The following is a 144179-nucleotide window of genomic DNA, read 5'->3' on the forward strand; positions in this document are numbered from 1 at the left end:
CCTGAATCCAGGCTATAGAAATAAATCTCAAAACGCAATAATAAGAAAAAAAATCAACCCAATTAAATAATGAGCAAGATATTTGAACATGGTTCACCAAAGATATACTGGTTGCAGATAAGAACATCAAAAAATGTTCTGTGTCATTAGTCATCCAGGGATGCACATTAAAACCACAGTGAGATACTACTGTATACCTTTTAGAAGGGCTACAATTGAAGACTGACCAAATGATGGCAAGTTTGTGGAGGAACAGGAACTCCTACACACTGCTGGTAAGGATATCAAATGACGGAAAAAAGTCAAAACTTATAGCTGCCAAAGGACCCAGCCATTTTATTTCTAGGTATTTACCTAAGAGGAAAGGAAATATATGCCCCTACAAAGACTTGTACAAAAATGTTCCTAGCAGTTTTATTTGGAATAGCCCCAAACTGAAAACGATCTTAATGTCCATTAACAGATGAATTTGTGTTACTCATACAGTGAACTCATATACCCTGAGCAACTACTCAGAGTGAACTATTGATACACTCAACAAATTTATTTTCAAATATTTTCAAAAATGTACAAGCAAAGAGATGAAATTAATTTCAAATATTCTGTATTTGAGTTGCATATAAATTAATTATAAGAAAAGAAAGTTAAATATTCAGGTCTTCAGTCACACCAGCCACATTTTACAATAGCCACATGGTGCTAAGAGCTACTGTGTGAGACAATGCAGATCTAGACCATTTGACAATACTCTAAAGTTTCTCTGTGATCAGTATTTATGCAAAACACGAAGGTCAACTAATTCCTTTAAATGCTTGCAACTCACCTACAACAAATGACTGAAGGTTCCATATATAGCAGAAAAAGGGAGGCAGTCATCTCTTTTCTCCTCTCTGTGACTTAACACTTCATTTTTAGAAAGAGAGTGCAAGTGGCATTTTGGGAACAGCTGGGTGTGTTCAACTGGTCCTAGTTCTTTGTACTCATCCTTCCTTACCATTGGAAATCTCTAAAGCTCCCTGAGAAGAGTCATTTACTTTTGTAATGTCAAGTTCCCCCAGCTCAGTCTGAAGTGTGTCTCCCGTGTGTCCTGTGGGGTACCTTGCAGTCCTAGAGTGGCCACCACAACTCCTGTTCCCGCAAAAATTCCTCAACAGCTCTTCCTCCTGCAAACCCTGCTTTACTGTCTCCATTACAGACCTCTAGAGCTTCCTCCCACCCAAATGGCAGATTATATAGAGGAGTATGGGAGAAAAGAGCAAGGTCGTTGAAAAAAAATACAAAATTTTATAACAGTAAACTTTTCTTTCGTGGAGTCAGGAGTAAGAGTGACTCTCTGGAGAAGTCCAATAAAGAGAGGCCAGTTTAAGGTCCTCAATCTAGCCCAGAACACATGGATCAAAATCTGAAACTTGGTATTGAGAATTATACTAATTTCTTTAGTAAGCATTTGACAAGTAGTTATAGCATTATTATTGTTGTACACACACTTCTAGAAGATCTTTCCCTCTCCCTTTTCTCAAATTAAAGAAAAAAAAATTTCTGGTGCCTTGAAATGGAGAAAAATCAGTGCCATTGGAGCCTTTGTCATGGGGGCCATCTCTGTAGACTCTGTTTTCTAGGACTTTTTTTCGACAACTAAAATGAGATTTTGTGTCCACCCTGTCATCCTTCTCCATACCTTGTCGCTTCCCACTCCACCCACGAGGGTTTTGGGAAGAGGGGAACAGTATGGGCACTCCTCAGTTCCAACTGATCCTGGATGATAGAAATATGTTGCATGACATAAAATGGGCAAAAGAAAAAGGGAGGGATGAGGGAATAATTGAAAACTAGGACCTGTATTACCTATTTAACTCAAGCAAATTTCCAAACAACCAAACCCACACGCTCCTCTGGGGCTCCCTATTCCTTTCCAGTCACAATTCCAGGATTACATTTATAGGATCCGGATGACTACCATGTTCTGGGCAGAGTCAATGCTTACTCTCTTGTCAATTGAAAGTTTTGAACACTGCCCTTTCCTGCAGGAGTCTCTGATTCTTACTGCAGGGGATTGGAGTCAACATAATTAACCTTCTGCTTCCTAACAACCACTGAGATAATTTGATATGTGTCCCCTGTAATTTGAGGGACAAAAAAAAGCAGGCTTCTAATTCACATCTGGACAAGCAAAATGCAGGATGCTGTGGCTGGCTGGTTGCTCTGATCACAGAGAGGTGACTGTATGTGGAATGTCACATGGGCTTTCCATGAGCCAGACCTGTAGCTTTGGAAAGGAGCTTTGCCCAGTCCAATGTAGATGAGCAATTATTAGCTTGTGTGCTAGTAGAAATTTTGTTCAGAAATCATATGAAATTGCTGGTATGCAAAATGTAAATGAGCTAGTTACATACATACAGCACATATGCGGAGCACTCTTCTGGGCTCTAGAGTACATATATGAATCTGTTCCAATGTGGGGCATGGGGTGAAATCTAGCTGGTGATGTGGTGATGAGCCATTCTACATGGTGATGTGGGCTGTGTAGGAAGATGATGGGAATGCCACAGTGGCCTCAGTGATAACACAAAATTCTCAGTCCTTTATATATTTAGGTGGGTAATGTTGTAAAGCACTGAGTTATAATTATTCAAATATATATTTTATATTGCAGTGGTGAAGGGAAAGCTTCCCCTTTGCTCTTGGAAGGTTCACTGAAAAATGAACTAATAAAAAAGCAGATTAAGAAGAGAAAAAGCATACAAATGTATTACTACCATGCACAGGGGAAGAATCACAGTGGTTGCCCAGTATCCCAGTGGGATATGGATGGTGATATACCCTACTTCTTAGGGGAAAGGGAGATGGGAAGTGTGGATGATTTTTGGGAGATTGTAAATGATTTATTTTTAGGGGAACTCAATGGGTTTGAAGAACATACAACGGTCTTAGACAAAGTCTGTTAGGCCCACAGGGAAGAAAGTGGTTTGTGAAAAAAGTCTCTAGGTTTGTTAACAGACTTTAGTCTTCTTTCTTATGATATGGGTTCAGTTCACGAAAACTCAGGAAAGACAAGTGGTAATTGTTTTGTACTCTGGTAGGTCTGGACTTTAGGCAGATACTTCAGAGAACAGCTTCATCCTGTGCTTCAGGAGAGGTTAAGGACTGACAGCAAGGGAGGGAGGAAAAACAATGTTCTCCTTGGTGGATCTGCCCAGTCTTTATGCAGATAGGGGAAAAGTCTCTTCCAGCATCTACTGATCTCTAAAGGCCTGTAATTCAAAATACGCATTATACCTTGCTCCTTTGATATCCTAGCTCCTGATCCATTAATGGATCAGAAAACAAAGAAAATACATCCAGAAGATGTTGGCACTTCATCAAAGGGCAACAAAAGAAAATGCGTTTTTGGAAATAATATAGTTAAACTCCAGGAGCATTATGAAATCTGTATAGGTCTTGTCCAAGACATTCTGTACAGATGATCTTTTACTATAACAATAAATATTTATTGGAAACCTTATTTTGTTGGATAAATAGACTGTGGGCAAAATTCAAACATTGCTCATTACTTAATCAAAGCCTATATTCATATGACCCCTTAATTACCCTGATACATTCCCAAGAGTCTAAATTACCTTCTCCAACAAGGTTGTAAACTTCCTAAAGGAAGATCTGTCCCTGTCATTTTTGTTGTCTTTCTTTTTTTTTTTTGAGATGGAGTTTTGGTCTTGTTGCCCAGGCTAGAGTGCAACGACGCGATCTCGGCTCACAGCAAACTCCGCCTCCCGGGTTCAAACCATTCTCCTGCCTCAGCCTCCGGAGTAGCTGGGATTACAGGCATGCGCCACCACGCCCGGCTAATTTTGTATTTTTAGTAGAGACAGGGTTTCTCCATGTTGGTCAGGCTGGTCTCGAACTCTGGACCTCAGGTGATCCACCCACCTCGGCCTCCCAAAGTGCTGAGATTACAGGCGTGAGCCACCGCGCCCGGCCTGTTGTCTTTCTTAGGGTCTTTATTTGCACAGTGAATATAAACATTAGTTTATAATTAATTTCACTGTTCCCTCTGCTCAACCCTAGCCAATTATGTTTTAATGATGCCACATTGTATAGCCCGTATGAAACGATATTATGATATTTCTATAGTGTCTGAAGTATTAACAGTTGCCTGTGTGTCCTACAGTTTTCAGCAAGCTGCAGGGGTGAAGGGGAGATGGTAGGAATGAGGAAGAGAATTGAAGGACTTCAAATGAAAAACTCTAAGTCCCCAAAGACAAACAGGGCCTAATAAACACAACAGTAACAATAATACCTAACACATATTAGGTGCTTACTATTTGCCAGCATTATGTCACTTAGCACTCACCTCTGTGATATAGATACTATTATTATCTTGGAAAGTTCAAATAACATCCCACAGTCAGTGAAAAAGCTGGATTTGAATGCAAGATGCCTGAACCCCATGCTCTTAACTTCCACCTCACACAGGGCTGGCCGCCTCTTGAGGCTTATACGGCCTTTTTTTTTTTTTTTTTTTTTTTGACAGAGTCTTGCTCTGTCACCCAGGCTGGAGTCCAGTGGCGTGATCTTGGCTCACTGCAACCTCTGCCTCCCGGGTTCAAGTGATTCTTCTGCCTCAGCCTCCTGAGTAGCTGGGACTACAGGTTCATGCCACCACGCCTGGCTAATTTTTGTATTTTTAGTAGAGACGAGGTTTCACCATATTGGCCAGGCTGATCTCGAACTCCTGACCTCGTGATCCACCCTCCTTGGCCTCCTGAAGTGCTGGGATTACAGGTGTGAGCCACCATGCCTGGGCTACATGGCTTTTTTAATGACAAGTTAGAGCAAGCTAACTTCCTAGTCAATTCAAGAATGAAAAAACAACAACAAATAAACACCATTGTTTGGCATTGTGGAGACAATGATGGGATTGAATTTATGAACTCTAGGCGTTCTTCTTCCCCTAATCCAGAGAAATCACTACAAGGCCACTTTCATTTCTTTCCCTAAAGAGGGACCACCTAAAACGCTCTGCCCCTGAGGGCACGAGATAAAGTCCATGGTGGGACTTTAGTGCTGAGCCTTGCAAAGGATCGATCTCACGCTTCACTTTTCTCATCAGTGGCTTCATCTGAAGCAGCATGATGGTTAAGAAGGCTTCGGGTGAAAATGACTCAAAGTAACAAACCAGACACCCATTTAAAGCTTCCCAGTGTGTTAAAAGCATGTCTCTTCACTGCAAGACAAATACTGTGGGATCAACAAGCCCTGGAGACAGATGGAAGAAATTCCAAACAGCCTCAGGTGGTTCGTAGTCAGCTAGCCAGCCACCAAAGCCAGTGGCTCACCCCTGGGAGCCTCCTGCCCTGGGGTCTACACATAGAAATAGTCATTTGGTTCATTTCATTGACCATTTAAAAAGTATATTTTGCTTAGTGCACAAGTACAGCTAGGAGTGAAAAAAATTATGAAAATGAATTCTATTCAAAATTTTTAGTTTGTGGGTTTGAAGTTAGGTAAGAGGAACAAGAGAGCCAATAGTTCTATTACCCAAGCAGGGGCTCCCCCTGCTGGAAATCTATTTTGAAACCCATAAATTGTTAATGATGCCTTCTTGAATTACCTATATGGCAGTGGAACAAGAAAAGCGCCAGTAATTTAAATATTTAAGGCTGATATCATCTATCTACATAGGTAATGAAAGTGTTTCCTATACTTCTAGAGTTCAAATAAATAAAACAAGATTCACCTGCTTTAGGATGAATAGAATGAATACAGAATGGTGTTATAAATTTTAGGAAAATGCACCAGAAAATGATTTTTGTGTTGTTGCTGTTGTTATTCTTAATTTGGCAGAGCAATAGAATTATCCTGGAAAATATCTAATGGAACCCAAAAGAGTAAGAGGGTAAAAGGGATGATTTTGTACTCAACATCCTGATAGACAATTAGGAAAAGTTTTTCAGCTGCAGTCTATCTGAGATATAGACTCACCTTGTATTTCTCAGAGACTTAGGTCCTAACCATGTAAGCATCTCAAGATGATCGTCGTAACTCCCCAACTCTTAAACCTACTGGCCCAAACAAGAGGAATCAACATGTTGAAGATTGTATATCCTATATCTGTGATGCAGTAATACAGCTTAGGCATTTAAAAATCTTATGTTACCTTGGCTCCATCTGAAATTTTTTTAAAGAGAGAAGGAGAGAGAGAGAGAGAGAGAGAGAGAGAGAGAGAGAGAGAGAGAGAGAGAGAACCAGTATAAATTCCAAACAGTATCATTTGAAATTCTAAACATGTAGATTTAAATTTTGGAATGCGCAGACTAGACTGTGAGTGATACGGTCTAAAAGGCATTATCAACTATGTCAAATCAATAAATCAATCATGAATTCTCTTGCAATTCACAACAGCCCCTCGCAAAAGAGTGCAACAATGTGAACACTGCCAAATGTATAGAAATGACTCTTCCTATAGAGTGGCCAACAAGACAAACTGACATTTTCTCTGTACTAATAGAGATTGAGTTCATAGCACATTTCCTCTCTCTTCAACACACACACACACACACACACACACACACACACACACACACACACCCTGACAACACTCATGCTGTCTAACCAGCTGAGACTGCATTTCTCACTTTGAACATCAAAGTGATAAATCAAGATTCAATTCAACATCATTTGCTGAGTGCCTTCTGTGGACTCCGTGGGAGATTTGTAACAATCTAAAAGATTATAAGAGAGAAGAGCATATGATATGTCTACAAATAAACTTTTGAGTGTGAGTTAAGAAGAGTATTCATTTTTACACTGAACTGGAGATCCATGACTCTATTAACACCTTGATTCTGATATAATTCAATTTATAGAAGTGATCTTCCTCACAGAGAATATAGTCTGTTCAAAGTTGGATCCACTAAACCTACTGTGGTATTGTAGATAATCAACAACAATGTTCTGAGTTAAGTTGAAATGAGAATTTTATCAAAATACTGTTTTATAGCTAGCTTTTATCATTTTATAATGTGATATGTAATGCAATGTATTGTGATTATATTTCCATTTTGATAAATATTCTGATACAACAACATTTCTAATAGCTGCTGGCATTTCATTTTAAGGATGCATCATCATTTACTTAAATACTATTTTATTATTGTTTCCAAGTTTTCCTGTTATAAACAAATCTGAAATGAACGTCTTTGAAGACGCTAAATCTTTGCACATGGCCTTGACTATTCCCTTAGAGTAAAATCCAACAGGAAAAATTGTTAGGTCAAAGGATATTTTCATATGTGCTAATTTTTTTTTTTTTTTAAGACGGAGTCTCACTCTGTGGCCCAGGTTGGTGTGCAGTGGCACAATCTTGGCTCACTGCAACCTCTGCCTCCTGGGTTCCAGAGATTCTCCTGCCTCAGCCTCCCGAGTAACTGGGATTACAGGCGCCCACCACACCCGGCTAATTTTTGTATTTTTAGTAGAGATGGGGTTTCACCATGTTGGCCAGGCTGGTCTTAAACTCCTGACCTCAAGTGACCTGCCCGACTCAGCCTCCCAAAGTGCTGGGATTACAGGCATGAGCCACTAATTTTGATACATATTCACAAATATTTCCCCAGAGAGGATGTATCAACTTATGATCATATACTAATGTTTCTTTTCCCATTTAGTAGACAAAGAATCTTATTTTAATTTGTAATTTTTGATTCATGTTTGGCACCTTTTCTAATTCTTCATTTGCAAATTGACTGGTTACGTTCATCCATTTTTCTACCAGTATTTGCATTATTTCTTACTGATTGGCAACAAGTTTTTATATTCAGTATTGTAACACATTGATATATGTGTTAAAAAACATTTTTTACTCTCAAGAATAGAGACTGAGTCTTGCTGTGTTGCCGAGGCTGATCTCAAATGCCTGGCCTCAAACTATCCTCCCACCTTGGCCTCCCAAAGTGTTGGGATTACAGGCGTGAGCCACCACACCCAGCCAGAAACATTTTCTCATTCATTTATTCATGACACAAATATTTATTAAAGATATATATCAAGTTCCATAGGCAACACGGGGAAAAAATAAGGTAACCGAAAAGAACAAAATACAGTTGCCTTAAGCTCCTGAGCTGCCACACTGAACACCAAGAAGTAATATCTTCTAACATTTTGTGGAGAAAATGTGTGAACTAAGCATTTTATTTCCAACCGATTCAGGTATTCAGTTAACAGAAGGACATTTTCAGTTATTCACAATTTCAAAAATATTACATCCATATTTTCTTGACTAATTAGCTGAAGATGTCCTCCAACAAACTAAAAAATGAAGCCCAATTAAGGATTAAAGAATGAAGATGACATGGCATAAAATACTGGACCAGCTCCAGAAGCCAGTGATAGTAAAATATTTGCTGAGACAGATACAAAACTACAAAAGTGATTGTTAATGATACAACCTATTTCCAAGTTATGCGTATGTGATAGGATACAGGAAATGCTATCCCTAAATATGGCATCTTGTCATACTGAATATTTTAAGCTGAAGAAAATTGAGAAAACCACAGAAGCGGCAAAGTCTCTCTGACCTTCTCTCCTGAAGACCCTTAAGTGACAAATGTCCTGCCCTATGTCTGCAGGGAAGGAATGTTACACAGAGAGGCCAAGAAGCATCTGAACAAACAGGCTTGCTAAGTTCCCCCAAGCTTATTACTACTAGGTCACATCCGCTTTTTGTCCAATCATACACTATCTATCCATTCTTCACAAAACCTAAGCATAAAAACACAGTTTTTCCTGGGTCTTTGGGTCTTCATTTCTGAAGGCTCCTGTGTCATGTAAAACTTTGGTAAAATAAATTTGTTATGCTTTTCTCTTGTTAGTCTGTCTTTGTTATAGGAGTGTCAGCCATAAACCTTGTGATGAATGAGGAAAATATATTACCTTTTCTTCCCAAATGCAATAATATGAATTTTAAGAATCTAGTTCACCTTTTTTTCCTTTTTCTTTTTTTCTTTTTTGAGACAGGATCTTGTTCTGTCACCCAGGCTGGAGTGCAGTAGCATGACCCTAGCTCACTACAACCTGAAACTCCTAGGTTCAAGGGATCCTTCCATTTCATCCTCCCAAATTGCTGGGTTTACAGGCATACACCACCATGCCTGGCTAACTTTTTTTTTTTTTTTTTTTTTTTGTAGAAATGGCAGCTTGCAATGTGGCCCAGGCTGGTCTTGAACTCCTAACTTCAAGTGATCCTCATGCCTCAGTTTCCCAAACCACCGGGATTACAGGCTTGAGCCACCACGCTCAGCCAAAAACCCAATTCGTCTTAATAAAACCTGAGAAATGGTGAATAAAGGGAAAAGAGGTGAGAAGACAGGAAAAGTTTATGACACTTTTCTATTTCATAGAAGTCTAAAAATTAAATAAATATGGGTTCAACAGCATTTAAAAATGCAATAACATAAAAAAACCAAGATATATGTCCTCCAAAACACTGAAAAAGAGATCACAGTAAAGGATACATAATTCATGCCCAAAGAGGGGATGTTAAAAGTAAAGGCATGCAACGGGGTGCAGTGGCTCACGCCTGTAATCGCAGCGCTTTGGGAGGCCGAGGCAGGCGGATTAAGAGGTCAGGAGACAGAGACCATCCTGGCCAACATGGTGAAACCCCATCTCTACTAAAATACAAAAAATTAGCTGGGCGTGGTGGTGCACACTTCTAGTCCCAGTTACTCGGGAGGCTGAGGCAGGAGAATTGCTTGAACCCGGGAGAGGGAGGTTGCAGTGAGCCGAGATATTGCCACTGCACTCCAGTGGGGCGACAAAGCAAGACTCCATCTCAAAAAAAAAAAAAAAAGAAGTCAAGGCATGCACAAAGGGATATTGCAGAAATGTAAACAAAAAGAAATGGAATGGCAATGTAATGTTCACACAAAGTAAAATCCAGTGCAATAAACATTGATTAGGACAAATAGGGCCATGTTACATTCTCAATTCAGACCAGGATAATTCAGACAGGGCTATAACCATAAAAATTCTTTATGCATAACTATCATAGTATCAATACTAATGAAGCAAGGAATTATTAGAATTCAAAGGAAGATTTGGCAAAGAATAATAAACTGAATATTCAAAGCAGGAAGGGAAAAGCAAGAAAAATAAAAGTGCTAATGAATTACAAAGACATACATGAAATTGATAAATATAATACTTTTTAATAAATTAAGAGAGAAAACCACTACCAAGACTAATCAAGAAAAAGAGAAAACACAAACGTGCAAAATTACAAACAAGAACATTGGTACAGGAGATTTAGAAGAACTGTCAGAAAAGCATATATAACTTTATGAAAACAAAATAGAAAATCTGAATAAAATGTACCATTTCCTAAAAAATATCTAAATTATCAAAATAAATTAGGAGTTCAAATGCTTAAATAGGACACAAATCGTGGGACAAAAGTTTGAGAAAGGTATCAAATTGACATCCTTTAGTTGATAGGATAGTTATCCGAGAGCCAAGAAGTTTCCACTGCTAAGTTCTATGAAATCATCAAGAAAACCAATAAGACCAATGTTACCTAAGCCCCTTAATCACACATACAAATGTGCACTTGTGTCATGTGACACCCTTAACATAACCCTAAAATTAAAACTCATTAAAGATAGAACACATAAAAATTTAAAAATCAATCTCATTGGCCGGGCGCAGTGGCTCACTCCTGTAATCCCAGGACTATGGGAGGCTAAGGTGGGCGGATCACCACGTCAGGAGATGGAGACCATCCTGGCTAACACGATGAAACCCTGTCTCTACTAAAAATACAAAAAAAAATTAGCCGGGCGTGGTGGCGGGCGCCTGTAGTCTCAGCCACTTGGGAGGCTGAGGCAGGAGAATGGCGTGAACCCAGGAGGAGGAGCTTGCAGTGAGCCGAGATAGCGCCACTGCACTCCAGCATGGGCGACAGAGCGAGACTCAGTCTCAAAAAAAAAAAAAAAAAAAAAAAAATCGATCTCATTTATGAACACCAAAAAAGCCATAATAAAATGCTAGCAAAAAAAGTCAACGTATTAAAAGAACGATGCACCAATAAGAAGGGGACTTTATTTCATTAACAAACCATTCAATGTTTAAAAAACTATTAATAGGATTTACCACAGTAATTGCTTAAAGGCAGAAAAATAAAACAGTCTTCCTGATAAAATCTGAAAAGATGGTAACATTTAATATAAATTATCGGTTAAAATCCCTGTTGAGAATCAAGAAATATTAGCACTAGCATTGCCATTAAATTCAGAAAAAGAGAAAGAAAACGATGTTCATTATCACATCTATTATTTGGCATGCTTTGGAAGGCAATAAAGAAAATTAAGAACTTTTAGGAAAGGCAGAAGAGGCATATTATCTCTTTTTTTTCTGCTTTTGCTCATGCTGTGATTATTTACTAACGTGAAAAGCTAAAATAATTAATTGGAAAAATATTAGGGAAACTCAAAAACACAGTTCAGTAAGGGAACCAAGTATACAACTGGTTTAGAAAATTCAACTGGTGACCAGGCACGGTGACTCATGCCTGTAATCCCAGCACTTTGGGAGGCTGAGGGTGGTGGATCACCTGACGTCAAGAGTTTGAGATCAACCTGGCCAACATGGTGAAACCCCATCTCTACTAAAAATACAAAAATTAGCTGGGCGTGGTGGTGGGCACCTGCAATCCCAGCTAACTCAGGAGGCTGAGGCAGGAGAATTGCTTGAATCCAGGAGGCAGAGGTTGCAGCGAGTGGAGATCAGGCCCCTGCACTCCAGCCTGGGTGACAGAGTGAGACTCCATCTCAAAAAAAATTTAAAAAAACTCAACTGGTTTCCAACATGCCCACAAGAACTGACAATAAGATATAGCGGAATAAAATCAATTCACGAAAGCCATAAGGTATGTGAATGCCTAGAAACAAGGTTAATATATATTAACATATTTATTAATGAAACTCACTAATATATATTCATCTTTATAATGAAAACAAAAACTTTAGTAAAGTATAAACAAAGAACTAAATAGAGTTATTCATACTATATACCTGCTTGGGAAGATATTAATTTTCCCCCAATTAATTTATAAGTTTAACCTAACTCTTTCAAAATAAAAACTGAATGTTTGTTTTTAAAATGGAAGGGCCTTCTTGTATAATAGCTTACAGCAGATAAATTCTTGCTGAGAACTACTGGAAAATCTGGGTGAAATACCAAAAACAAAACAAAATCTACTTAAAAGCATTGAGAGATACCAAAGCCATCAGGACCTGAGGGACTAGCAGGTTAGAGAAAAGGAAACCCACTGAAGTTAGCCCAACACTCTTTCCTGAACTTCCCCTTAAGGAATTTGCCAATTAATAAACAGACCAAGAGGTTGAAAAGTCCTGAAAGAAAATGCTAAGGGCAGAAAAACTAAGCAGAGTTTTCAGCACCCAAAAGCGTTAGGGAGACAAAATTGGACTTGTGGTCTGCTAAGGCATGAAGTGCATGAAGGGTACATGATTCTGGAAAGAGAAGAAAGGCAAAGGAGCAAGCCAGCCACCCTGGACAGCTATTTCCCTCCATGCATTTGCCATTCGGTGAACAACACACTCCCTGAAGTCTGAAAGCAGAGCAGAAAGCAGCTGCTAAGGGGGCAGTTTCTAATCAAAACTCCATTGCTGTAAATTCCTAAGACTGAAATATTTCTCAGAAGTGCCCAAGGATGGAAAATAAATGTCATCAAAACAATCCCCTGGGAAAACCCAAGATTGTGTTAGTGAAGAAATATGTTAACTGTTCATCTCCAATATCCTGTTTTGCTTCATCTTGCTCAGAAGGAATAAGAATCTCATCCCTTCAAAAATAAAAATAAAAAATAACCAAAACCACAAGAATAAAAGGTGTATTACTTTTTTTTTTTTTTTTTTTTTTTTTTTGAGACGGAGTCTCACTCTGTCGCCCAGGCTGGAGTGCAGTGGTGCGATCTCGGCTCACTGCAAGCTCCGCCTCCTGGTTTCACGCCATTCTCTTGCCTCAGTCTCCCAAGTAGCTGGGACTACAGGCGCCCGCCACCACGCCCGGCTAATTTTTCTGTATTTTTAGTAGAGACAGGGTTTCACCATGTCAGCCAGGATGGTCTCGATCTCCTGACCTCGTGATCCGCCCACCTCGGCCTCCCAAAGTGCTGGGATTACAAGTGTGAGCCACCGTGCCCGGCCAAGGTGTATTACTTTTTAAACTGAAAGAACAGACTTAATTAGAGAATTAGCAACAGCTGGAGCAAACAGCTGTTTCTTTTCTTTTTTAACATCTTTATTGAGATACAGTTCTCATACCATAAAATAGACCCAGTTACAGTGTACAATTCATTGGCTTTTAGTATATTCACATTTCTGTTTTTAAATTATACTTTAAGTTCTGGGATACATATGCAGAACGTGCAGGTTTGTTACATAGGTATATACGTGCCATGGTGGTGTGCTGCACCCATCAACCTGTCATCTACATTAGGTGTTTCTCCGAATGTGATCCCTCCCCTAGCCTCCTACCCCGCAAAGGGCCCTGGTATGTGATGTTCCCCTCCCTGTGTCCATGTGTTCTCATTGTTCAAGTCCCACTTATTAGTGAGAACATGTGGTGAGAACATGAGAACTAAACACCACATGTTCTTGTGTTAGTTTGCTGAGAATGATGCTTTCCAGCTTCATCCACGTCCCTGCAAAGGACATGAACTTGTCCTTTTTTATGGCTGCATAGTATTCCATGGTATATATGTGCCACATTTTCTTTATGCAGTCTATCATTGATAGGCATTTGGGTTGGTTCCAAGTCTTTGCTATTGTGAACAGTGCCACAATAAACATATCTTTATAGTAGAATGATTTATAATCCTTTGGGTATATACCCAGTAATGGGATTGCTGGGCCAAATGGTATTTCTGGTTCTAGACCCTTGAGGAATCGCCACACTGTCTTCCACAATGGTTGAACTAATTTACACTCCCACCAACAGTGTAAAAGCGTTCCTATTTCTCCACATCCTCTCCAGCATCTGTTGTTTCCTGACTTTTTAATGATCACCATTCTAACTGGCGTGAGATGGTATCTCATTGTGGTTTTGATTTGGATTTCTCTAATGACCAGTGATGATGAGCTTTTTTTCATGTTTGTTGGCTGCATGAATGTCTTCTTTTGAGAAGTGTCTGTTCATATCCTTTGCCCACTTTTTGATGGGGTTGTTTGTTTTCTTCTTGTAAATTTGTTTAAGTTCTTTGTAGATTCTGGATATTAGCCCTTTGTCAGATGGATAGACTGCAAAAATTTTCTCCCATTCTCTAGGTTGCCTGTTCACTCTGATGATAGTTTCTTTCACTGTGCAGAAGCTCTTTATTTTAATTAGACCCCGTTTGTCAATTTTGGCTTTTGTTGACATTGCTTTTGGTGTTTTAGTCACGAAGCCTTTGCCCATGCCTATGTCCTGAATGGTATTGTCTAGGTTTTCCTCTAGGGTTTTTATGGTTTTAGGTCTTATGTTTAAGTCTTTAATCCATCTTGAGTTAATTTTTATATAAGGTGTAAGGAAGGGGTTCAGTTTCAGTGTTTTGCATATGGCTAGCCAATTTTCCCAACACCATTTATTAAATAGGGAATCCTTTCCCCATTGCTTGTTTTTGTCAGGTTTGTCAAAGATCTGATGGTTGTAGATGAATGGCATTATTTCTGAGGCCTCTGTTCTGTTCCATTGGTCTATATATCTGTTTTGGTACCACTACCATGCTGTTTGTTATTGTAGCCTTGTAGTATAGTTTGAAGTTAGGTAGCGTGATGCCTCCAGCTTTGTTCTTTTTGCTTAGGATTGTCTTGGCTATGTGGGCTCTTTTTTGGTTCCATATGAAATTTAAAATAGTTTTTTCTAATTCTGTGAAGCAAGTCAATGGTAGCTTGATGGGGATAGCACTGAATCTACAAATTACTTTGGGCAGTATGGCCATTTTCACAATATTGATTCCTCCTATCCATCAGGCTTCTCTGCTGCAGGTCTGCTGGAGTTCACTGGAGGTCCACTCCAGACCCTGTTTGCCTGGGTCTCACCAGCGGAGGCTGCGTAACAGCAAAGATTGATGCCTATTCCTTCCTCTGGAAGCTTCGTCCCAGAGGGGCACCCACCAGATGCCAGCCAGAGCTCTCCTGTATGAGGTGTCCGTTGACCCCTGCTGGGAGGTGTCTCCCAGACAGGAGGCACGGGAATCAGGAACCCACTTGAGGAGGCAGTCTGTCCATTAGCAGAGCTCGAGTGCTGTGCTGAAAGATCTACTGCTCTCTTCAGAGGTGGCAGGCAGGAATGTTTAAATCTGAATCTGCTGAAGCTGTGTCCACAGCCACCCTTTCCCCCAGGTGCTCTGTTCCAGGGAGACAGGAGCCCTGACTGGGGCTGCTGCCTTTCTTTCAGAGATGCCCAGCCCAGAGAGGAGGAATCTAGAGAGACAGTCTGACTATAGCGGCTTTGCTGAGCTGCAGTGGGCTCTGCCCAGTTCGAACTTCCCAGCAGCTTTCTTTAGACTGTAAGAGGAAGACTGCCTACTCAAGCCTCAGTAATGGCTGATGCCCCTCCCCTAACCAAGCTCAAGCATCCCAGGTCAACTTCAGACTGCTGTGCTGGCAGTGAGAATTTCAAGCCAGTGGATCTTAGCTTGCTGGGCTGCTTGGGGGTGGGATCCACTGAGCTAGACCACTTGGCTTCCTGGCTTCAGCCCCTTTTCTGGGGGAGTGAAGGGTTCTGTCTCGCTGGCGTTCCAGGCACCACTGGGGTATGAGAAGAAACTCCTGCAGCTAGCTCAGTGTCTGCCCAAATAGCCACCCAGTTTTGTGCTCGAAACCCACGACCCTGGTGGCATAGGCACTGGAGGAAGACTCCTGGTCTGTGAGTTGCGAAGACCATGGGAAAAGCGTAGTATCTGGGCCAGCATGAACTGTTCCTCATGGCACAGTCCCTCACGGCTTCCCATGGCTAGGGAAGGGAGGTCCCCAGCCCCTTGCTCTTCCTAGATGAGGTGATGCCCCACCCTGCTTCTGCTTGCCCTCCGTGGGCTGCACCCACTGTCTAACTAGTCCCAATGAGATGAGACAGGTACCTCAGTTGGAAATGCAGAAATCACCTGCCTTCTGCATTGATCTCCCTGGGAGCTGCAGACCAGAGAACCTCCTATTTGGCCATCTTGCCAGCTGCTGTATATTCACATTTCTTAAAGGATGTGCAATCATCACCATGGTCAATTTGAAAACATATTCATCTTCTTAAAAGGAAATATCGTACCATTTAGCTAGTACAACCCGACATTCCCTTTCCAACTCCCTAGGCCTAAACAACCACTAATCTACTTTTTTTTCTCTATGGATATCTCTGTTCTGGGCATTTTGTATAAATGAAGTTACATAATATGTGGTCTTTTGCAATTGGCTTCTCTCATTTAGCTTAAAGTTTTCAAGGTGTGTCCGTGTTGTAGCACGTATCAGTAACTCATTCCTTTTTATAGACAAATAATATTCTAGCGTCATTCCTAGCATCAAATAATGTTCTAGTATATAGATATACCAAATTTTGTTTATCCATTCAACAGTTAATGGACATTTGGGTTGCATTGTAAATAAATGCTGTTATAATGCTGCATATCCATGAATTTCTGTAATACTATATTAGATAAATCACCTTTCATTAATATAATAATGCTGATTATCTGTGTATGAATTTCTGTGTGGACATATGCGTTCATTTCTCTTTGGTACTAACCTAGGAGAGGAATTGCTGGGTCACATGGTAACTCTATGTTTAATCTTTTGAGGAACTGTCAGAATGTTTTCCAAAGCAGTAGCACCATTCACATTCCCAACAGCAGTGTAGGAGGGTTCCAATTTCTCCATATCCAATGTGTGTTATTATCAGTCTTTTTTATTCTGGCCAACGTGGGTGTAAAGCAATATCTCATGGTTTTGATTTGCATTTCTCTGGTGACTAATGAGACAGAGTATCTACTCCTGTGCTTATTGGCCATTCTTATATCTTCCTTGGACAAATGCCTTTTCAAGGCCTTTGCCCACTTTTTATTGGAATAATTATCTTTTCATTGAGATGTAAGGGTTTATTACTTATTCTGGACACAAGGCTCTTATCAGCCACATGCTTTGCAAATATTTTCTTCTATGTGATGTATTGTCTTTTCACTTTATTGATGGTGTTCTTTGAAGCACAACAATTTTGAATTTTGTTGAAATCCAACTTACCAACTTTTTTGTTGCCTATGCTTTTGGTGCTATATCTAAAAATCCTTTGCCAAATACAAGGTCATGAAGGTTTACCCGTAAGTTTTCTTCTAAGAGTTTTATAGTTTTAGCTCTTACATTTTGGTCTTTGTTCCATTTTGAGTTAATTTTTGTATATGGTGTTAGATAAGGGTCCAACATCATTCTTCTGCTTATGGATTTTCACTTGTCCCAGCACCATTTGTTGAAAAGCCTATTCTTTTCTCATTGAATGATCTTGACACCCTTGTCAAAAATCAGCTGACTTTAGATATGTGGGTTTATGTCTAGACTCTCAATCCTATTCCACTGATTTATGCATATATTTTTGTGCCAATACCACACTGTCTTGATTACCATTGTTGGATAGTAAGTTTTGAAATCAAGACAGTTGAATCCTGCTACATTGTTCCATTGTTCTTCTTTTTCAAAATTGTTTTGGTTATTCTCGTTCTCTTGCAATTCCATTTGAATTTTATAATTGGCTTAACAATTTCTATAAAGAAGTCTGCTGAGATTCTATTGGGGATTGCATTCAATCTGAAAACAGGGTGGGAGCATTACCATCTTAACAATGTGAAGCTTTCCAACCCATGAACCTGGAATGGCTTTCCTCGTATTTAGACCTTTTTAAATGTCTTTCAATAATATTTTATAATTTTCACAGTATAAGTTTTGCAGTTCTTTAAATTTTTTTCTATTTATTTTATCCTTTTTGATGCTATTATAAGTAGAATTGTTTTCTTAATTTAATTTTTAAATTTTTAATTGCATTTGAATTTTAGAATCAGCTCACCAAATATAATTGATTTTTGTATATTAATTCTTGCTGAATTTCTTTACTAGTTCTAATAGGCTTTTAGTGGATTCCTTAGGATTTTCTATATACAAGGTGATATCATCTATGAATAGATATAGTTTTTATGTTCTTTTCAAATCTGGATGCCTTGTATTTCTTTTTCTTGCCTAATTGTACTGGATGGAACATCCTGTATAATGTTAAATAGAGGTGTTGAGAGCAGACGTCCTTGTCTTGTTCCTGATCTTAGAGAGGAAGCATCTAATATTTCACTAGTAAATATGATGCTAGGTATGGATTTTTCATAGTTGTCTTTTATCAGGTTGAGGGAGTTCCCCTTCATCACTAGTCTGCTGAGTGTTTTTATCATGAAAGGATATTGGATTTTGTCAAATGTGTTTTCGATTCTAATGGCTATTATTTGGTGAAGAATTTTTGAATTCATATTCATAAGAAATATTGGTCTGTAGTTTTTATTTCTTGTGATATCTTTGGTTTTGGTATCAAGGGAACACCGGCTTCATAAGAAGAGGCCAGTGTTACCTACCTTACTTTTCTATTTTTTAGAGGAGTTTGTTAAGAATTGGTATTAATTCTTCTTTAAATATTTGGTAGAACTCAGTAGTGAAGCCATTTGGGCCTGGGCTTTTTTGTTTGTGAATAATTTATTAGTAGTAGTATTAATAGATCAATCTCTTCACTCATTATAGGCCTATTCTTATTATCTATTTCATATTGAGTCAGTTTCAGTAATTGTGTCTGGGGAATTTGTCCATTTCATCTAAGGTGCCTAATTTGTTGTATACAATTGTTCATAGCATTTCTTTGTAATTTTTTGTTGTTGTTTGTGTAGGGTCAGTATAATGTCCCTTCTATCATTACAGATCCTCAAGGCAGACAAGTTCCCAAGGAAGCGAAGCTGTCCCCATAGATGAGAGATCAATAACAATCATGACCCAAGGAACTGATAGCAGATAAGTTGTTTTTACTCAAGTGTTTTATTCTAACCCTTCTCTGTTTGGGGGGACTCCATGAGTTCCATGTAGAATGTAAGGCTCCACTGTCAACTGAGTTGGTGTAATTTTCCTGGAGACTAAGCTGAAAATACCTATTAGATTCTTCAAAATATACACACCCTCTGTTTTGGCAACATCCTTACCAGAAATTTAAGATTTGGATATACTTTTTAAAAGTCACCAATATTCATGTACAAGGATGTCCACAGAAATATTTTGATTAATAATAAAAAGTAGACACAACCAAAATATCTATCAATGGAGGGCTGGTAAATAAAGGTTTGTACAACAATACAATAAAATACTATGCAGAATTTTGAAAGAATAAAATAGTGTTCACTAAAAAGCATGAGGTATATGCTGGTATAGAATGGTATAGAATGATCTCAAATTTTTATCATTAAATGAAAAGGTGCAGAAGTGAGTAGTATGATCACTTTTGTGTACGTTTAAAAAATACATAGATGGATGTACATATGTGGGCAATTTTCTTTCCTGGAAGAAGTCATAAGAAACTATGTCTTACGGTTACCTTTGGCAAAAGACTATGGGTAGGTGGGAAAGAGGCTTTCAGATTGTATTTTTCCCTCTAGATACAAGATAGGATGTTATAATCCTAGATATATGGTTTTTTTTTAAATGCCAAGAGTGTTACCTGGGTAGGGAGATTTAGGGGCCGTTTTTGCTTTTCTTCTTTATTCTTATCCCTATTAATTTTTAATGAAATGTTAGAAAAGTTTATGAAATAAAAGTGTATGTTTTCAAAGTACCAGCTCGTGAAATAAAATTCCTAGTTTTCTTAATCTCACATGCATCTCATGGCCACCTGTGCCACCTTAAAACTATCTGAGTCAAAAGCAGAGTAGCAGTCACTACTGAAAACCTCAGAAAAGAGAAGTCCTTCCGTCACAGACACCCAAGGACAGAAGAGCACAAGGTACCTGAAGGTGGCTTTATGCTAGGCCCTTGCTACTCAAAGTGTGGTCGGTGGACAAGCAGCATCCACCTCACCCAGGCACTAATTGGAAATGCAGAATCTCAATCCCCACCTGGGCCTAAAGTTTCAGAATCTGCATGCTATCAGATTCCCAGGTGATTCACTAGCATGTTGAAGTATGAGACCTCCTGCACTAGCTCAGAGGTGTCATCCCCAGTTGCATGCTGTAATCACCAGAAGTGTTCTTTAAACCATGATGGGTGGGTCCCATCATGGAAACAGGGAATCCAAATCTCTAATGGGAATTCCTGCATGGGAGATTCCAGTGTGCAGACTGATACTGAGAATCCTGCATAACAGTCAATGTCTCTCCTACATGCTCTTTCAAATATACCTCTGTTGTAACATATGTGATAACCACTCTAATCTATAGAGTCTTTCTAGGTACTAGTCACTATGCTGAACACTTTATCCATATAACTTCCTTGAAATCCCCTCAGCCCTATACCCTTGTTATTGGCATCCCCATTTTATAGATGAGAAAACTGAATCTTAGTGTTTACGTAACCTTTTCAGGCCCCTATGGCTGGTAAGCAGCAAAGGACAGGCTCAAACCCAGGCTCTCATTTCTATGCTCTTAACCTTATTATAATATAGTCACTTGTTTACTTGTACCTCTCACTAAAATGTGACCTTTCGATGTTAAGATATATGTCATTACTTCTTTATCTTTGGTACCCAATTCAAAATAGTTGCACAATAAATATTAAGGACTATCAACCACATCATTTGCTTGTTATTTTGCAGACACACAACAAAAGGTCGACGGGTAAAAATATGGACGCATGAGACACAACTCAGAAACCCTGAGCTGGGTGACAATGGTGGCCTTTTCTCTCCTTCAGGATGGCATTAGGAGCTTAGTTGGTGCCAACCAATGTTTTATCTGCAAGTGTGGCCTCAAGTCACCATCATTCAGACCTTTCACCATATCATACCTCAGGGTGAGGGATCTGAGATGCTTCTGCCAACATTCCCAGTATATCAGGGCAGCTCATGACATGCCTCCATGTTTTCCATGTGGGTCATCAAACAACAGAGCACCAGAGAGGGTTGAACTAAATGAATACTCAAGTGCCTTCCAGTCCATTTACAGCCTCCATTTCAGCTGCAATTCCCAACTGTCTCCAATTAGCAAACCTTTGCACAGACATCATGAAGGCATCATGTGCTCCCTGTAGCTTGTAAAACAGCTATGATTTTGGTGCCTTAGCACCATCTTGTAACCCAAATCTCCAGCTCAACTTTGCTTTCCACTGAAGCTCTTCATCCTGCTCCAACAGGCACCTTGTACCCACACCCAAGTTCCCACAAAAACTCAAGAGAGACCAGTGAGTTACTCTGATGTTTATTTTAATGCATCTTAGTCCACACAGTTGGTATAAAATCAGAAAATGCAAAGCAAAAACAAAAGGTCTGGAGTCTTAGCATCAGAAGGGCACCATATATACATCTACAGTTGGTGGCCAATACAAGTCATTGCCAGACAGTCCTTGGAGGCACAGAACAGCCTAGACCCAGCCAAGCTCTAGGAACTCACGGTCCCAAGGAGTCTAGACGCTTGTTCTGATGCTCCGACCGTAAGAAAAATGTGGGAGTGATGAAGGCTTTATGATTTACTCATTATAGTAATAATAGCAGCCTAGCTAGGTACAAAAGCAGTTATAAACCATTTATATTACACAGAATTATTCAGGTCTCCATTCTATCTTATGTTGTAAAATTGTTAATTGGATTTCCAGTGAGTTGTTTAGATGATTAGTGATAATAAGGAATGGTAAATCCATAGCACCATTTCAAAGACTTGTTGTCACTGATTTCTCATTTAGATGTGTGACGAAGATACTCCACCTGTAAGGGCAAGTATGCCAATGCCACAAGCCGTGTTTTTGCAAGGGCTCCAGTTTGGGCATTTTGTCCGTGTGCGCGTAAAGCTTCACACAGAGGTTCGGGCAGCGGCTGTTTCTGTTGGATGCACTGGGTCACCCACCAGAAAAGGGCTTTTGGACATTTGGGGTTTCTACCCACACTTTGGTTTTCTAAATGAGGTGGACTGGGAGGGAGGTATCTTCTTTCAGATGAAAGGGAAGGGGCGAGATGGAGTTATCTTATTTCTGGGTAAAACAAAACAAACAAACAAAAAACAAAACAAAAATACTGAGCTGGATTATACTGTTAGGATGTAAAGTTCCTTAGCTACTTCTTTAAGGCTCAACACGAGGCTGATGGTCAACATAAAAAGCAAACAATACTATGTACATATATGTAAAAAGTGTTATAAATAGGTTTTATAAACCGGAGATATTATATACATCTTCAATCAACAGCAACCCCCACCTCCACTGCTTTCTGTTTGGTTTGGTTTGAGTTTGGGATTTTGGGCTAGCTCTTTTTTCTTTGTCTGCTTTCTGTTTTCCCTTCCTCCCTTCCCTATGTACGCTCAGAGCCTCAGACAGACCGTCTGGGCGCCTCATTCGCGTTTCCGCAAGATCACATAGATGACACCGCTGAGAAGGGCCAGGGGGAAGGCCACCCAGGCCAGGATGTAGGCGAAACCGTAGGAGTAATCCGAGTTGAGATGCCACTCCGGGTGCCTCACCGTGTAGATGGCCGCAGCACTCATCACGCACAGACCTGGGGAAGGAGAGGGACAAGCTGGGTGACGGAGAGTCCATGGCAGAGCGGCCCCCTCTCCGCCACCCCGGATGCTGACAATTGCTGGGTAGGAAGAACATTTCTACCTCTGGAAGGAAATCTGCTTCCAGGTCCAGAATTGAAAGGAGGTAGCACAAAAATATGGGAACAAGGAAAACAACTTGCTCTCTATTTCCAATCTTGGCCACCTAGGCCTTAATACCTGAGGGTTTTCTTTACATTTTCTGCCCTATTTCTCTTTCTTTCACTGTCACCAATTCCCAGGCCACACTACATGGCCAGCAGGCATTCAGGCTGCAAGAAAAACCTACCTGTCTCTTTCCAAGGGTGGTTGGGTATGGAAACCCCTGGAAATCTATATGCCACTCTACAAGTGAGTGGTGGCATTACCTAAAGCCAATGGAAGTGAAGTGACATTTTACCATTATTGGAGTCACGCCATGGTAAAAGGATTAAGCTCCATGCAGACCACAGGGGCCTATGGTCCCCCTAACAGAGTTGCCACATACCAGGTGAAGCAAGCAATGCCTATGGGCACTGCCAAACAGACAAAGAAATGTGTGGAGAGGGAAAAAGAAAGTGAGGAATAAGGATGCAGCCGACAGTATGACTGGGAAGCCACGCTGCAGAGGGGGAAGATGATCAAAGGCAAGCTCCATTTCCCTGGGTGCCCCAAGGTTGCATTTGAAGCCCAAAGAAGGCTAAAGGGCACTGGATATGCAGGTGGGTCAGGCCACCCTCCCTGGCCCACCAATGCAGCCCTTCGGTGTTGGAAAGAGAAGAAAAGCCTCCATCTTGGGCCCTGTGGAGCAGCCACGCTCAAACTGATGGCCCCAGCTCACGTGACAGACAGCGTCCCCCCACAAGGAGGGGTCCAGTGATGTCAGCACCCCAGCCTGGAGCTGCACAAAGCCTGGTCTGTTTCCTCCCTGAAAACAGGGTCTTTGAGAAGCTCTGAGTGACTCTATTATAAATCCAGTATGCCGTGTGGGATTCATGCAGTTCCAGAGTTCCCAATGCACCCGCGCCCCCCCACCGCCCGGCCACCTACATCTAACCTCACTGCTATTTGGGCTGCTGTTTTACTGGACACTGCAACTTTGTTTGAAGACAGTGCAGAAGTGGGAATACGCCACATGAACCACCCTGTTAAGCCTGTCCTCCTGCAACTCAGAGGAGAAAACTGCCACTTGACTGGCCCCTGTCAAGAGAGCCACACAATAGTCTTGGAACCAAAATGGGACAGCATCCAGGACCTGCCACCTACAGGAAGTTCAGAAGACAGCAAAGATGGCCATGTCAGGAGCGAAATCATTGCGGGTTAATTGTTGATTGCAGAAAACAGCAGTTTTGATCTGCTGGGGACACACTTTATTTGCCTTGAGGTCCAGGATCCTTAATTATCTTGCCCCACTCTTCCACGGCTTGCATCTCCAAAGTGCTAACTCTTGTCTTTAAGAAATACTGAAGTTGTCTCTTGGGCTCTGTCTGACTTATCTAATGAAGGCAGGGCTATAAAAAAGGAAACATGACCTTGGCAGAGAGAAAGGTGTTAACAGAGTGCTAGCAGGGCAGGACAACACTTATCATCATGCAGGCAGGGCTCCCAAATGGGCTGTCTAACCAGATCTGGCATGAGAAATGCCTCAGGAGCTGAGTGGACCAGCTACTCCCCGATTTCACTGACTAAGAGGAGATACCAGATTCCATCCTTGAACAAGAGGGATAGAAAGAGGCAGTATAGAGAAGTGCAGCGACTAACTACACAGCTTAATGTGTATGACTTTCATCTTAGTAGAATCTCAGAAGTGAATGACTCTAAGCTTAACCGTGATAAGCAGTAAACTTAGATATCTACAAAGCCAAAGAGAGGATACACACTTTATATGATTGTTGTCATGAGACTGATGTTTTAGGGAATATATTATTACAAGATTGTCTGCATGTAAAGCAATAGATGTACCCTGAAATAGAGAAAAGGATGATTCTTTGGCTGGGTTCCCTCTGTCTGCAACCCAAGACAGTTAATGTCATCCAGTAGTCATCTCCAAAAGCCAAATACCCCTAGTAAGTGGACTGTGACTCACTTTCTCAGCAACCAGTAGGTGGAGATGTATCACCAGGTCCCTGTGGCAAGGGTAAGTGAGGCCCTGAGGCACAGGCAGATGTTCTGCTCTTTGGCAATGACCGGGACTCCCTGGTAGGGGCCTGAGTCTGGGAGCATAGGTCATCTTTAAGCAGAAGGACACTGACCCTGTCCAGACAATACAAATGTGCTGAGCATTCAACTTACAAGAGTTTCTCCCTGTCTCAGGATGGGTAGGTCTGCAACAACTTCCTGCAAGTTCTGCCTAAAGCCCTTTTGAAGAGAAAGTCTTAAGCTCCTTTAACAGTGACTGCAACCCCATGAGAGTGATTAGAGCCCAGAGCCTCTGGAAGGAAGCACCCAAGGGGCCAAGGTCAAAGGAAGTAGCTGAGGGAATTCCCAGTACATCCTTATCATCTCCATTCCCTTTGGTTCAGTGAACATTTAATGAGTGCCTATTGCATGCGGGCCCTGTTCTAGCTGCTGCTCTAGATGTACCAAGATAAGTGAGACATGGCTCCTACCTTAAGGACTGTGTGTCTAGAAGACAGACATTTGCATATAATTTCAATATAGTTCGATGGAATTTCGAGAGAGGGAAGGAAATGCACCAGATGCCCCAAGAGCATAGACGGGCGCTGAGTCCAAACTGGAGAACTGGAGAAGCCACACGGACTCTCATATAATAGGCTGATTAGCTCACTAAGGGTCAGGAAAGAGAGGGCCTTACATGACATGTTAAGGAAGCTGTGATGAGAAGCCTCTGAGGAAACTTCAGCAGAGGAGAAACATGATCAGACGCACGTTTTAGAATGATCACTCTGGCCATGGTGCAGAAAATGGATTCAGGGGCAGGGACAAGGCAGGTAGCTGGAAGGTGCATGAGGAGGCCTTTGCATAGCTGCACTGGGGTTAGTGAGTCAAGACAAAGAAATGGGCGTAATGCCTACGGAGGATGCTACCCAAATGCAGGATTCAGTAGAAGGCTGGCTGTGGGGTGAGGGAGAGAGGAGAGGCCAGCATGACCGCCTGGTGTGTTCACTCAGGCAAGTGGGAACACAGCGATGTCTCAGAAGCCAGGGGAATAGAGCTTCAAAGAGTAAGTAGCTAACAGTATTGAAAGGAGCAGAGTGATCCAACAAATTAAAGACTTCAAAGTGTACTTTGGTAACCTCGCAAAAGCACTTTCATTTGAGAGCCTGGGGCAGAAGTCAGAGAGAAGTTGGCTGGAAAGGGATGTCAGTGAGACCACCAGGGTGGTCACTGGAAGGTGCAGCTATGATGTTGGGTTGATGAGTGGGTGCCTTTTTCTCCCTCCCACTTCATCCTCAGGGCAACAAGGGAGGGCAGGAAGGGGCTGTGAGGCCTGTTCCTCTGAAAGCAAGAGACTTCTCTGTGTTTCTGTGATTGAAGCCCACTCCTTTTACATTTTCAGTATCCAAATGACCATTGCTGCCTAGAAAGCCACCCATAGCATTGACTCTGATTTGGGCATGGCCAGTGAGACATCCATAATCATCCGTCCCTAACAAAAATTTCTAAATGTGGTATTTGACTTAAGCCACCTTTGAATCACTCTGAACAGGATGGCACTGAACTTTTATTAATCCCCCCCCACCAAATTCTTTTTTTTTTTTTCCTAGAGAGGCAGGGTCTCACTCTGTCACCAGGCTGGAGCAAGTGCAGGGGCCTGATCATAGTTCACTGTAGTCTTGACCTCTCAGCCTCAAGCAATCCTCCTGCCTCAGCCTCCTGAATAGCTGGGACCACAGGCGTGCTCCAAGGCACCCCACTAATTTTTAAATCATTTTTTGTAGAGATGGCATCTCGCTTTGTTGCCCAGGCTGGTCTTGAACTCCTGGCTTTAAGCAATCCTCTCACCTCAGTCTTTCAAAGTGTTGGGATTACAGGCATTCGCCACCACACCTGGCCCAAATCCTTTTATTTTAAATGCTCTATAGCTATATTGATCTTTCTATTAACAAAACAAATGAACAACAATAACAAAAAGAGAGAGAAAGTGAAACTCACTCAGGAGTCCCCTCTATTCTTTCTGTTCTTAATCCCGGTAACCACACATTTGACTTGAGTTTGATTCTGCCGAGGAAACACAATTATCTAATCATCCAACCAATAATAGTTTTATTCAGGCTCCTCTATGTGCCCCACATGGAGCTTGATGCTGGGTGTAAGCAGTAAAATAAATCAAAACGTGCAAATCTTCCTTTTAGGTCTGTGTCTAGATTAATTTCTTGATGTTTTCCAGTCTAGTGCAACCCAACCCAACAGATCTTGTCAAGGAATAGATGGCTATAGGTTCTGAAAATAAGAATGACTCCAAAGTCCAGACGCAGGATCAGGATGTTCCTTCTCTAAGAAGGTGGTTTAGTTATTTCTGGGAAAATATCCTAGAAAACCTTACAGTGGGATTAGGGACAGTTTAATGGCTATGTCAGTGGTTCCCAACCCTAAATGCACATCAGAGTCACCTAGGCAGTGGATCCATCCCACAACTATTAAATGAGAGTCTCCAGGGATGAGACCTGAATACTGTCTTTTTTCTTTTCTTTTTTCTTTTTTTTTGAGACAGTCTTACTCTGTCACCCCCAGGCTGGAGTGCAGTGGCATGATCTTGGCTCACTGCAACCTCCACCTCCTAGGTTCAAGTGATTCTTCTCTGCCTCAGTTTCCCAAGTAGCTGGGACTACAGGCACGCACCACCACGCCTGGCTATTTTTTTATTTTTATTTTTAGTAGAGACAGGGTTTCACCATGTTGGCCGGGCTGGTCTTGAACTCCTGACCTCAAGTGATCTGCCCACCTCAGCCTCCCAAAGTGCTGGGATTACAGGCGTGAGCCACTGCGCCCCGCCCACTGTCTTTTTTTTTTTTTTAAAGGACCTCAGGTGATTCTGATGCACAGCTCAGGTTGAAAGCACTGAACTAAAGGAAGGAGCCTTTTGATATGCATTCAGGAAGCAGCCAACCTAATGCAATCAAGAAGAGATAGTTCCTAACTGTCAGCCTTGTGGCTAAGTGAGGAAGAGATAATTTGGCAAACCATGGAGACCCCACACAACACACAGAGCTGTAATCTAGAGCAAGGAGACAGACAACTCCCAAACCTACAGTCAGCTCCAAGAGCCCTAGCACCTTTCATGTGCTTTTCCTGAAAGCTGATGTGTGCCATCCATAAAGATCACAGCTGGGCCCACCAAGAGGAAGCTGTGCAGAGATAATGCAGCCCTCACAGCCACTTCCGGAGACTACACAGAGATTCTAGTGGTTTCCACTTAAAACGCTCCAGTGCATTGGAGAGGCATTTGCCGGGCATGCACGCTTGTAGATTTCACATCCCATGAGTGTGGAGCTACTTTCTTCTACCTTCTGTTTGTCAGTTTTAGCTTTTCTGACTACTTCCTTGATGTTAAGTTGTCACTTGCCAGGTTTTCCCAAAACGTGGGTTTCTCATCTCCAACAACCCTAATCTACTTAGCTCTCTAATTACTAACTTCTTACTAGTCTGTGAGTCAGAAAACCACATGACAAAATTGACTTAGAACTGTCACACGATAAGGGAACCAGGAACTCTCCAAATAGAGTTCCTAACTCTTTCAGTTCTCAGAATTAGTGGAAAGATCCTGCAGCCATTTCCAGTGCAACATCCTAGAGATCTGAGGTTCCCTGGAGACCAACTCTCAGATGATCTTGACTGGGATTAACAACGGAGGACAGGACACTCTCAGGACTTACAAATTACAACTGCTATTACAGCTCAGCATTTCAAATTCAAGATAATTTCTTATTCAAATGTGGACCAACAGATAACTGAAAATTCAGTTTCATGAGACGTAAGCAGCTAGATGTAAAGGGGATAAAGAGGACAAAGTCATGCGCTTTTACATTCGGAATTCTGCACTTCCAGCACAGTTCTAAACATCTTGTATTGACTTTGGAGGAGAATGAAAATAGTGAAGCAAGAGTGGATTAGTAAATATACTTAAATCGCAATACCTAGGAGAAGAGTGTTTGGCTGAACTGAAATACTTTTAACACACAGTGCAGTTACATGAGTGACTTAAGGGTTCTTATCTCTGGACTTTGAGTTTTGGCCTAAAATGATGTAATGATGTTGCTAAAAAGACATTGTTAAAGAACTTAAAGCCGAAACAGCTCAGCAGGATGAATGAAGATGAAGGTACTGGCTATCCCAAGGAGCCCATTCAACAGCAGCTTACCTCTTCTCAGCTCCATATTTTCAATGTGACTGGGTCTTATAGTACAGGCTTGTATTCATCACAGATGTTTGGAACTTCAGAATAATACATGGTGCAAATTTGCATTTACCTTCCATTGTAAATCAGTTCCAATAAAAGATAATATAAAAGGCAGAGCTTCTGCCTTGGATTTTGTGTTCTTTAAATTTTTTGGTGCATTCTGTCTTTAAAATATAAGAAGTACCTCACTATATTCAGTGTAACACTCAACCGTCCCTGTCATGAGCTGGGTGACCTTGGTCATTCATTTATCCTCTGGTGGGCTCAAATTATTCATCAGTAAAATAACGAGCCTGTACAAATAAAATGTAATTTTTTTCACATCAGATGGGTAACGTGCCAAATCATAACAAGGTTTGAGCGAGGCACATCTCACACATGGGCATGAAAACCCAATCATCGCTTATGAAACTAACATTTCAATAGAAATACATTATGAAAGTTCTGGTTCTAAATCCATATTATCTTGAGGGCATATCCACTGATGCAATGGATATGATCATTATTTGATTTGATATCAAACTAAAACGAGTGAGAAAAAAAAAAAGAAACCCCAGAATATGTTACAGTTGTTTTTATTCCAACTGAAAATTGAGTAAGGGTAACTCTTCACTTTAACGTACCTAGAAATGATATCTCCTTGCATAATTAGTCATTTAACAGAGCCAGCAACCATCCAGGAGCTTGGCTTGGTGTCATAAGACATGTGTAAGTAGCAAAGCACTGTCTGGTTTTGAAATCTCAAAACCATGAGTATTGAAATGTTGTATTTGAGTGTTTAATGAGAAGTGGTTAATCATTTACTTCCTTTTTTCAGGAAAGGGGAACTCTCTGTCTTCTAGACAAGGTCACCAACATCTAACCTTGGGCTGTGTCTTCCCATACAACCCTATTTACGTCAACCTTCCAATGACTGCTCCTGGGGACAGAGTGGTGAAATGGTACCATGGGCATTCTGACAACCAACTCAGAGAAGAGATGCTACATCCTTTGCCCTCTCAGAGGGTCAGAATTGAGAACATCTCCCAGTACCTAGACATACTCTGGTACATATGAAGTTTGTGATCTATGAATTTGGACCACAGAATCCACCACTACATCTAGCTCTTACTTCTCTCCAATGCCCTGCTGGTTCAGTCAACAGTAAGTCAACAGACAGACATGTAAGAGCTAATGTAAGATGCTAGGCAGAATGCAAGATGTAAGATGTAAGATGTAAGATGTAAGCATGTAAGATGCTAGGCAGAATCCAGAGACAAAGTTGGAAGATGTCACCCTGTGTAACAGAAGTTTCTAGGACTCTGCACACTATGCATATTAATAACGTATTTAAAGAGGGAACTTGAAGACAGTTTAGGCAGGAGATTAAGGAGACCTCTCATGTGTTTTCATGTGTTGTCATAGCCCCATGTTTGGAAATGACAATATGTGACACAAGAGTGTCAAAATGAAGACACCAGAGGATGACAACAGTCAATCAAAGCCCAGTAGAATCTAGGAACTGGAAGCAAGGAAGGTGAGAATTTGTCAGTGTGGCTTCATCACTACCTATTGGTGGAAGACACATACCTGATAACTACTTTGCTAGTTCTTAGCACATCAGGGCCATTTTCTGGAGGCATAATGTAATCTACAGAAACAGCTCTCAAGCCTGACCTTTGCTCTACAGATAGCCTCAGTATTCACCTCTGATTATGTGTCCAGATTGCAGTTTCATTCCTGTTGATACGCCTGGCTTGGGTGGGGACCTTCCTTCCAGATCCTCTAAGTTCTCTTTCATATGCATCTCATTCCAGGGAGAAGGGGAGAGTTCTAAGTCCCAAGTTCTAAGACACATACAGGTACACACCCACACATACAAGCACCCACCCTCACTTTATGGAAAGCATCCAGTGGGGAGACTCATGAACATCAGTCATTCTGAGGCCACATCCTTCTACTAAACTAATCATTCCGCAGACTTGGATGCACCCCGCTTCCACATGGACTTTACCATCCACAACTTACCAGCAAGAATTTGGAAGATTCCAGTGATGTAAAACCTGCCCCCCTTGGTGAGGGTGAAGAGTTGGCAGAAGAACAGGAACAGAGACAGAATGCTGAAGATGATCGACAGGATCATGGTGGCCTGGACAGACTGCAGCCATTCTGGGGGAAAGAGACACTTGGTTAGGAGAGCTGGCCATGGCCGGGGGAGGGCTCTGCCTCGAGGTGCAGGGCCTGAAGGGCCATGACTGCTGACAGCACAGTCCTCACAGGCAGCAGAAGCAGAAGTCCTTTTTCCTTAGCAGAACTCAGACAATTCACTTTTGCAATCTAAGAAGACATTCTTTATTGTTTATTTTGGAGGAAAAAATATATACATATATACATACATCTATATGTACTGATATATACATATACAAACACACACATGTGCCAATATGTACACATTACATACATATATACCTATATGTACAAATATGCATACAAATATGTACGTGTTTCTATATATATGTGTATATACACATATACAAATACGTGACACACACATATATATAAAAAACACATGTGAACATTCAGGGAAGGGCTGTAAAAAAATATCTATAGTTCCATCACTAGGAGTTAAAGTCATTTTAAAATATATTGAATTTCCTTCCAGTGTTGGTGCAAATGTGTTACTTATGTACATGTGTCTGTGTTAAAGAGGGCCTGAGCCCTGCCTACTACCTTCCCTCTTCTTGCCCTCAGGGGTCTTTGAAGGGCTTATCAGAACTTCTGTATTCCAAGAAAAATAGCTTAAAACCACTATTCAAATTATCTGCATTCCCCAAGGAGAGGTAAAGATCACGGGAATGGCTGTTAGAGCCCAAAGTAATTTTTTGGAAGAATGGAAGAAAATACTGATGAAGAAAGGTATGCTCTCTATAGGTATGGAAATCAATTTGCTTGGACAACCCGTATTTTTTTTTTTTTTTTTTTTTGGTCAACTCTGATCATGGCCATTAGCCTCAGCACAGAGCGGTGTGTGATCGCCAACCACCAGACGGGATGAAGGCTTACACTTCCTTATCTCTGTTGAACCCCAAATCTCCAAGCTTCCAACTGAAATTCAGGCAAGAAGACAGAGCCTCCTATGGTTTCTTCAGTTCACCATCCGCTGCAAACTCATGTCATTTCAGGGAGGAAAGAAGAAACAACCTGAGTTCCACACTGTAGAGGGAAGCCCAGGGTAAAAATCTGCATTTGGCCTCTGTCTTGTCTTCCAAGTGCCACAGAATGCTGGGGGCAGGCACTGCTCTCATGGAGGAAGGGCAACTGGGGAAGCTGCAGCATTTAATCCTTTCAGCTCAGTAACTGCCATATGTAATGGCTTCAAAAGCATACCTTCAATGCTTCACCCAGTACTCACAGCTCTGAAATCTGGATGGTTTATAATTAGTAACTGAGTAAGATAAACTTGTTTTGAGTTGTAAGCAGCTCATGGCAGAATTTTAAGGGTGCAAATTAGGTTAACTGTTCCTAGATTTTCACCTAAGATGTTTCCAAGGCACAGACTGGAGATATTTTAGAGTTGGAAGAAACCTGAGAGATCAACTAGTCCAGCTCCTTTGCACTGAAAGAGATTTCCAGAGGTGTTTTCATGAGCCCAAATGACACAGCCAAATCTAAGAGGCCTTTGATTCTAGTCTAGCACTCTTCACATTCAAGCACAACATATGCTTCTTTCATTTTTTCAATTTCTTTGTCAATTAAAGTAAGAAAATGACGGCTAATGGGTTGTGAGCCATCCTGATTTCACTCTTACATAACCTTAATCAAATGTTTGTCTTTATCCAGCATAGAGGTTCTTCTGGAGGAGCACTTTGCAATAAAGATAATGTTCTCATAATATTGTTTGCTTAAAATAAAAAAATTATCTAGCACTTTGGTAGATGCAGCTGGAATTACAAAGAAATCTGAGACTCAAATCTGAAACTAAAACAAATAAAGGGATTCACTTTGGCTGGGAAATGTCCTTCCATGTGCATGTTCATGAGGAGTATGGCTGGTGGAGACAATATCTTAGATTTCCTTCTCCAATCCTGAGATACTGTCTTCACCCTTAACCCCGCGCCCCTGTCATTTTCAGCAGAAACTACTACGAGACCTCACATACACAGAAAACTTAAAATCTTTATATGTTAAATCTATATAAACAGAAAGTGTCTAATATTTAATAATATAACCTAAATACTTCTTGAAACATCTTTCAACATTAACTTGAATTTTAGTCCCAACCCCATTACAATTGAGCTCTTTGCCATAAGTTATTTCTCGAATCAAATCAGAATTAGAGGATCAAGGACATTTTTATTCAATGAGCATTTGTTGAATACCTACTGCTTTGAGCCAAGCCCTCTGGTTGACTCTGATGATCCAGAGATGAAGAAGATGGTTTTCAACCATAAGCACAATAAATAAAACACATGCATTAAGATAGTAAGTCTATCATCAACCACATTATATGTGAATGGGTTCAAGGCACTCATAAGATATGGAATTTTATCTTTGATTAAGACATTTTGGGAGGCTGAGGCAGGTAGATCACTTGAGGCCAGGAGTTCAAGACCAGCCTGGCCAACATGCCAAAACCCCATCTCTACGAAAAATACAAAAAAATTGGCCAGGTGTGCTGGTGGACACCTATAGTCCCAGCTACTTGGGAGGTTGAGGCAGAGAATCGCTTGAACTCAGGAGGTGGAGGTTGTAGTGAGCCAAGATCACACCACTGCACTCCAGCCTGGGCACAGAGAGAGACTCTGTCTCAAAAAAAAAAAAAAAAAAAAAAAAGAGAGACATTGTAGCTATATTCTAATATAATAGATACACCTAAAACAAGCAACAGTCAAAAACAAAAAAGATTCTGAAAAGAAGCTTCAGGCAAATGTTAACAAAAAAGAAAGAAGATAAATTAATAATAAAAAATAGAACTTATGTTGAAAGGATAAAAGTGGCCAGAGAGTTGTTTGGTTGTTTCATAGAGGAAAGATTTGGTTTATTTGATCTTTACTTCTGGTTTACATGATCTATGACTGAAGAAAATAAATCATTATGCATATAATAACATGGCCTGAAAAAGTTAAAATCAAAAAGTAATCAAAATATGAGAAGAAATTGTTAAAATCACAATAACAGTAGAAGACTTTAGCTTCCTTCCTCAAAATAGATGTCAGGTAGACCAAAAAGAAGAAAGAATATAGATTACATAAGAGGATTAACAAATCTGTCCTAATAGATGTATAGAAAACTTGTGTCTATATAGCAAAGTTATTTTCAAACACACATGGGACAGCTTTTCAAACTGACTATAAGGGCAACAAAGAATATCTCAATAAATATAGAAGCAGAAATGATGTAGGCTCAACATATACCTAAAGGCAAACAGAAATTAGACATTAAAAACAAACTAGCCAAAATAAATTTGGAAATTTAAAAACAGTGTTCCAGATAATTCCTCGGATTAAAAAAAACAAGATGAAAAGTAAAAACTTCTTCAGCAAGGAATTATATAGAGAGCCACATGGCACACCTGTGGGTTGTAACCAAAGCAGTTCTCAGAGGACAATGTATACACTTCTAAGCATTTGCTAGAAAAATCCTTAAAAAGAGTGAACTACACTTTCAACTCAAGAAGCCAGAAAAAAAACAATGAAATAAGTCCAAAAATTAATTGACTTAATATGGATAAAAGCACAGACTAATGAGACAGAAAAAAATATTAAAATACATTTAATAAAAATGTCTGGTTCTTTGGGGATACATCAACAAGTTAGACAAATTTTATTCAAGTACATAAAAGAAGTACTAAAGAAACATACTAAGTTCCTGGATAGAAACACTCAAAGTTATAAAGATGCCAATTTCATCCAAAATAATCTACAAATTCAATGCTGTCCTAATCCATATTGCAACTGGAACTGGAAAAAAATCAATTAAAAATTCATCTAAAAAACAATGAGCAATGACAGATAAGAAAAAATTTGAAGTAAACACAACAGCAACTAAAAACCAAAACGAACAAATGAACAAAAAGAAAATCAGAAAAACATATAAAACCAATGAGTCAAGATACCACCTACCAGATTTAAAACATATTTCTATATTTTGCTTATTACAGTATATGGTATAAATTAAATATACAATTAATTGTAACTTTATAATATATAATTATAGAACATATCATAGAACTATGATATATACAATATATAATTATAGAACATATCATAGAAGTATGATATATAATTATATAATATATAATTATAGAAGTATATATGTTCAAGTGCTTATATTATAATTATATAACATATAATTATAATTAATAAAATGTATTTTATTTATAGACATACAAAGCTTATATTTATATTATAAAGTTTTAGCAATTCAAAAATATGGTGTTAATCATGAAAGAAAAATAAAAGAATGGGATGGAATAAGACTTTGGAAGCATACATGTAAATTTGGTAGATAATACACAACATCATATAAACCAGTGGGGAAAAATACAACAGACAATACATAGTGTTGGCTATTCATTTGGTAAAACATAAAATTAAATCTCTAGTTCGCATCATTAACAAAATTAAATTACAGACAGAACAAAGAGAAAACAGCTAAGTATAAAATTGAAAAGCCATGTGATTAGCAAAGGAGAAATATGAACAGCCAATAAACATCGTAAAAGGTGCCCAACCTCACTAGCAACCAAGGAAATGCAAGAGAAACCCATGAGGAGGGTGACACCAATTTTCATCCAGCCAATAGGCAAAATTCAAAAAAAATGGATAATATCAGCAGAACAAATAAGTGATAGCTACCTGCAGACACCATTCACAGGAATAATAATAATATTATTATTATAATCCTTTTGTGACCAGCCATTTTGTGGCAGAATATATTAGGTTGATACAAAAGTAATTGTAATTTTTGCCATTAAAAGTAGTTTAAAAATTGTAACACCTCTAGCGTAATGACACTATATGTGTTCAAGTGCTTATCTACTATATCCTGGAAAAACAGTGAACATATACTCAGAGGAAAATAAATAAGGACATTGATTGTAGCATTTCTATGAGGGAAAATAAATTATGGTATATCCTCACAATGAAATATTTTGCAGCAGTTAAAAAAATCATGAGTTAGAAAATGAAGAGTCTTTGAAAGGTCTCCAAGACAATGAAAAGAGTAAGGTGCACACACAACATGTCATCATTATGAAAACAAACACCAAAAAACTATGTAATTGCGTATAGACATCCACAGGCATGCAAATATTCGTAGAGAAAGAGCCAAAGTTGTGTCAAATTGATGTCAGTGGGTTCCCCCAGGAACTACTGTTGCAACGAAGAAGAGTTTGGTCAAGAAGCCTTTCAGTTGAGGATATTTTCATGTATTATAATACTTGTATTACTTAAATAATTAAAACCAATTTAAAAGATTACAAAGGTAAAAACAGATGCAGCACTCTATTGACTTACTAAGAGTCAGGATTCCAAAACTCAAAGGGCTAGTGGAATTCTGGGCAGGACTGGGCTTCCACATGCCCAGGAAAACAACAAGGGATTTTCCTTTCCTCCAGTGCCATTGATCAAAAGCTACACAAGGACAGCGAGAGGAAAAAAAACAGAGCCCAGCCCAGGAGAAAGCAAACTCCATTCCAGCTCCAAAAGGCTGGTGCAAGATTCAAGAGCTCTCGTTGTTGCTCAAAGGGAACCCCACAGGGCCCTGAGGACATTTCTAAGCTCAGATGATGCTGCTCCCCAATCAGAGCCATTCATCAGAACTGGAATAGACAGGTAACAACCAGCGCAGTAAGAGACAGCAGATATCACACACTCCAGAAATGACAGGGCTTTGATCCTGTCCAAGGTAAGGGTCCCGTGTGAGCACGTGCAAAGCCTGACTCTCTCCAGCATTTATGTGCTCTGGTTAGGACAGCCCAGGCAGGGCTGGGCTCTGTTGCCAAGTTCTTCTGACCGCCCACCTAACTTGCCACATACATTTTTTTGGCCTTGAATTCTGCTTTACGTACTTGAGGCACTAATATATTTTATTGGGTTGTCATAATGATCAAACAAAAGAGTTGTTATTGAAGCGCTGTTAAAGGATAGTGCAAATAACCCCACCTAAAAGGCTGATGTGAGAAAACAGGGTAAACAAGCATTTACAGGCTGTTATTGAGGGGCCAGGTTCTGGAGCATTTCCATCTGGGTCACACCAAGCAGTATGAAAATGGGAGCCACAGGCCGGGCGCAGTGGGTCACGCCTGTAATCCCAGCACTTGGGAGGCCCAGGAGGGCAGATCACGAGGTCAGGAGATCGAGACCATGCTGGCTAACACAGTGAAAACCCGTCTCTACTAAAAATACAAAAAAAAAAAAATTAGCCGGGCGTGGTGGCGGGCGCCTGTAGTCCCAGCTACTCTGGAGGCTGAGGCAGGAGAATGGCGTGAACCCTGGAGGCGGAGCTTGCAGTGAGCCGAGATCGCGCCACTGCGCCACTGCACTCCAGCCTGGGCGACAGAGCAAGACTCGTCTCAAAAAAAAAAAAAAGAAAAAAGAAAATGAGAGCCACAATGTTCACACAAGCCAGGTTATTAGCACATTGGCCAGAACTCCAAAAGTGTTTTGATACAACTTTGGTATCAATTCATATCTCCTCTCCAGCATAAGGGTGCTACAGAGTCAGAGTGCAAATATCTGCACAGATAGCAAACTATCTATAAAGAATCAGAGAGCAAATACTTTAGGCTTTGCAGGTCATACGGTCTTCTTAACAACTACTCAATTCTGCCTTTGTATCACAAAATCAGCCATAGCCATGGACAAGATGTAAATGAGTGGGTGTGACCCATTCCTTCAATAGCCATTTATCCAATAAAATCTTATTTACAAAAGCAGGTTGGATTCGACATGCAAGCTATTATCTGCCAAACTCTGCTACAGCAAAACAAGTCAGCTGTACAGAAAATAATGATTCGAGTTCAGAGAAATATAATGCAAGTGAAAATGCTGTCAATTACAAACCTGTTCTATTTAGATCAAACCTAGTGTGACACCAACATCCCAAGTGGCTAAACTATAGATTAACACAAGCCCCAGTGTGGCGATACTCTTCCCCACGCCCCACCCAATTTGCAAGTATGCAATAAATAGTAGAACTTATGTTGAGTACCTGCTGTCCTCCAGGCCACACTCAGTTCCTGGTGCAAAGTGGAGGCCTGCTAAACATTTGTGGAGTTTCCAGTGGAAGTTTTAAGCCAATATCCAACCTTGGTGCTGAGCACTGGAATTAAAAACTAAAGCTCTGGCCGGGCGTGGTGGCTCATGCCTGTAATCCCAGCACTTTGGGAGGCCAAAGCGGGTGGATCACAAGGTCAGGAGATCGAGATCATACTGGCCAACATGGTGAAACCCCGTCTCTACTAAAAATACAAAAATTAGCTGGGTGTGGTGGCATGTGCCTGTAATCCCAGCTATTTGGGAGGCTGGAGCAGGAGAATCACTTGAACCCGGAAGGCGGAGACTGCAGTGAGCCGAGATCACACCACTGCACTCCAGCCTGGAAACAGAGCAAGACTCGTCTCAAAAAAAAAAAAAAAAAAAAGGCCGGGCGCCGTGGCTCACACCTGTAATCCCAGCACTTTGGGAGGCCAAGGCGGGTGGATCACGAGGTCAGGAGATTGAGACCATCCTGGCTAACACGGTGAAACCTCGTCTCTACTAAAAATACAAAAAATTAGCTGGGCGTGGTGGCGGGCACCTGTAGTCCCAACTACTTGGGAGGCTGAGGCAGGAGAATGGTGTGAACCCGGGAGGTGGAGCTTGCAGTGAGCCGAGATGGCGCCACTGCACTCCAGCCTGGGCGACAGAGCGAGACTGTCTCAAAAACAACAACAACAACAAAACTAAAGCTAAAGCTCTTTGCAGGCCTCCTGTTCTGAGAGTGTCCGGTATAAGAGCTGCTGACAGCTTTCTGACATGGGCCGTGGCAGCACCCAGACCTAGCTCCCCCAGCAGATAGTGGGAAGCTCGAGTTGCACAAAGATCAAAGCTCATTTCAAGGTCAGATTCCTGCTGTAGGAGCAGCTGAGCAATGAAGGAAATACATCAGCCCCCTCAGCTATATTCTTAGCCCAGGGCCTACAACCTAGTGAGTTAAGGGCTCAGAAAGTATGAAGCACTTTTCAATGTAACAGTTTATGTGCATCTTTCATTACCAGCATGGAACCAACCCTGCCCCATATCAAGTCCCACTCTGGGCAATTCATAAAACTGTTCTGACTCAAGAGAACAGGTTTTGTTGAAAGTGAAAGGAAGGACAGTTGCAAGAGTCAGAAGAGACCTTGGAGAGGCCAAGAGAGAAAAAGCCATGAGAGGGTAAATCACAGAGGCAAAGAGTTATTAACACCTCCCATTTGCATAGTGCTAGACTGTTTTCAAAACACATGACCCCAAGACCAGGACTCCCACGCCCAAACCTCCCAACCCACAACCATCACACAGATCGCCATTTTCCTTATTTCTCAGTATGAATGTCATTCCAGAAATAGCTGAGTCTCTGAAAGGCCTCCATCCTAAACAATGTGGCCTTTGCCCATATGCTTCGCCCACCAGCTCAAACATGCCCAAAGCCCAGCGTGGGTCTTGCCCCCTGGGCTTCAACTTCTCCCCCAGCTGGTGGCTTTGAAATGGGCTTGCTGGTCAGGCTAACTTTGCCTATGATTCATGCGGAAAGCAAAACAGATGGAGACAACTATGTGCCAGCATGGAGCTCACAAAGGCGATGAAGGTGACGTGGGCGGCTCTCTCAACAGGTAATCCTGGGGGTATTTTAGCTAGAGCAAAGCCTGTGTCTGGCCACTAGTGGGCACAAACTGCTCAGTAAGTGGAAGGAATCTTCATGTCAAGGTATTCCAGCTAACTTTGATACAGTTATTCAATGAACTGCATTCCTAATTAAGAGGCTTTGTGGCAGGCACAGAGCTAGTTTGTCAGGGTCTAGTTCTGCACTTTGACATCCATATTCTTGCTCTGCTAGTGAGTTTTTGGACTTCTAAAGGGAATAACACGCAGCCACTGAGGTACCTGAGGTTACTGGATAATAGTAAGCTGTCTGAGGCTTTTTTATACCCTTGTTGGAAAACTCTAGAAACAGGGAAACAGAGTAGGCTTTGTTTCTCTAAGAATTGCTCTTGGAAGACTTACTCCACCAGATACAAAAGAAAAAGGAGGGGAGTGCATTGTACGATGAAGGATATCAATCTCCCTCCTTGGTAATTCACAATGTACCATGAATGATCAAAGCCTGCTTAACTTTCAAAACTTAGTGTCTTTCAAACGGATTTATCAGGAGACTTGTTTTTGTTTTTGTTTTTTAAAAGAAGAGCTCACTTAAAAACACTGAGTTTGGCCATAGAAAATGACGGGAAAGGCAGTTGCAATTGCAGTCATGAACTGCATCAGTGGAGAATGAACAGGGAATAATTCGCTTAGTTTTAAGATCTTCAGGTTTAGGAGGAATTCTCCCCATAGAAATAATAGAGTTCTCCTCCTTCTTTCCCCTAAAGTATGAAAAAAGAACACGCATTATGGAAATGAAGAGCTAGAACAAAAGAGCTGCTACCCCCACCAGTGACAGTAAACCAATGCCCGTTTACAAGCACAAAACCCATCTCTGCTCCCTCTGCCTACTGCAATTCTACCCCATTGCCAAGGCCCAGCTCAGAGGCCACCTCCTTTTAGGATCCCTCGATGCCACAATTACATCCTGAACATGAACAGAGGCTCCGGGACCCATGCAATGTGCAGGTCCTACCTCAACTTCAGGTCCTACCTCAATGCCTGCTCTGCTTTTAGGAAACCAGGGTACCTGCCCCAGGTTACCTAATTTGTTACAGGCAGACCCGGTGCAGAAAAACAAGGATTCCCTGATGCCCAGACTACTAGTTTTTCCACTACAACACACTGGGGGTGCAGAGAAGTCAATGATATGCTTGCAATCTAATGAATTAAATTATTCTACCACCATTCTTCAGACTTAGAATCCACAAAAACTAGAGAGGGTGGAAGGAGAATGGTGTGGCAAAGAGAGAGCGGCTTCCCTTATTCTCTGCTCATCAGCCTGCCAAGCCAAACCACTGACCAAACTTCAGAAGGGCAAGAAGAGGCCCTGCTTATGCAGCTGGGACCAGCACCAGAGAAGCCACTGAAAGAAGGAAGGAAAGAAAAACTGCAATCGTCAACTGTTTGAAGAGTCATCGTGTAGAGGAGAGACGGGGGTCACCCTGCAGTCATTGTCCAGGAGGCACTGTGGAGATTTAAATTCTTTAAGGACGTGCCAAGCAACTTGATAAAACCCAAGTCCAGCACATCAGGCATGAATGAAGGCAACTAGAAGTGAATGGACAAAAGAGGGGCAGTGTTGGGTTTAACAAGGTAATTTCTTTTTTTGAGACGGAGTCTCACTCTGTCGCTCAGGCTGGCGTGCAGTGGTGCGATCTCGGCTCACTGCAAGCTCCGCCTCCCGGGTTCACGCCATTCTCCTGCCTCAGCCTCCCGAGTAGCTGGGACTACAGGCACCGGCCACCACGCCCGGCTAATTTTGTTTTGTATTTTTAGTAGAGACAGGGTTTCACCGTGTTAGCCAGGATGGTCTCAATCTCCTGACCTTGTAATCCGCCCGCCTCAGCCTCCCAAAGTGCTGGGATTATAGGCGTGAGCCACCGCGCCCAGCCGAGGTAATTTCTTAAGTGACAATATCTCCTGGCATTCCTCCCTCATCACTGGCTGTTCATCCCCAGTCTCCTCTCCTTCCTGTACCCTCGTTAACCCCTGGCATGCCCAAGACTTAGCTCTGAACCCTGTTCCCCTTTTCTGCCTTCTGCTCTCAACTCCTCCCCAAGTAACTGTATTCAGCACCACAACATTGAATACCCTTCGGTATAGAGGAATGACTCTTGACTTTGAATTTCCAGCCCAGACCTCTCCCCTAAGCCAAAGACTTCTAAATTGAAGTGATTTGCTGACCTCTCTGATGGTCAAAATATAAATCCTGATTTCTACACCTTCCCGCAAATCTTCTGTTCCTCCTCCAGTCTCCCCATCTCAGTCCAAGATTCAGTTACACACCAGTTGCTCAAGCCCAAAACGTAGAGTCATCTAGAATCATTCTTCCCTAACTCCCTACATCTAACCCATCAGCAAACCCTGTCATGAGACCTGTTTTCTTCTCTACTTCCCCTCCCTAGCTAAGCCACCAGCTACCTCCTAGAGTTCTTGTGAGGATTAAATGCATTGCTTTTCAAAGAATGCCTGGCACTTACGTGAGCTGTTTGTATTCTTAACATCATTGTCATTGTCATCATTGTCATCTCAGTGTCATCATCATGTCCAGTCTGGACTATGACCACAAACTCCTCACTGGTCCCCAGTTTCCACTCTTGCCTCTCCCCAGAATTCATTCTCAACAGCCAGAATGAGCTTACAAAACATGAATCAAATCATGACACTCTTCTGCTTAAAACCCTTCAATGATGTCCCAACTGTCCTTCTCAGTACCACAGCCTGTGAGGCACCAGCGATCCTGCTCCCATCCCTCTCTCCCGCATTCCCCACCCTCCTTTCTTCAGCTAACTCAGGGCCTTGGTTCTTCCCTTTACCTCCTAGAATTTTCTTCCCATGGTTCTTCCTATAACTGGTCCTTCCCTGTCTTCTAAATCTCAGACCACATCACTATGGAAGGAAGAGGCCTTCCCTGAGCAGCTCATTCCTCCAGTGATGACTTTCCATTGGATCACCCTATTTGTTTCCTGCAGAGCATGTTCCACTACCCATAGTGATGCATGTATTGTGTATTGCCTGTTTCCTCCAACTCCTTGTGAGCTGCACAATGGCAGGGACCTGCTCTTTCTTGTTCATCTCTGTGCACCCCATTTCTAGAACAGTGCCCAGTACATAGGACAGGCTCAATAGAGTTGAAGAACACATGAATGGATCTCACTATTAGCTCTTCAAAAACAAAAGAGGCTCTCTTGAAGGTAATAAGTTCCCCATCAGTGGTAGGATGAACATGTGGTAGGCATATTGCAGAGGGGTCTGTGGCTCGATGGGATAGGAAGGAGGGATGGGCCAGATGACTCCGGGTCCCTGCCAGTGTTGGGGGCCACTTGTGTGTGGATGACTGCACACTCATGTGGCCCCCAGCACTGGCAGGGACCTGACCACAGTCAGAAGGCTTCATCCCAGACAGCCTTCTCTCGGGCACCAAAGATCAACATCCACAACCTCAGGCTGCACCATGGCCAGTCCCTGCTCCTGAAATGCAAGGGATGTTTTCTTGGTGCTGGTGAAATCTTGGGGATACAATTGAAGTTTTTTTAAAGCAAAGACTATAGATTCCAGGTCATACAGTTCAGACACAGGTTCAAACAAACATTTCATACTAATTCCTGGGTATTGGCATCAGAGAAACCCTAAGGGTTGAAATCCTGGCATGTTGACAACACATTCCGTCCTCTGTACCTCCCTTGTACCACCAGGGTCTCAGCATCTCATAAGAGCCTGTAAAATCCAGAGCCATTCCTTGGGTAGAGATTATGGGTTGGCTGAGGGAGCCACGAAGATTTTAAAATGTAAAACATGAACCCATAAATGCAGAAGGTCTCCCGTGTTTTCTAAAATCTGGCCAAAAGCTGAGCCACAGACAAGGAAATTGTCTGGTGTCCTTGCCAAAATGACAGTGTCACCAAATTGATAAACAAGTCTGGGATCGTTTTGAAGACAGCGATGATAGGAGACCACCAAGGGCTCAGGTTGGGGGCTGCTGAGACTGGCAAGATTTAGTTTCTCTAATTTTCAACCCAAAGCATTGATCTAATTCCTCACACAACCTATTGATAGTCATGAGTTTGCTGTTGCTGCTGCTGCTGCTGCTGCTGCTGCTGCTGCTGCTGTTTAAATGGAAAAGAAGAGTAGTAAGTGGTCATCTTCTCAGCGTCTGGTGCTGGTCCCGCCCACACACTGTGGCAGAGCAGACCCACCTGTTGTCACTGGGAAATGAGGGGCTGCAGGTACTGCCCTTAGACAATGGAGGTGGCCAAGGACGTTTGGGGACAGATTACAGGAAAGCTCAACAATTCCCTTCATGCTTTGGTGTTGAGCACTGGCCTCCTTTTTAAAAACAAAAGTGATTCAAAAAGGGGCACATTTTTTGTGCCTAACACCTCAGCATGAAAAAGTTTATCAACTACCTTTTCTTCTGAGACAAGAGAGGACTTTGTGAGCAGGGACAGGCCCTGAGAGACAGATTTTACTGAAGACAAACTGCCTGGGTCCTGCCTCATCACTGAAGCTGATGAAGACCAGCCAGGGGCCAGGGCAAGCCAGGACTGTGCCCTTCTAGCTCTTGGGCTCCCAAGCCGCCTGTGGCTTAATTCCAGTATTCTGACCCATTCTGCTACACGTCAGGTCCACACAAATTAAACAAAAAGCAGGGGAATGCTTGTGAGAACTTGGACTTGATATTTGGATCTTGGAGACTTCAAAACAAAAAGCACTGGTTCATTCAATAGCAGGGCAAATGTTTTGCCTGAATCCTTTGGGTCAGTAGATTTTAAACTCACCCATAGGGTCTTGGGGAGGAGGCTTGGCACACCCCTCCCCCTCACCAGAGCCTTCCAGATTGTATGAGTTTGCAAACTAAAGCTCCAGGAACTGGCCTCATTCAAAGCGACGCCATGGACCCTGCGTGCCATGCCCCAGGGCTCCACTCTCTTAATCAAGGCAGAGGGAACCTACTTACTACTCAAAACCAATTTTCTAACATAAAATGTTCACAGTTATTTTCTGATTGTGAAAATAAAAGATCTCAATGAGGAAAACAGGTAAGGCAGCAAAAGAAAGAAAACAGCCAAAGTGATAAGAATCCCGTCACCCAAAATAATCACTGAAAATATACCGATGCATTTCTACCTTGTACAATTTCTGATATATTCTGCCTTATAGAGGCTTCTGGACTGTCACTCCAACTTGGAATCAAATGGACCACTGAGAAACCCGTGGAAGACAGCAGGTCTAAGGAAATCACAAAGATTAGAAATGCATCCATGTGCACCCAACTCCTTCCTAGTGGGGGTGGGGGGTACCTTTGAGATGGTCTGTGATTCTACTTACCCCTCACTCTCTGTTCCCACTAGTCTGCCCTGCCCTCTGTCCCTCAACTACGCCAAGCTCCTTCCCTCCCCAGCGATCTTGCACTTGACGGTCCTTCTGTATGGAACCTCCCCGAGATGTTCATATGGCTGGCTCCTGGCCACTCCTCAAGGAGACCTTCCTTCACCACTGCAATCCCTCTTTATCCCATTACCCTGTCTTATATAGTTCTTACCATTGCCCCCAAATTCTCCATGTTTACTGACTGGTTTGTCCAGTAAAACATAAGCTCTTGTTCACTCTTGTAACCTTAGCACCTGCAATAGTCTCTGGTACACGAGAGTTGTTCAAGAAATAGTCCTGCATGAAAGATCAGAAGAGAAATGGAGAGACTCCCGAAGTGGGAAGTTCACATTTCAGGACGTGAGAAAACGCTGAAATTCCAAGATGAGGGGAAGAGAGATGGGAGGTGAGACTTAACAGAAGCAGGAGTGGATCATTCAGGTAGATTCCGATGGGCCTTGTTAAAGATTTTCATCTGAAGATTAAGACCAATGAACGGCCTCTGAAAGGTTTCAAAATGAGGAGTGATATAATTAGGTTTGTGCTTTTTTAAATATCAGCCTGGATTCCATATGAAAAATGAGTCACAGAGGAGCAAGAAAGGGTTCAGGCAAACTAGTTAGGAGGCTGCCCTGGCGCCTCTGACAAACGAGGAAGCAGCGTGACCACAGGTGGGCAACAGGCATTGGAACAATGGGGTGGCCTGAGGGACCCGTGACAATGCTGAGAAGAGAAAGAAGGAAACGCGTCAAGTCAAGGCAGACTCTAGATGTTTGGCTTGCTGGCTGGTGAAGCAGCATTCACTAAAATACTAGAAAGTGACAGAGGGGTTGAATTGGCAGAGGAAGATAAGGACTGTCTCTGGCCTAGTGACTTGGGGGCCTCTCTTAGATATCCCAAGGGAAGTGGCCAGGAGACAGCTGGATAAACAGGTCTGGGATTCAGAAGAGAGGTCTGGACTCATTAAATAATAATAAGATGGCCAGGCATGGTGGCTCACGCTTGTAATCTCAGCACTTTGGGAGGCTGAGGCAGGTGGATCACCTGAGGTCGGGAGTTCGAGACCAGCCTGACCAACATGGAGAAAGCCCGTCTCTACTAAAAATACAAAAAATTAGCCAAGCGTGGTGGCGCATGCCTGTAATCCCAGCTACCCGGGAGGCTGAGGCAGGAGAATTGCTTGAACCCGGGAAGCGGAGGTTGCAGTGAGCCAAGATGGCGCCACTGAACTCCAGCCTGGGCAACAAGAGTGAAACTCTGTCTCAATAATAATAATAAGACTTACTTATACCTGGAGAGGTGGTAGAAATAGAGAGAGAGAAGCCTCAACAGGTCCTAAAGTTTCTGAGAAGAGCCCATGTGAGAATGGTGGGGTGGCTGACAGAGCCCAGGATGCAGCAGAGATGGACTCTTTGAAGAATGCTGAAATAACTGGGACTTATGGAACTGCATAGGGCCCAACTGAGCTATTGCAAAAGAGTATGATTGGGTATGGGAGGGGATGGTCAAACCCTCAAGGAAAGTATTCCACACCAGGCTTACAGAGAGGTATTTGCTGCCAGGTTTCTATGATTTGAAAAGCCATGCTTCCCCCAAGGCCGAATGACTATATTTCTCAGCCTCTCTTGTAAATAGGTGTAGGTGTGACCATGTCACATTTCATTAAAAGAAAAGGAGATTCATTCTTCCCCACCTCCTTTCTCCACCCTACTGCTTGAATCATGGATGAGATGGCTGGAGCTCTAGCAGCCTTTTGTTTCCTGAAGATGACAGCCAAACCCAAGAGATGGCAAAGAAATGAGCTAGAAAGTGTCTGCATCTCTGACAATTTCATGGAACCTCCATACCTCTCTCAGGCTACCTACTTCCAGACTTCTTTGAAAAGAGAGAAAAATAAATGATCTTACTTAAGCCCCTATCATTTGAAGATGTTCTCTTATACACAATCAATCCTAATCCTAACCAGAACACTAGCCAACCAGTCTACCCCATCCCCTGCCTTGTTCTACCCTTACCTTAGGTCACAGGGAATATTCTCCTCCCCGTTGCCTGTATTGACTTAAATCCTGCCCATCCTTTGGAGGATGGATCAGATTCTACCTCCCACCAGAGATTTCCCATCCGCTTCCTCCCTGAACTCAGACGCTGTCTGCCTGCCTCCCTTTGGGCACCTGGCCTGCTCTGCCTTCCAAGGGAGTGATTCACCCTTCCATATCTATCTCCTGACTCTTCGACCAGGCTCGGGACCATCAAGGCAAGGCCCATGCATTCCAGATCCTTGTATTCCCTGGGCCGGAGAGGCACTGGATACAATATCATAACGAATATCCCCACACTAAGCCTCTCTTACCTCTGCCCACACGAGGCAGATAAGGAGGGGGTGCCAGAAAGTATACAAACACATTTAGAAAAACGAGAAGGCAGGCGGAGTCAAAGTCAGTTAGTTAAAAATCTAAAACTATTTCTAATATTAAGATGTAGCCTGGGGGCAAGATCTGGTGTGTCTCTTTCAAACTACACAACCTAGATGTTAGACTGCCTCATGGCACGATGCCAGGAGGCCCCATTCATGTAGAAAACAACATGAGTGGCAACCCCCAGAGAGAGGTGAAGTGTCATGGTCATGCACCAGAAAAATGAGTCCTTTCAGAAAAAAATACCAAGTCACATGGCGCAGTGGCTCACACCTCTAATCCCAGCACTTTGGGAGGTGAGGTGGGTGGATCTCCTGAGGTCAGGAGTTCGAGACCAGCCTGCCCAACATGATGAAACCCCTCTCTACTAAAAATACAAAAATTAGCCAGGCGTGGTGTTGGGCGCCTATAATCCCAGCTACTCGGGAGGCTGAGGCAGGAAAATCGCTTGAACCCAGGAGGTGGAGGTTGTAGTCAGCCGAGATTGCACCACTATTTATTTTTTCACACTTGCAACATATTCTTCACAAATCGATGTCAATAACAAATTACTTTTGATTACTTAACAAGTATTTTTTTTCAAATATACTTTCTAAGAGCAAATACAGACAAGTTAAATGGTTCGCAATGAGCATAGTTCATTTGTAAAGACAGTATAATGTTTTAAAAAGTACACATTTTTTTCAGCTTATTGTCTGCAGCCACAATTGTTAAACTCAATCAAAGAGGCCCTGGAGGATTCGCCACTTAAGGCTGAAGTCGTAGCAAGTGCTGCCACGTTGGGGAAGATAGCGGCAGAGATAACCACTACTGGGGAAGTGTAAATGGAAATTTCAAATTTAGATTAAGCCTGAGTGGCGTGAAAACAAACCCAGCATGTTCAGGTGCAGTGTCCAGATGTTTTCAAAATGCCCTGATTGTGAGAGCTGAGAAGGGAGATGTGGAAAACAGACACTCTGGGGTCCTCACGGAAAGCAACGAGGCAGATTTGAAACCCACACTAAGGAGGCATTGTAAATGAACTCAAGAACATGAGCTTGGCACAGAAGGAACAAGTTGAGAGATAAGAAGTTTCCTGATTAAAATAACCCTAGTGCCTCTTTGAGATCTGCTTCTAGCACCAACTGACAGCTATTTCCAACGGCAGAAGACACCAAATGTCAATCTGTAACATGCTACAGGTCAATATTGCTTTCTTTCCTGCAGATGGTTTAAGCACAACTTAGCAACTCCTCTGCCGCCTCGTTTCTGCTGAAACTTCGCCGGGTTTTAACACGCCTGCCAAAACTGCCCCCTTCCGGGCCCAAGAGTCCAGGATTCTGTGCCAAGCCGCGTGGCCAGATGCCACTTGGGGATGGCGCCTGTGAGCACCAAAGCCTGCCCTTTTCGGGCTGAGTCACTACTTGTAACCACCAGGTGTCAGTAGCGAGTACGGAGACTCCCATCCGGAGTGCTCCGGGAACTTCAGCCAGACCCTAAAGGGGGAGAAACCGGATGCTGTGGCTTTGGGGACAAGCAGTGCTACGGTCACATTCTCAGGCACTCATGAGTATTTCATTTACTCAGTTGCCAACTCACCATGCAAACCCACCACGTAATTTCTGGGATGGCTTTAATTCAATGCCTTTCACACACTCAGAGACAAGATTAAGCACTGTTCTCACTCCAATAGGACTGGGACCTTTTCTCTGCTCCCTCCCCAACCCAGAAGGTAAAAACATAAAGCAGGGTTTTCTACTCCTTGCGTATCTTCTCCATGTAAATTACCAAATTATTATTTTAGCAGTTTCTATTTGTACTGTGGTTCAAGGAATTTGGTTTATAATGCTTCAGCTGGGGACATGCTTGGGTATTACTGGGTACTGAGCTGTAAGAGGGAAAGTCCAGCAAAGCAACTGGATTATGCAAAGCCAGGACCAAAGGCCACTTCACTGCCTGTTTTACTGAACTGGATCTAAACTGGTTTCTCTCGTCTGGTGTAGCATCTTGAACATATATACTGGATCTATGAGTAGCTCCAGCAACATTTAAAGCTGTATTTCCGTGGCCTTTTAAACCCAGGATGTTAGGAAAGCTCTGCTGTATCTCTAGGTCCTTCCAGCCTGAGGACACATCTTCTGGAACAAAAGATCATGTGGATCCAGGTCCACGGGCTCTTAACATCAATCGCTATGGCCTACCCAGCCACCAAAACAGCTCATCCTGTTTACCTCCACCTGTCTGCATCCAAACACACAGGGCTCCTGGCTGGGTGTTCCTTTCCCTCTGGGTGCCTTGGGTACCTAGTTGGTGCTTCTGCTGCCAATTATCCCTTAATTTGACCCTCATGAAGCCTGGCTTCCATATCTCACAAGCAAAGATGCTGAGGACAGAGGAGAAATACGATCTTCTGGATTAAGGACCCCAAGGCTTAGCTTAGGGTTTTGCAAATAGCTTCAAGTCCCCATCTTGCAACAAGGAAACATTCAAAGGTTTTGATGCTAGGTGGCATCACTGAGGCCCAAGACCTGGAAAGGCAGCCAGTCTTGTGTCCATGTAACTGACGGTGCAGTGAGCTAGCCCCACTGTCACTGCAGCAGAAAGGGGCAGGACATTTCTGAATAGAGACAGCCACCAAACCAAAGATACACGTTTGATCCAATGTCCCAAGGGGGTCTGCCAAAGGCTTAGCTATCATACCACCTTCACAGCTCCCAGGTCGATATTTTTTTCAATCACAAAAAGCATTATCCTAAGTGATCAGGAGGGCACTAAGGGCATGTCTCTAGGTAGAGTGAATCACAATGATGCCCAGGATCTCAGCTTCCCCAGCGAGATCACCACCCCTCCCATTTTCCCTGGACTCATGGCTCCCTGTCACATCCCACCCCACCCCAGCAACGACATTCTGGCTTGTGTCTTCCAATAAGCGTTTCCAGCTCTGGGCTGAGAAACGTGTTACAGGCGTCTGAGGACAAGCTCATGGAGCACAAAACCAGCCTCACCGTTTGGTGATGATGAGAAACAGTGGTGGACATTTCCTGAGGAAGAGGTGCTACAGTTCTGCCAGAGATCAGTTGCGTGTCCATTGCCCACGATCCATTGCTAGAGAGAATCAGATAGATATCCTGAGTCAGGGAGGGAGGGAGGAGTGAAGGAAAAGGGGAAGGAGAAAGGCCCAGGGATGGCGAAAAGCACCCGCATCCACCTAGCCACACCGCCCACCCCTGCATGGTAAGAGCCAACGTTTTATGACTTAAAAGCACCTTGTAAATGGAGAAGTTCCACATGCACACAGAAACGATTATGTGCAGAGATGTTTACTATAGTAGAAGGAGCCATGAACTCAACCTTAGACACCTGCATTCAAGCCTTCTCTCCTCCCAGCATCTCGGGATCATTCCCCAAGCCCGCCTCTCTCAGTCTATTTCCTTGTTTATAGCTCCTATCAGTCTGATATCATCATCACCAGGCACAATGGAGATACTGTGAAGATGCTTGTAAATGTTAAACTAAGTCACAAATCCCCAACATAATTATTTCTCACAGAGACTAGAAAATCATGCTTACAGGCCGGGCACGGTGGCTCACACCTGTAATCCCAGCACTTTGGGAGGCAGAGGTGGGCGGATCATGAGGTCAGGAGTTTGAGACAAGCCTGGCCAACATAGTGAAACCCCGTCTCTACTAAAAATACAAAAAAAAAAAAAATTAGCCAGGCGTGGTGGCGGGCACCTGTAATCCCAGGCTGAGGCAGGAGAATGGCTTGAACCCGGAAGGCAGAGGTTGCAGTAAGCCAAGATCATGGCACTGCACTCCAGCCCGGGTGACAGGCTGGAGACTCCATCTCAAAAAAAAAAAAAAAAAGAAAAGAAAAGAAAAGAAAACGAAAAAGAAAATCATGCTTACAATGTGCCTTAAATTAAGAAGTGAAAGCCACCACTGGAAAACTGCCTGAATGTCTGCTCATCTTCATCGCCAAGAAAATAACTTTAAGATCTAATGGGCTGGACAGTTTTGTAACAGAAGTTACTCTGATGGCCTGTTCCTACCAGTGGAAGCTTTACTAACAATGTGTTGTGTTCATGCCATAAAGCCGACATGGGACCTGTGAACTCTTTTCCAGAAAAGCCCATTTTAACTTTCCAATTTCAAGTCCTAAAAGGGTGTTTTATAAATTAATTCACCCATCTGACTATGGTTTGGAGAAAAAAAAATCATAAATACTCCTCTTCTTCAACGAGGCTGCATCAAGAAAAAAAAAAGTTAAACAATCTTGTCAAATGAAGGTCGGGGACCCTAGATCGGCTCTGAAGTTACTTGGCTTAAATAGAGACCTGCGCAGCTAACCCAGCCCAGCGCTCGCTTGGTTCCTATCACTGAATCTGCTCTCGTTTTCTCAAAGCAACTGGAAGGGGGCAGATTGCCAGAAACTTCCCTGGGACGTCTGAGACTTCCAACTGTCTGCAAATAACACAGTCCTGAACCAGCAGGAGCACGGGCTGGGAACCCAGATGGGGAAGGGCGGGCCGCGCAGGGAGCCTCCCCGCCAGGCACTCACGCTGACGATCGTGGAGACGAACAGCAGCACCAGCACCGCGACGTGGAGGACGATGATACTCAGCAACAGGAGGAGCATTCTGGCGGCAAGTTCTGCTCAGCGGAGTTTCTGCCTGCGAGGAGAGCGCTGGGCGTGAGGCCGAACGCACTGGGCCGAGCGACGGAGGCGCGCGCAGAGGGAGGGTCCCGCGCACTAGCGGAAGGCCCGGCCTGGCCCAGCGCCCGCAGCCCGACCGCCCGCGCGGGTCAGGAGCCTTCGCGCCGCCTGCCGCCGAGAGGGGGCAGCAGCCGCCTGCAGGACCAGCGCCCAGTGCCCAGCGCCCAGCCGGGCCCGCCTGCAACGGAACATCTTTTGCTTTTGGAAACAAAACAAGCGGTTCGCACGTCTAAAACCACCCAGGGAACGGAGGGGTTTCCAGAAAATATGAGCAGAGGCCACTGCACGCTTCCACCCACCCCAAGCACCTCCCGGCGACCTCCCTGGAAGGTGAGAGGTCACGTTCTCCGAGACCCCGGTTCAGATGGTGAATTCCCCTATGGGGTGGAGGTAGGGGTGAGGGGAGTAGGTGCCCAGATTTCCGTCTGAGACCTGGAGACAGCCGTGGCATGCGGTGGGGGAGACAGCGGCGAGGAGGCTGGTTTCCCAGACCCCAGTGCTCTCCGCATTCCGTTTGTCTCCAAGTTTCCACCCAACTCTGCCAGCGTAGAGGAACGGTCCTGGCCCCAGCTCAGCCTCGCGCAGACTCTGGCGGCTCCGGAGAGGTGGTGCAGAGCCAGAGTAGTGTGGAAAGAAAAGAATGGCTCGAGAGGGTTGCCCGGACCCTGCGCTTCCCGTCCACCGCGCGCTTCCCCAGGCAGCCCCTGGGGTCAGGGGGCATTCTGCTCTTGCGCTAGACCCACGTGCTCGCCTAGGGGTCCAGTCTGCACCCCAGGCACTCAAAGCCAGGACACGAACCCCAACAAGCCTGAGCTCCGGTCTGGGTGCGGTGGGACAGGAGCCCAGGAGCCTGGACCGAAGGGAGTAGATGTCCAGCGGACGGGAGAGAGAGACAGAGGGTAAAAGGCTGAGTCCGAGAATTTCAGCCGGTCAGAGCCGGCAGGACATTTATCCCAAGTAATGCGGTCCTCGCCCCTCATTTTAAACTTTGGGGGAACTGAAGGCTGGGATGACCTGTTAGAGGACATGCATGGCTGTGAAAGATCTGGCTGAGACTCTGGGGACCATTTTAGGCAGAGTCTTGGGCCAGGGAGACAACGTTTCAATAACCCAGTTTGGAAAGTACCCAATCCCAGGCCCCTCTGTTCCTCTCCACAAGCATCACATTCAAAGAAACTCTGGAATGCACTGGAAGAAATAAACAAGGATTTCTGATGACTCCCAGAGGGTTTGAATTAAGCCGATGGCAGGAGGCTGGGAACTGGGGAACCACAGGAGTCCAACACTCTCGGGATGTCCGCCACAGGGACTGTTTTGCCAGTGTGTCCCAGAGTCAACGCCTCTTCAGCAAGGCGAGAACTGGGCCGCCCTTATCCGCTATCCAGACACCAGCACCATCACCCTTGCCCTGTAAGGTCTTATAGACCATAAAGGCTCTCCTCGTTGTATTACTCCAAGACCCATTGGAGGGAAACAGGACACACAGGGGACCCTGTGCCCCTAAACAGAAGCCCCAGGGAGCTGGCCAAAGCCCCGCGCCTGCGCTGCGCTTTCTGGCACCCTCACTGGAAGATGCCCACATTTCTCCTCCATCTCCTTCACTCTCCCCACCAAATCACTTACAGCCCAAAGGAACAGCTGTCCCGATCCTCAGGGTGGCCTCAAACACAAACTCGGGTGCGTTGGCTCCGCTGCTGGCGCCGCCAAAGCTGCGCTGCGGGGCTGCGCGCGCGCGAAGCAAGGGGGCAGTGGGAGGCTCCTGGCGTTCCCCTTTAACGGGAACAACGCCCTGTTTGCGTCGCTGCAGTAGGGTGTGTCCCTGGGTCAGCGTGTGCGGGAGGGCGGGACTCAGGGAGGAGAGGGGGCAGGAGAGAGGGAGGGCAGGAGACAGTCACTTGGCCTTAAATGCGCCTCAAGAAAAAGTCGGTCCCTGCAAAACCGCGGCGACTTTTACTCGAAACCAGAGGCGGCTGAGCTTTCTCACCTCCCACCTCCCTTCTCCCCTGGCCCCGTGGAGACCTAGTGTTGACCGAGAAACTGGCTCCTCAGCCCACTCTGGGAAGACCCAGCCAAATGTAGCTCAGCGGATGCCCAGGGCTGGGCTTCTGGGCCCGCCGACGCCGACCGCGCCCGCGCGGGGCTGAGGCTGGATTCCTTTCCCACTAATAGAGGGCAGCGGGCGCTTGAGCGCTGGAAGAAGTCCCTCTCCTCTCGGGTCCTGGAGCCCCTGCCCTGTCCTGGCGTCTTAGCCGGACACACCTGCCCCGCGCCGGTCCCCGCTATTACTGTCTGCACCTACGAAGCATGCCAGCTTCCTAGGATTGGCGGGGATTGATCTAGCGGGCTCCTCTTGGGTGCGAATTAGGGGAAGAAAAGTCCGGCCGACTACTGGATAGCATGGTCTGGGATTGGGCTCCTCCTAGCCTAGGCAAAACCAGACTACCACCGAATAAGCTCTAGGCAAAGTGTTCCTGCAGCAGTCGGGCTTGGCTGTCAGCCTTGGCTGGAGTCCTGGCCATGGGGTTTGGCGGGCGGGTGCGAGGTGGCCATTTGAGGTGGGGTTGGAGCAGCCAAGGAAATCAGCTGATTCATAGCCTCCTAACGTGGCCCGCCCAGCGTTACAGGGAGAGAGGCTAGCCCCCTTCAGTCTCGGCTTGGCAGAGGCGCGCCCAACTGAGACTCCCGTGCGCAGGCCAGCCTTGAGGCACGGGACAGGGAGCAGGAATGTGGATGTTAAAGGTTTCTGCCTGAAAATGCAGCAGTTCACGCACGCGCGCGCACACACACACACACACACACTTCCCTACCTCTAGTGTACTGTGTCATAGAAGCTCATCACTCTCAATGATTCAAATAATTCTATATTATTTTACGATTTGAAAGGAGCTGCTATTTTAGCTAATTGTATATTCTTACGGTAAGTAAAAATAAATTTGAAAAAGATCTTCAAACAATGATCTTTTTAAAACTATCGTGTTATCAGATTAAAATGAAGTGTACTTGTAAACACTGCATTTACAGTGCCCGTTATATGCCAAGCACTTTGCCTGGACTTTATATGCATGGTCTGTGAGAGGCAGTATGGTGCAGTGGTTAGGCACTCTGGCTCTGGGCTCCAACAAACCTAATCACCCTGCTTACTTTTGTTGTGAATTTGGGCAATTTCTCAAGTTCACTGAGCTTCAGTTTTCTCAGGTGCAAAAGGAAATAGTAATGCCTGCTTTAAAGGTTTATGGTGGTGATTGAAGGAGACAATATGTACAAAGCAGTTAACATCGTGTCTGCAACATAATAAGGGCCCAGTGCCCAAATTGCCACCACTATTATTATATCACATTTAACTCTCACATCAACCTTTCAGGGAAGACCTGACCACCTCTGCACTAAAGTAGCTTGTAACTCTGATAGGTAGGTAGGTAGGTAGGTAGATAGATAGATAGATAGATAGATATAGATAGATAGATAAAGATTTATAAATGAAAGTGCATATGCAAGTAGAAAAAAAAGTCTAAAGACATGGCAGTGTTTTCTTTCCTCCACAGGTCATTTTATAAGTTAGATTTGCTCTAGAAATTATTACTTTGTTTTATGCCATTTGGACATTTATTTATTTAACCAACACTTATGTGATCACAACATACTCAGGACTGTTCTAAGTAAGCACTTTAGAAATATGAGCATATCTAACTCAGGGTTTTCTTTCCCTTCCTTTGTGATTTTCAAATAAACTTTTTAATAAAGTCTAATACACATACAGAAAAGTGCATATATTGGGTGCTACAGCTCGCTTCTTCCTTTCTTTTGAACCCAATAGTTTAATCAATAACCACCCAGGTCACAGCCACACCATATACTGCCAGACAGGTAAACCCAACCCATCTGTCCCTCACTGCCTCTGGCCTCCTGCCTGGTTCTCAATGGTGGCAGAGGAAGTGCTACTCAGTGCCTGCTGACCAGGCTTGCCACACCCAGAGCCCGGCTGGCCAAGGCTCTGCCACAGGTGGCAGCTTCTCCCTAACCTGCTTACCAAGGCCACCTGCCAGCTGTGTGTGCACAGCTATTTTCCATGGGGGAAAAAGCATCTAGATTCCTTTCTTCCTTTCAATCTGGATGCATTAGGGTTTCTAGATGCTCTCAGATGGCCCCCCACCTCCCCAGCCAGAGTATATATCCACCTTTTAACCAAGGATATAAAAAGCCCTCTGAATCTCCAGTCAATTCCAACACAAATGCACCATCTCTCCTGCAATCCTTTTCATTTGCGGCTTGCAGGGGGTGGGAAATTAGGCAATTCTTGTAAAGCATAGGCACACATCACCCAGAGGCACAGTTTGCCAATAAAACTCACCCGGCCAAACAGCGTAACCCCTTCTTCCAAGCAGATTTCTTTGCAGCCAAATGCAAGGGATGTTAAGGCAAGACCCTCCCCACAGGGCAGTCAGAGACCCGCAGCCGACAGACTAAGCCTGCAGCTTCCAACCAGGCTCCCCGAGATGTTCCCTGGTGGTGCTCCCTGTAACTGAAGCCAGACCAGGCGTCTTTCCAGTTTATTCAGGGGCTGGTCCAATGCTGGGATATGTCATGGTGGCCTGAGAGGTTCTCAGCCTCTATTATTTAAAGAGACAGTGTCCAACTTTGTTTGCTTTCCAGAATACAATAATCCCAAGAGGCCCTGCAGGGCATGGAGAAACTGGAATCAGAAGGGAGAAGAGCTTTGAGTATGCCTGAAGCCTGTGATGCCAAGACTGTTCTCTCTGGAAGTGCCAACCTGTGTAATAGCCAAGAGGTCCCACTGGCTCCCCTCCCCTCCCAGTGAATTCTGCAGAGATTAAATATACTGTGGGAAGGATCTGTGTCTACAGTGTTACATACGTGCAGGTAAGTTTTATTTTAAATAAACTTCCTTTTAAGGAGCCCAAACATTGCACAGCTAATCTCTCACAGCATCACAGCAGTGAGCCAAATGTCTCAAGAGTCACCAAATCAAGCCTCCTTTGTTCCAACCCCTGGTTGGAAGGACTCCCTGTTACCTGCCTTGTCTGCCTAGACCCCATCGCAAATGATCACATGTGTTGTACATTAGAATAAAACTTAGGGAAATGTGTTCTTCCGACTCTGTCTTTAATGTGCCCGAATCAAGCTGACCTTCATGAGATAATTCAATGCAAGTAAACGAACCTCTATTGAAAACTATTGAAAACTTTCTAACCTGTCAGGCAGAATAGGCTGGAAGAGCAATTGGAAATTCTTGGAGAGGGAAGTAAAGGAAGTTATGGCATATTTAGGTTCTTTGCAGCGTACCACTCCAGCTCCCAGAGAGTCCTCCATCCCTTGAACCGCTTCTAGCTGCAAACTCTGACACAAGAGGACTGGTTTCATTGCATGAGTTTCCTGGAATTCTGGCACTTGGGGCATAAGACTTCCTCTTGTGTTAGGGATCCCCAGTCTGGAGAGACCTGCAGAATTTGGAGGAGTCCCTCCCTGTCACACACTTTACGTTTGATTGGACTCTCCAGTCACAAGGGCCTCTCAATGGCCCTCTCCCCTGTTCTGCCCACAGCCAGCATCTGCTCACAGCCAGCATCACAGCCAGTGCCAATAAAATAGTTTCACCTTTCTCTCTTTGCTGAAATCATTTTTATTTTTCACAGCAGTGGTTCTTTAGAATCACTCAAGAGCTTTGCAAATGACCTAGCCTGGGCCATGGTCAGAGAAGCTGACTCAGGTGTTTTGGGATGGGGCTCAGGTATGGGTAATTTCCAGTGTCTTTCTCCCCGCTGGATGTTTCGTTGTCCAGCCAGGTTGTCATGTGGAGTTAGATTGTCGCTGATTTCCTTCCAGCTCCCTTCTGTTGTGGAACCCAAATGGAGATGAGGTACAGTGTGGGCTGCTGCAGTATTATGCAAGTTATAAGTCTGTTCTGCCAGGCAAAACGGTGTGTGTGTGTGCGCGTGTATCTGTGTGTGTGTGTGTGCGCGTGTGCGTGTGTGTGACAGAGAGAGAGAGAGAGGAGCCTCCCTCAGTCCTCCTCTGACATGGTCTGTACGGGGACTGGGAACAGTGAGCATGGTTTTTGCAGCCTCTCCAGACAGTCTTTTCCTGGGTACTGCCATGATCAGCTCCAAAGGCTACACGACAGAGGCTGCTGTCCGTCAGGCCAGGATCAAGCCTGAAGACACGTAAGATTATTTCTGATCTAAGAGCTAAAGATTCAGAGGAAAAGGGGTAGGGCCTGGTGAGTGTGGGGCATGGCTTCTGGCCAGATAGGAGCAGTCTGATTAGCCCTCCCTCTCTCCTTCCATGAGCTCCACATTCTGAGACCTGCTCTCTTGGCCTCACGTCTCTTTTGCCCAGGTCCTCCATCTCCAGCAGCCAAACCCCGAAGTCCCTGTTGGCTGTCAGCAGTAGAGCTGTTCACTGTTGTGTGCCACTGGCCCTGTCTACCAGATGCCAACACACTTGTCTTTACCCATCTGGGCCAGACTCTCTTCCCTTCCCAGAGTCAGGTGAGGAAAACTCCTTCCTCGTCTCCCATTTCCAATAACCTTTTCTCAGCCAAATGGGACCCCTATCCCATGCATCTGTGTTGAGCAATGTCTCTGCAAAGCTGTAGGCTATATCCCACTGAGCCTCTTGCAAAATAAACACATAGAATAGTCACCAAATAACATTTATTATTATTTGCTATCCTCCCTTCCATTTACAGATAGGAAAAATGAGAATCGGGATTCTCTGAGGAAACACAGTTGAGTCAATGAGACTGGCTATTTCTAGCACCTGAGCTGTTCTGCTACACCACGCTCCATCGGCTCAGTAGCATCAGTTATCCGCAAGTCCTTGATAATGATGATAATAGGTTATATTTACTTCGTGTTTAGCATATGCCAGGCACCATCTTGAATATTTTATATGCATCAAATCACTTAATCCTCACAACCGTATGAAATAGGCACCCCATCATCCTCTTTTAGAAGAGGGAGAAACTGAGGCACAGCGAGATGTTCAGTCACTTTCTCAAGACACACTGCAAAGAAATGACAGAGGCTGGATTCCAACCAGGCATTCTGGCTACAGATCCCGTACTCACAGCCTGGACTATCTCACATTCTACCGTGCCCCTAATTGTGCCCAGCACGTTCCTAGCATATCTTCTCATCATGCTTCCATAGACACTATCATTTAATGTCCTATTTGTATGAAAGATATTCTCACATTATACATATTTATGCATTCACGTTTCTTTTTCCATTAAAAAGCAAGAACATATCCTAAGACATCCATTTTTTTTTCAGCACCAGTCACATTTAGTACAGCTTTCAAGAATCCTGTCTCATCCTGCCAACAAGGCTGTGTGCTCCTCCGAGGACATTTGCATTCCATATGTCTGTATAGCATAAGCACTGGCAGAATCCTGCCTGTAGGTGAGATTTTAATTTCATAAGAATGAAATGTTGTCCATGACAGTGGAATCCCAGCAGACTCTTGAAGAGGGAGGAAACCCTTCCGCACTTTATAGCTAATAAAATGCTGTTAACATATGGCAGTATCTTATTTAAGAGGAATCATTATAATCATTTTCTATGTGAAGAAACTGAGGCTTGGAAAATTTACAGTGTTTCCTCCAGGGACTAGCTAGTGAATGCCAGGGCTGGGGCTTAAAAAAGTCCATTCCTCTGACTCCCAAACCTGTAATTTTTTCACTGTGCAGGCTCCCCAGAGAGAAAACCAGAGGCAAGTCTGAATTTGGTGTTTGTCCAGGTGATGAAGTTGTTGTTGCAGCATCTATCCCACCAGGTGCTCAGTCAATATCTGAAAAGTGTTTACACTAAGAATGAAGTCTTTCCTGTGTCCTCATAGCCAGCAGCCTGTGTGGGAGTTCTTGGCCAGCCCTGGACACAGCTGGCCTGGAAGGGTCCTCAAAAGTCAGTCCTGCCTCATCTAGACTCAGCTAGACTGTTTTGATGTCGAGTGAGAGCAGCTTGTTGAAAGAACAAGCAAGGCAGGGAAAGAAGGCAGAGGGGAAGGAAGGAAGGAAGGAAGGAAAGAGGGAGGGAGGGAGGAAGGAAGGAAGGAAGGAAAGATGGAAGGAGAGAGGGAGGGAGGGAGATATAGATAGGAAGAGGGGAGGGAAGAGAAGGAGAAGGGAGAAGAAAAGGAACAGAAGGAGCCAGTTTGACTTCTGTGACAGAATCTTCTACAAATAAGCAAGTTTGAAATTATGACAGGTCCCAATCCCTAGAAGATATTCTTTATGAACAACACAGACGCAGTCAGAAAGCAACATAAAGACACACACAAAAAAAAACTCACATTGGCACAGGACTGTTCCCTAAATGACATCTTTAAAATATAGAAAGGTATCTTGGAGTAAATTGTATATTAACTCCTTCACCTGTGGGAGAGAGAAGTCACAGAATTATTATGTTGTGGCAGTGGGACCAGACCAAGTACAAAGGATTCTCTGTTCACAAATGCATTGTTGCTTAGGAAAGCCAGATTCCACAGATGCAAGTGGAGGGGGGAAAGCAGTCTTTTCTCTGACATCTCATGAGTTAGCAGCTAGAGGATTGGGGAGCAATTTAAGCAAGAGTCAGAAATGGATGTGTACTTGGGATTGCAAACTCTAAAACTTTTCTAAGACTGTTTACTCCTAAGTGAAAATGCTTCTGCTCCAGTAGGGCATAGGTTCAAATAAAATGGGGAAGCAGAGCAATCTTGCCACACGGGAATGGACGGAATGGGGAGGAATGCAGGGATTTTCTAGGCCACTGCAGACCAGGCATAGAAATGTCGAGAAAAGCAGCCTTGGCTTGATGTGAGAGATTGTCCTTATTGAGAGAGGTGCACAGGAAGGCCCATGTAACCCAAGGAAATGCCTGCTTCAGGCAGTCGAAGCCACACCAAGAAATGGAGCATTAATCTCCAGCAAGGACGAGGTGAACGCAAACGGTCCTGGATGGGACCCTGGGAGGACAAGCCCCACGACGCATCATAGTCCCCACAATGCATCATTCTGTGTGCACTTCTGAGCCTAGGGAGCACCAGTTGTACTTAAAATGAACTGGAGACCAGATGTTTTCTTCATCTCTGAGTTCCTGCACCACTTATCAAGTGTGAAACCTCAGCTAATCCAGGGAAGTTCACAGACAAAGGTCAAATCCTTTCGAGACGTTCAAGGGAAAGCCGGGCAAAACTTCAAGAATGTTTACTCTTCATTGTTAGACTAGGAAATATCTAATCTAGAGGGTTTCAGTGGTAAGCCTGGGCCTCATATAATTGTTTTACTTTAAATTTTGGGCTCAGAAATTAAAATTCTAGAAATGTATCTTTAGAAAGTCATGGATATGCAAAAATTTGGCTATAATGGTATTCATAGCCAAATAAAGGTGATATGTTTTATAACAAAGAAAAGTGTGAACATCCTAAATCTCAAAGACTAGAGGAATGATTGAGTAACTTTTGGTACAGTCATAAGATGAAATATTATGTAAGTATTAAAAAATAATGTCCAAGAAGAATGTTTAATGAAATGAAGAGCCATTCGTGATGGATACAAAATAGCACACCTATAATTTGTTGAGCACTGGCTATGTGCCAGGCACTGTGCTAACCCTCTCATTAAATACCTCCAACAATCCCACGAGGGGAGAACTGCCGTGACCCCCAAGACACCCACACAGTGAGAAAATGGTGGAGCCAATATATAAACTTTGACCACTTGAAGCCAAGACCCCAGGTTCTTGACCACTAAATGCCACCAAATGTACAGTCTTTGAGTACCACTGTGACAAAAATGAAAGTAAAACTGAAAGAATGCGAAGACTGAAGAATGCAATATGACAGAATTTGTTCAACACTGTGTCTCCAAGTTCTAACATTAAATGGGAGAAATAACTGCATGGAGCTGAACACATAACAGGATTCATTGTGACGAGCGATCGCACATCTCAGCCTTGTGCCTCCATCATAAGGAGTCTGTGACTCTGTAACTTCGGTGTAGGAAACGCACACTGCGTCAACCCCAGGGAGGCACTGGGAGGGCCACGAGCCAGGTCTTGCTTCATCTTTTGCACTGACCCCAAGTGGAGTCACTCCAGGCACAGAGGTGGTATGGCAGTATTGGAATAAGCTGTGCATCTTACAATGTTGATGGTAAAATGCAGGCATTTATATAGACCATGAGTTTAATAACTGTACCTTATACTTATTTAAATACATTGGGAGATTAAGAAAAATAAAAGGAAAAAAGAGAAGTGGTTTTGAAGTTTCTTGGTCTTGAGGGAGCCTGAATGAGCCAACAGTTCATTGGTTTAGTTATGTGACTTTAAATATGAGAATCCCTCCAACCCACAGCAAGAGCATGGTCAGACATGTGGTTCAGATGAGTAAAACTGCACTGACATTTATGGTCAATTTGACCGAGGGAGAAAACTCTCATGGTTTCCAATGGTCTATCACCTACTGCATTGCCTTCTTTCTCAGAATCCCTCTCCCTCTTGCTTTCCCTACCCTCCCTCCCTTTACCTCTCTCTATCCCCTTCCATTTTTTTTCCCTCTCTCTCTCTCACGTTCCAGCCTCACAATGTGAAACCATAATGAAACCGCAATCACTTGACTATCTGAATTCTATGATTTTGTGAGCTCCTTGATTATTGGGAGACCCCAGGTCATTTTCGAATTCCTCATCCCAGCAAAATGTTTCTGCCCATCCTCCCCAGGGGACAGTCCCCATGCTCTCCTGCTTTACTCCTGTCTAATCTTGGATCATTTAACCTGCAACTGTGTCTTGGGAATCGCTAGGAGGAAACACGATTACAAAGCATTTTCTAAATGTATGGGACCATGGAATTTTTATTCCCAGGTTACCTCCAAGACTTAGGTTCCACGGACCTCACTGTTGGAAACATTGGGCTCCACGATTCTAGTCTCTAACCATGGAGGCGAGCTGACGACAGTCACTTCAGGAAATGAAAAGGCAGATTTGAAGGCAGGAGGTAGAGGCTTAAGGACTCCAGGCCAGCGAAGAGGGAACAGAAAACATCCATAGAAGCCAACATTGAAGAGAAATGCCAAAGAAGTGTGTTGCTGTGATTCTGAGTAAGGAGCTGGGTGGATGTGGTCTGAGGTCATGTGGTTCTCCACAGGAGAGACATCGTTCCCAGTGGGGCTCAGGCTCTCCCTCGTCATATGTTTATTTCCCATTTGGGGAAGAACACAGTGATTCAATTCAGGGAGTGACCTTGTCACAGTCTTTGGAAGAACTGCCCAGAACCCAGGTAAGGCATTCTATAAATGAGCCCACGATGGCCTCTGGGTATTGACCACTTGGTAGTTTATTTCTTCACAGCAGGCTGGGAACCATCAGCTCAAAAGCCCACTGGCCTCAAATTCAAATTTTTACACATCCAGTTATTCTTAAAGTAGCTCAAACAAGCAGCCTTGTTAGCCGCTTGGAACCTGCCTGCTTTGCATGCCCCATGAAATCTTACTCGCATCGGCTGCCCTGGATACCATAGAGCCTTGTGGCTCTAAGACTCCAAGCTGCTATGGCCCTTCGGAGCTTTCTGACCTGGAGACTCCTCACCACACTGCTGAGTGACGTTGGTATCACCTAAACTAATAAGCCCTGTCTCCATGTCTCCCTGCCCCAGGAGTTCCCTTTTCTCTTTAGCTTTCTCCATAGTGGCCCCTGAAAGATCCCCAGCTGTGAAGGATTTTCCCCATCCTGAAACCCTGTCCAAGGCCCACCAATAAAGTTTGTTGTAATTTATTGCCTCTTATTGTCTTCTTTTCTGATCAGATCCCTTCCTGGAACAAATCCCCACATATGGACCGGGAGGGGTGGGATGCAGAGGAACCTGGAGATGGGCACAGAAGCCCAGCAAGGCCGCCACCATCTGTACATGAGGGAGGGGCAGGAAATCCTCCAGAGAAATGGAAGCATCCTGGTGGCCTCATTACACAGGCCTTCCCAGCTTCCTCACGTCACCCAGGGAAGAGTTTCTTCCAAAGAACCCAGGGGAAAGTGGTTCATGTGGATTGCTAGGGATACACCCCCAACTGGAAGGCCTTGTGAAAAAACCTTCACCCCGCAAGCTGAGAGCGAAGACTTGTTAGGAGGCTGAATGCATGGACTTCTCAGCCTTGGAGCTATATCAAATAACCTGGTGCCTCAGCCCGTGCATAAGCCCAGTGGCAGTCCACATGGTATGCTCCCACTCAGGGGACTGAGAGACCCCTTTTCACCCAACAATTTCAGTGTCTGATTATCAATCCTTACCTTTTCCACACAATGTTATGTGCAAATACCTCAATAGAACCCAATCTGGCAGGTCTCTTCTTAATAATTGCACATTGAAATGTCTGTTCGTCATCTAGGCCAGCGGTTTCTTGTATAAAGGAAACAAAAGTCATATAATTCCTTTTACTAAGGTCACTGACCTTTGCAGCTTCTTCCACGATGAGAGAGTAAACAGAAGATGACTAAGTGTTTTTGACATCCAAAGTCACCCACAGCCAGAACCAGAGTCTGGGAGAAGTGTATTTTGGACATCGTGACCTCAACTATGTGAAGGAAAGGAAAACTGAAGTCCTTTTAAAATAATATTCATTCAATAGATATTTATTGAGCAACAGCTACAGGCTAAAAGCAAACATCACACAGCCTCTTCAGTCTTTATTAGCATGCAAAACTAGCCCCAAATGCTCCCCACCCCTGTAAGGATGCCCCCTTGTGATGTGGCATTTCTGCTCCCTTCATCAAGAGGTGAAGTCTGATTCCTCCACTCTTTGAGTCTGGACCTGGCCATGTGACCTCCTTTAGCGAATGGGACATTAACAGTGTGACACAAGCAGAGGCTTTAAAAGAACATTCTCATTGGGATTTGCTCTGTTGCTCCTGGGGACCCTTCCACCATCATCTGAGCAAGGCTGGACAAGCCACTGGATATTGACAGGCAACACTGAGAGAGATCTGAACTGCCTGTGCCATCCCAGCTGAGGTCCTAGACACATGAGCCACCACAGCAGAGAATAGCTGTGCCTGATCTAGACCAGAATGGATGCCAAATAAAGCCCAGCTACCCCTCAATATTGTGAAAAGGAGTAATTTGTTGTGTTAAGACACACTAAGTTTTGGGGTGGTTTGTTACCCAGCAAACACTAACTGATACATTAACAATCCTGGACTTTGGGTTAGACACCAAATGCATTAGATTTGCAAATAGGTCTCTATGCCAGCAGGGGCAGAGGTGATTATCCCTGGCGGTAGCAAATTGACTTCCACTTGTTCCACTGGTTGTCTGGGACCTGAAAATGGACTGTAATAGTTGGCTCAGTTTCATCTCTAAAGGAGGAGAGTGGTTAAGGCCAGAGAGATTGAGAAGATTCCTGGAGTTCTTTGGGAGTCACTTGACTCTATAGAGACTCTCAGGCATTTTCTGAGAGTCTTGTGGTTCTCTGGAGAACGCTATGGATCTGTAGAGAGTCCCATAGATTTGTGGAGTGCTCTGAGGTATAGTGTCGAGGAGGACTTCTCAAACCAACTGGGGTGAAGCACTGTGTTTGTTTGTTCTTTATTTCTAATTCATCACAGTCAGTGACATGACCTACAGGCGGGCCATGGGAGATGGAACATGCCCACTATCATGCACTTGGATGCCACGACAACATCAAATTTCTATCAAATGTTCTAAAGTTTTATTCTCACTGTCTGTACTCATTTCACCACAGCCCTTTAAAAGTTTGTGAATTGGCACTGGTCCCATGTGGGAACAACACTTTGAGTAGCTTTGCTGTAGAAAGAGCTGAGGAGGGGCCTCTAAGTATACAGCCCCAGGCCTAGAACCATGAACTCCCAAAAGTGAAATGAGCTTGACCATTAACATTTTCTTTGAACACTGAACCAATATGCCATTTCTTCAGTGCCCAATGCAAGACCTATGGAAAATCAGATAACAGGTGTATTTGTCTGTTTTCATGCTGCTGTTAAAGACATACTGAGACTAGAAAATTTACAAAAATGAGAAGTTTATTGGACTTACAGTTCCACATGTCTGGAGAGGCCTCACAATCATGGCAGAAGGCAAGGAGGAGCAAGTCACATCTTTCATGGATGGCAGCAGGCAAAGAGAGAGAGCTTTTGCAGGGAAACTCCCGTCTTTAAAACCATCAGATCTTGTGAGGATCCATTCACTATCATGAGAACGGCATGGGAAAGACCCACCCCCATGATTCAGTCATCTCCCACTGGGTCCCTTCCATAACATGTGGGAATTATGGGAGCTACAAAATGAGATTTAGGTGGGGACACAGAGCCAAACCATATCAACAGGAAAACGTTTATAAAGAACAGAACATTTACTTCAGAAGGGCACTGAGTAATAATAATAACTCTCATCATTTAGCACCTCATTGGCTAGAAAAAGTAGTTGGGGTAGGAAGCATTATTCCGTAGCCATCCGTGAGCCACAGTCTTTTTTTTAATAATATTTTTAATATATACTATTCTTTTGAGTGTGGACATATTTGTAATCCATACAAATGATATTGTGCTCTAAGACCTCATCGTTTTTCATTTTTATTCAACACTGCTTCTGAAATCTAACCATGTTGCTATGTGTACATCTAGTTCAAGTTTCTTTCTATTATTATTACTATGATACTTTAAGTTCTAGGGTACATGTGCACAACGTGCCAGTTTGTTACATATGTATACATGTGCCATGTTGGTGTGCTGCACCCATTAACTCATCATTTGCATTAGGTATAGCTCCTAATGCTATCCTTCCCCCCTCCCCCTATCCCATGACAGGCCCCGGTGCGTGATGTTCCCCACCCTGTGTCCAAGTGTTCTCATTGTTCAATTCCCATCTATGAGTGAGAACATATGGTGTTTGGTTTTCTGTCTTTGCGATAGTTTGCTCAGAATGATGGTTTCCAGCTTCATCCATGTCCCTACAAAGGACATGAACTCATCCTTTTTTATGGCTGCATAGTATTCCATGGTGCATATGTGCCACATTTTCTTAATCCAGTCTATCATTGATGGACATTTGGGTTGGTTCCAAGTCTTTGCTATTGTGAATAGGAGCCACAGTCTTGATGACAAGGTTGATCAAGTGCCAGTTCGTCCCTGAAAGCTGGTACAAGGAGTGCTGGCGAGGGCTGCTCAAGGAGCCACAGAAATGACCCCCCAGTGCTGGCTGGAGTTCTCATCCACTTTGTTCTCTGTACTCCAGCTGAGCCCTTTCACCAATATGGCTCTACCCTCTCTGGGCTCTATGGGCCACACTAAGTACTTGTCAGGGAGGAAAAAGGCCCATCGCAGGATTTGTTGATAAACATGTAAAAGGACTCTAAAGGGTCTAAGAAGTTGTGCAATAAAAACAACAAAGTAGAACAAAATAAAAACCTGTTTATGGCCTGTTTCTTAGCCAATTAAGATCCTTTTTTCCTGTAACCCAAAAGGTAGCATGATGGTGCTTTGAACTATGTCCCAGTACATTTTCCCTTCTAGGTGATGGGTGGGTTACTACTCATGGTTTCTCTACCTTCAGACCCTGGCACTGGCATTCTAACCCTGGAAATTCTCTTGTGACCTCCATCTGCTCTTTATCTCCCTGACTCTCATTTGTCCTCTAGGTCTCAGGTTGTTATTTTTTGGAAAGTTCTTAAACTCCCTGAAAGGACTGGTTACTAATCCGTCTCTTGTATTCTTACAGCACCCCACGCTTCCCCACAAAAAGCACAATGTATTAGACCTGAGTTGTCTTTTTCTTTGTCTGTCTTCTGCACTAGTCTCTGAATTGGGCAAAAACACCATTTCTGACTCATACCACATGCTCCATAGATGGCTGCAAAATCATAAAAGTAAATTTTAACCTTATAGTTCTGGGCAGAAGGTAAGTGGCTCAGCATGTCACAGAAATAAACCCTTGGCCAAAGTTTTGTTGCATGTGTTTTCGTCCCACAAAACTGCAAATATCACAATCCTGTCACATGACATGAAAGAGATTGTGTGCCTGGGAGCCTGTGCCAAGCTGTTCTTCACCCGGAGGGAGCCCTCAACTGAGATGGGGTGGGGGACCCCAGGCTGACTGCTGACCTCAGTCATAGCTGGACCTAGAGGACTGGAAGTGAGTGAGATGGAGAGAGCCTCAGGTCACTAGGTCAATTTTATAATTCCAGTTCAAGTTCAAAGGTTTTTTGTTTGTTTGTTTTTGTTGTTGTTGTTGTTGTTTTAGACCGAGTCTCACTCTGTTGCCCAGGCTGGAGTTCAGTGGCGCGATCTCGGCTCACTGCAACCTCCGCCTTCCGGGTTCAAGCAATTCTCCTGCCTCAGCCTCCCAAGTAGCTGGGATTACAGGCATGTGCCACCACGCCCCGCTAATTTTTGTATTTTCAGTAGAGATGGGGTTTCACCATGTTGGTCAGGCTAGTCTTGATCTCCTGACCTCAGGTGATCCACCCGCCTGCTCCTCCCAAAGTGCTGGAATTACCAGCCTGAGCCACCGTGCCCAGCCCTGACATACCTAGATTTTTAACACTTCTCAATGTCATTGCTGGAGAGTCATTTTTAGGTTAGGAATACTAAAATGAGCATGATTCAGTTTATCCAAAGTTTTGGGATAAAGATGAGATGTGGAGGGAGAAGGCTGGAAGGAGGCATTGCTTAGGGACAGTGCGGGTTCCTACCCAGGTGTGTTCTAGCAGGCTGGGGAGAGCAGAAGGCAGCTGGTGCTTGAATAAGGGGTACCAGGAGCAAGTAGAAGGAAGATGTTGAGAAAATTTAGTGAGTACCAAAATGTGCTAAGCCCTAAGCGTATCACACACTGTTTCTTGCATTCTTCAGAGTAGCCATACACAGTCAGCCTTCCGTATCCAAGGGCTCTTCAGATTCAACCAACTGCAAATTGAAAATATTTTAAAATAAATAAATAAAAATTAACAGTGCAACAAAATAAAAAAAGACAAATGTTTAAAATGCAGTGTAACAACTATTTACATAACATTTACATCATATTAGGCAATCACAAGTAATCTAGAGATGATTTAAAGTACACACAAGGATGTGCACAGGATATATGCAAATACTACACCTTTTTATATCAGGGACTTGAGCATCCTCACGTTTTGGTATCCTCAGGGGCTCCTGGAACGAATCCCCTGAGGATATTGAAGGATTACTGTAATCTCAAATTATCTTAGGCTCAGAGAAATTCAATGAGATGTCCAAAATCACACAGTTACCATGAGTATATAAAGAACTATACTCACTAATGATGCAGTTTCAGAGAAATTTTTTTCAGAGCTTTTTTCCCCTTGCTTTAATTTTTTTTATATACCTAAAGTGACAGTGTTGAAGTTCCACCCAAATTCTGTCAAATCCCATTTGATCTTTTCCGTGTATCTGCTCCCTGGGCTGCCCCCATCACTCGGCTTCCAACAGCCAGTCCTGCCGCTCTTCTCTGTAGCCTGCTTGGGCTTCTGAGCCACTTAACCTGCAGGCAGAGAGAGCTGGGAATGCAAGAGCCCACCCGCCTGCCCCCCACCCCACCTTGGCCATTAACCAGACTGTCAGATTGAGGAAAATGAAGTCAGGTCGCTAGCTTTGGGATAGGATAATTATGGGCTGGAACCTACCTTCCAATGTTCCTCCTGGGATCAGGCTGAAGCTACCCACTGTGGATTTTGCCTGAGATCATACCCCTGCACGGCTTCTTCTCCTTGCCTGCCCTGTTTCCCCTCCCCCTTCGCCAGTCTGCCCTGGGAGCCCTCGCATAATAAGTCACTTGCTTGTGAATCCTTGTTGCTTGTTGCGGTGTCTGCTTCTGGGAAACCTGACCTTAGGCACCACCTCACATATTTTCTTAACGGTGGTAGAAAAGGAAAGAAGCAAACAGGAGAGCAGGGAAAGAAGACAGAAAAGATGAAAAAGTGGTTTCACTTTGGATTATGGGCTGTCCTTTGTCAGTCATGGCCTCATAACACATTAGACTGAAATTTCTGAGACATTTCTTTCCACACCACTGTTTCACATAATTGGTGCTTTTATGTCTAAAATTACAAAGAGACTATAACATTTAGAGTTTGCAAAATACTTGAGTAGGCTAGAGGGAACTCAGATTGGAAACTGGCAGCTGATGGGCTGAACTCAGCTCACTGATATGTTTGGTCTACACAGTATTGGGTCACAGTGTTTTAAAACTGAATTCATTTTCAGCATTTTAAACCTAGAGTCACATGAAAATCCCTGCTTCTGGCTTCTCTTGAAAAGCTGGGCTATTTGGCAATGCCATGTGTACATGACTGTATGGCAGGAGTCATTTGGAGCTGAGTAATGGCTCACAATTAGGTAGTATATTAGTCAAGATAGAATGGACTCTGCTGAAATAGCAAATAAAATCGAAATCTTAGTGGTTTAATCCAAGGAAAGATGATTTCTTAGTCACTCAAAGTCCAATGAGGGTTGGTAAGCACTATAATCCAAACAGTGACTCAGGGATCCAGGATTCCTCCTTCTTGTGACTCACCTTATCAACAAGTAGCCTCCAAGGTCACTGGGGGAAGAAAGAGAAGGTAGAGGGAGGAACACGTGCTCTTAATTCCCTGAAATGTCATTTTTCTTCAGAGCCTGTTGACCAAAATTAATCCAATGGACCCAAGCCAACTGCAAAGGGGACAGGGAAATATGGGAGAGCACACAGAATCTGGTGAGCATTGTCTCTACCATAGCGAGATATGTATTCTATTTTACCAACTCTCCACAGACCCTACTGCCTCCCTGAAACTGACATTTATTTTTCATTTATCATTTTACACAATCCTCTTCACTCATTACATTACTCTGGGTTAAAAGAACCTGTATGAAATTGGAGAGCGTCTGGAATCCTAAGAATACCTCACCTCCCTCTTCAGGACTGACATGATCTGAAGTAGCCAGGAGCTTTAGACAGGCCTCTCCAGGGAGGAAGAAGCCCTCCAAGGTCTTAAACAAACCCTTCATCCAGTGACTAAAAGATGCCCTTTTCCTAGACAGAGGTGACATCCAGTTTTTTCCGGAGGCCAGACCTATCACCAGCACCTATTTCTGTCTCAACAGACACCGGCAACTGGCAAAAAAGAACCTTTTGAATAAATGTGATGTTTTCTCTGTTTGTCACCCAACATCTCCAAAAAACCATGTCTAAAATGGTGACTGAGTCTTCAAACCAGGCCACAAAATCTACTGAACAAAGAATGTGGTTGAAATTCCCCATGTGGCTGAATTCCCTATGTGGCTAGCTAGGCATGAAACTATCACTTAAAACCAATTCTATGGGAAATGATATTTCAAGGGCAAATAACTGACTTATGAACAGTTCTTACAATTATTGCTTTGTAAACTAGAAATTACTTGCAATGAACTATCTGAAAGTGACTCATTAAAGGTCAATTTTTTCCCCTGGTTCTTGTATTAAAATTAGATTTCAAACTCCTTTTACCCTCAGGGTAGAAGACACCTGCAGTAACCAATTAATATCAATCAAAAGCTGAGAGAGTCCTTCACAGTCTTGGACAATTGCAAAAATCCTCTGCCTAATAGAACTATAATGTGAACTATGTATGTAAATTAAAAAACTTCTAGAAGTCACATTATATAGAGTAAAATAAGACAAGAAACATTAGTTTAAACAATAAATTTTATTTGACCCAATATGTCCAAACTAATTTCAACAAATAATTAATATTAAAATATTGAAATGTTTTGTTCTTTTTTGTACTAAGTCTTTGAAATCCAATATACATTTTTTATACTGTAGCATATCTCAATTTGGTCTAGCCACATTTCAAAAGCACCATAACCCTTTGTGGCTGATGGCAACGTAGGGATTGCAGATCTAGATGTCAAATTAGAGGAGTTAAGCTACAATATAAACTGCTTAACTATTAAAGAGGAATCAAGAATCCAAAGAAAGATATAATTCAATAGGATTTATTAAAGACAGGCATCTTCTGTAAAGCTTAGCAACCAAGGAATTGCTAAATTAGGAGAGAATAGGAATTCTGAGTGCAAGACTGTGCGAGAAGTTGGTCAAGAAGGGAAGTGTCTTGGTTTTGGAGTCCTCCAAAAACTCACCTGGAGGCAAGGGCTTGGTGCAGGCTTTCCATCTGAGAGATGATTCCAGCAATCAAAAGTAGGGAATGAGAAAAGTAAGATAAGATGGCAGGGGGGTTGGGGGAAGCCAACATGGGATTCTTTTATGAGAGGGTTACTATTGCTGGGAAGTTTTTAAAGACTCAGGTAGAACACACCTCCCAGTGTCTCTCTGATCATGTTGATGGGATGCCAGACAATGTGAATTTCACCTTACTGGATGCTGAATATTTCTGTCTTCCTATAAGTATTCTTGATCTTAGTTTTATGGTACAGTTACATTACTTGGAAACAGTTTGATTCTTTCTGGATTTGCTTTTAACATTTGTTGGGCAGATCCAGAAGAATAGCATTGTCTTGATGCAGGAGGACCCAATTCAGTCTTCTCATTAATGGGCATAGGGAAGATCCTTTATATTGTCTGAGCCTCATTTGCTTCATTTTGGGTATTATCCACTGATTCCCATTTGTCATTGGTTGAGAGTTGCTCCTAGAAGCATTAAATCCTGTCACTTTCATCCTTGTATACAGGCTGAGAAAACTCCCACGGCTCCTTTGAAACCCGCCCCCCCACCCTCTGCACCAAAGCAGGGATGCATGTGCTTGAGGTGGGAGAGCTGTCAGCAGGTATAGGAACCTCCCCTGAGCTGACAGGTAAATGCAGAGGAAGGCTGAGGGGCAGAGCATCAACCATTACCAAAAGGGGTTTTGTTTGTTTTTCCTTTTTGCAAAACAATTTTATTCAAGTGTAGTTAGCATGGAGTAAACCACACAAATTTAAGGAACACAATTTGATAAGTCCTTATTTTGCCTTTGTTTTTGAAAATATTTCTTCCTCTGTATAGAATTATGGGTTGACAGATATATTTTTCTCTCCGGCTTTTAAAAATGTTGCTTCACTGTCTTCTTGCTTGCATTGTTTCTGATCAAACATGTGTTATTCTGAGACCAGCTATGTTATTTGTGAGGCCCAGTGTAAAGTGAATATGTAGACCCCTGGTACAAAAATTATTAAAAATTTCAAGATGGCAACAGCAGGGCATTAAACCAAGCATTGAGACTGTTCAAAGTGTACCTTGCGCAACTGCACAGGTTGTGTGCACAGGAAGCTGGTCCTGCTGTTTTCATCTCTTTCTACCTCTAAAGAACTTGGTTTTTAAAGTCTGTTTATAAGACTTTCTCTTCATTAGTCACTTTGAGCAATTTGAGTAGGATGTGCGCTGATATCATTTTTTCCTATTTCTTGTACATCCGTTTCATTGAATTTCTTGGACCTGTGTTTCATTGTCATCAAATTTGAAAAACATTGCATTCATTCTTCAAATGTTTTCTTCTGTCAACTCCTTTCTTTTCTCTCCTCCTTTAAGGGCTGCCTACACACACACACACACACACACACACACACACACACACAATCAACTTAAGGTTGTTCCATGGGGCACTGATGCTCTTTTCTTTTTTTTTTTTTTTTTGAGATGGACTGTCACTCTGTCATCCAGGCTGGAGTGCAGTGGCACCATTTCAGCTCACTGTAACCTCTGCCTCCCAGACTCAACCAGTCCTCCCTCCTCAACCTCCCGAGTAGCTGGGATCACAGGTGTGCACCACCACACCCTGCTAATTTTTGTATTTTTAGTGGAGACGGAGTTTCACCAAGTTGACCAGGCTGGTCTCAAACTCCTGTCCTCAGGTAATCCCCACACCTCGGCCTCCCAAAATGCTGGGAGCCATGGCACCTGGCCTCATTTTTATAAAATTATTTTATTTTCTGTGTGTTTCACTTGGGATAATTTTCATTGCTATGTCTTCTAGTTCACTTACCTTTTCTTCTGCAAGGTCTAATCTGTCATTAATCTCATCCCATGTATTTTTCATCTCAGATGTTGTCATTTTTATTTCTATAGGTTTGATTTCTGGTTACATACATTTCACATCTCTACCTAACTTTTTCAACTTGAATTCAGTTATAATAACCACTTTAATGTGCTTGTCTGCTAATTCTGACATCTGTGTAAGCTATGGGTTTGTTTCACTTGATTGATTTTCTTCTCATTGTGGGTCATTTTTCCTATTTCTTGGCACATCTGGTTATATTGATCAGATGCTAGACAGTGTGAATTTCACCTTGTTGGGTGCTGGATATTTTTGTCTTCCTACAAATATTTTTGAGCTTTGTTTTATGGTACAGTTAAATTACTTGGAAACAGTTTGATCCTTTCTGATTTTGCTTTTGAGATTTGTTAGGCAGGTCTAGAGCTAATTATTGCCCACTACTGAATCAAGACCTTTCTGACTAGCCTACTTAATTATGAGTTTTTCCAGTTTGGATGGTGGAAACAGGTATTACTTCCACCCTTGTGTGAACACAAAGTATTGTTCCCTCAAATTCTTTTGACTGGTCCTTTCCCTGGGTCTCACATTGTTTTTGTTCTTACACAAGTGGACCAATCAGTACTCTATTGAGTTTTCAAGGTCTCTCTCTCTCTCTCTCTCCCCTCTTTGGTACTTTAGTCCTATGACCCCTAGCATCCTTAGACTGCCCAAACTCAGTTCTTTCTCCTCAACTCAGGGAATTCACTGGGCTCTTCCTGGATTTCTCCTCCTTGTGTCATGAACTGGAAACTCAGTGGTGTGAGCTGAGGCTATTATAGGATTCATCTCATTCATTTCTTGTCTCTCAGAGATCACTGTTCTTTGTTGTTCAATGTCCAGTGTCTTGAAAACCGTTGTTCTGTACATTTTGTCTGATATTTGTTTGTTTGTTTTGCTGTTGTTTCTGGCCAGAGAGTCAGTCCAGTCCTTATCACTCCATCTTGGCCAGAAACACAAGTCCCTTTGGTTTTTCAACCTGTATTTTCCAAACAGGTCAGGCAGTTTATTAACACTTGACCTTAGTCAGAGGGTTAGCACGTGACTTATCTTCCAAGAATCTGATCCAAGACCATCTCCTTTATGAATCTTCTCCTGACATATTTCACCTACCATTGCACAAGGTACATGGAATAAAGCTTATCCTATTCATGAGGGCTACATTCTGAGCACTTCATGATTTTCCATGGTGGTGTCTAATACAGCATTATTCTTCCTCTCAAAATGCTTCTGTTTTCTGGATAAGAGCAATTGCTTCCTTAGAAGAATTTAATTTTTCCTCATTTCCATCATCAATAGCATCTGGCTTTTGTATCAAGATTGTTTCTCCCAGACAATACTGAGAAAGTATTTTATCACAAGAAGGCAGCTGTGCTGGTGGCTACCATGGAGAACCATGCATCTCTGAGACACGGGCAACGAGAAGTCAGCTGGTCTCTTTTTGTTTGGTGCCTTGTTTCTGCTTATTATTCTCAGCTCATCAGTTCATTCTGTGCCTCAGCAGAATTAAAATTACTGCACGTCACAGACCTGCATGACTGCTCACGGACTGCTGACATCATGAATACCAAATCGAGTTGTTATGGATCTAATTATACTTTATTGAATTTATTTCTTCATTTATTTCTTTACTGGACTCCTCCTTCTAGGCTATATATATGGAGCCCATCGAAGGCTGGGACTTGTCTTACAATTTTTTATTCCTCTGCCTAATTACAATCTCTGGCATAAAACAGGTATTTGCTGAATGAATGAATAAAAGCACAATAAGAAAAACGTACAAATCTCCAAACCTCTATGTATTACTAGAATGCCTGTACTTTGATGACCCTGTGTTTATATTTGTCACATTTTGGCTGTTAAAACATCATTTTCAGCTGTTTGACAACTCACTTGTTTATGTTGCTTCAAACGTTTTAAATTTCTAACCTAATGGCTCATCTAGTGTCATTCTGCCACTTAGACTTCAAGACTAGAAAACAAGAAAGAGTGCAGCATAGTAGTATCATAGAATGTCTCAAGAATCCCTAGTGCAGGGATAAACACCTCTTGGAAGAGCTATCAGGACATTATCATTTTACCACCATCACCCCTGAGGCTTCCTGAATGCTTATTATGTGCAGGGACTTCCAGAGCTTTACTGTGGCAAAGTCAATCCGTTTTTGCTTTTCAAACTGATAAAATACTTAGAGGCCATGCATGCCAAGACACATTTCTATTATCACACTTGGCCCTCCACCATATCAATGGGTTCCACATCCACAGATTAAACCAACTAGAGATTAAAATGTTCAGGAAGAAATAAAATAAAATAAACCAATACAACAATAAGTAATACAAATAAAAATATAGGATAACAACTATTTACATAGCATTTACATTTCACTGGGTATTTTGAGTCATCTAAAGGTGATTTAAAGTGTACTGGAGGATGTGTATAGGTTGTATGTGAATACTATACCCTTTTATATAAGGGACTTGAGCATCTTCAGATTTTGGTATACACAGGAGGTCCTAGAATCAATCCCTGCAGATACTGAGGCATGACTTTTTTTCTGTTTTAAACATCAGGAAAATGAGGATCCCAGTACAAAGAAACTTTATTAGCAAAGAAGACTGGAATTGGACCCTCCTGTGTAAGCACAGTGTGGTTCCAGCAGCTCAGTATGAAACTTTAACTTTCTCACTGGTTCACTTTTATCTCTGAAGGATAAACCCTCCAAGGTGTTTGGTTACTAGAGCAGTGGATCTGATAACTCTTCACTGGCCGCTGTCTGGGACAGGATCAGGATTTAATGTGAACTATTTGAAGGCTTCAGATGAAGGGCCATGCAGCCGAACATTTAGTCATGTTCAAAACATCAAACATCTGAGGGACTGAACTATGTTTATCCAGACCTGGCAATTCCTGCATCCAAAACTATTTTCCTGGAGCATCTTGGAGGATTAGTCTTTGCCAGAAAGCATTCCTATAATTTTTCTCACCATCGCTACTCTCTACGTGCAGATGATGGGATGGCACCTGCCTGTTTGGCTGCACGCAGGGGCCGGAGCACAGGGACATCAAAACACAGTTCTCACCCAAATGATTACAGATACTTCGGCTCAGCACAGCCCTCCCAGCATGCACATGGGGACACTATGGCCATTTGAAGTCCCTGGATGTACAGACCGGTTTCTGGAGAATTCTGTGGTTGTGACACCTGGGTTCTATGCCTCCTTTCTTGGTCACAAATTCCAGGCACAGGCCACTTGTGGTTGTGCATGCCAGCTCTGGTCTCAGCACATGTGAGCATAAGATTCCATAGCAAAATACCCACGGCCATACTGTAGGGCTTCCCCCTTGTAGGCATAGAGGGGTAGGGGGACCCAAAGGCTTCCATCCCTGGACAGACCCTTTTATGCCTGAGATGGGTTGTTAGTTTTATCTTAGTTTGTGAGTTTGGTTCCCTGTTGCTGTCTCTCAACTTTTACAAAAACCTATTTTATTTTATTCTGTTTTATTTTATTTTATTTTATTTTATTTTATTTTATTTTATTTTTTAGAGACAGGGTCTCACTCTGTCACCCAGGCTGAAGTGCAATGGCATGATCATAGCTCATTGCAGCCTCAAACTCTTGGGCTCAAATGATCCTCCTTCTTCAGCATCCCAAATAGCCGGGACTACAGGTGCGTACCAACACTTCAGGCTAATTTTTAAATTTTTGGTAGAGACAGAATCTCGCTATGTTGCCCAAGCTGGTCTCAAACTCCTAGGCTCAAGCCACCTTGGCCTCCCAAAGTGCTGAGATAATAGGCATGAGCCACTGTGTCTGACCCAAAAGCCTATTTTAAATGTCTTCCCACAACCATGCTATAAGACATCAAAAGGGTCATTTTTTATACACCCTGTATGAGTTTGCTAGGGCTGACATAACGAAGTACCACAAATTGGGTGGCACAAACAACAGAAATTTGTTTTCTCACAATTCCGGAGGCTAGAGTTCAAGATCAAGGAGTCAGCAGGGCTGGTTTCCTCTGGGCCTCTCTCCCTGGCCTGCAGATGGTCGTCTCCTCCCTGTGCCTTCATGTGGCCTTCCCGCTGCATGTGTCTGTCCTAGCTCCTGGTCTTATAAGGACAATCATCATACTGGATTAGGTCCCACCCATATGACCTCAGTTTCCTTTAATTGCCTCTTTAAAAGTCCTATCTCCAAATACAGTCACATTCCAAGGTACTGAGGGTTAGGACTTCAACATATGAATTTTGTGGGACACAATTCAACTCAACACTCTGCTACACAGAAAGTGTGGTGGGACCTTAACAATTAATAGAGGATCTCCAAAGGAAGGAAAATTTCAAAGAAAGTCTGGCTTCCCCTCCCCAAAAATAGATCATCCTTCCAGGGCAGCTTGGAGTTCCTGGTTTCCTCTTTATTCATAAGAATTCTATTTCTCTGCAGTCTGTCTCTTAGCCAAACGCAATTTCTGCCAAACCATATCTCACCCATACCTAACTCTCCTGCCCCCCTGAGCCCTCCCTTTTTCCATAGATCCCACCCAGAACAGCTCAAAGTGTCTTCCCAAAGCACAGCTCCATCCTTTAATGCCCCTTCATGGACTGGTCATTCAAGTTTGAATTACTCCACCATATGCCCCAGTATTCCTTCCCAGCCATGTCCTCCACAACTTTCCTGGATCTTTTTAATTGGGTTGTTTCTGTTTTTTGTTGTTGTTGAGTTGTAGGAGTTCTCTATAGATTCTTGATATTAACCTCTGATCAGATATATGACTTGTAGATATTTTCTCCCACTCCCTGGGTTGCTTTTCAGTCTGTCATGCCCCTTAATGCACAAGAATTGCTAATTTCCATGTCGTCCAACTTATCCAGTTTTTGTTGACTGTGGAGTTGCTGCCCCTTGGATGTAAGCCCAGCACCACGTCCAAGCTGTTCACTGCTGCCACTGTCTTCTGAGTCACTAACACTAGTGTCTACTAGAAGAAATACTTTTCTCTGTCTTTTCATATTTTGGCCCATAGAAGAGTAGATTTTGCTCTCTCTCCCATCTAGAGGAATGGTGAAGAGAACATATGCAGCCTTTCCCTCTCTTTCCTCCTCCAGGGTCCTCTCTCGGGCAGCAGAAGGGACTGTGCAACTCATCAAAACTTGACATTCATTGGTTCTACAGGCAAACAGGGCCATGGAGTCAGAGCCAGTGCTCATGTGCCACCCACCTTTTCTGGTGTTTACAGTGGCTTCCTGAAGCAGGCCAGTTATCGCAATCCTGAGTGATAAAGTGAAAGTGTTTCTCTGTTGCTTAATGAGAGTTTTGTATATATTCCAGCAGCAGAAAGAGAGAATGGCCTCCAAACCTCTATTGGTGCCATAGAAATAGATAGAAAGTTAAAAGGGAAGGAAGGTCAATTAAATGATTGAGGTAGCTCTTGCACAAAGTGGGAAAATGTAGTTAGGGGTATTGAGAGGGACATTGATTGCACAGAGAAAAAAATCTGGTTCTCCGGAGATTTCAAGTTTTCACCTTTTCAGATTATACCTCATTTTCTGAGAATCAAAAAGGTAAGGTCCTATGCATGATCTATCTCTAGGGATGTGGAGTTTTGCTTATATTTTTTCACAATACAGGATCTCTGGGACACATAACTACTTCCCCTCTAAATACTTTACTCAGAGATATTCTAAATTTAATTTCCTGGTATATGCCTTCCTGACCCACTTGCCCAGTGGGAAAACATTTTCTGTTGAACATTGTAGAAAAAAATTGATGTATTTTAAAATCAACTTTTTGTCAAATATATGCATTCTCTACAATAAAGTCTCCCTTAATTCATTTAGCACAGTTTTATTTTCTTTGCAAATAATTTCTTTTTAAAAAAAAGTTTCTGTATTTTGTTTTCACTATTCTGTTGGGTTAAATTCTCAGTTTACAAAAAAGAATCACTGATTCAAAACTGGTCTGTTAAAGAATAAAACTGTAATGAAAATAGTAATATAAATATTGCTGCTCAAAATAACATCATAAATATAAAAAAGAGAGATGACTCCAGTCTAGTTCAAATATAGACTATAAATCTGCATATTCTAGAACAAGGACAGGCAAATATGTTTCCTACAAATAACGTCAACTGCAGAGTTAAATTTTTAAATTGGATTTCCCTGGACTAAGGAATCTGCTTCTACTCTGCAATGATTTATCTGTTTAGAAACATTGTTGAACAGAGATGTGAAGATTTTGCATCATTTTTCAACAGTGGCCTTTTTTAATATGCCCACTGAGATTTTTAAAATCCTAAAACAAACACAAAATATTGCTTTTCTAGTTTTAAACTTAATATTTCTATCTAAAGAGGCACACAGTCAACACTCAAATCCTTCTCCAAAGCACACACAGGTTTAGGTCAAAATAATCCCCCAAAGTTTGTAAAACCAGTTTCATTAGTTTTTGAACATTTCTGCTCAGAAAGGAAACAGCATACGCTTGTGGAAATCATTTGTGCTGTTCACTACGTTTCTCTAGCTCATCAAGAGATTGCATCTCTCTGCTGCCCATAAAGTGACACATGACCCTATAACCGGCTTCAGGAAATGAGAGTGGAAACACAGCTTGAAGAGTTGGTCTGCCATGTACCATGCTGTCTCTCCCCTTGCCGCCATGACAACTTGGCACTGTTCCAGTAATGGCGGCTCCGCCAGCCTGGGTCCCAGAGTGTGGAAGGCAAGCAGCAGAGCCTTCAGGAGATCTGTGCTAGGTATGAACTTGTCTGAGTAAGATTTGGAGGTCATTTGTTACTGCAGCATAACTTAGTCCACTCTGAGTGATACGTAGTGACTGACAGAACTCTTTAACCATTAGACATAAGTTGGATGAGGCAGAGTATTAATAGCATATAAAGTGCGTATGCACAGCATACAATGAGCAACGTCACATACTTGTGTTTGCTTTTGGTTTATGGTTGGATTAAACCACTGATATAGCAAATTTGGAACTCACTCTTGGACTAAGAGTGATATATATTCAAGGAAAAAAATGGCTGGTGGTGTTTTCCTGTTGGAAACTTACGTTACAAAAGACGAGGTGTTTGTTTTAGTTAACAATTATGGTGTGAGTCATGGTAAGGACTGGAAAATGTGTGTTGAAATCAGGATACATGGAAACTAGCTACGTAGGCACTGAGGAAAGGAGATGCCGTGACAATAAAAGAAGTTGCTTCTCGGCCGGGCGCAGTGGCTCATGCCTGTAATCCCAGCACTTTGGGAGGTCAAGGCGTGCATATCACGAGGTCAGGAGATCGAGACCATCGTGGCTAACAAGGTGAAACCCTGTCTCTACTAAAAATACAAAAAATTAGCCTGGCGTGGTGGCACGTACCTGTAATCCCAGTTACTTGGGAGGCTGAGGCAGGAGAATCACTTGAACCCGGGAGGTGAAGGTTGCAGTGAGCCGAGATCATGCCACTGCACTCCAGCCTGATGACAGAACGAGACTCCATCTCAAAAAAAAAAAAGTTGTTTTTCAATGTCAGTCTTCTCACTACTTGGTATTCAACATTATACATATTAATTGTGATGCAATAATGAAGGAAGTACATTCAGATTGGAAATTAAAACGAAGCAATGCCTATTTGGTGTATATATACCTTCTGAGTGCATAGTGTGAAGGTATTGGCAGAATATAAAATTTATTTTCCACACAGACTGTTAGGATAAGGGGTACCCAAATGAGGATTTCAAAGTAGGAATGAGTGGTTGTGAGGTTTTTGTTGTTGTTGTTTGTTTATTTACTGTAGAGATGGGGATCTCACTTTGTTGCTCAGGCTGGTCTTGAGCTCCTGGGCTCAAGTGATCCACTCACCTTGGCCTCCCAAAGTGCTGGTATTACCGGCGTGAGCTGCCACAGCCAGCTATGAGTGTGTGCGTGTGTTTTTTAAGGCATTATTACTACGTGGCACTGATAATATCAGTTAAGGCCCTTTAAATAATATCAAGTGATTTGTCCATGTGGCACGTGGAATATCTTAGCAATGTATTTGGCAATTCATGAGGATTGTTAGAGATGGACGCTGGATGCAGATGACTTAATTGCTAAGAATTTGACTCCTTTCAGATATTTGATGATTTTCTTCAATTACTAGAGGAAGAGAGTAGTGGCATGTTGTTGGGTACACAATACTTCAAAACTGTAACTGAAGGATGCCATGGAATTTGAAAAATTCCAAAGCCCAATTCAAATAAAAAGTGTGTTAGGAACCATTCACTGCTACCTTCCAGCTTTTGAGTTTAATACACTCTTACTGCACTTCTAAATGTTCAGATGGATGCAGGGAGTACAGAACAGTTTCTCACCATATTCTATTTAGTTCTTCGTCAGGTGATTTCTGAAAGAGCCACCTAAAATTTCCTTCGGTCTGAATGGCCTACAATTGTGAGCTAGGATTCTATGTTTTTGATATGCTTAGATTAACATTAAATTTACTTTTTAGTACTTTCATGACTTTTTAAAGTCCATGATCATCTGAAATTTATATTAGCATATCAAATGAAATTACACTCTAATTTTTTTTCCAAAAAGCCAGTTATTAGGTCATCCATCCTTTTCTTCATCGTTATGAACCGTGGATTTTATTGGATCCACACACACATGTGCGCCTATTTTTGGACTTTCTATTTCATTGATCTGTCTGTCTATCCCAGTCATAATTACTATAGTTTAAAAATACTGCTTCTGGAATAATAATCAAGTGAAAATGGATGAAAAGTTTTTTTAAAGATAATGAGAGAAATCTTACCTTAAAAATAACTTCAAAGTTATTATGAAGTATTTCATCTATCACTAGAAGATAATATATGCTGTATTATACATGCTTTACTTTCTTGCCCTCTGCAAGCCTGCACACATGAACAGCTTTCTCTGTGTCAAAGCAACTCACATTGACTTCATTGTCTCTCTGATTGCTGCTTTTCTCTCCTTCCTTTCACTGCCGATCCGCCCCTGCTGCCATGGAACGTGCTCCTCTTTCCCTTAAATTCCTGTGTTATCTGGGTACACTGCACTCCCCAAAGAGAACTATTAAAAGTTATCAGTGACCTCCTTCTTGTCCTTCAACTCTATTTCTGATCTTCAGCCTCCCGCACCTCCCTTATATAATGTTGCCCCTCAGCACACCCACCTTGGTACCCTCTCTCCACTAGCTACCCTGGACCTCCTCTGACTTTCCTGCTGGGAACTTCTCTGCCTTCTTGCTTTTCCTGCATGTGTGCTGCCTGTACACACTTCACTTCAAGTGTGACTGGGGGCGCCTTGCACACATTCCTTAACCTTGCTCCCCGCCTCCTGTGGTTTGGATATGGTTTGTTTGGTCTGGCCAAGTCTCCTGCTGAAATTTGATCCCCATTGTTGGAGGTGGGCCTGGTGAGAGGTGTTTGGGTCATAGGGACGGATCCCTCATGAATGGCTTGGTGCCATTCTCTCAGGAGTGGGTAACGTGTCATTCTTAGTTCCCAAGAGAATTGCTTGTTGAAAAGAGCCTGGCATCTTCTTTTCTCTCTCTTGCTCCATCTCTCATCATGGGACACACCGGTTCCCCTTCCTCTTCTGCCATGAGTGGAAGCTTCCTGAAGCCCTCACCAGAAGCAGATACTGGCACCGTGCTTCTTACAGCCTTTAGAACTGTGAGCTACATAAATCTCTTTCTTTATCAATTACCCAGTCTCAGACAACACAAACAGACTAAGACACCCCCAAACCCTGAGAGTATGAGTTGGTTTAGTTCACGTGGCTTGTGTTCATCAAGGACCAGCTGAACGTTTTCACAGCGTGGTCTACTGTCAGCTAACACCTCCTGGTCTAAAAGGAACTGCCCATCTTCCTGTGGTCTCCCAGAACAGCTCCTCTCCTTGACACTCCGATGGCACCATTGTCCCCAGCACCTCCAAGACATCTTCTGGATGTGCGTGAAAGGAGCCCCTAATTTACAAACCCTTACCACGTGATTTCTCCTCCTTCCACTCTGCTGCCTCCGCTAGCTTATTCTTCCTACTTCCTAAGTAGGTTCCATGGAGGCTTCTATTAAAAGCTTTTCTGGCTTCCTGATCCCAACAGGATTAATCAAAATTTCTTACCTTGGCACCCAAGAACCCTGGTGTCAGTGCACAGACGTTGTTTGCAGCATCTGTACTCACTGCCACCCTGATTGATACTGAAGTCAACAGGATTTGGATTTCAAGCTGGACTTGGTCTCGCAGTGGCTATGTGGGCTTGGGCAGGTTATTCAGCCTCACTCTCATCAAAGACCTTGGGTGGCGTAAGTGGGATTTCCTACATGTAGCCTGTATGTGTCAAACGATGAAGACCCTCCAGTGATCAAGGATCTTGCTTGTTGAACATAGACGCAGAACGTGGCTACACTGTACAACAGTAATGGTAACACCCCTGGACTTCAGAAGGTGAACAAAAGGGCTCCCCTCCCTTCCTTCTTCCATCTTCTCAGAGGTCAACACAGGGACCCTCCTTTGTTTCTTCTCTGCTCGTGGAGATCAACAAAGCGATTCTCTCTTCCTTTCTTCTTGGTCACCCCTTTTGACCCATTGGAGCTATTTATTTCTTGGCATCCCCAAAATGACCATTACATGTAATAGGTGTTCTGTAAGACTTTGCAAATGAATTGTTGCATGAGACCACCCATTCATTGTATAGAGAAAAGATCACTGAGAATGAACAGATCTTGGTTTAGGTTCAGATTTGCCCTATTCTGACTGCATCACATTCAACAACTATATAACCTTGCTAAGCTTTAGTGCCCTAAATTTTCATGGGGTGCTCTGGTCAGTGTTCAATAGCCGCACGTGGCTAGTGGCTGTCATTCAGACAGATAAGATGTAGAATATTCCCATCATTGCAGAAAGCCCTATTGGACAGTGCTGATAGATAAAACACTACAAGAAGGGTGGTGTGTCTGCCAATAATGTCATTAAATACTATTTATGGGAAATGCCTAGAACAGAAGCTACACAGACAACAGAAACACTGCATTTGGCAGAGGAGACAGCCTCTGTCTCTAGATTACTCCAGTGTGTCCATGGAACTCGATTAGTAGGGATTCAGACAAACAACTAAAAGACCCCATTGCAATCATCTGGGCTCATTGAATGATAGGAAAGAAGAGGAAAAGGCTACCTTGGAAAGGTAGCCCCACCTTACACAGGAGCCCCTAGTGTTCAGCCAAAGATACCAAGCAATTCTAAAAGATAATCTGAGGCTTCAAATGGGAAGTTATGGCTTTCAGGTTTTGTTTTTTGTTTTTTGTTTTTTTGAGACGGAGTCTCGCTCTGTCGCCCAGGCTGGAGTGCAGTGGGGTGATCTCGGCTCACTGCAAGCTCCGCCTCCCGGGCTCGCTCCCATTCTCCTGTCTCAGCCTCCCGAGTAGTACTTTTAGCAGAGACGGGGTTTCACCGAGTTAGCCAGGATGGTCTCTATCTCCTGACTTCGTGATTCCCCCGCCTCGGCCTCCCAAAGTGCTGGGATTACAGGCGTGAGCCACCGCACCTGGCCAGCTTTCAGGTTTTTAAGCTTCTTAATCGATGTAAGAAATCGAGCCTTCAGTCAAAAAGGCAAAGGGAGCTGCATGGTATTTAGCTCAGGGAAAGAGATTGGGAGGCAATGTATAAGAGATTATAGCTTATCCCAACGAGGAGATATTATCAGATGATTGCCGGACCTCCAATTTCCCCAGATCCCCTTCAATATAGTTCTATAATGTGTTACTATTAACAAATGCCTTGGCTGGATTTGGCATTACCAGCCTTACCCTTAGTTCCTCGAGGGCAATACCTATGTCCATCTTTTCACTCTTCACAGCACAACCACAGTGCTCCTGCAGGACTCAAGATTCATGTCACTCCTTGCCTTAAAACCCTCCAAAGGGTTCCAGATCCCACTCGCACACCCAGGATTGGCTACATAATTTGAGGCGCCCAGTGCAAAATGGATATGCAGGGCTCTTTGTTCAAAAATTATTAAGAATTTCAAGATGGGCTGGGCATGGTGGCTCACGCCTGTAATCCCAGCACTTTGGGAGGCCAGGGCGGGTGGATCACCTGAGGTTAGGCGTTTGAGACCAGCCCGGCCAACATGGTGAAACTCCATCTCTGCTAAAAATACAGAAATTAGTTAGTGTGGTGGCACGTGCCTGTAATTCCAGCTACTCAGGAGGCTGAGGCAGGAGAATCACTGGAACCCAAGAGCCGGAGGTTGTAGTGAGCCGAGATCGTGCCACTACACTCCAGTCTGAGCAACAGAGCTAGTCTCCATCTCAAAAATAAATAAATAAATACATAGAATTTCAAGATGGTGAGAATAAAGCACTAAACCAAGCATAGACCCTTCTGAGTCTCACACCAATGAAGCTGGCCCTGCCCCTACATAACTCCTATAGATAGCTACTCAAATTTTCAGGGTCTTTTAAAATGTGTTTCTCTCTATCTAGAACACCCATGGGGGCTCTCCCACTGCCATCGTGTTGCATATTGATTTCTCACCTTTCAGATAATTGCTTAAATGTCCCAACTTTGAAAAGCCTCCCAAGGCCCAAACACTCAAGTCCTTACAAATTCTCATAATTAACATAGTTCTTTGTATGATTATTGGTTGCCAGTATAATCCACTGACTGTAAGCTCTGTGAGGACAGACCCCATTTCTGTCTCATTCATCATATTATTTTCATGATCTCATAAAGCACTAGCACATAGAGGGTGTTCAGTAAAAATTGGTTTATTGAATCCGTGAATAAATGGATGAATTGCAATTTTCTACAGACCATCTCTTCAAAGGATTGGCAGGGGGGACAGGAGGAGGATGACTCTGGAGGCGAGCATACCACAATTCCCAGTCCAAATCCAGTTTCCAGCCTAGTGTCACTCAGGACACCTGATTCAACCAGCCCGAGAGCAGGGAGACAGTAAATCCAAAGATTTGGATCTATTTGTATATTATTGGACCATCCTATTGTTCCTACTGGGTCTCAGTGTATTCTTCTCACTTGCCACTGAATTTGACTTGCTTATATATTTTTCAGGGAGTTTTATTGATTACGAAAAAAGACTTCATTAGATTATTCCTCAAAGAAGTCTTACGGGTTTCCAACCTCTATTTTGAAAGACATAGCAATGGCTTCCGAAAGGCCAAGCAATGCAGCCTTTACAACTAAAAACATAAGCGTGTCTCATCTGACTGATAACAGTATTTAACTGAGGAGAGAGAGGCTATGACTGGGGTGGTAGAGGTCAAAAAAGAGTTTAGCCTCATCTGTAATGTTTCATCATCTTAAAAGGGTAATATATTTCTATGTTGTCATACAATTTTATATAATATTAAGATATAAAATGTAAGTCATTTGCTATGCAGGTAATATGGACAGAGAAAAAAAGAAAAAATATATGTAAATTAATATTATATATTTGCTTCACCTTCCTGGCCATAAAAAAATTAAAACTCAAATTCTTAAAAACAAGGATGCTATACCCAAAAAATCCATATATATGGATATACAGAAATAAATATATAGATATGGTTTAAATGTTAAAATAAGCAGCTGCCTTGATTATATCCATCACATAACTGACGCTACAGAGCTTCTCATTCTCATCATGGGATGGATTTTGTTGACTAGTATAATTCTCTAGTTGTTTTGTTCTCTTTACTGAGCCAGAGTATTTCACTAATGCCAATCTGGTTATTAAATTTTAATTTGATGTCTCTTCAACTCAAAATTACACTCTAACCGCGCAGTCTTCTGTAAAATCATGCAAAGGTAAAGAATCACAAGACTACGTGCCGTCAAGACCTTTTGTATTATCCATTTGGAATTTGTAGTAAGGCCCATGTCTTCGGCTCATGTGCCTCTTCCTCTGTTTGCCCAATTGACAGCTCAAATTTTGTGTTAGAGAATGTCAAGCTTCTTTTATTTTTTATGAATAGAATTAAGCTACACTATAATGCTGCTTTTGTAGACATGAATGAACAGGTATTGCACTATGGGTTAGGTCATATTTCTTGATTTCTAACAACATATACTTTTAAAGTTAATTTTACAGGTCTAGTCCCCCAGAATGACTCAATCTCCCATTTTCTATTGGACTGTACACTGGTGCTATAAATTAAAACCACATCATGTTACCTGTCCCAGCTGGTACATTCTTGCATCTCTGGGCCTCAGTTCATCTCAGGCCCAGTGTGGCCACCGACACTGCAATTTGAAGTATGAATAAAACAAACCTAAGCTCTAGGACTAAACTGGGGCACCCGTCTCTACTGTTATCCTTCTTAAGTTGCTTTGTAAAATAAGCATCTGAAGACATCATAGTATTATTTCAATCTCCAAGCCAGAGCTTTCTGTTTCTTACCAGGGTTTCAATAACCTCAACAGCAGGGTACAGCAGTTCCAGCCACACAGGGCACATTCCAGAGCAGAATAGAGGCTCCCTCTTTAGTCTGGGCACACGTTCTTCAGGTCTGCTTATTTGAGGCCTGCTCTCTGCTCCCCTAAAACTCCTTGTTGTTTCTCCAACCCAGCAGCTGAAGTTCAGCTGCCACTGAACCTCACTGTTGTTTCTGTTATAGTAAAGTGATACCAGGAAAGCTGAATAACCTTCGCTTATATCTCCTGGCTGGCCCCATAAGCGTTTGAGCTTGCCATCCCCACTCTATAGCTTCTGAGTGTTTTAACACTAAAGCGCCTTGGGTTGTTTTGGCTCTCATAGTCTTAGAAATACCTGCACCTCTGGGCTGGCTATTCTGTGCTTAGAGGGCCTTGCTTTGTCCTGTTTCCTAAATAGGTACAAACTTTTTTTTTTTTTTTTTTTTTGAGATGGGGTTTCTCTCTTGTTGCCCAGGCTGGAGTGTGACGGCACAATCTCCGCTCACCACAACCTCCGCCTCCCAGGTTCAAGCAATTCTCCTGCCTCAGCCTCCCAAGTAGCTGCAATTATAGGCATGCACCACCACACCTGGCTAATTTTGTATTTTTAATAGAGACGGGGTTTCTCCATGTTGGTCAGGCTAGTTAGTCTCAAACTCCCTACCTCAAGTGGTCCACCCGCCTCGGCCTCCCAAAGTGCTGGGATTACAGGCGTGAGCCACTGCACCCGGCTGAAAACTATTTCATTTTAGCCTGCTATTTCTAGGGATGGGATGTGCTCAATTGCCTAGCCAGCACTACCTGCACTCTGGGGAACTAAACAGTCTGAATTTCAGAGTGGAAAATGACCATTCATGTTATAGTCCCTGCATTCAGCTGTTTCTTCTGGTTGGTGCATCAGTCAGGATAGGCTAGGTTAGGCTGCAGTAACAACTCCATAGTGTCCATGGCTTACGACTGCACGAATATATTTCTTTCGCATGTTGAATGGCTGCAGTGGGTCAGCAAGTAAGTTCTGTTTATTGTGGTGGCTCAGAGAATATCTCAAATGTTCTCGGTTGTCATGTCAAAAGGAAGAAATCTTTGGACAATCTCACACTGGCAATTAAATATGCAAGTCTGAAGTGACTCACATCCCTTATGCTCGGTCACATGGATCCACTCATCCACAAGGGACTAAGGAGGTGGAATGCTGTAAATAGTTTAGTAGTCTAGGCCACTTATGGCTAGGTTGGTTTTCAATGACAGAGTTCTGGAAATCAAATAACTGTACCTCACTCAATCTCTTCTGGCATCCTGTTGGCAATACCCATTGACATTGATGAGTTGTGGGACTAGCCTCCATATACCTTTTATCAAATTGTCAGGGAATGGTTTTCTCTATCTGAAAAAACAGAGTACATAGATACTCAGTTCTTATACTTAAATTCTACTTAAAGATAGAATCAAAGAAGTTTAGAGCTAAGACTTGGCAATACTATGGTAACATTTATTGTACTGATGGTATTGATTATTTATAATAAAATATTACACCTTCATGAATATCTGTTGGGATATTAAAACATTGGTTTTAAAATAATTTCCTTTAAAAACACAACTTTTGAGGATGTCTAATTCATTCTAAACAGCTTAGAAGAAGGCACTGTAGGATGATAGCAAAGAGCTTTGGAAGCAAGCTCATCTGAGTTGAACTCCTGACTCTGAAATGCGCCCCTGTTTGGCTTTGGGTTATTTTCCTTCCCTAAGTCTCAATTTTCCCATTTTAGAATATAAATAATTAAATGTATGTACCTTAGCCATGATGTTGAAATAATACACGTACAGTTGTTCTGCTCAGGAAAAGCTGGCTATCATTATCATTACATGTATCAATCTCAAGATAGGATCAATGACACAGAAGCTGGATCCCACTCATGTTTTAATTTTATACACATTTTCCAAAAGTAAAAATTTCTTAAATGCTTCTGTCCTCAGATCTAATTCCAATAATGCAATCATTTTACACATTTTTTGTTGTTGCTGAGAAGGGAACCACTGTCTGGGATTACTCTCCTCTCAGAGACCAATTAACAGTATAGGGGCCGGGCGCGGTGGCTCACGCCTGTAATCCCAGCACTTTGGGAGGCCGAGGTGGGTGGATCATGAGGTCAGGAGATCGAGACCATCCTGGCTAACAAGGTGAAACCCCGTCTCTACTAAAAAATACAAAAAATTAGCCGGGCGCGGTGGCGGGCGCCTGTAGTCCCAGCTACTCGGGAGGCTGAGGCAGGAGAATGGCGTGAACCCGGGAAGCGGAGCTTGCAGTGAGCCGAGATTGCGCCACTGCAGTCCGCAGTCCAGCCTGGGCGACAGAGCGAGACTCCGTCTCAAAAAAAAAAAAAAAAAAAAAAAACAGTATAGGATGGTAGTTAAGAGCTCACATCCTAGTATCAGCCAAGAGGACTCAGGAGATTGTCATGTTATATGTTGGGATCATAGTAAGCACTCCACAAATGTTAGATGTCCTTCCTCTCCAGGAATTTGATTTCTGAGAATCCAGTGAAAACTTTAGTTGTCTATTGTCACGTAACAAATTACCTAAGAACTTAGTAGTTTAAGACAACAATCTATTATTTCTTGAGATTCTGTGGGTTGACTGAGCAGCCCTTCTCTCTCACATGGTATCAGCTGGGGCACTAGGAGAGTGGGAAGATCCCAAATGGCCTCACTCACATGGCTACCAGTTGGTGCCTGCCTAGCCTGAGAGCTCATCTAGGGCTGTTGGCTGGGGAGCCTCTCCGTGGGCTGCTTAAGCTCCCTCACAGCATGGTGGACTCAGGCTAGTCAGATTTCTTATATGGCAGCTAGCTTCCAAAAGCAGAAGCTTCCAGGCCTTCTTAAAGCCTAGACATAGAATTGACACAGTGTTACTTCCATTGCACTCTATTGGTCCAAGTGATCACAGAGTCCGCCTATATTCAAGGAGGGAAGACTTCACAAGGACATGAGTATTTGGAGGCATGGTTATTTTCCCACAGATATTTCCCACCAATATCTATGATATCCACCTTAGGGAACTGGGAAATTTGGTCGCCCCTTCCAGCACTGCTGCAAAGCATCAATATGTTAATCTTTCAGACTGTGCTACATGTGGTGCTCATGGGTGTTGTCTGTGGACCTGGCTTATTATTTTCCTCTCAGGTTGCTTGTCCTCCTCTCTCTTCAGGAGCCCCTGTCCTTGCTATACCCATGAAGAGCACTGGGGTTGAGAGATGAAGACAACCAGCTCGTTGCAAATAAATGGGTGGCCCTCAATACAGATATGGATTTTTATTATCAGAAAATGTGCAGTTTTGCTAAAGAGCAGGTTCTCGGGCAAGCAGAGCATCATTTTTATGGAAGTAGGGAAGGCATTCTTATGTCTGAGTGACTGCAGGGCTAAAATGCCAAAGACGGGAATGCTGAAACTTAGTCCAAAGATTTCACATCACCTTAAAAATTAACCTTTACTTTACAGGGAGGGAAAAAAGTGCTTGCAAAATAAAAGTTATTTTTATGGTTCCCACAGCCCTATGCATACACAAGCGGATATTATTTAGAATAGCTATGAAAGGCTCCCTGTTCTCAATAAGCTCTCCCCTCACTCTACCATGATGCCATCTGAGTTGTTCAGGAGTCATGGTGATGTATTTAGGGGTCTTTCCTTGCCAAAAGGAAAACGTGGGCTGCAGAAAGGGTCTCCTTCTAGCTCCTAGCAAAATTAGCAAATGGGTAGGTCCTATGGGAATGAGCCAGAGGTCACAAGACACATCCTTCTGATGTTGAAAGCCAAGGATTTCTCTGAGCTGAGAAAGAATTCAGAGCTGTTTAGAGAGAGGGATGAGGGAATGTATGCAGCCACTTCCCCATTCTGGATTCCCTGCAGATGGAACTGTCCCATTCTGTAGCCCAGGCTGGAGAGCAGTGGCATGATCATGGCTCACTACAGCCTTGACCTTCTGGGCACAAGTGATTCTCTCACCTCAGTCCCTCAAGTAGCTGGGACCACAGGTGTGTGCCACCATGCCTGGTTAATTTTTTTTATTTTGTAGAGAGATGGGGTCTCCCTATGTTGCCCAGGCTGGTCCTGAACTCTTGGCCTCAAGCAATCCTCCTGCCTCAGCCTCCCAAAATGCTGAAGTCCTAAAATTCTTAAACAGGACCACGCTTCTGATCCTTGGAGCTCTTGGACTTCAGCAGGAGCCACAGCACCCATTTCATATGGCACTATCTGTTGACCTCTCAGGATCCTTCTCAACTCAACCTTCCAGATAAACATTCCCAGTGGTCTAGGACTGGCCCCCAAGGTGAATTGATTCACCATTCCTGGGGAAGAGATTGAGTATTGTTTATTTTCCCCATGAATGCATGAATACTTATCAGACCATATATATTAATATAGAGCTCAGATAGCATCATCAGAGCACTCTGCATAGAAGGCTGGTCTTGGCAGTTGGTGCCAATGGTGAATCCAGCCCTGCTGGGAACAGTTTCAGGGCCAGGGCTAGAAGAGGGGAGGCTGCAAGGGAAGACTCGGGCACAATGATGAGCAGCAGCTTCACCTCCTCCTTTGTGCTTTGGGTTAGCCCTGCATACAAAGGGAAGGAATCCGCCCGTTTCTGGTGCAAAACAAAAATTATAACCTAAAATCAGACCCCACACTTCAGCTATTTACAGCATGAACTCAGGACTCAAAAGTGCCAGGTGAGGTGTTTATGACAACACTCTCCGGAGACAGAAATGGAAATTACTAAAATTACAGGCGACTCGGTTATTTAGGGGCAATTACACACATTTCTAAATCTGAATGATGCTTGGGTAAGTGGAAGCCTTTGACATTCCAGCAGCCCTTCTTAAAGCCACATGATATTAAAGATAGTTTGGGCTTAAATAAATAAAGCCAGATCATGTGCCAGTATTTGTAGTCCTAAGATTCTTAAACAGGACCACGCTTCTGAGCCTTGGAGCTCTTGGACTTCAGCATTAGAATATTTACCCTCCTGGAGTAGCTGCAACATTTTAGATGAGAAACCAAATGTTTATTTGTGGAATTTAGCCTTGCCCACGGTTTACCAAAATAACAAAAAAAACTTTTCTATGTCTGAATTACATTTCCTTCCCATCACAGTCTTGTAATGCCAGGAATATATATGCTTCAGTAAAAGGACTGCATAAGCATATATTCCTAAAAAAAAAAAAATACAGTTCATGAAAAAAGTCAGAAATGTTTTACCCCAAACACATAACAAATAAGAGACATGCTGAATTTATGTTTATTCCCACTATTGTCTAAAAGTCATAACTACCAACATTTGGTTACTCTCATTGCTAAAAATTTTAGTGGCATTTATATACCTTTGTTTCCATTAGAGGCAAAAACAGAACAACTAAACCTACAATTTGATTTCTAAAATGATATACTGAGACCACAGCACAACCCCAATACAAGCTTCTCATCTGGACATCCACTCTTCTGGCATTCTGAGATGATTTGTGAAATTTACTAACCAAGGTCTTAAAACACTTTTAAGAAACAGAGAGAGAGAAGGAAATGGAGTTGGGGTTAATGGACAGTGGTTAAGGCAGAGCAAGGAGAACACAAGGATACAGAGAGAAATGCTAATAAGAGAGAGAGACACAGAAGCGTGAGAAATAGGAGAGAAAAGAAAGAAAATCTTGCTCCCCTCCTGGTTCATCTTCCCATTTCAGAGCTCTCAGACCAAAAGGATTCAAAACTAGCATGCTTTCTACACCATCTAAACATACTTTCCAGGTGATTAAATGCCACTTTTAAACATACAAAAGAATTAGAATAAATTATAAATAAATTATCTTGGGATACAGAAGTGCTTTCTGAGCATAATTCCAAAGGCATAAATCACACAGAAAACACTGACACATTTTTACTTGTGTATTTTAAAAAACCATAAACAAAATGTGAAGGTAAGTAACATATAAAGAATATATTGTCAGTACATAGGACAAAAGTGTCACATATGAAGAAATACAGTGGGCGAGGTGCCTGGAGAAGGGGGGCAGTGGGTGTTCAACTCCAGGTTCAGGGGCTGGGGGAACTGAGGAGTATCTCTGAGCATGGAAATGGCTTTATGAAAGCAATGCTCAAGTAATAAAAGTTTGAATTGGAGAGATGAGAGTGGAACAAAAAGAGACGTGCAGAACACATTATGAATTATGCATTATGAATCACAGCCAAGCTGGCCCTACCTACTATTGTTCCAAATGCACTCCGTATTTCTCTACCTTTGTTTTTGATCAAATTACCCCAACTACCTCATACCCAGTGGCCTTTCCCCTTCTTACTGTGGATCCTTTAAAGCAAAACTCAGAAACCACCTACTTCATGATTCCTGACTGCCTCAGAGAGAATACAGTCCTCCTTTCCAGCCCATTCGGATTACACACAAAATGACAAGAATCACACCAGTTATCCTTTTTACCTTCTCTATTAGATTGATTATATTTCTTCATATCCTTCCCATAACCCAGACGCCTAGTAAATAATAGAAAATTAAGGTTTGGATGCAAACAAAAGGCTTTCCGAGACAGGAGGTTGGTACATTTCCATCAGCATAATCCTTTAATAAGTGACTATATTAGCATTCGGTTCAAATGCTGAGACAGTGCTCTGGCTCAGCCTTAACTTAGGGGTATCAAAACCACACCCGGTGGGGTCCCTAGCAGAAGCCGACCAGCCGGAGGGTGTTGGGGTAGCTCTTGCGCATGCTCATGCATTTTTCCTGGTCGATGTACAGGGAATTGGCTTTGACAGCCAGGTCATACTCGAGTGTGGCTTTGATGTGGACCAGCGACTGCAGGGTGTCCTCTGCATCCCTCAGGCGCTGCTGCAGGGTCTGGATGGTGTCGTCAACCTCGTGTACCTCGTTAACAAGGCTGCAGCATAAAGGAATCAGCATGGTTAGGTCAGCATGTAGCTTACGCAACTCCAAGTACATCACATTGTAACCAGCGATGCAAAGCTCACATTTTCTTTACTTTAGGATATATTTATCAGCAAATGAGAGGTGCATGAAATTAATAAAATATAAAGAAATATAAAGAGAATGGTGACAATGAACCAATGGGAATGTAGATGTCCCAGGAGATAGAAAAGGATTTCATAATTATAGAAAAATATCTAGACCATTTTAAAATCATTATGCCAAGGCAATTCTATAGTTTCACAGAAATTCACAACTGGAAAACGAATTTAGAGAGGTCACCAAGCCCAACTTCCTTGTTTTACAGACTAGGAAATAGAGCCCAGGGGTTCATAAGCTGTCCTTTCCATCGACACAGGGCCCACATGTGTTTGTAAGCTGTACCTGCTTATCCAGGAAGCTAAGAAGGAAATTCAGCGCTTCAGTGGCCATAATAAGAAACTGGGTCCCATTTCCTGGCCCCATTCCCCTCTCAGCTCCTTGAGACAGAAGAGTAGAAGCAGAGACCCAGGAAGACCTATCTCATCATCTGCAGACACATCCTGGAATATGCTTGCAATTTCTCAGACCTCGAGGGCTTCACTCTTGCTGTCCCCTAAGCTCAGAATGCTCCTAACCCATTCTTCATCCCGCTAATTTATCCCATCCTCAAATCCTAGGTGAATTAACACTTCTTCCGGAAGTCCCTCCCTTAAACCGGAAACCATCTGCTGCCCAGTGTTGTGACTTCCAAAAGGACCAAGCCTTTTACGGCACTCAGGGTCTTGTGATTGTCTGCTTGCAACATCTGCTGTCCTTGCCCAGGGCTACATCCACAGCCGCTCCTGCAAAAATACAGGTGTGCAAAAACTACTTATTGGGTGAAGACCAACTTTCATGCCCTAGGTGAAACGGAGGACGTCTTGGGAGGTAGAGAGTTGCCCAAGGTCTGAATCCATGGGATCTACTAAGAACAAGACCCAGACCCAAGGCAATAAAAAGGAAGGAAAGGCAGGACGGAGCCTGGAGCATTCGCTTCCAAGCCACTTGTAGGTGGCCTAAGAAGAGGAAGGCTGTGGTAAAGGCCCCCACGCAGGCTGATTGAAGCAACAACAGGCCATGGGAACATATCCACGCTGTGCAACACCTTTCATCTTACAAGCTCTACTGTCTCCTGCTTTCCAATGGGGAGGGGAAGAATTAAAGTTTAAGTGCCAAAGTTTGGTTTTGTCTGGGGACGGTAAACACAAAACCTGAGAACTCATCAGAAAGCAAATTTCTTGTTATTGTTTAGGCCAAACTGAATTAAAAAAGAAAGGCTTTTTAAAGATCCCAGGGTATAAAATATCACTAGCAAAGAAATACATCTTCGGCGAGGCTGCCGCAGATGGCTGGTAATGGGATTTTTGATGGTGGATTGTTTACAATCACACGGGGCCTGCCTCTTGTCTCCCACCCTCCCTGGCTTCAACAGGAACCCTGAACCCCAACGTAGGAAACAGAGCAGGATGATATATGTGTCTTTACTCCTTTCAGCCAAATACGAGTCTAGTGGAAATTTTATCTGGGAGGGAACATTTGAAAATATACATGTCAAAACATCAATGCTAAAAAAAAAAAAAAAATCGAGATATAGAACGTAGGCAGTTAGAATACTTGTTTTCACACTGCTGCATGGACACAACTAGGGAATAACATGCTTCCACTTCTCTCATCGTTAATTAGAAATATATTTTTCATCATCTTCAAGGCCCTATTTCACTCCCAGTTTCCTTGTTCTTGGCTGATTGCAGAGAGCTGTTCTGCTGAAGTCACTCTTTCTCTTTCTTTCTTCTTTTTTTTGGAATTACAGAACCACAAAATGTCTTGCATTCAAATACAAATAAAGCTACCACAGTTTATTTATATATATGTGTGTGTGTGTGTGTGTGTGTGTGTGTGTGTGTGTGTGCATATATATATACATAAAGATTATTTAAGTAGAGCAGAGCCTGGTCTGTCTGGCCTGCCACCAAAAATGCCAAGAATGTTTAGAATCACTTTTGAAATAACTCGTTTAGAACATTTTTAAATAAAAGTAAGTCTTGAAATGAAAACAGCAATTTTTCTCAGTCCCCACTCCCCTTAGTTTATGATCTTTATTTTTTCTAAATCTAGACCGCCGAAGGGCTGCTTTCAGAACCATCCATTTAAAAAGGAAAGTAATCCCCTCCCCCAATAATAATCCTAAAGATTTTTGGCAAGGATATTTTAACAAGAAAACTTGACAGAAACAAAAGTAGGTTTTGTTCAAAAGTCAGTAAAGGAGCAGAGGAAATAGACATACCATGAAGTCGGCAGGAAGTGAAAGAAAAGCAAATTCTGTTTAGCCAGGAATAGGAAAAAAAAAAAAAAGAGTAAAAATCATTCAGCTCCTCAGGAGAAGCTGTGAATGCCTCATTGTTTGATAATTCCGAAGTCCTATTAGACCACTACCCAAAACTCATTTTAAAAGCAACCCTGTGTCTGTCTAACGGCAGTATAAACAATTTATTTGTTCCCATCTCCACTTTTGATGACTCTGCAGAGATTTTTGGAGAACGAAACATCAGTTCAGCTTCTCCTAATAACATTTACATAAAGTCAAAACTGGTGATCTAACTCTAATAGGCCAAGTGGGTGTGCACTCACTGCTGGGTTCTTCTAAAGCAGAGAGGTGCCTCCAGTTGGCTGTCTAGGGGCCCATGTAGTCTCTGGAGTGGAGAGCTGCTTATCCTAAATAATGAGCTGTGCATGAAGAGGGGTTCTATGGAACCCACTTTGAAAAACATGCAGCCTGAGTGATCTCTTCTGTGGCTATGGCCTAGATAACAGCTCCACCAGGAGAAATACAACTCATCCTGGAAATGAAGATCATTTGCGTACAACCTAAAGCACGCTTCATGGCACTCAACACAGACAACATGCGTGCTATACACGTAAGGTGTTTCATCATAATGATCTCCTCTGTGACCTTCAGTTTCATCCTCTGTGTGAGAGGGAGATGAGCATGCAGCATTTACTTTGCCAACTCTTCTCAAATGAGATCAGGTACCTGACAGGGGGATGGTAAATGCATTACACAACGTAAAACACAGGAGAAAGAGAAGCAAATGGCTTGGTGGAATAGAACTCTGGGGTGAGACAGGCAAAGACTCAAACTGCAGCTCTCTCACCACTAAATGTGGCCTGGGCCAAGCCACTCACCCACTCCTGCCTCAGTTTCCTCACTTGTAATATGAAGGTAATGAATGAGATAGTATAAAGTGCTTAGGGCAGTGCCCAGCATCGAGTCAGGTTAAGAGATGGTAGCAGCTATTATTATCATTGCATTGATTATCGCCATCATTATCTTTACTATTATTATCATCATCATCAATGTTGGCCTCACAAGATCCCCCTTCCTTCCATTTCAGGAAATCCACTGTCTCAAACCACCACTTATTTCTTTATTTTATCCTTAGGATCAATCCTTCAAGATAAGAGAATTTTATCGTGGAAGCAGAGCGAGTGGCATCTCCCCACTGCACCAGAAAGGCTTCTGGAGTTCACGCACTGCCCTTGGCTCCTCCAGTTGCTATCAAGTTGATTTACTTCTGCATGGAGCATCTTAGGACCTAAGAATAGCAATGATGAAACCCAGAAAGAAAAGGCAGACTCACAGGTATTGGGAAATTGGAAATGAAGCCGGATTGTGGCGGGGGTAGGGAGGGAATCTTGGCCAGTTCATTACAAGTCCATCCCAAAATGAATCTTCAAAGTGAAAATAATAATAAAATTCATGTAGTGTTTAGTAGATAAACTGTGGGGTCAGATTCCTCCTGCTGTGTATATATAGGAGCTGTGCTCGATGAAGACCAGCTGGCTTTGATTTCTACTGAGAATGAAACACATTGAAATAAACTTAAATGAGATCCTCAGTCACAAAGACAGCAAATGAGTAGATAGGAGTCAGTGGAATTGGTACTGAAAGTCCCTTTTCTGTCGCGTTCCCCATGCTGAGAAATACACAGAAAGTCACAAACTGCTGCTTATAAGACAGGAGTTCTGGAAACTCCGAAGACTCCAAGAACATGCAAAAGAACCCGAACACCACACTGGCCTCCCCGAATGAGTTAAAGGCTTAATAGCACTTTTTGTGTGTGTAGCGTTGATGTCCTTTCCTTTTTTAAGGATTTGTGGTAAAATATACATAACATAAAACTTTAACCAATCTTAAGTGTACAGATCAGTGGCATTAAGTACATTCACACTGTTGGTGCAACCGTCACCGCCATCCATCTGCAGGACTGTTTCATCATCCCACACTGAAACTCTTCTGCATTCAACATCTCCCCATTACTACCATTCTCACAGAAGGCTCCTACATGCTGCGTATGGGCAGAAAGCAGCTTTCTAAAGAGCCAGGCACCACAGTTGGTCTGGTGGCCCTCCGAGCGAGCCCCGAGCCTTCCCCTCCCACCTTACCGTAGCTGAGCCATGTCTCGGCACAACTCAATGTTCGGCCGTCTTGTGCGCTCATCCAGTCTGGTCTGAGCCACCTTCAGGAAGGCAGTCTTGTCCTTGATGGCCTTCTTGATGGATTCTATGGTCATTTCAGTCTGGAAAATCTCCTGCAGGGTCTGTGACAAAGAGAAGCAACTGCCTGAGGCTTTGGTGTGGTCCCTTCAACAACCCGCCTCCCACCTCTTGCCTGTCCACTCCATGTCCAGCACGTGCCTTGACCTCGCTGATGAGGAAGTTGCTTCACCAAGACCGTCTATCCTTTCCAGCCCTGCCCCAGGGAACCCACGTGTCTCACTGGAGCTGGCATGCACCTGCTCTGGAGAGTGGGCGGCGCCTCTCTCCCCAACCCTAGGCTTGGCAACCTCATTTTGGTAGCTGGAAATCAGCCAGGGTGGGAGTATTTCAACTACAGAAATTGGCAAATGCTCCAAATTAGGGGCTCCCTGCAAGCTGCCCCCAATGGCCGTTGTTAATTACTGACCAGCACACCTCTGTGTTCTGATAAAAGTGAGGCTTTGAGTGGCCCTGATCTCCCTCCTCACATCCATATATCTGTGCATCTCTTCCCACTTTCTCTTCCTACCAACTTGAGCATTGCTTTCCTGCTCACAGAGGATTTCCCTTGCAGAGAATCAGGCTTCAGTTTCAGGTACCTCACTTGCAATAGAGGAGTACTGGCAGTTTTGTATTCCTGATTTTGTATTCGTTTTTTCTTAAAGAGGCCACCACCCCAAATTGCGTAAACATGGATCCCCCTTTGGTTCTCCCTCCTCTTTCTCTGTAAAGAGAGTCCCTGTCCTATGCTCTGAAAAGCCTCCCTTCTCCACGCATCTTGATCTCTGCACTCCTGTAGCTCCACATCCTCCCCATTACTGTCCCTCTTCCTGGGTTCCCTTCCATGGCCTGGAGACACAACCAAGAATCATCTTTTTTTTGGAAACCCTATGTTTTTACCACCACTCTCCCATCCAGTCCCAACTGAGTCCTCTGCCAAATGTATTCAACCATGGCTGTGCCCACTGCCTTCACTTCCCACCCACCCAGTCTCTCAGTGGCCCCTGGATTCTGTCTCTGGCCCTAGCTGCTGTCATGAAACTTCAGTTTCAAAGCTGACATCGAGGCCTCTCTGACACCTCCCTCTCCTTAAGACCCTCATCTTGTTTTCTCTTGCCAAGTGTTGTTCCAACTCCCTCCTTTCCAACTACTCCTCATTCCCTTCCAGTGCAAGGCTTTGTCCTTGGGTGATGTCTCTGCAATATCCTTTCTACACTACAGAGACCTCGTGCAATCACAGATTTAGCATTTGTGTCATCCAGGCACTCTTCAATCTGTCACTTGAGCTTCGACCTCTCTCCCAAGCTAAAAATCATTTCACTGTTTCTATCACTAAGGCCTTCTTCAGATACTATGTGCTCCATGAAACCATCTTGATCTCTTGCCAATGGAAACAACTGCTCCTTCTTGTAAACTGTGTTCACATTTCATCTGTGTTTCCAAGTTCTTTCTGCACCTTTCTGATGCAAATTCCCGTTTTCTGTGTGCATGTCTTGTCTCTAAGACGTGAGATGTATGTACATCCCCGAGTGCCTAGCACAATACCTTGAGTGTACCTGTTAGGGCTGAATAGTGCCTCTTCCCCCAAAATTCCTATGTTGAAGTACGAATCGCCAGTGCCTTGGAAGGTGACCATATTTGGAGATAGTGTCTCTGTGGGGGTGATTAAGTTAAATGAGGTCTTTAGGGTGGCCCTAATACAATACAACTTTGGTGTCTTTATAAGCAGAGGAAATTTGGACACAGACACACACAGAGGGAAAATGATGTGAAGACACAGGGAGAAGGTGGCCATCTACAAGCTGAGGAGAGAGGCCTCAGAGAAAACCAACCCTGCCGGCACCTTGATCTCAGACTTCCAGCCTCCATTAATTAATTTTCTCTCTCTCCAGTGAGAAAATTGATTTCTATTGTGGAAATTCATTACCACAGTCTGTGGTACTTTGAGTTAGGGCAGCCCTGGCAAACTAACATATCAGTAAATAAAAATTTGTTGAAGAAGGAACTCTGTCACACCGGCCTTCTAAAAGGCCTTTAGAATGTCTTCTTACAATTGATAGTGTCTGACCTCATTAACCTTCTCATCAACGTCTTCTACAACCTGTCTTCAACCTACTTTTCCATGTTCCTCTCCCAGGACACAAACCATCTACACCAGCCACACACCAGACTCTTTACAGACCTCAATTCATCCTCTGATTTGCTGTCTCCAAGGCTTTCTTCAAGATGTGGCCCCACCTGGAACGGTCACTTCTCCTTCCAAACCCCAAAAACACTTTTGTGCTTGTTATTTGATAATCATGATTTGCAATATTCTATTCGTATTGTTTATGAGCTTTTCATGTGCAAGTATTTCTTCTCTGTAATGTAAACTTCCTAATAACAAAAACTACATTTGATGCTTCTCTCTGCTCTTCACAGCATGGAACACACTGTCTGGCTCAACTAATATTTGTTGCCTAAAGCAGGCACCATGAGAAGGAAAAGTAAATCGCTGCAGCCTGAGAAAATGTGGTACCCTCAACTGGGTAAAACCATCGTAGGCAACATGGCTCATGGTGCAAGGTTCTTAAAAAGAAGAAACAACATTGCTTGCTTCAGCAGCACATATACTAAAATTGGAACAATACAGAGAAGGTTGGCATGGCCCCTGAGCAAGGATGACATGCAAATTCATGAAACGTTACATAGGTTTTTACTATAGGTAACAATACATTATATAGTTTCAACTAGCTAGGGGGAGGATATTGAATGTTTCCAATCCAAAGAAATGATCAGTGTTTGAGAGGATGGATATGCTCGCTCATTACCCTGACCTGATCACCATACATTAAATGTATCAAAACATCACTGTCCACCCATGAATATGTACAATTATTTTTTGTCAATTTTAAAAAATAAGACACAACAAACTATATGCAGCATAATCCACAGAAACAATAAGAGCTCCAAGACTGATATGAAGGAAAGGAAGAGCTCCTTGTTTATCTTGAAACATATGAATTCTGCTGGACTCCTTCATTTTGTAGTCATTGTAAAACTCTTATGCTTTCAGCACTTAAAATTTTTCAATATCAGAAACACTTTGAACTACCTAACAGTTTCCTGTATTTGGTTTTGTATTCCAGAAAAGGGGTCTAAAATACTTTAACAGAAAACATTTCTACCATATGTTCTAATAATAAATTCACTTCCTAGTTATATACAGCGATCCATTAAACTTTAATAATAATATTTTTGTTTCTATTAAAGACTAAGAACTTTTCATTACATAGTGCCTTCTTTGTGTTCCAAATACCAGTGGATTCCAATTTCATTTTGACACCTGGCTACCTGGCTGAAATAAATGGCATGCTTTGTGCTGTTTTAAATTTTTCTTGCTCTGTGTGGCCAGGCTGTCACATGCCTATGGTGCCTCTCTGGGAGTGGTGAGAGATTTGTAGTCCCAGAGCACACCGCTCTGTCCAGGTCAGCTAAGGGGTACCACTGGCGGTTGATTTACCTTTGCTAAGTGCGTCTGAATCTTATTCTTAGCATCTGCAGTCTCAGCAATGCGATTGGTGAAAGACAAGTTCACTTTGTTGAATTGATTCCACATCTCATTGGCAGTCACAACCAAGAGGTTTTCAATGTCGTCTCTTAGCTTAGCGGAAGCTGCCCGTTCACTCTGGGAGCGGAGAATATTGTCATCTGTAAATTTGGCCCAGGACTCAGGCACTGAGACACTGAAAAAGAGAAGCAGAAGCAGACAACAGTGAGAGTGATGAATCAGCCTACAGGATCGCTAGGCAATCATTTATCCTGAGAGAGAGAAACCCCCAGGTCGCTGATCCTAGCTTCATTATATAAATGTGAATATCAGAATGAGGCTTATTTTCAACTTTCCTTAATTATTCCTTATTTTACTGCTAATCAGTTTTCTATTTATCTAAAGCGTAAGCTGGTTCTTCTGCCAGTTTCAAGGGGCAAAAGGATTAATGAATGATGTGAACGTGTAGGTTCATTATAAATGTGTCACACATCACATCAATAAGCATATGACAAAATACTCAGCCTCAAGGGTAATCAAAGAAGCATTAATGAAAACAGCCTACTAAGGAAATATTAGCAGGAGTAGAGAGAATGATCATTTGCAGTGCTGGCGAGCATATTTAGAAAAAGTTTCTCTTGTATCCTACAGATGAGAATGTTGAATTGGTACAACCTTCCTGGAGGGTAAAGAGGCAACACAAACCAACAGCCTTTCATTCAAATGTGGAAAACCCAGAACTTCCACTTCTAGAAATGTATTATAAGGAAACAATGTACCCAAGGATATACGTGTGAGGATATTCATTTCAGCCATATTTATGCTGATCCCTGAAAAATGAGAAACTACCTAAATGCTCAAAAGTTTAAAACAAAAAGGTTGATTATGGTACATTCAAAAAAGTAATCCATATACCAGGCAAATTCATGTTAAAGTAGAATATTTATTTTACAGACAATGTTACTGAAAAATCAGACAGGCTATATTTCAACTGCGTGCATTGTATGGTATGTGAATTTCAATCAAGTTAACTTTTTTAAGAAAGTGGCTGGAAGAGACCATGGATCCTGCCCAAAATTGCATCCAGGGGCCTGGCAAAGAAACCACTGGTGGGGTAAGTTGAACAAGCTGTGGTAGGAAAGGCATCAAGCTGTTTTCAGCCTGTATCCCACAGCATCCAGGGCATGCTATACAATGGCAACTTGTGGCTTGTCTGTGTTTTTCTTTTTTTTTTCTTTTTTTGAGACAGAGTCTCACTCTGTCACCCAGGCTGGAGTGCAGTGGCACAATCTCGGCTCACTGCAACCTCTCCTTCCAGGTTCAAGTGATTCTCCTGCCTCAGCCTCCTGAGTAGCTGGGATTACAAGCACCCACCACCATGCCTGGCTAATTTTTGTATTTTTAGTAGAGACGGGGTTTCACCATGTTCGTCAGGCTGGTCTCGAACTCCTGACCTCAACTGATCCTCCTATCTCAGCATCCCAAAGTGCAGGGATTAGGTGTGAGCCACCGCACCCGGCCTTGTCTGTGTTTTTCTAGGACTTCTGCATCAGGTAGGGTTATTTTCATAGTTAGAAAATATAAGTAACAAATATTACTTTACAAAAGAATTCAGGATGCAATTATCAAGGTCTGACCACAGAACGTGCTTGCTTACTGGAGACTTGTCCAAAGCTGGGTGTGTTTCTCACCTTCAGATATCTTACCTTGCTTTCCATTTTAACCTGTAAGCTGTGTCCTTTCGAAAGGAGAAAGAGTTAAATGACATCGAAATCACAGCCGTGGCGTGTGCCTGACTTACGTTGCATCGACCCTCTCCACTCCGCGGAAGTAGCCGACACCGTCTGATGTGTTGCGCAGGTGGTGGCATTTGTCGTCGATCCGGTAAGCCGTCTGTTTGTCACTCAGGTCCTTTTCCAGCTCATGCTGGGACGCTCTGTTGGCTCTGCAATACAGAGTCGGGAAGTGGAGCTTCACACTCAGGTGACAATGTCCTGCAAGGACACATGAGTGCCCTTCCATATTGGGACCTCTCTCACTGTTGCTCTCACCATCTCTCCCTCTTCACACAGCGTTCAATTTCTCAGTCAAAACGAGCACTCTCTGGATATGCCCATACCTCTACGTCACTGGGACCCTAACTCCCACCTTGTCTACACTTCTCCTTTCATAGGGTGGGATGGAAGTGGGTAGAGCAGGTGAAGATAAACAGGGGTCCAGGATCTGCAGCCCCAGCTGGGGCCCATCTCCCTAAAACACACAAACTCTTCCAGACAGGACACGGGTTCAAAGTAATCTGTCCACATCTGTGCCTTCCATTCCTTCCTTTTCCTTTTCCTTTTCCTCTTCTATATCTCAGCTCCCTTTTCCTCCATTATTTGAATATAAATCCCCAAGAAATCATGAGGCCTTTATAGCCGAGCCTCCTGCCATCCATTGGTAACCTTGGTTTGTGGTCATGCTGTGGCTAAGAAGTTTGCCAGGAGATAAAAACCAAGGATCAAAATTAACCTCCAGGGCAGGAGTGAGAGAGGGCTTCAGCAGAGATCGGGAACTAATGGTCCACCCAGGCTCACACACTCCAGCAGCCACCCTGCTGGAAGGAAGAGGCCTCAGTAAGCTCTGAGATGTATGGTCTTGCCTGCACTGCCAGGCAGACAGGGGACCCACAGCTTATTACCAAAGACAGACCCTGGGGGCAGGCATAGATGACAGGTGAGCCACATGGAATACTTCATTCGACAAATAATTATTGAGTGCCTCCTATGTGGCAGACACCATTCTGCAAGCCTGGGATGCGTCAGTGGACACCACCAACATCTCTTCTCTAAGGAGCCGACATGTTTCTGGGAGGAGACAGCACATTCAATGAATCGGCAATTTGTGTGGTTCGAAGAACAATGCTAAAAACAAAGCAGGAGAAAAGAGACCAGGACTGTGGTTATGATTTTAAAGAGGATGGCCAGAATAGGTTTCACCAGGTGACATTGAGCAAAGACATAAAAAAGGAGGAATCAGATCATGCAGGGCCCTAATGGACATGGGAATGAATCAGGTTTTCCTTCGAGTAAAATTGGAGGCCATTGACTTACAATTTAAAAGGATCATTCTGGTGCTGGGCTGAGAACAGACTGCCGGGGGCAGGAAGACCCATTAGGGGGCCACTGCAGTTACTCAGGTGAGAGATGAAGGCGGCTTGGACCAAGAGGATGAAAGTGAAGGAAGCAAGAAGAAGTATTCAGATTCTGGATATGGTTTGAAGATAGAACCAAGAGAATCTCCTATGAAATTGAACACCAGTGAGAAAAAAAAAAAAAAAAGAGCTTGAGTCGTTGGAATAATGGAATTCCATCAACTAAGATAGGGGGTTGGCTGGGGAGGGAGAAGCTAGGGGAGAAGATGGAAGTTCAGTTGACATAGTAAACTTGAGTGTTCACTGAACATCTACATGGGAGACATGAAGGAGGTTGTTGGAATTTGAAAGAGACATCTAGGCTAGAGATAAAAAGTAGGGAGACACTGACAGATAACCAGTATTTGAAAAAGTAGGATAGCTGAATGAGCTTGGGAATTTCTATATTCTCAGCACCTAAAAATGGTTTTGGTAGAGCAAAGCCGTTCACTCAGTAAAGGCTGTGTTGAATGGAATGAGTCAGTTCTAGCTGCAGGTTCCCTTCAACTTAGCCTGTGCTTTCAAGCAAATCACTTGACCTCTCAAAGCTGTTTTTCTTCTTTGTAAAGTGTAAATGAGAGTAGCGACATGCAAATGATCTGCACTTTGTGAATTCTAAGACAGTATACATGTGCGAAGGATGAAAAAGGAAAAAGCTCCCTTCCCTTGCTACTTCTGTGCTGAGGCTCTTGCCTTAGGTGATTATGCTGAAATTCTAGGACTAGAAGGCCTTTCTCCTTTGGTCTGGGACCAAGATGTCCCACAAGCTTCCTGTCTTAAGCTGAGACCCTGTTAGAGAAGGGGCTGAAATGTTCATGAAGCATCTATTGTTACAGTTCACCTCTTGGGAGGTGGGGCTTGGGGAGGTGGAATAGAGACTTCACAGCCTTTTACTTCCCATCACCTCAAGTGAAAATCCCTTCTCGTGCACACTGTCAGGTCTTGGCTGGAACAGTGGTTGAAAACATATGCCTTGAGAGTGTGGAATGATGAACAGTGGGGCTCAAAGGAGGGGAGGGAGGAGGGTGGGATGTTGGAAGGTTGCTTAGTGGTTACAATGTGCGGTGCTCCAGTGATAGATACTCTGAAAGTCCTGATTTCACCACAGTGCAATATATCAATGAAGCAAAATTGCACTTGTACCCCATGAATATATACACATTTTTTACAAAATTAAAATGTTAACAAAAGCCATATGCTTCAGCATCAGACAGCCCTGGTTCAAATGTCTTTGCTGCTTGCTAAACCTGACCAGAGGAAAGTTATAAACTAATGGTAATAATACCCGTCTTTCCAGGCTGTCCGGAAGATAATTATGTGCCTAACAGATGCTAAGTGCTCAGTAAGTATTAGGTCTAGTAATATTGTAACATGGGTGATTTTTATGACTTTAGAACTGGGGCTGCCTGGACACCCTCTGATCTGGCCTCGGAGTCTGCTTGGACAGGCATTTAAGGCAGCATCCCATCACCACGTCTTACAGCCCAAGATGGGAAGACCTTGGCTGCCCTGTTAGTGCCTAATGAGATTCTATTTTCAGCTGAGATCCAAGCTGAGGGTTTCATTGCTCCTTCTGAAACAAGTGTAGTTGATAAACTCTCTTCCAGTCACCTGCCCTGGACAGATCACAGTGGCCGCCCCACAAATCCTGGAGAAGCCATCCCGGGAAGTGAGGTAGGCATTATGCCCACTGTGTATTAAAGGAAAGCCAATCTCCTTAAAGGATCAACAACAAAGATTCCAAACAGGTACAAACACACAGAACTTTCTGCAAAGGTCTGCAATACAGCCAGTATTGAGGCAATTTGTAACAGGGATTTACATGAGATGAGGCTGTTCCACGGTAGAACAATCTAGGCCAAGAACAGCCAAGAACACAAAAGATGGGCAGCAGATTCCAGACTACGAAATAAAATGCGAATTAGGAACTAGAACCAATGCTTTGAACCACACTAAACATGTTTCTAAAATTCCTGGGGAGCAGAAACCACGTACAGTCATCCTTAACTACTCTTTTGCTTCTCCTCACCAATTTCCAAATTAAAAAACCCTTCCAGTCACAGCTCGAGAGAATCTCAGCGTACAAACCTCTCCAACCTTCGTGGTGTTCAGATCCTGACGCACAGGATGGGCAAATTAAATGAGCAGCATGGACGCTTTTATAACACACATAATCACCTCTCTTATTGGGTGGCATATTCGACACTACTTCCTTCCGTGACCATAAGCAAATGGCACTGATCTTTCTACTTAATGTTGGCCAACAGTCTCGGCCAATACTTTTCCTATGCTGACAGCTGTGATCATTGCCTGAGACCTTCTTTATTATTATTCTTCCCCCTCCTAACTCCTCATCCCACCCCCAACCATAAATATTAAGTACCTACTATCACCAAGAAAAGAGAGCCCATCCCCTGGAAGAATGTGTATTCTAGTGAGGAATAGGATGGGTTAACAGTTACAATGCTGTGGGACGCAGGGAGCATTGCAAGGGTGTAATCATTGCAGAGGTCGGATCTCTTTTTTTTTTTTTCTTTTTTTTTTTTTTTTGAGACGGAGTCTCGCTCCGTCGCCCAGGCTAGAGTGCAGTGGCGCAATCTCAGCTCACTGCAAGCTCCACCTCCCAGGTTCACGCCATTCTCTTGCCTCAACCTCCCGAGTAGCTGGGACTACAGGCGCCTGCCACCATGCCCGGCTAATTTTTTGTATTTTTAGTAGAGACGGACTTTCATGGTGTTAGCCAGGATGGTCTCGATCTCCTGACATCGTGATCTGCCCGCCCCGGCCTCCCAAAGTGCTGGGATTACAGGTGTGAGCCACCACGCCCGGCCGCCGCAGAGGCCAGATCTTTAAGGAGGTATGGAAGATAAACATTCAAGTAAACGACCACTCATTACTTTTTCAAATGTTAGAGCTGAACAAGTATAAGTCAATCTCTTATGTAAAAAAAATGCCAGTCTTTTGAGTTAAAAGAAATCTTAGTTACACTCAAGTGAGGGCAGAAATCCTTCCCACAGCATCTCAGAATTATTTATTTAAATAAAAATTTACAGCAAGTACTCCATGTACTTATTTTTTAAAAATATATTTTTCTTGAGACAGAGTCTGTCTCTGTTGCCCAGGCTGGAGTGCAGTAGCACAATCAGAGCTCATCACTGCAGCCTCATACTCTTGGGCTTAAGCAATCCTCACACCTCAACCTCCTAAGTAGCTAGGACCACAGGCACCCGCCACCATGCCTGGCTAATTTGTATCTTTTATCTGTAGAGCAGAGGTCTCATTACATTGCCCAGGCTGGCCTTGAACTCCTGGGCTCAAGCGATTTTCCTGCCTTAATTTCCCAAAATGTCTATTTGTATTATTTTAAAAAATGTTTATGGGTACATAATGGGTATATACATTTATGGGGTACATGTGATATTTTGATACAGGCATACAACGTGTAAGAATCACATCAGAGTAGCTGGGGTATCAAGTAATCATCTTAACATTTGAATAAAAATATGTGTATATGCCTGTGTGTGTGTCCTTATAAGAAATTAAGAGAAATTTCAATGAGGAGCATGAAAGTATAGTTCAATGATAGATTTTGAATTGTATAGAGACATAAAGCTCTTACGCAAGTTGGGCAATAGCCTTATCCAAATGTAGCTTCATTCTTTCTTGACAACACAGAATAGTATCAACTTCCTACTCAATTGGAAAAAAAACATATTAATGTTTTCATTATTGAATATAACACTCAAAATCAACAATGTAACAAACATCAATGAAGGAAAATTTTGTTTCTTAAAATACTGTGAAGTTAAACAAGAAAACAATTTTGCTTCCACTTATTTATCTACATGCTCCATGATACTGGAATCTAAATATCAGACTAAGATGCAGCCTTCATAGGTCGGTCCATGGGGAAATTATATTATGGAACAAGTGGGGACATGGTTAAAATTTTAGGATTTTTCTCTCTTTTTATCCCTGTCCTTAATTAAAACAGTAAAAAAAAAAAATTCTGGTAATATACAAGGTCAAATTTAAATGCACGGCTTCTTCTATAACAGCTGTTCTTCCAAGACAAAGTAAGTCAGGGAGGAAAAAAGCACAACCAAAAGAAGCTTCTCTCTGGCAGTACATGTATCCTCCAGAAGACAGTGCTTGGGTCCAAACATGGAGGCTGACTTCCACCCTGGGAGGTCGCCCTCCGGTCCTGCTTGTGTACTGCAGCCCAGCTCCTGTCCTTGTACAAACACCTGTGCTAGCCAGGCCTCTCTACTGGACCACACACGTTGCCTTTTGATGCTGCTAGGATGTATCCACTAGCCCATAACATGTCAGAGACTATTAAATCAACATTTATTTCCCCCTTGAAATTTCTATGCACGTTAGAAAATGTAGCACATTATGTATGCACATTAGAAAAGTGCACATTGTTACTGTTATCATTTTCTCAGCCAAAAAGTTGTCATACTATGCATACTGCTTTGGGACATTTTAAACTTGAACATTTTCTCATGACATTAAAAAGTACTGTGATGAATGACCTTGATCAATATTTAGACACCACCGAAGAGTATGCCTTTTTCCAAGGTTTTGACAAGTACAGCCAAATTGCCTTTCAGAAAAGTGGTACTCATTTACAACAACAAATGAACACGTGTTTTCTTGTCTTGCCCAGCAAGTGGCCACTGTTACTCCTTTCCATCTTCACCAGTGTGATGGAACCACACCCCCACCACCCCACCAAAAGCAGCAAACCTGCCTAAATTTGCAAGCTGATATTATGAGTATTCATTTGTTCACCATTTGCCTTTTTTGCTTGTGTCAACTACCTGTTCACATGCTTGTCCACTTTTTCTGTCATTTATTTTTTCTTTTTCATTTGTGAGGGTTATAAACATGTTTAAAATTCAGTCTTTTGTGTTATATATGTCACAATTTTTTTAATCAATTTGCCTTTGGTTTTATAAATGTGCGTGGTGCTTTTGATATAGATGTTTCTGATTTCTATGATATCAAATCTATCAAATATATCTCCTTTTGGTTTCTGCCTTTGTTACTTAGACAATAAAGGCCTTCACCACTCCAATATGAAGTATTACTCACCTATGTATTGTTCTTCTTTTATTGTTTAATCGTTTAGTATAAAAATATCAAATATGTCTAGAGTGATCACCCTACTGTCTGGTTGTTTGGTATCTGAATTAATGGAATAAAGGAAGAGCTAAATTCCCTTCACACATTGACACCAACATTCTCCCTGCCTTGACAAGCAGGCAAGATTTCCCAGCCTCACAGTAGGTTGTGCATCAGTCTTAGTATTTTTGTGTTCAGTTTTTATCTTTCTCAGTGCCTCATGAGTATGTGTACCTGTGTGTACTTTGATGAAATTTTAACAAAAGATGCATGGAGTCCTGCTTAGAAAGGACCATTTAAAACCCCAAATTGTGTTTTTATCCCTTGTGTACACAAAGCACAGAGTGGAAATTCTTAGGACTTTTAGTGAGGGAAAAAAAATGCATTTAATGAGACTCTTGCTGTAAAAAATTCCTACAACAATAATTTTTTTTTTTTTTGAGATGGAGTCTTGCTCTATCTCCCAGGCCGGAGTGCAGTGGCGCGATCTCGGCTCACTGCAAGCTCCACCCCCCGGGTTCACGCCATTCTCCTGCCTCAGCTTCCTGAGTAGCTGGGACTACAGGCGCCCACCACCATGCCTGGCTAATTTTTTGTATTTTTAGTAGAGATGGGGTTTCACCATGTTATCCAGGATGGTCTTGATCTCCTGACCTTGTGATCCACCCGCCTCGGCTTCCCAAAGTGCTGAGATTACAGGCGTGAGCCACCATGCCCGGCCAACAATAATTTTTATATGTGAATTTAAATAATGTCATATGATGAATGCCAGATGGTTGGAGGCAGAAGGGTTCACAAGAATACAAAAAGCCCAAAGCCAAAGGCCTCTGGCACTGTCCCCAGTGCTAACTTATCCTTCCATCTGTACCCATACATGGAGGTGGCCTTGAAATACCACAATACAGCAAAAGAAGGACAAAGCATTCCCTCACCTGCCCAAGAGAAGAAAGTTGCAAAAAGGTGGGGGATACACACAGAAAGCAGAAGCGTAGGAAGAGCCTTCATCTAACTAGATCTCTGGCTGCTGCCTCACACCTAAGGAAGTGAACCGTACATTTAGGAGCCTGGAAAATGGGTCCAACATTTCCAGATCCCTGACTTAGGGAGAAATTACAGGCCCCATGAGTTACAGGGTCACACTGACTTCATTGAGCTTCTCAGATTGCAGTGACTAAAGTGATTAAAATGCAGTTTCATCTGTGGGGCTTTGGATGAAAACAAAACATGGAATCATGTCCAGTTGCTTGAAGAACCTTGAATGCATCCTACTATTTGAGCGGCTGAAATGTTCATGAAGCATCTGTCGTTACAGTTCACCTCTTGGGAGGTGGGGCTTGGGGAGGTGGAATAGAGACTTCACAGCCTTTTACTTCCCATCACCTCAAGTGAAAATCCCTTCTTGTGCACACTCCCAGGTCTTGGCTGGAACAGTGGCTGAAAACATATGCCTTGAGAGTGTGGAATGATGAATAGTGGGACTCAAAGGAGGGGAGGGAGGAGGGTGGGATGTTGGGAGGTTGCTTGGTGGTTAAATGTGCGTTGCTCCAGTGATAGATGCTCTGAAGGTCCTGATTTCACCACAGTGCAATGTATCAATGAAGTGAAATCGCACTTGTACCCCATGAATATATACACATTTTTTACAAAATTAAAATGTTAACAAAAGCCACAAGCTTCGGCGTCAGACAGCCCTGGTTCACATGTCTTTGCTACTTGCTAAACCTGACCAGAGGCAAGTAATAAACTAATGGTAATAATACCCATCTTTCCAGGCTATTGGGTAGATAATTATGTGCCTAGTAGATGCTGAGTGTTCAGTTAAGTATTAGGTCTCGTAATATTGTAACATGGGTGATTTTCATGACTTTAGAACTGAATCCTCATGTAAGATGTGGGCTCTGCTATACTGTCAGCTGAGGAATATGCACCACATCACAGAAACATTGAGTTGCAGCCACAAATGTGGATGAGTGCTGACCCCGCGCTGTGGCCTGAGTTGTGGATATAAAATCATTACTTGGATGTCCTTGTTAAACCCAGACCCTGCTCCCACAGGTTGAGGCTTTATATGTGGTTCTATTTACCTGTGTTAACTGAGTCTTTTTACATCTTGGGAAAGTGGGTAAACCTCCTGTCTAACAGGTGAATGGGCTACTGAAATCAAATCTTCAAAGTCAAGCTGCAAGCCTGAATTGAATCTAGCTAATAAGCAAATACCACCTATAGGTGCAGATATTTCATTTCCACATACAATGCTTTTTAATGATAGATTCACCAAATATTCTTGTCTTCTCACTTATCCTTGAGTATAGTGAGCAGAGGCATTTCCTTTCATTAGAGATCTGCATTCTCAGTATTTATTCCTGAGTTCAGCCAAGATGACCCATCAGCTACCCTTTCTGGCATGGCTGCTTGTGAGAAGCTTCTGGTCCCACAACCTGCTTAGAGGCAGAAACCTAGGTGAGGAGTATAGTTCTTATTGCTGGGGGTGAGAGCCCACCCAGATCCTCTTTCCGTGCTGGTTGCAGGATTTCTATTCAATCCTGTCCTTAGAGGAGAACCGCCTTGGACTGGACTGGGCTGAAATGCTGAAACGTCTCTCCAGCAGCAGGTCTGACATCTCTGGAACTCATTGGTTGCATTCTCAACAAACGTCTGAGGCTGGAGTATTTTTGCTTTCTGCTTCTGCAGCATGGAGGAAGGAAAAGCCTCTTGTGGGAAGGAAACTGGCCAGCTGGGGCCAGGCCCAGAGCCCCAGCCTGAGTTCTGAGCAGCTGTCTCAGTCCCCATCCCAGAGCCAGACCAGGGCAGGCTGCAGGGTAGATGACTTTGCAGGTTCATTTGGCTCCAAAGTCCAAGGAGTCAGTACGGTCTGGGAGTGCTAAGAAGATAGTACCATGATTGCCTCCCCAACAGAAGCCATCCTGTAAGAATTTATCAATTATCACCGACTGAACGTAATAGTCAACAGAATTCAGCAGAATTCATAAGAAAATATTTCGTTGCATCCATGTTTTTCAAAGGTAGGTCTTTTAAGGCTACTTCTTTCCTTTGCTAATACACATTTAATTATTCTAAAAATTAAGACCTACTTTGGTAAAAAATAAAACATATGCCAATATCAATACCTTGAGTAAGCCACAGAATGCATTCACTACTTGAATTAACTGGCAATGACCGAAGCTCCTCCCTCAATTCATGAACCATTACTCTAATTGCACATTCAGTTTTTTGAGATAAAGCCACCACTGTCAGGTTTTTGAGATAAAGGACCCCCCTGCTACTGACCTAGAAACTAGAAACCTCTAATGCAGTGGTTCTTGTTTTTAAGAAACAGCTTTGTTGAGATATAATTCATAGACCATATAATTCACTTGTTTAAAGTGTGCAGTTTGATGGTTTTTAGTACATTCGCCGAGTTGTATAATCATCACCGGAACCAAATTTAAAACATTTCCATTACCTTCCAAAGAAATCATGTGCCCATTAGCTGTCACCCACAATTTCCAATCCCCCAAGCCTCCTTTCATAATAAGCAACCACAAACCTACTTATAGTCTCTATAGATTTCCCTATTCTGGAAATTTCATATAAATGGAATTACCATATGTGGTCCTTTGTGATGGCTTCTTTCATGTAGCATAATGTTTTCAATATTCATCCATGTTATAGCAACAGATAAGCACATCATTCCTTTTTTTTGGCAGAATAACCTGTTGTATGACTATCTTACATTTTACTTTTCCATTCATCAGCTGATAGACATTTGAGTTGTTTCTACTTTTTGGCTGCTATGAATAATGTTGTTATAAATATCCATGCACAAATTTTTGTTTGGGCATATGTTTTCTTTTCTCCTGGAATGATGCTTGGGAGTAGAACTACTGGATCCTATGGATCATACAGGGTCATTCATGCTTAAGCATTTTCCAAAGGATTTGCCTCATTTTACACTCCCATCAGCAATGTATTAGGGTTCTAATTCCTCCACATTCCAGCCAACTTGTTATTTTCTATATTTTTTATTAGAACTATCCTCATGGGTATGAAGTCATATTTCATTGTGAGATCCTTTGCCCATTTTTAATTGGGTTGATTTTTTTTAATTGTGACAGTTATTTATATATTCTACATACAACTCTTTTCACTTTGTTGCTAGTGTTCTTCAAAATACATTTTTAATTTTGATGATGTCCAGTTTATCTGCTTTTCCTTGTGTTGTTTGTGCTTTTGATATCACATCTAAAAAACTGTTGCCTATTCCAATGTCACGAATATTCATGCCTATGTTCTTTTCTAAAAGTCTTACAGTTTTAGCTCTTATGTATAGGTCTTTGATCCCTTTTGACTTAACTATTTTGTATGTTTGATTTGGAATCCAACTTCATTCTTTCGCATGTGGATATCCAATTGTCCAAATACCATTTGTTGAAGACACTCTTCCCATTGCATTGCCTTGGCATCATTGTCAAAGATCAATAGATGGTAAATGTGATGGTTTATTTCTCAACTCTCAAATTGTGTCCATTGTTAGGCAGGTACTACACTGTCTTACATATTGCAGCTTTATAGTAAGTGTTGAAATCAGGAGGTGTGAGTCCTCCAACTTTCTTCTTTTTCCATATTATTTTGGCTATTCACTATCCTTTGAATTTCTATATGAATTTTAGGATCAGCTCACCAATTTTTACAAAGAAGTCAGCTGGGATTTTGATAGGAATTGTGTTGAGTCTATGAATCTAGTTGAGAAATATTGCCATCTTAACACGAACATCCATGTTTATGGATGTTCCCATCCATAGACATGATATGCCCATTTATTTAGGTCATCTTTAATTTCTTTCAGCAATATTTTGAATTTCTGAGGCACTTGTTCTTTACTCTGCCTAGTCATTAAGATTACCTGGGGGATATTTTAAAAAGATCAATGCCTAGTCCCCACTGCAGATTTGAATCAGCATCTCTGGGTGTGGGACCCAGCCATTGATATTTTTAAAATCTTTGCCAGGTGATTCTAACATGTAGTCAGGTTTGAGAGCCACTACTCAAGTAATGGAAACACTAAATGTAGCCAAGTACCAAAAAAAATCTGTTGGAAATATCATAGTGTGTTTGTGGGCAAGGTGATGAAGTTAAGCTGTTAGAACTGCCTTGTAATTTATTTCATACAGAACATCTCAGGATTAGTGAGAACAAAAGACCACAGGAGAGATGATGGTAAATTCCTATCCAGTTAGGATGACAAAGTAGGTGACAGATTATTTTAAGGCTTGTGAGATTCATCAAAGCCTGGGAAAGAAGAAACAGAAGAGTGGAGACCCATCACTGCAAAACTATTTCATTCAGAATGTTCTATTTCTAACCACTCCTGTCCGGCAATAGGGACAGTGACTTTTACAGTAGATTACAAAACCTTTCTGTAGTAGCCAAAGCTTTCCTGAGTATATTATTTCAACTCAGAGTTCTCTCAGAGAACCAGACAGTAGAGGAAAGGAAAGAGCAAAGAAAAAAGTCTGCTTGTCATCTTTAATGTCATGGGTCACTAAGAAAATGTAAGTGATGTTAAAGCAGGGTGTTGATGCCGTGTGGGGATAAAACTACTCTGAGGACTCGGCTGCTACCTTGTCATACTTACTTTCCTACCAAGGACTCAATTCTCACCAAGGACCAATTAAAAAGAGGCGAAGAGGTGTGACCCTGCAAAGCTTGTGCAGGGACAGAGAAGATGGATTCACTGCAGCAGAAATTCTGTGAAATTAGACAGGGAAATGAAGCTGAGAAATGAGGAGGGAGTCAGACAAGAGAGGCCTTAGTGGATTTTTCTCCTGCAGAAATTAGGGAGTCAAGGAAGAGTTCATAGCAGAGGGAAGAAACTCATGAGAATGTATAGGATAGATCCAAGGGAAACTTGGGGAAGGAAAGGTGCTTTGGAATTTCTTATCAACCAGGTATTTTTTTAAAGAGCTGGAAATGGATTAAAGGAGTTTGGGAGACAACGGGCAGCAAGCCATGGTGATGAAGGAACACTGGTACCATCAATAGAAAGGGACAGGCAATAGGCTAAGCAGGCTTTATGAATGTGAACCAGAAGAAAAAAAGTTACCAAGCTAAAAAATGTTTGGCAAGTACTTAGGAATGAAGAACTAATGCTTTATAAAGTGCCTGGGCTGAAAAAAGAGATTGGGAAGGGCTCCAGGTACATGATACTTGAAATCTTAAGAAATGATAGAGATCTGTGGTAGCAAGTCTAAGAAGTGAAGATCAGAGAAATTAGAACTAAACCAGATTTAATTGGTGGAAGGTGGAAGAGAGATTAGCGGGAGATCAGCAGAGTAGTGCAGATGCAACTGTAAGTTTCTGGATGGCAATTTGGCTACATATCAAAAGCTTTCAAATGCATAGAACCTTTGGCACAACAATTACACTTCCCAAAATATATTCTAAAGAAATAATCAGGAGTAACTACAGTTATCAGTAATAATATTTTTGTATACTGCAGTGCTATTAAAATAGGAAAACAAAGGAGTGGGATAGGGAAGCAACCTAACTATATAAGAGATGATTGATTGAAAAAAAAAAAAAAGATAGCACCTTTACATTGTAGAACACTGCCTAACCATTAAAAATCATGTCTTAAAAGAATATCCAGGCTGGGTGCAGTGGCTCAAGTCTGTAATCCCAGCACTTTGGGAGGCTGAGGCAGGCAGATCATGAGGTTGGGAGTTCAAGACCAGCCTGGCCAACATGGCGAAATCCCATCTCTACTAAAAATACATAAATTAGCCAGGCATGGTGGCAGGTGCCTGTAATCCCAGCTACTTGGGAGGCTGAGGCAGGAGAATTGCTTGAACCTAGGAGGCAGAGGTTGCAGTGAGCCGAGATTGTGCCATTGCACTCCAGCCTGGGCGATAAGAGCAAGACTCTGTCTCAAAAAAAAAAAAAAGTATCTAATGATATGGTAAAAATTACCCCAATATAATTTTAAATGAGTATACCCTATTCAAATTTATAAATACAATGATCTGAATCTTGGAGACATATCTGAGCATCATTGTGTGAGTTAGGTGGTGCCTATCTAAGAATGATTAATAAAAAGATGCAACGGAATGGTAGAAAAAAAAGCATGATTAATAAAAAGACTGAAATACTCCAAAATTAATAGTGATTTCTGTCTAATAAAGCTTCAAGTGATTTTCATCTTTATTTACTCGTTTGCATTTTCATATTCTCATTGAATATATGTTATAACCAAGAAAAACATGTCTTTGCTAAATGCTATCAGCATCTGATACGATAATGCTTTACTTATAAGTCATTTTATGTAACATCCTTTTTTGCTTCTACATATTCAACATACATTTACAACTAAGCTGCCTGTGACTGATGCATTTCCCCCACATTTACCGTCAGCAGTTGTGCTTCAACTTCATCGTGAACTAGGTCGATTCCCATTCTCTTTTCTCGATGAAATAGACATTCTCGGGCTACCTACAGATACACAGATAATGGAAAGCACTAATAAAAACTGACAATCCATGACTAGCAGCTCTAATAATTTGTTTCAAAAATAAGTCAATAGATACTCCCAATACCAACTTTTCCAGCCCTTTTGTGAAAATCTAGCCTGAAACAGACTGTAACAACTAAATGAATCTCTGCTGCTAGTTAAAAGGTAAAGAGGTAGCTCTTCAAAATAGTTTGAAAATATTCCTATCTTGGAAAGTTGACAAAATGAAGTAGATGGCATTTACTTGATCCCCGCAAATTAGCATTTGAGGGCATTAGTTGGCATTACTTTCTTCAGGTGAGATAGTTCAGTAACATGAGACACAAGTCTTCAAGATATTATTTCTAAATATTTTCTACTGAGAATAGGAAGAAATGAATGATTATCTTTAAAAACATCAAAATTTTTGTGTTGCCAAAAGTCCCAGTGATTATTTTTAAAGTGTCATTGATTGTTTTCCCAATTATCAAAATAATATGCCTTTACTCACTAAAGAGAAAAAATATAGAAAAGTAGAAAATATGATTTAGCCATACTCCTATTACTACTTTGTTCGTCTTAACAAGATAGAGGTTATAATGTTCTCACAACTTTATATTATGCTTTTTAGTATTGACATTAAACAGTAGACCCAAATCATGAAATATTCTTTGAGATAAAGTATGTTAGTGGCTCTAATGGAAAACAGCTTAAATTTCTAACAATAAATTATGTATGAAAGAACATTATGTAGCAGTTAAAATGCTTTTCTCGAAGACTATTCCATAACATAGGACTCCCAAATAATATTAAATTTTTAAAAGCATAAAATATAATGGTATGTATACTATAATCCAGATATACTATCACTGAACAAAAACTTTAAGTGAATCTCTAATTGTTTAATAGTATCACTTACCAGAAGAAGAATTAACGGGTAGAGGGGAACTCTGATTATTTTGATATGTATTACCAAACTGCTTCCCAGGAAATTTCTACCAATCCATAGCCCCACCAGTAATATATGAAAGTGCCCATTTGCTGCTCTTACGCCAGCTCTAAATGTCATGCATTTTCATTATTGCAAATTTGATAGGCCAAAGGTAGTTATTTCATTGATTTAATTTGTATTTTATCATTAAGCTTTAACATTTTTTCTTATATTTGTTGATCGCCTATATTTTCTCTTTGGAGGCTTATCTGTTCATGTGACTCAATTTAAAAAGGACCCTCTAATACTGTGTTGACAATAAATTTTCAAACACACAAGAACATCTGGACAAAAACTGCAGAAAAAATTCAAATTAGAACCATCTTTCTGAAAGTAGTCATCACTGAAAGGGTTACTAAGAGAAGAAACTGAATCTCCACTGGAAATTAAGAAAGTAGCTATCATTTTAAGGATATTTTCAATTCTTAAAGGCAGTCAAGGGTAGGAAGAACTGTAGAATAAACCAATACTTCAGAGTAATCTGATGCTCAGGGAAGGCGTAGAAGCCCTTCTGATTCTAAACAAAAATTTATGATGAATTAATTCAAAAAGATCATTAGTGAACTATCAGCCATTCTCAGGATTCCTGGGGATTGTGTGCCTCTGTATGTGTTTTTGTACAGCGGGGAGGGGTTGCAGTAGGAAGTGACAGTGCGCAGGGTGCCCCAAGAAACTCCTCCGCTCACCAGACTTTCAGCTCCTTGATTCTCTAAACTCTTCTACTACAGATGCTGTGGTAGAGAACTACAGCAAGTGCTCATCACATGGGAATAAGTCATGCAAACATGAGGAAAAATGGTGCTAGCTGTGCTCATCAAAATGTATACTTCTAAAATAATTTGTATAATTTGCACATCTTCAAACATGGAATGTCTTCTTTCAATGGAGGAGGGTGGAATGGGGTTGGAGGGCCCATCGCATAGCCTGAGGGTTAGAGGTGACCTGAGCCCATTCAGAAGCCTGGTCAGAGGCCAGTAACCAACTGAAATGCTCCCTACATTACTATGGCAACTGGCCAATCTCAGCACCATTTTTCTATTTAATCAAGCAAATTCCATGCCCTAAGATGGTCTCATTTGATGATGTCACTACATCCTAAAAGGGAATCATAACATATATACAGGAGGCGTTTCATGATACAGACTAAAAAAATAAAGGTTTTGGTCTCAAATATTGTTTATTTTAATTTAGTGACAGCAATGATGAAGCAGCCTATTTAAGAGATAAGATGGTCATATGGTTTGGATCTGTGTCCCTGCACAAATCTCAAGTCAAATTGTAATCCACAATGTTGGGGGTGGGGCCTGGTGGGAGGTGATTGGATCGTGGGGGTAGATCCTTCATGAATGGTTTAGCACCGTCCCTTCGGCGCTGTTCTCAGGATAGTGAATGAGTTCTCTGGAGATCTGGTTGTTTAAAAGTGTGTGGCACCCTCCCCCGTTCTCTCTTGCCCCTGGACCCTTCATTTAAGATACCTGCTCCTCCTTTGCCTTCTGCCATGATTGGAAGCTTCCTAAGGGCTCCCCAGAAGCAGAAGCCATTATGCTTCCTGTACAGCCTGTAGAACCAGGCGCCAATTAAACCTCTTTTCTTTATAAATTACTGAGTCTCAGGTATTTCTTTATAGCAATGTGAGAATGGCGGAATACAGATGGCGTGTTCACCTTAAAACATTGTGTGTCCTAATGGTGTCTATTTAATTGGTCTTCTTTGCTTTGCATTCAGAATTACCTCTTAAAGTGGTTGTTCTTAAAGTATATAATGCATTTAAAAAAAAAATAGGCAGTGGTTTTGCCATTGCTGAAAACAGTCACAGATTTATTGATAGGGGGTTGGCTTCAACAGATGAAGTAAAACATAAGTCAATAAATAAATAACCACAGTAACTCAACCAGTGGGTTATAATCATAAAAATTCAGTGTGTTCTATCATAAGGTCTTACCTGAAGAGGGGCTTCAGTCTCCATCAAAGCCCGCTCCAGTCTTTTCTTCACATCAGTAAGTGCATTTGTCTCTCCAATCATTTCATCCAACTCATGAATGATTTCAGATTTCCAAAACCCTATGTCATTGACACGTTCTCCCAGATTTTGGGTTGTGTCTGCCTGAGTTTTTCTTGTTTGTTGATATTTGTCTTGAATCAGGCGAGATGTATCCACTCTTAGTTTCTCCGAATTATGTCGGGAAGTGTTGGACTCTTGATAGTTGGTTAAATTGGACCTGTACCAGTCATCCGGTGTGTATCTTGTGAAGAAAGTGGTTCTGTTGGAAACAAAGGGAAGCATGGTATTCTCGGACACCCTCTGTGATCTGGTGCAGTACGGGGCCACGCTTGGGGAATTGGAGGCGACTTTGTAGTATGTGCTGGGTCTCCAAGGAAGGCTCAGGCTATGGGTCAAATTGGAGTGGGGAAAGCGGTCCCTGTAGCTTGAGGCCATGGTACTGATGGCTGGTAGAAAGTTGGTTGGTGTTGGTCTAGGGTGGGCGTAAGTTGTCGTTAAAGTACAACCTACACGTTCCATGATGCCAAAACACTATTTGTAAATCTCTCCTGTTAAAAAATAAAAAGTAAAATAAGACAGTCACATAAAATAATCTCTGGTGAAACATACAGATAAAAGGCCACATCTGACTTAGTATCAGTTGCAGAGGCCCCGAACACATTAGATGCTTGTTCTCATTTGTTATCCACATTCACCATTGATAATATATTCCAACAAAGTTTTTTTTTAATCTCTATGTCTCTAGAATGTATAAAGATCACATTTTTATTGGCCATTTGGACTTTTGAATTTTTGTGAAAATTATGAGAGTAATATTGTCTTGTTGTAACAAATTCAAATTAGGAGCCTAAACTATGCATCTTAACGGATAGGGATTCAAAATAGATTTCTCACTTGAAGTCAGGAGTTCGAGACCAGCCTAGCCAACAAGACGAAATGTCGTCTCTGTTAAAAATACAAAAATTAGCCAGCTGTTGTGGCAGGCACCTGTAATCCCATCTACTCAGGAGGCTGAGGCAGGAGAATCGCTTGAACCTGGTGGCGGGGGTGGGGGGCAGATAGATTGCAATGAGCTGAGATCGCACCACTGCACTCCAGCCTGGGCTACAGAGAGACTCCGTCTAAAAAATAAATAAATAAATAAATAGATTTCCGTCTCAAACCATGATAGACTAATAAAAACTAGACTTAGCCTCTTATATCTAAAAATCTAGACAAGAAACTACTGATTTCAGACATTGGACAATGGACAGCACAGGACTCTGAGCCATGAGAAAAGAGAAACAAGGTGAGCCCACCTATTTATTAGCTATGTGACACTGGGTAAATTACTTAACCTCTCTGTGCCTCGGTTGCTTCACTTAGAAATAATAGGGAATAATAATAGCACTTCCTTCTTTGGACTGTTGTGAGCAGTGGTAGCAGCAGGGAATTGCTTGGCAACTCCCCGCCCCTGCCCCCACAAGTCATCCTAAATAAACACTCCATCTGGATGACAATGGTGTGGTTGATATGCAAACGCAGCTCGAGGCAAGTACCTGGATCTCCTTTCCTGGCAACCTACAACCTGTAAGCACCTCGAATGTATAACAGAAATCCTAGGGAAGCCATGGGGTTATGAGGGCTAAGACAATGCTATGTATTTAGAAGGATTAGCAGAGTGTCGGACACATAGAAAGTGTGCAATAGATCTTAACTTTTTAAATTGCTACCTCAGAGAAGTAGATAAAGTAAAAGAAAAATATCCTTCCTCCCCGCAAAGGTGAACTCCTCAGAAGTAGCCACTAAATAGTTCATTAATAGTTGTATCTTTCCAGATTTTTCCTATTCATATACCAACATGTGTATTATTTATATTTTATATACCTCTACCTATATACCATCTATACCTATATACAAAGCTTTTTAATACAAAAACTGAATTATCCTAATCATTTGATATATCATTGTAGATCTTTTTTTTTTTTTTAACTTAAGTATATTTTCTGGGCCACTCCCCCTGTTAGAACATACAGATCTACTTCATTCTTTTTACCAGTTCCATTGTCTGAAACTTTTGGTCGTTATTATTCCAGAAAGCCAAGGATGCCACAGACCACTACGTATCTTTTAGCATTTAAATGTCATTCTGTTTTGGGGTTAATGTCTATGGACTTTTTTACTAAAAAGCAAAACTACAATCAGATCCAATTCTATGCACTGCTCAGAAAAATAAAAATTCTTTAGTGACTACTTAAATAGCTATGTCTTGAGGACTTTGGTACCCAAGTACAAAATAATCTATCTGTAGAATTGCGTTCAAGTCAAAATCCACACAGATCACATGATAAAATAGCTGCCCGTGGCCCTGTGCTTATAGAACCCTAGTTCTCTTTCTGCTAAATTCTTCCTTCCTACGGCCCCCAAACGTGTTATACTGGCCAAACTTACAGACTGATGGTAAAAACAAAAGCCTTAGTTACCATTTGCAGTTCTTTGCTTCAATTTGAAACTTAAACATTACTTTTTGAAAAAGGAAATTTAAAGTACTGAGGCATTAGGGTCCTTAAAGTTGTCTTTAGTTCCAACCCCTTCCCTATGTCAGATCAATAAATAATCTGGTTTATTTCTAGCAAGAAACTTCAAGTGGTGATGGACCACTCCTACTTGGCTTTGGTTTATTTTATTTTATTTTATTTTATTTTATTTTATTTTATTTTATTTTTATTTTTTAGACAGAGTCTCGCTCTGTCGCCCAGGCTCCAGTGCAGTGGCATGATCTCGGCTCACTGCAAGCTCTGCCTCCCAGGTTCACACCATTCTCCTGCCTCCTCAGCCTCCCGAGTAGCTGGGACTACAGGTGCCCGCCACCATGCCCGGCTAATTTTTTTGTATTTTTAGTAGAGTCGGGGTTTCACCATGCTAGCCAGGATGGTCTGGATCTCCTGACCTTGTGATCCACCCACCTCGGCCTCTCAAAGTGCTGGGATTACAGGTGTGAGCCACCACGCCCAGCTGGTTTATTTTATTTTCAGAGACAGAATCTTGCTCTGTTGCCCAGGCTGGAATGCAGTGGCATGATCACTGCTCACTGCAGCCTTGAACTCCTAGGCTCAAGCAATCCTCCCAAGTAGCTGGAGCTACAAACACACACCACCATGCCTGGCTACTTTTATTTATTTATTTTAGTAGAGATGAGCAGGTTTCACTATGTTGCCCAGGCTGGTCTCAAACTCCTGGCCACAAGTGATCCCCCACCTCAACTTCCCAAAGTGCTGGGATTACAGGCATGAGCCATCATGCCCAGCCTGCTTAATTCTTGACAATAAGAGATCCAGAAACCAATAGCTCACTTCATCCTTCAACCATGGAATTTCACGTGTAGAATGCCACGTGAGTTTTCCCAGCATTTGTTATATAGGCATCTTGAGACGTCTCAACCCATGTTTGAAATGTGAGTCATCTGCTCCAGGGGTGATATCTGAAGATGCAGAGGTTTACACACCAGATGAGATATGTGGACTGAGAAAAACAAATATAGTTTACAAAAGCACCTGGTGATGTGTTTTTTAATTAGAGGTGAGATTTGTCTTAGAATCTGGAATCTAAAGCATAAAGCATAGTGGTTTACAGATCACAGAAGTAGAACTCCTCATGTACGGCAGTCAGTTTCATATGGAGAGAATATTTTACAGCCACACCTGAAGTTCTAGCTCCACCAGCCATCTTGTAAGCCATTCAGGAAGACTGAATAAAAGACATCACGTGGGGATGGTTTCACCAAAATATTCCACTGTCATGCATTTTGGGCCATTAATGGTCAAGAAAACCAAGACTGTCATGAACTAAGAAATACTTAAAAACTGAAAACTGATTTCTACCTCCAACCATGACAGAATAATAAAAACCAGACTTAGCCTCTTATATCTAAAAATCTAGACAAAATATATGAAACAACTGCATTCAGACCTCAGACAACAGGCATCATAGGCTCTGATCCTTGAGAGAAGGGAAACAAATAAGGTGAGCCCTCTGATTGTCAAGGTATTGTGCCTAAAGGCAATTTTCAGACAATGAGAAAAAACATGAAAACTGAACAGAGCCTGGCAGCTTTTGTGAGTTGAGAAAGTGATCAGAATTCAGGGAGGCTGAGAAAGCTAGAAATTGTAGAGCAGGTTTCTGGAATAAAGTGAGCTATGCCGAAATAGAGATCCAGAAATCTACAAAGGGATCTTTGTGAGTCTTTGCTGAGAATAGGCTGCATATGCATCAAGGAACACTCCACAAACCTTGGCAAAGAGTGATGGCAGAGCTGTTAGCTGAACAATTTCTAGAACTTACAGAGGGTGGAGATACATTATGAACACAGACTAACTAGATTGGAGGGTCATTGACAATCACCTGGAGCATTCAAGGGAGACACTAGAGAGGCCACACGTTAGAGGTAGGGCTGAACTATACCTGGAGTGAAGGTAATGAAGACTCACTCTAGCAAAGCTTGAAAACAGGTCTCAAAGATATCAAGCTAATCCACAAGTAACTTAACTACCTGACATCAAGACACTCCAATATGTAACATCACAATGTCCAGCATCCAGTCAAAAATGACCAGACATAATAAGGAGCTCAAAAATGTAACCCCTAAAGAAAAATCAGTCAATGGAAGGAGGCCTAGAAATGGCAGAGATGATGGAACTAGTAAACTACATACAAGTATTTGATACAAGGACATTGAGAAGACAGAAATGGAAGACTGGAGAAGAACCAAATAAACTTCAGGAATAAAACATACAATATATACTTGCACAACTTCACTACATGAGATTAACAGCACATTAGAAATTAGTGAGCTCAGACTTTTTTTTTAACTAAAAAAGAAAATTAAAAGCACCTTGGTAACCTATGGTGCAATAGCAAAGGTTCTAATATTAAGGTTTTGCAGTGCCATAAAAAAAAGTAGAGAGACAAAAATATTTGAGGAAATAATGGCTGAATATTTCCCAAATTTGCTGAAAACTATAAATACCTAGGTCAAGAAGCTCCACAAACTCCAAGAATACACACACACACACACACACACATACGTGCACACACACAACCCCCTGCTGCCACCACCACTCCAAGGCTCATAATCAAAATGCTGAAAACCAGGGATAGAGAGAAAATTTGAAAATCAGACAGGAAGGACATATTTGGAAAAAAAGAACGAAGATAAGAATTAGTGCTGAATTATTGTCAGAAACTACCCAAACCAGAAGACAAACAACATTTTAAAAGGGCTGGAAGAAAGTGTAAGCCTCAAATTCTATATCTAGTGAAAATATCCTTCAAAAAATGAAGGTGAAATAAAATCTTTTCATAAAAACGAAATCCAAAAGAATTCATCAGCAGCAGACCTGCAATAAGAGAATTGTTAAAGGAAATTCTTCAGGCAAAAGGAAATTATACCAGATGGAAACTTGGATCCACACAAAGAAATAAAAATGTCAGAAATGGTAAGCATGTGTGCTAATAAGAAAAAAAAAAATCTTTCTAACTTTCAAATTTCTTTAAAAGATCATTATTTAAACTAAAAATAAAAAATTGTGGCATTAATAAAATAGAAGTAAATTATATGGTAGCCATAGCACAAATGATAGGAGGGCTTAGATGGCCATATTAGATTATAAGGGTCTTATAACTGAAGTGAAATAATGTCATTTAAACATATACTGTGATAAGTTAAAAATATGTATTGCAAACTTTAGAATAGCCAGTTCTCAAAATGTAAACTAAGGACCCATGGGTATGCCTAAGACCTCTTTGGAGGTGAAATGGTCAAAATTGTTTTCATAGTAAATACTCAGATGCTATTTGCCTTTCTCACAAATTTACAATGGAGCTTTTCAGAGGTGACATGATACATACTATCACAACAGGCTGAATGAGGATGAGAGCCCAGCTACTAAGCTAAAAATTACTTTGCCAAAAATATAAAACAATACTAAATACTTCTTACTAAATTATTTTTTGTTTCAGAAAAAAAATAATAAAAATAAATGTTTTAATAAAAACATTATGTTAATGTATAATGGATTATTATGGTTATTTTAAAATAATTTATAGTTTTTAATTTCTAGTATAATAAATACAATAGATATAATCCACATAAGTAAAAGCTCTTTGAGGTCCTCAATATTTTTAAGAATGTAAAGGTGTCCTGAGATAAAAATGTTTTTGAACCACTGAGCTGGAGCAATATCTAAGACTAAAAAACAAGAGTTTTGACCAATAATGAAGGAAAAAAATGGAAGACAAAAAAGACTCATAATTATTCCAAGAGAAAAGAGAACCAAAAATAAGACAAAGAAAAAACAGGAAAATGATACAAATCCAACTATGCTGATAATTAAACAATCCAATTAAAAGGCACAGATTATTAGAAATCGTTTTTAAATAGCAATATTGAACTATAAGCTGTCCAGGAAAAATCTCACTTTAAATATAAAACACAAATAAGTTAAAAATAAAAATATGGGCTGGGCACGGTGGCTCACGCCTGTAATCCCAGCACTTTGGGAGGCTGAGGCTGGTGGATCACGAGGTCAGAAGTTCAAGACCAGCCTGGCCAAGATGGTGAAACCCCAACTCCACTAAAAATACAAAAATTAGCCGGGCATGGTGGAAGTTGCCTGTAATCCCAGCTACTCAGGAGGCTGAGGCAGAGAATTGCTTGAACCTGGGAGGCGGAGGTTGCAGTGAGCCGAGATCATGCCACTGCACTCCAGCCTGGGCGACAGAGTGAGACTCCATCTCAAGAGAAAAGAAAAAAGAAATAAATAAAAGTATGAGAAAAGATAGACTGTTTAAACACTAATCAAAAGAATACAGAAGTGGCTATATTAATATCAAATCAAGTAGACTTCTAAACAAGAAATATTATCGGAGATAAAGAGAAAAATAAGGATAAAGGGATCAGTCAAGGAGATATAGCAATATTAAATGTTTATGTAATCATTTACCTAACTTTCAACACCTAAAGCAAAAATTGACAGAACTAAAATGAGAAATAGACAAATCCACATTATATTTCAATATTTCAACGTTTGTCTGTTAGTAAATCATAGAGCAAGTAAACAAAATATTGGTTAATACAATATTTAGCAATATTACTAACAACTTTATGGCAAGAAATTTGACAACATAGATGAAATGGACAAAATTTTTGAAAGATACAAATAACCAAAACTGATTAAAGAAGAGTTAGAAAACCTGAGTAGCCTTGTAGTATTTTTTAAAAATTGAATCTACAGTTTAAAAACTTTCCTCAAAGAAAACTTCAAGCTCCAATGGGTTCACTGGTGAATTCTACCAAACTTTTAAGGAAGAAATACCTCAGTTTTTAAAAGCCTATGGCTTACTTTGGTGGTGCGCATCTTTCACAATGATTAACTTACTCTCTAAATTCTAACTCAGTCAATTCTTTTTTTTTTTTTTGAGATGGAGTCTCGCTCTGTCCCCCAGGCTGGAGTGCAGTGGCGCCAAGATGGCGCCACTGCAAGCTCCGCCTCCTGGGTTCACGCCATTCTCCTGCCTCAGCCTCCAGCGTAGCTGGGACTACAGCCGCCTGCCACCACACCTGGCTAATTTTTTTTTTTTTTTTTTTTTTTTTTTAGTAGAGACGGGTTTCACCGTGTTAGCTAGGATGGTCTCGATCTCCTGAACTCGTGATCTGCCAGCCTCGGCCTCCCAAAGTGTTGGGATTACAGGCGTGAGCCACCGCGCCCAGCCAGTCAATTCTTAAGAGAGCATGTGCAGCACATACTAAGATCATTAACCGATGCTATAAATATCTCATACTTGCAAAGAAACAGCAAATTCTTTGGAAAAATGACTGAAAATAGCTATGGAAAAATCCCCTAAATTAGGCAACTGCTTATTATACATTTAATCATGATGTTTTGGTTTGAATGTTTCCCTCTAAAACTCAAGTTGAAATTTAATTACCATTGTGCAGTATTAAGAGGTGAGACTTTTAAGAGGTGATTATGTTATAAGGGGTCTGACCTCATGAATGGAATAATGCCATTATTGTGGGAGTGGATTAGTTATCACAGAAGTGGGCTCCTGATAAAATAATAAATTCACCCCCGTTGTCTCTGTCTCTTTCATTCACTTGTCCTTCTGCCATATTATGATGTAGCAAGAAGACCCCCATCAGATGTAGCCCCTGGATCTTGGACTTCCTAGCCTCCAGAACTGTGAGCCCAATAAATCTCCGCCTTTATAAATCACCCAGTCTCTGGTATTCTGTTATAGCAGCAGAAAACTAAGACATGTGCCCAAACAGAATTTTAAGAAATGAGACATGGGCTACAAAGTCAAATACAATGTTTGACTAGGTGCACTTAATTTACAGTCAACTGTTATTTACATACTGAAAAAAATGCTACAATAGTCTTCCATAAATATTAACATACTAAATATAGAATCAATCACACAGAGATTTTAAGAACCGGAAAGCTCCATTTGCTATCCAAAAGTTGGCTTCATACTGGGTAAACATTTTATTAGCATATTTAAGCAAGACTGGAAGATCATAAATATTTTAAAGTACAAAAATCTACAGACCATTTTCTGCAGAAGACACAAGTTTACATGACTTGCCCCACACCCTGCCTTAGATCAGGGGCAAGCATAGGCTTGAAGGGCTCACATACAAACCCCTTTAGTTCCTTTGTAGCCACTTAATTACAGTTCTAAATAGGAGCGGAAATAAAACAGCGCTGCCAATACACTAACAAATACCAGAAGTAGAAGAAATCATATCAGACATCAATGTTTAATTTCTCTTTATGCATATATTACATAAGAATACAGGAAAACTTCATCTCTTCAAAAAAAAAAGTTTGGTTAAGGAACTCTATTCATCGATGGTATATAAATTATTACACTTTGGAGAGCTAGATGGTGGTATCCAGTAAAGTTGAAATGGCAAATTACCTGTGACTCAGCAATTCAATTTCTTGGTATGTACCTAGAGAAATGCAAATATGTTTACAATTAGAATGTACAAGAATTCCTTTCTAGTATTTTTAAAGGGAGCAAACTAAAAGTCCATCAACAGGAGGATGCATACATAATATGTGGTAAATTCATGCAAGAATCACCACACAACAGTTCAAATGAATGACCTGCAACACGTACAGCATAACCATTCTATCAACTTAAAAAGTAACAGTAGGCCGGGCGCGGTCCTCATGCCTGTAATCCCAGCACTTTGGGAGGATCACGAGGTCAGGAGTTCGAGACCAGCCTGGCCAACTTGGTGAAACCCCCTCTCTACTAAAAATACAAAAAAAAAAAAAAAAAATTGGCCAGTTGTGGTGGCAGGCACCTGTAATCCCAGCTACTCAGGGGGCTGAGGCAGGAGAATCGCTTGAATCTGGGAGGCGGAGGTTCCGGTGAGCTGAGATCATGCCATTGCACTCCAGCCTGGGCGACAAGAGCGAGACTCCGTCTCAAAAAAAAAGTATACATTGGTTTAGGATAAACATATGAGTAGTAAAAGTATAAAAATATGCAGAATATAAGTAAATGCTAAATTCTGTTGGTTAATAGGGATAGGTAAGGAGAGAGGGGAATGGGATTTCCAAGGGTTACATAACAGACCTTAATTGTGCCTGTAATCGATTTTTTGTTGGTTTAAGTTTGGACTGGGTACATGGATTCACCCCTGGGTTCACTCTACTTATTGTGTGAAGTATTTTATTTTAAAGAAGAAAAAAGTAGAATATTTTGTCAGTTACCTCAAAACATTTTCGCCTGTTAGTAAAACTGTATATTTTTTTCACAATAATCAAACAAATAATTTTACCCATTTCCAGGATGTTTATTTCTCTACAATACTATATACATCCAGGAGAAAACATAAAGGGGTTTGGTCTAAACTGCCCAAACACAAGCGAAAGCTTTGCAGCCAAGCTAAACAGAAACGACTTTGGGCGGTGAGAGAACAGCTTTGATCTGAATTTAAGGAGCTCGGTCTACAAGACCAGGTGATTGAACTCTCCTCCCCGTGGCTGCAGATCTGAAGGCTCGGCTATTGAAGCAGAGGGGGACGAGGAACAGCGTGCGGGGCGGCCAGCACCGCAGTGGAAAGGCACAGCGCTGCTAACGGGTAATTATTAGAATTAAGAAATTAAACGAATTAGCACAGTGTCGGGGGTTCGGATGCCCCTTCCCTGGGCATCCCTTGAAAACCCTTGAAAAGCATCAGAAAGGTAAATTACGAGGAAACCAACGTCTGGGTGGGAGGTGCCTGTGGATTTGTACGGTTTTTATTTGGAAGGAAAAGTGAAGATCGCGGGGAGGAATTGCAGGGTGTCCGCGACCTCCCGCGATCCTGAGGCGAGAAGTTGGAGTCCTGGTTGGCGAAGGGGGATCCTTTGGGGTAGTCCTAGAGGCAGGCTAGAGTCAGCGAGACCACTCACCTGTCGGCGGATGCCCGGCGAGGGGCGGGAAGGGGCTGTGGGAGGAAGGGGTCGCAGCCTACCACCTGCAGCCCTCGACTGGGGCCCAGACCAGTCTGGCCCTGGCCCCGCCTTTCCTATCTGTGACGATAGCAGCGCCTGAGGGCCACTCAGCGGCCGCCCCGGCCGGCTCGCCGGAGCTGACTGGCCAGTTATAGGAGAGGCGGGAGCTGTCAGGCCAGGAGGGAAACCCGTCGGGCGGCGGTTACTATGGACGCGCTCACGCTTAGTAACCGAGGCTCCCCGCCCTCCGGGAGACCTCCTTGGTTTGGGAGGTGAAAGGGGTGAAGAGTAGCCCAAGGGAGAGGCCTCGGTGATTTCCCGACCTCTCCTGTGAAGCCTGATTCGGAACTCTTCCAGCTGCGAAGAACTTGGCCGATTCTAAGGCACATCAGGGCTGCCTGGAACCCTAACACCTGCCTAGGTGTTGACAAGCCCCCACCTTTCCTGACCAGCCTCTCTTCTCTCCAGCAGAGCTTCTCCTGTGACAGAATTATCTAGTGTTCCTTCCCTGCTTCCTCACTCTAAGAAAATGGTTTGGGCTTTCCCTCTCTCTCTTCAGCAAATATTTCCGTAAACAGCAGCCCGTACTGTTTCTTCCAGGTGCTGGCCCACATTTTTACATACATACATCATTGCTCATCCATGCAACCTCTTTCCAAACCTGTAAGAGGGGTTTATATTGTACAGATGAAGAAACTGAAGTTCGAGAAGTTAATTGACTTAGACAATGTGACTCAGTGGCAGAGCTAACACTAAAACTCAAATCAGTCAAACTTCAAGGCATCTTTCCATGAGGCAGCAGTCTAACCGTGTGAGCAGCAAGAGAATTCACCGAGTTACTTTGGTAACTAGTAATGCTAAAGAAAATAAAGCCCTCAGTTAATTATTTTTGGCTTTTCTGGGAATCACTGTGTGGCACTCCACCCAAGGACGAGGCGGAGGGACTTGCCAGGATAAGGCAGGCTGCCCAGCCCCTAGGAGACCTCAATGAAGTGACTTCAAGTCGGGGGCTGGTCCTCAGCTTTGCCAATTCAGACTCTTGGTTATGCCAGTGTCCCGAGTTTATTAGAGGCTGACTCAGGCCAACCGAACTCATGGGAACCTAATCTAGAAAAGTTAGAATGCTGCCTCAAGTGTTTACATTAAGCAACACGACCCCTCTAACTGTGGAGATGAGCCCAGAGTATTTTCCCCAAAGAGGAAAACCACAGAAAACACCCAGTGCTCAGAGGCTACTCATTTGCCTAGACACAAGACTAGACAAGGCTCCCATACCCGACACCAGGGCACTGCAAATCCTGACTAGTTTTCCCACTATGTTCCTTATCAGCAACTTTTTCTACATTCGGCCTAAGAAACATTTCACTCTGAGCTGTCTTTTTTTATTACTTTTTTCTCATGCATAGTGTTCTGCATTTTGTATTTTCAGTATTCAGCACGGGCTTTGCAGATGCCTAGAATCCGTAGACAATGCAGCAAATGATGCCATGTTTGTTCTTTGGGCCAAAAGACTGGCAACTGTTCTAAAGTAGATCTGATTGCCCACAAACTCTTTAAAGATGATGAGCAGTCTTTGTGCTTTGCACACATCTAGATGCCCAATAGCATTGCTAATTGAAGACAAAATTCATTCAATGTCTGATTTAAAAATAAACAGGTGAAATTATAGCAGAATTTGATCTTTTCAATGATACATTGAGTCAGTGAATTTCAAAAACCTCCTGATTAAAATTTCAGGTTAAATTGATCAACTCTGTTCTCCATAGAAAGGATTGAATGATGTTTTGGAAATAATTTAGATACCCTCTCAAAAAAAATTGTCTCATGATTATCAAGTCTTTGCCAGAATTGAGGTTAATGCTTGCCCTTCAGTTTTACAGTACGATAGAGACCTCCTACAATGCTTATTAAAAAAAATAAAGCAAGACCACTAGGATTCAGCTATTCAACCTTACTTTCTCAGCAGCTCCACAAGTTCAGGAATGTGTCTGTTTCTGTTCATCTCTGTATCCCCAGCATGGGGCTTCCTACCTGCCATGAAAGAGGGACTCAGTCAATGTTTGTTAAATGAAAGCATGAAGTGTGATGTTTAGTGGGGTAGGAAACTATCAAAGATACAGAAGTGGAGAAGCAATAAAGCAGACTTTGCCTATTTTATAACTTTGCCTTAGTCATTTTCATAACTTGAAGTCATTTTTATAACTTCCTTAGCTGCTACATTTTCACTCTATTTAGAGTCACCAAACCTCCTCTCCAGTCTTTCTGAGCCTTCCTATCACTCAACCATCGCCCTTCATCAAGATGCTATCAGCCCCTTTGAGCTGTCTATCCTTATCAGAAATCAAGTGTGGGCCTAGCCATCTTCACCCCTGGACTTCCACCCCCGTTCCCATCCTCACAGTGACTCACGTCCACAGCCTGCTTTCTCCATTTCTCCTCCAGCACTAAAGTTAATCATCACATTCTTCCTATTCCCCTGACCTCACCCCATGCCTCTCTCCCCCTCACTCACTGCGTACTAGCTACACTGGCTTTTTTTGTTTGTTTGTTTGTTTGTTTGTTTTTGAGATGGAGTTTCACTCTTGTTGCCCATGCTGGAGTGCAATGGTGGTGCGATCTCTGCTCACCGCAAATTCTGCCTCCCAGGTTCAAGTGATTCTCCTGTCTCAGCCTCTCGAGTAGCTGGGATTACAGGCATGTGCCACCATGCCCCGCTAATTTTGTATTTTTAGTGGAGACGGGGTTTCACCATTTTGATCAGGCTGGTCTCGTACTCCCGACCTCAGGTGATCTGCCCGTCCTGGCTTCCCAAAGTGCTGGGATTACAGGTGTGAGCCACCACACCCAGCCTACACTGGCTCTTATTCAGGTTTCTTGATGCTCTAAGCTCTTTGCCACCTCAGGGCCTTTGCACATGCATTTGTGTCATTCCAGTTTCCAGTTATTTATTTTGTGTGATTATTTAATTAACATCTAAGTTCCCTTCCAGAATATGAGTGTCAACAGGGGAGGGGAGGGAAGGAAGCAGGACTGTTTTGCTCACCACTGAAAACTCAGCAGTTCACCTGCTGGTGCTGAGGAGGGCAGAGTACTGTGAGGAGGCCCATTGCACCTCTGACAGCTCCTAAGGGGGATTAAAACAAAAACACAAAACCAAAAACACCTCTCCCACAGCTGCGCTCACAATTCAACAGAGGGATTAGATGCCAGACTTTCTAGTTCCAAACCCTGATGTGGATGATGAGAGGAAAGCTCCCGGCTCTGTCACAGCCACTCCAGTGTTCCCAAAACCCAAATGTTCTGATGGGAGCCCCCTATACATTTATTTGATGTCCTTGCTACATGTCTGGCCCTTTGCCAAGTGCTGGAATGGAAACAAAGTGGGGTCACAACCCCAGTGGCTCCACGACAGCGCTGCTGCTGAGATGGGGAGCAAGTTCATTCAGGGATGAATCTTATAATTATCCTCTTCCAACCTTTGCTGGTTCCTCAGGGTTTAAAAAAGGAGGTCTCAACTCCTCAGATCAGCATCCAGAGCTCTCCATGATCTGGTCCTAGCCTGGCAGTGCAGCCCCGTGTCCACACTCCCCACTCCATGATCCCAAACATGAGTGAACACACAACCCTGCCTCTAACATCCTGTGATTTTTCTGATCCCTGACTTGCTCATGCTGTTCCCTGTACCTAGCATCTTCTTCCTCCTTAATATTGCCCCAAATTTATAGAATCTACTCATGTTTTCATGTCAATGTCAAATGCTACCTCCAAAATACTGTTTGTTTTGTCTGTCAAAATTAATTTACTTTCCCTGTGTATATTTGTGTAGCATGTACAATCCACTTGATGTTATGCTTACTTACTGATGTTTCTGACTCCATAGACTGAGCAGTCCTTGCATCTGCACACAGACATACACACCCCACCATTGCTCTGCACTAATACAAATCATAGTTACTATTTATTAAACCCTCACTCTGTGCCATATATCATATATTATGCTAGCTTTACATACAGTATTTCATTTATGGCTCCTCATACCACAATGGGATAGGCCATTATCATTTCCGTTGTCTAAATGAAGTGGGGATTCCATTGGAGAGGTTAGGTAGCTTGACCAGTGCCACACAGACAACAAGAGGAAGAGCTGCGCTTTCAATCCAGTTCTTTCTGGCTTTCAATTCTGTGCTCCTCACCTCTATACTACAAGCACAAAGTACCAACCATGAAGAAGTAGCTTTTAATGATTATGCCATGTCAGGAACCACTCATTCCATCCATGAACTCCTCCACCTCTTTCACCAGCCCTGAGAGGCAGGTATTACTGCACCAGCACCTAGTCAACAAATACTAATGGCTTGTTGAATTACTTTGTGTGAGACTGACAACAGCAGACAAAGCCAGTACTGGGACAGAGGTCCCCTGTTAGGAGGTCCTAAAGTCAACTTTTGTAGGGATGAAAACCTTTAAAAAGGCAGTCAGAATAATGACACTCTCCAGAGAGGAGAGTGAGTGGTCCACAGAGTGGCCACAGAGCAGGTGGCTGGTCCAAGAGAGTTTAAACAAACCCCGCCCCCACCCCACCGCCCCCCCACCCCCGAGTCCCGCCCCGCTGCCGCCCAAGATTCTAGGACTGGAGTCCTTACAGGCGATGTTTGCTGTTAGCACAAAGTCCAATGGTACCACAAGAGTACTGGCTGAGACAGCTGAAGGTGCTCACAACTACTTTGTGAGATCCTTTAAAGATCTGCAAGATTATAATAGGGCAATGGAAAAACTTCTGCTCATTCTGGATGGCAGAGCAGGAGACAGTGAATGGGAAGCTTGTTAGACACGCAAGTGGATGAGAAAGCAAGCAGGTAGTGCCAGCACAGTCTGCTTCCATCAGAAGAGGGGCGGCACTCGGGGCTGAAATGGAGTCAGCGAGTTCCACTCTTCAGCTCTGCAGCACACAAAAAAGAAAATTCTTACTGCATTAGTTTGGTGTTTCCGGAAGTGTGTTCCCTGAACTATTCAATCAATCAATCGTTAATAAAATAATAGTTCCATCAGCAAATATATTTGTGAATTTCTAACACAAAAAAAGTTAAATACCTTTCTTTAACACAAGAATCCTCCGAGTCTGTAATGTGCCAATTTGTATTTTCCCATGGAATTCTAACCACAGAGTTTTTAAAACTCAGAACATTTTAACATCCCCCAGGACACTCATGGAACACAGTTTGGGGAACCTGCTTTAGCATAATGCAGCAATTCCAAATTTTAGCATTAACGTGCCCTAAAAATATATTTCAGTCAGAAAAAGAAAAATTTTTGCCCATATCTAGCTTATTTCAGACATTCTCTAAAGCAATATAGAAATAACTGACTTATCTGTGTATTCAGTATAGAAAACTCCATTGTGATTTGATGACAGTTTCCCTATTAAGTATCTTGTCTAGAAATGTGTGTGTGTGTGTGTGGGTGTGTGTGTGCATGAAGGTGATTCATGGAAAAGTAAAGAAAAAAAGAGTAAGAGAGGTGAAAGAGGTATAGTTGTCCTTTGGTATCCTTGGGGAACTGGTTCCAGGACCCCATAAATATCAAATTCTCAGATGCTCAAATCCCTTATATAAAAATAACATAGTATTTGCACATAACCCACATATATCCTCCCATATAGTTTAAATCACCTCTAAATTACTTATAATACCTAATACAATGTAAATGCCATGTAAATAGTTGTTATACTTTATTTTTTTATTTGTATTATGTTTTATTGTTGGATTGTTGTCTTTATTTTTTAAAAATATTTTCTATCCACAGTTGGTGAATCCAAGGATGTGGAATCTATAGATATGGAGGGCTGATGGTATATGGGGATGTGAGTGAGGAGTGGAAGGGGAGGGCTGATGGTATATGGGGATGTGAGTGAGGAGTGGAGGGGAGGGCTGATGGTATATGGGGGTGTGAGTGAGGAGTGGAAGGGGAGGGCTGATGGTATGTGGGGGTGTGAGTGAGGAGTGGAAGGGGAGGGCTGATGGTATGTGGGGGTGTGAGTGAGGAGTGGAAGGGGAATGTTAGGAAGTGGAAAAAGAAAACGCTGCCTTTATAGCCAAACTGTCTCTAACCTGCTGATTTCTTCTAAAACCTTTTAAGTCCATACTTACATTTATAGCTATGTAAACAGAGAAATTGGTAATATTTGCATTGTAGGAGAGGTAACAGAAATGTCTTCCATCTCAATTTTATAGTAATATAGTTTCTAGACGTGTTTTTTCACTGTTGTTGCAAATCACTTAGAAAAAAGTGGTATTTTACTCAAATTTTCATCATCAATATCAATGGTATTATTTTCCTTGATTTCTGCACTGGGAATCTGTACTTTTAGAAACAGCAATGTCAATCTATGAACTGGATGTGGGATCTGAATGGACTTAACGGGTAGAATATGACATTAATATTTACATAAAAGGGCTTCATGGAAGATTGGTTAGGAACCTCAGCTGGGTGTGTAATGCATTCATTGAGAATTTTTATCACTTACAACGGCAAGGTGATACCAGTTGTCACGGCTGTGTTTTGCTTATGTTACTAAGCTATTAAAAGGGGTGTGTATCACTGTCAGCTTTTTCAATTGAATAGACTTTTTCAGAGCATGAAATTGCAGGGCACGCCTTGCTGGGAATGCTTCCAGAGAGCCAAGATGTGTAAACTCAGCCAGGATTATTCTTATCTGAATATCTATCCCGTGTTTAGTAGATGGAAGAGCTATGATTCAAGAGGTTAAGTGATATGCCCAAGGTCACAGTCACATTTTTGCTCATGATCAGTCTCCTGACCAAGTAGAAAGTGGTGGGTTTCCACAGTGCTCTCTTTAGCTTCTCTGAGAGCCATTATGTTATTGTTGTATGTTTTCACAGATTGCCACTCCTGTTAGACTATGAGTCCCATGAGAATAAGGACAGTGTTTTTCCAGCCTTCATCACAGGAACCATTTTTGAAGCACCTGCTCTGTGCAAGCCTCATATACCTCATTTATATCTCTCAGACTAACCCCATGAGATTTATAACAGTACTTCTCTTTTACAGAGACTTAGAGGTTAGGTAACTTGACCAAGGCCACATTAGCTAGAAGGTGATACAGCTGGAATTCAACCTAGGATGTCTGACCCCAAAGCCTGTGATCTTTCCCCTACCTCAAATGGCTGTACATTTTTCCTGTGCATTCTCCTTGTTAGTCCTTAGCACTGACTGACCATCGGGCTAGGCCTGTGGTGCACTTCTGCTATGTGTTTATTGAATGAATGCATGGATGGATGAGAATCATAACTTGGGAAACAATGACCAGCTTTCCTCCTGGAACTTACTGGTGGTGTGGTATTGGGCAAACCCCCAGATCAACTGGATCTCTCCATAAGAAGAAAACAATAATGCCTCACTAGTCCGAAGGGAAGATAATGAATCAGATGCTCTATCGAAGTCTTTTCCAGAAAACAGACTGAAGCTGGGATGCTCGCTTGTAAATGGTTCTTGGAGAGCCCATCAGGCATGGAACCTATTTCTATAGGAACTGTCTGCTCCTCTTTTTGTCCTGGGAGAAATGTAACTCAAGGGAAAAGAAATCAAGGTTGGAGTTATCAGGTGAGATGCATTGTGAGTAATCAACAACCTCCCCAGCAGCCAAGATGGCTAGACAATCAATCAGTCTTCGTGCCTGAAGACTTTCTTGTATCATCTGGGACTACCCTGAACTTTAACCTTAAAGTTTCACTTATAAGGTCCTGGTATTATTCACCGACAGTCCTATGTCATAAATTAATCATCATCAACAACAAAAATGACTCATATTAAGCATTATAGGGAGATCCTTATAACCTAAAGAAGCAGATAGAAACACAGATGGGATACTTAGAGTGGGGAAAAATGCTTGGTTTAATGTTGTTAAGAGTCATTAAATGGTAACCATTGGATTATGGATAGTGTTGTGTTATAGATTGTATTTTGTACTATGTATTTAAAAAACGGGGAACTATACCAAGGCTACCTAAAAAGATCTGACATTTTAAGATCTGAGGGCATTTATAATATGCTCTCTATGATTCTGTAGAAACCGAGTATTATAAAGAAACATTGACTACTACTAACAGAAGGACACAAACTGGTCTAAGGAGGCTGATATCTTATCAGAGGTACATGGTGTTTCATCCAGATAAGCCAATAGGACCTTTATTAGTTTAGAACAATTACCTTTTGAGCTCAGCTACTACCACTAGTAAGAAGTTAGAATCTTCTTAAGAGGAAGACAGAGCATGTCAAACAGAATCAGAGAGTCAACATCTCTAATTTACCATCAGTCATGCAATCACTGAACAATTTGTAACTCTCAGTAGCATGCAAGACAATGAATTATGAAATGTGAGTGACAGTGGTGTACTGGAACTGGGTCATACTGGCTTGCAAGACTATTGTTAAATTTTCAAGAATTTTGCAAGCTCATTAAGCACAGCCTTTATTAAAAACTACATTATATAAATTTACTGTTTAGTAAATTATATTAAAACAATGGCAACAGATACCCAAAATTTATCACCTTCTAATTATTTCACAATATTTTATTGTTTTATGTCTTGAAGTTTATTTTCATCTATTGTATCTTTATAATGGAAACACTTTATCGTGATGTACTACTGAGCATCTCTTCCCAACTCTGACATCAGCAACATTGGTAGCTTGAAAATGACTACAGTGGGAGTATTTACATTATGGAAATGATCAATAGCCACAAAGCAAGGCTTGATTTATAGTTTTGTTGATTGTCTAAACTCAAGAAAGTGATGGAAAGTATAATGCACATTAAAGTATCTCCTGTTTGTAGCCATGAAATTGTGACAGGCACACACACACACACACACACAAATTGAAGCTACATTCTCCCACTATTTGAAAATAATTATCTGATTCAGCAAAGAAGTCATTCGTGTCATTAAAGTTTCCATATACATCTTCATTTTTGTCTTGTTAATGTGAACGGAGCTGTCAACCAACATTCATGTTGGACTCCTCTTATTCATTAATTGCAACTACAGGTTGGTTAGAAATACAAGAGTTTGGCAAAAATCAACAAAATAATTCTGTAAAAACCAACTGGCTATATGGAATTTATAATACAGAGTATTTGTATATTTTATTACTATTTATAAATTATAAGCTAAGAATTGTTTAATATCATTAAAATATAATAAACATTATGTACAGATACATACATTTTTCCCCAGAGATTCAGCTGTTAAATGTTTGTATCACTGTGAATGGGCCCCTGTTTCTGTCCTTAAGAGGTTAACATTTGGTGGGACGTGGGCAAAAATCCTACAGTGCAGGCTCTGGTGTGGTCAAAGCCATCAGAAAGAAACCCAGTCTCTTCGGAGCTCAGAAGAGGAAAAAGCACTGCCAGCCAGGAAAAACTGAAAGTTTTCATTTACGGGCTACAGAGAAAATTGTGTAGATCTTTAAACTGACAAGAGTTTGTGGAAACAAAAGCAGAGTTGGATATAGATAGATGTGCTGTATTTTTATAAAATATTTGAAATGTCATTTCTCAGTGATTTAATAAGAAAGTTAATTTATTTTTGTTGACATTGTTGGAAATAGTTTATCTTTTGTTTATAAACCAGAAACAGCCAGAGTCTGGCGTGTGTTAACTTGAGTCTGATTTGTGCTGGTCTTTGTCTAATTTACGTTCGCTTCAGTCAGCCAGTTATGAGGTTGCCAGGCTGTGGAGATGAAGGTGGCAGATAGCGGGCTGAGTCTTCCACAACCTTAGCGCAAGCTTCCAACACAGCTTGTCAGGCTATATAGGGAAGAATCTATTCAGCTTAGGGTGTGCGTGCTGACTGTGGGCCCCTGGGGAAGGAAGCCTCTCTAGCTATCTCTTTACGAAGCTATAGCAGACGCTGTCCACACTTCAACCCATGTCTCCTCGGACCCTTTGATCATTTTCCTGAGCACAGACTCCCCGTATGCTTATTCTTACATCTCCTTGAAGATGAACTGTCCTCAGGCTGCCAGAATCTACTTTGCTTAGGCAAGAAAGCCTGGAAGTGCTTGGGAATTTGTGCCTCAGGCCAATCCATAACCAAAGACTAATGAGTTCTGGGGTATAAATACCCCAGATGCTCTTCTCCTGAGGCGTGACCCTCTGAGGCATGACCTACCCTGTTTCCAGAGCTCCTCCTGTGGGAATGAACCAAAGTTACCCTCCTGGGACTTTGCTGGATACCACATTCCTGCATCTCCCAACTTCCCTTCTATAATAGATCCTACTTCCCCATTTCTTTCCCAGTTTTTCCCAGTAGAACATTTCTTGATAAATCACTTTCACACTAATCCTTGGAGTCTTCTTCTGGTGAACCTGACCTAAGACAGTGGCCATGTTTTATGTGGTGTGTTCCCCACCCCCATTTATTGGCCATGAATGTTTGGACCACAGGTAAACACCCAGCTCAAAGGTGGCCCCTCTGTGGACTGGCCAGTGGATTGAGGTGGCATAGCTCAAGTGCCAACCTAGGCAGATCCTCTCTCTCATGGGGTTTGATATTGAGTCATATAGAGAGTGACTGAGTCATCATATTTGATATTGCAAAACTCTGGCTGAGATTCACGACTCGATCTGCCAAGAAGCAATGAGATAACTCTCACTGGAGCCTTCTTACATTCTGAAGGACTTTGTCGTTTGCAAACATGCTCCCATTTCCATGGCATTTCTTAATTCTATGTGATTCCTTCCTATAATCCTCATTACTCAAGGTAATGGGATGTCTCTGGTCCTCAAAAAGCCTAAAATACAAGCTAGGAATCACCTCATTGAGGGACCTAATTTTCTGGCCATTTATTGCTGAATTATTTAGGGAAAGGGCCCTGAAAATTATCAAAGAGGCCATAATGATTTGAGTAGAAGCAACATGGAGCCAAATTAGCATTC

The 144179-nt window shown here is 42.3% G+C and overlaps 2 protein-coding genes, 2 long non-coding RNA genes, 1 other non-coding gene and 2 pseudogenes across 21 annotated transcripts, besides 2 other annotated features; 3 read left to right on the top strand and 4 right to left on the bottom strand.

The window, feature by feature from the left end:
• On the bottom strand, positions 21442–56989 carry PMP22 (peripheral myelin protein 22). Of its 10 annotated transcripts, none has more exons than NM_001281456.2 (5): positions 56817–56989; positions 52313–52420; positions 50757–50856; positions 31134–31274; positions 21442–22743 (listed from the first exon to the last, which is right to left on the bottom strand). In NM_001281456.2, exons 2-5 carry the CDS (start codon positions 52388–52390, stop codon positions 22580–22582), a joined length of 483 nt encoding a protein of 160 aa, NP_001268385.1. In that variant the 5' UTR covers positions 52391–52420; positions 56817–56989; the 3' UTR covers positions 21442–22579. The 10 variants fall into 10 exon arrangements, 8 of the variants coding, with proteins under 8 accessions (NP_001268385.1, NP_000295.1, NP_696996.1 ...); NM_000304.4 differs by having other exon boundaries at positions 52313–52424; NM_153321.3 differs by lacking the exon at positions 56817–56989 and adding an exon at positions 54092–54215 and having other exon boundaries at positions 52313–52424.
• On the bottom strand, positions 29448–29544 carry LOC124904126 (uncharacterized; annotated as a pseudogene).
• Positions 43290–43359, bottom strand: MIR4731 (microRNA 4731). Its single transcript, NR_039884.1, has one exon. It is a non-coding gene; the product is annotated as a microRNA 4731 (primary transcript).
• Positions 52555–52674: a silencer, noted in NCBI's record as "silent region_8211". NCBI's record gives its function as "represses an Ori minimal core promoter by ATAC-STARR-seq in GM12878 lymphoblastoid cells {active_cell/tissue: GM12878}" and the evidence as "EXISTENCE:reporter gene assay evidence [ECO:0000049][PMID:35858748]".
• Positions 52622–57572, top strand: LOC124903931 (uncharacterized). The gene is made up of 2 exons (XR_007065632.1): positions 52622–52798; positions 57119–57572. It is a non-coding gene; the product is annotated as an uncharacterized LOC124903931 (long non-coding RNA).
• Positions 69992–71191: an enhancer, noted in NCBI's record as "CDK7 strongly-dependent group 2 enhancer chr17:15181646-15182845 (GRCh37/hg19 assembly coordinates)". NCBI's record gives its function as "activates an origin of replication core promoter dependent on BRD2, BRD4, P300/CBP, MED14 and CDK7 cofactors, with strong dependence on CDK7, by STARR-seq in HCT116 cells {active_cell/tissue: HCT116}" and the evidence as "EXISTENCE:reporter gene assay evidence [ECO:0000049][PMID:35650434]".
• On the top strand, positions 80926–103686 carry LOC124903932 (uncharacterized). 2 transcript variants are annotated; one of them, XR_007065633.1, is made up of 4 exons: positions 80926–81222; positions 96522–96700; positions 99324–99523; positions 102841–103686. It is a non-coding gene; the product is annotated as an uncharacterized LOC124903932 (long non-coding RNA). The 2 variants fall into 2 exon arrangements; XR_007065634.1 differs by lacking the exon at positions 96522–96700.
• TEKT3 (tektin 3) lies at positions 95475–135334 on the bottom strand. 7 transcript variants are annotated; one of them, XM_011523990.3, is made up of 10 exons: positions 133181–133260; positions 131691–131724; positions 123240–123277; positions 122670–122988; positions 119655–119738; positions 110740–110810; positions 105750–105893; positions 103922–104144; positions 100327–100481; positions 95475–95815 (listed from the first exon to the last, which is right to left on the bottom strand). In XM_011523990.3, the coding sequence occupies exons 4-10, from the start codon at positions 122748–122750 to the stop codon at positions 95599–95601; spliced, it is 975 nt and encodes a 324-aa protein (XP_011522292.1). In that variant the 5' UTR covers positions 122751–122988; positions 123240–123277; positions 131691–131724; positions 133181–133260; the 3' UTR covers positions 95475–95598. The 7 variants fall into 7 exon arrangements, with proteins under 7 accessions (XP_011522292.1, XP_016880443.1, XP_016880444.1 ...); XM_017024954.2 differs by lacking the exon at positions 133181–133260 and adding an exon at positions 135178–135334 and having other exon boundaries at positions 122670–123277; XM_017024955.2 differs by lacking the exon at positions 123240–123277.
• Positions 103009–103115, top strand: RNU6-799P (RNA, U6 small nuclear 799, pseudogene; annotated as a pseudogene).
• Positions 135335–144179: the final 8845 nt, after the last annotated feature.

This window comes from Homo sapiens, chromosome 17, assembly GCF_000001405.40.
Source record: "Homo sapiens chromosome 17, GRCh38.p14 Primary Assembly".
Lineage (NCBI taxonomy): Eukaryota > Metazoa > Chordata > Mammalia > Primates > Hominidae > Homo > Homo sapiens.

What these genes read in the sequence shown, in the direction of transcription:
- PMP22 (NM_001281456.2), bottom strand. Translation starts at nt 52,390, where the DNA reads ATGCTCCTCCTGTTGCTGAGTATCATCGTCCTCCACGTCGCGGTGCTG. An exon ending in TCGTCTCCACGATCGTCAGC is followed by an intron (nt 50,857 to 52,312) that starts GTGAGTGCCTGG and finishes GATTCTCTCTAG; the next exon opens with CAATGGATCGTGGGCAATGG. An exon ending in TTTCTCATCATCACCAAACG is followed by an intron (nt 31,275 to 50,756) that starts GTGAGGCTGGTT and finishes TCTTTCCCCCAG; the next exon opens with AATGGCTGCAGTCTGTCCAG.
- TEKT3 (XM_017024954.2), bottom strand. Translation starts at nt 123,248, where the DNA reads ATGGAACGTGTAGGTTGTACTTTAACGACAACTTACGCCCACCCTAGA. An exon ending in AGACTGAAGCCCCTCTTCAG is followed by an intron (nt 119,739 to 122,669) that starts GTAAGACCTTAT and finishes GTGTATCTGTAG; the next exon opens with GTAGCCCGAGAATGTCTATT. An exon ending in AAGGCTATTGCCCAACTTGC is followed by an intron (nt 105,894 to 110,739) that starts GTAAGAGCTTTA and finishes TCTGTATTGCAG; the next exon opens with AGCCAACAGAGCGTCCCAGC.